Genomic DNA, 144,179 nt, shown 5'->3' on the forward strand with positions numbered 1-144,179 from the left:
CAGAATGAACTGACTTAAGATGATGAAACTAGGTAGAGCCCATACAGGATTTCCCCTCAAAATGCCTCTGCTGTGTCTAATATGTGCAAGATCTATTCACAAGGTCTGCTCATACCTGTATGATCCTCTTATGTCCTTGCATAGATTTAGATAGTAGAAGCTCCTTTTGTTAGAGATCTAATTTTCCAGCAAGACTCAATGTCTTCTTCATCTGTGCATCAGCATTTCCCCCTAGCAGAGCAAAGCTCAAGGCAAGCACACAAGCAAGAAAGACAATCATTGCTGCCACTCTTTGTGGATGTATGTACTTTCTATTACCAGCTCCTCAGTTGCTGAGTTCCCGCTGTCTGTCTGTGTGGTCAGCCTGTGGCAGATGAAGAATGCAGTTGTGGTGGGTCACATCCTTACCCGAGAGCATACAAAGGCCTTGCAGAAGGCAGGTAAGCGACACGTATGTGTCAGCTGCTGACGGCACTAAGCCAGAAACTGTTGCGTTGGTGGGGAGTACATTCACACCTCATGTGGAGCACACGAGACAATAACAACTTGCCTGATCCCCTTACTGTGTTACCAAAAGGGAAAGCCCCAAGCACCTTCCTGCTCCTCACTCCCTGCTCACACGCTCCTGTCTGCGCTGTTGCCTTGGGGGTAGGTTTGGGCTGCTTGCCTGCCTGCCCACTGCTGTGACATTAGGACTTGAAACACTGCCAGGGAAACAGTTAATGGAATAAACACACTCCATTTCTTGGTCATTTAAACTATTTTCACTTGTGTCAGGTTTCATTTTACAAACCTCTCATGTCATGTCGGAAACTAGTTGGCAGTTAGAAGCTTTTGAGAACAGTTTCACAATGGGTCATCCAGTATGTGGTAATATGTCTTTACAATACCAGACCAGCGTTTCTTACTTCTTCCCTTTAGACCTGCCAGCAGAATTTGAATTTAATTTTGGTTTTGGTGCAAGCATCCTTCCAACTCCAGATTTCCTCAGCATGCTACAAACCACTGGAAAAGTCTGAGCTTTCAGCTTGTGTTTGCAGTTCCGCTGGCTACAACAATTTACTTGAGAAATAGTTGGCAACTCAGCCCATTTTTTCATCTTCTCTGCTTCTTCTGCAATGTTAGAGATCTTTCAGTCTTAGAAGAGCTGTGTGCATGAGGAGAACAAAGTCCCACTGCTGAGACATTTAAATGCCATAAAATGTCACAACATCAGATAAGCTTCAAGATCCTAAAAAAGGATTAAAAGTGCAGAGAGTTTATTGGATGCTGACACAGAGTTAATAGCACTTTTGCATGCAATGACTTCACATAGTGGTTTTGTGCAGCTTTAAATGTCATGTAAGTGTATAAATTCCATTCAAACATAACCTTTATTATGAGAGCATCAATAACAGAAAAATCTAATTAAAGGATAAAAGGCTTGGTGGAAACATAACCTTTTTCATATCAAGTTGGTTATGAATTAATAGAATTCTACGAATGATACTATTTCAGAGGAGGACTGGCAAACAGAGAAAACCCTGCCTTTCCACCACAAGGTTTACTGGAAGATCTTCCTTTCTCTTCAGCAACCTATCTTCTGCCTTTTTAATGTTGAGTGAATTATTATTCCATGTGGCTGCATCAAAATACATGAAAACAGCAGCTGGACCTTTGAAATCCCCTCATTTTGTTCAGCTTGAATCATCTACACTGGGACACTTGCCACCTTGCCACAGTCTATTACACCCAAGACCATGGCTGATGAATTACAGCTCTGTCAATCGTCCTGCCTAGCAAATTGCCAGAGTATGAGAAGGAATCCAGTATCAATTCAGCTTTACAGAACACCATGGACAAAGTAATAGCAGGCTACATTTGCCTCGTTCAGTGCTTACCCCAAAAACTAGGCCATGGTGTCCTTCAAACCATAATGAGAATTACTATTGAGAGGACTGTCAATCTACATAACAGAAGAAATGAGGCTTGACAGTTCAGAAAATTGGGGATAAGTACAGTAGCAGAACCAATTACTGCAAAAGGATTCATTTTTTCTCCATACTCAGTCTGAGACAACTAGAAATGACCCAGGCCAAAGCTGTTGTCTAATTTTGACAACATGTGCTTATCTGTATGTTGCTGTTGATTTTGTCTGGAAAGACTTAGAATACTTTTCTTCTACCTTGATTATTCAGAAACTGTTAATCTTCCTTCCAGATTAACTCAAGATACCAGAAGTCATGTGATACATACTATAGACTGACAGTCCTCACAGACAGTGAGAACAGAGACTCAGAAGGATGTCTGAAGAGGACTAGCTTTTCAAGAGCCTTTCTCTGTGACCCTTTGCTCCCTAATACTGCAGGGTCCTCTCACTCCTGCTTCAGAAGTGCTTTCACTGACAGCCCCCAGCCCCCTTCTATCTCAGATCTTGTCCTTCCTACAGCTCCTAATGCTGCAGTTGCTGAGTTCTTCAGTTCATCAGCAGCTCATCAAAGCTGTAAGTCTTCATCTTTCCAACTGTTTCACCCTGCCTCCAAACAGCTCTTTAGGGCAGTTTGAACCCTACTGCAATCCCTAACAGGTCAGTGGCAGTTGTGGGAGGAGAGGATAGCAACTGCGATAGAAGTGGCAGGTTTGGAAGCTGTCCACACTGGAACAAAGGGGTGTGACAAAACTACATTTCTGGGCTCCCTGAGATCTGTCAGAGCAGCACAGGTAAAGCCATGCTTGTTGCCTTCTTGGTGAGGACCTTTGTGTGGCAGGTAGCCAGTGGCAAACAGCAGAAATATCACAGGCTTCAGCAAAAAAAAATAGATTCGAACTTTTTTTTGTTTTGGTCTTGAGCATCATGATGGGAGCTGACAAATATAACGAAGACTTTGAAAGCTGGCTTTGCTGCGTGCCTTTCATTGCTGTTGCCCTCTGCCTTTCAAATTGGCTCTCCAGCTTCACGTAGTGGCCATTAGCAGCCCCGCTAAGCCAAAGATGTCTCTTGATGGGTTTCATGGATACTCTGCTATGCCATTGGGAAACTCAGTCAGATACACAACCTGGTTTCTGCACTCCAGTTTATAGCTGAGGCATGTGGGACTTGCTGCGAACACATTATTCTGAATAGCTCTGAAATCTGTGTCAGTAATGCAGAAGGGGCATAAACACATAACAGGAGGTTTTAAATTTACTCAAAAACACAGGAATTACCATGTGGCTTCAAGTGTGTGATCTACCGTAGCAGATAGTGTCAGCCATTGTCCTGCACCAGTTGTTTCAGCAGACAACTCAAAGTTGTCTCAATAATTATGAAATAGAGACCCTGATGTATGACACTTCATCATCCCTTGCTTAGTGCAACACACTGTAACTAAGATTCTGTAAAAATTAAAAGGTACCCTTCTTAAACTCACCAAGTCAGCCTCGACGACATCCTGTGGCTGTGACTATTTGCTACTACAAAGAGAAAGCATTGGCCTTTATGGATTTCTGTATTTTGCAGCCTTTTACTTTTTATTAAAGAGTTTCACCATTTACCTGCCTTATCTGTACTTGAAACAGTTCAATGGAACCTAGAAATATTAATATTTGAATATCAAATATAGCCAATCTTACAGTGTTACAGGCATTATTACTTGCAGCACAGGTTGCAATGTAATTTTAATCTAGCTCTTCTAATGAAAAAACTATGAACAGAATCTTAAATGCAAGAGTGATTTTCAGAGAGATTCAGTACTTGGGGGAATTGCATCAACATCATTTGCATGTTTTATACTTGGGCAATTTACGAAAGCTGTGATTCTGGTTTGCTCATTAGTGTTGTTATCTGTCTCCTTCATTTGTATCAGCACAAAAAAGCTGTTTCCAAATGGAAACTGGACCAAGGATGTCTTTCTCTCTGTGGATTATGAAAACAGTGGGGGTGATTGATTTTAGAGCGTATCGTGATTCAATCTGTTCTGTGCACGTTATCTTTTCGGGGTCCTACTCCTACTTTCAGTAATGTGGTTATGGTAGGCAAAGCGTATCACTGTGCTTCTGAAACACACTGTTCCTATCTGATCGTTTTTCTTGGGAGTTTTCCTCTGGGCTTTGGGCTGTGTCAAAGATTTTATGTGGGTAGAAAATGGTATTTTTCTTTTGCCAGAATTCTTCTGGGGAGATGCTGTCAGAGCGTTCCATCGTATGTGACGGATCATCACTTACAGAGAATTATCTCTAATACAAAATTGAGTTTTTATCTTGAACTGTCATGTCTGAGAAGTCTCGCCTGTGACATGGGGGAGGGGAAGGAGCTGGATTTAGTAGCTGATTCCTCCTCCAGGACTGAATATATCCTATCTCTCATACCCAATTCTGTCCTTAATCTTGTAACTGCTTCTGTCTCCCCTTCCTGAGCTAACAGGTCTCCTGAGGTAATATTCTCTCCAGTGCAGCCTCCCCTAGTGTTAAGCTGGGCTCATATTGTAGTGACCAGACTTTCGGTCCAAAACTATGTGTTGTCACAGTGCTGACATCACTGATGCTCTTCAAGCACTCGGGCTCTTACTATTTGTGAGCTATTAGCTGTGAAAACCATGTTGGAAAGAGTGCTGGAAAAATACTAAGCAAATCAATACAACTCTCCAAGCGAGTAAACTTTCAGTACTGGTTGTGAATCAAGGCTCAGCAAAAAATGTGAGTAAAGTCTATGATTCTGTGTGCAAATAAATGTAAGCATGAAATCCTGCTACCTTAGAGAAGGATGTTCAGGAAATGCTGTTTCCAGTCCTGCCTGCTGCCTGTCATAGGCATGAGGCTCTCTGAAATGGAGGGACAGCCACGCCTCTCCTGGGAAGATTCCAATGCACCTCCACAATATGCACTCCTGGTCTAAGCTGTGATCCTTACTTCTCCATCCAAAGAATTTCTGTCTCTTTTTCAGTAATTCTGGGTCAAGTAGCAGCACCAGGACATTATTTCAAAAGATACTTGAAAATTGTGTTAACATATTCAAACTTGAGAAATTTAATCATTATTTGGTTAAGGTTGTATCAAAATCACAGCAGGTATCATCAGTTCTGGAATTCAGGACAGAGACTGAGATCTACATCAAAGTCCTAGCTTTTTCTAAGATTTCTCGGAGATATTTTTTTGCCCCATAAAATAATATCTGAGATAAAAAGAAGTGCTCATACTGTACACCACTGCACAAAGCCTATATTATAAGAGTATAACAAAATCTTCTTTTACTCTTTTACTAGGCAGTGAAAGTATTGAACTTCCCAAGACTTGGGACCCCACACAGCCATGCTTAGGTTTTAATCAACTGATAGGGTTTTTTTATTTCAAAACTCTCTTCACCAATCAGCACATTTGAGTGTGTCTGCTAAGTACATGCCACTGAAAAACTATGTAGGCAACAGCACATTTTGCAGAACAGTATCTACTGAAACCTAATGTACATGGCATTCAAACAGAAGTGCTGCCTTCTCCTGGTGTGCTATTTATTTGTCAGTTTATTTCACTCAGACACCTTCTGTGGGATTTTTTTTTCTGTAGTTACACAGCATGTTTCTTCTGCTACTTCAAAAAGTGGTAGGTGTCATTTCCTTCAATTTATTCATAGAGGAAGCTGAGGGCCAGAGAACAAAGCCCAGGACTTTAAGTTCCTGCACTGTTTCCTGGCCCTGATGCTTTCCTTCTCCCAGACATCAATGCACAAGCCAACACCACATCCAGCTGAGAAGGCCTTTATCTCTGTGAAAAACAGCCAACTAATAAACCACCTCAGCTCATTCAGAAAGCTCTTCTACAGACTGCAGGTGGCTTATCAAGGCTGGATTGCTCCTGACCAAGCAGAAGACATTCATGACAGCCAAATCCCTCTTTGATTACGCTACTCCCACTCCAGCTCAAGCTACTTCTGTTCATACAACCCTCCCACATCGCCTCTCTAACATTCCTCTCCTGAATTCCTCCTCCTCCCTCCACCATCCCCCTTTCCTCTCAACTTTGGTGTGCCGAAACAGCACCAAGTGGGAACTCCCAGAAGCTGAAATGGCACAAGGACGGACGCAGCTGGGCACACAAAGCTAAATGAAGAGTTCAGCGTTCACACCTGACCGCTCTCCCAGCACCACCGCTCTCTTTGCTGTACCACAGAATATTGTCACGGGAAGAAACATTCTGCTTTTGTCCCAAGGTCCTGGTGACATTTCTGGTACCACCAGGAGCATAAGGGATTCCGCAGGATGGCACTGGGCCCATGTCATCCTCTGGTTGCCCATACTCATGGGCTAAGCTTTTCTTCTTTTTTCCATTCAATTCTGCACATCTTCCTACTCCTCACTGCTGCCTTTAAGCCCTTAACTGCCTTTCCAACCCAGTTGCCTACAATGGATGCTCTCCTAAGCCTGTGAGGGCTTGTTGCTGCTTTCACATTGTCCCGTTTCTCATCTTTCTGCTATGCTGCTTTCTGCTACCCTGTCTTTCCACAGCCACCCAAAGAACAGAGGTGATGAGTCAGAAAGGGAAGTTTAATAGTGTTTCAGAAACAGAAATAACCAGAAAACCTCAAGAGTTTTACTGCCTTTTTCTTATTGAGAACAAACAAGTTGTAATTAATATGAGCATCACATGGGTTAGTAGCTGCTTTGAAAACAGTGAAAGCAAAAGGCATTGGGGCTGGTAAGAACTGTGGAGGTATTTTTAAAAATGTTTACTGGAGTTCAAAAGCCTGGAGGTCAATATACGATAAATGCAGATCTATGAATTTTTAACCAAGTTATTAAATATGCCTTTAAGAAAGTGTAATTGTTTGAAATGAGCAGGTGTTACTACAAAAAGAAAAAAAAATGTGATGAAGTTCTACACCCATTACAGTCAAAAGAAGCAAGACAGTGACTTTGCCAGTTTCTGAATTTTGCTCACAGTATTAAAACCCCATGGGCTAGTCATCTTTCAGCAGCATTGCTCCAACTGTATATGGGGATAAAATTATCTCACAGTGAAGTATATGCCATTGCAAGTGCACACTATGCCATGAACATGGCTGTATGATTGCCCTTTTGCAAATCTTTACATTCATTTTGAACCTTCAGTTAACACAAGTTTTGTAAACCTAGGAAGGCTAAGGCTTAATGAAAGATTATTGCACTGTACACAAAACATTCAGGAGTTTCCTTATCTGTGCAACAAAGAATGCATTATGAGCACTACTGACAACAGCCATACTGTAGAAAACTATGGAATTATACAAATGGAAGGGAAACTCAAGCAGTGCAAGAGTGGAGGCTTGGGTCCTCTCAGGTTAGCTCATTTGATTAGTAGACCAGAGTTAAATTTTTAGTCATCTTGGAACTCACTTCCATTTTTCATGCTGGCAACTCTGAATCATCTCTCTCTGCTGCTGCTTCAACTTAAAAACAGGAAAAACTGAATACAGTAACCAGCCATGGAGTCTTATAAAAATATTCTTGTGCTGCATGAAGAAGTTGAAAAAAGGCTTGAGTCATACAGCACCCTTCACCATGTCTGCATGGCCAGGCTTGTGAAATTGTGTGGGGCACATATTGAGTACTCCTTGCTGCAGCAATGTAAGAACGTGAAGAGAAGGTAAAGAAACAAAAGACCTGAGACAAAGGGGAAATTTTGCAACACGGCACTTTAATCCGTATCCTACTGACCTGGGTAGTTGACTACTGTCAATAGCAGAAGTGCCACAACTTCCCCAGCAGAGCTTCGCCCACAGTAGAGCTTCGCCCACAGTAGAGCTTGGCCCCTGGCTCTGTTTTGAAGGCTGTCACTATTTTGGTGGCGTTGATAGACCCGGCAGTATCCTGCAGTAAGTGCCGCTGCGGGAATTTCTGGAGAACAGAGCTGTCTTCTGTAGCAGGCCAGTGTGTTCAGAGGGTGGAGGGCACGGTCCCAGGGTCTGTAATTAAGTATCTAGTGGCTCCTATGTACCACACCAAGAACACTCATGAGGAGGAGAGTTCAGGCAGGAAGAACATAGATGAGGTTTAGACAGATCCCTTTTTTCAAGCTGGCATAGTTCATCCTTGTGTTCAAAAAATGTCACCTTTAATCTCTACATGGTTAATCTGCATCTCAACTTTTCCCTTCTCAACTAGCATTTTCTTTTAAATTGAGCAATATTTCGACTTAGGTCTCCATTTATAACGATACTCACTGATTACTGAAGCCAACAAAAGCAAAAAAAGCAGTCAGATAAATATTCATTGTATTTTGGCTCCATCTTTCATAGTCCAGAGCTATCTAAACAGTTCAACTGTACTGCAGCACATTTAAGAAAATAAAAGCCAAAAAAATAGTGCACAGTCAAGCTTTGATTTTGGAATAATTAATCAGATCTTCGGTGCTTTTTCTTCTGTATAATCTAAAATAAACACTGTAAAAATGGACTAATAATACACATAAATTGCATCATGGATGCAAAAAACACTTTAAGAAAATGCAACTGAGAAAAAGATGCTAATAAATTTGGTTTTGAAATTATCATTACTGTGTTAACAATAGAGCCTGATACTTTGCTTGCAGGTGTTTAACCTGAATCCTTTTAAATGTAATATGTAAACTCCCTAAAGGAGTTTTAGCTACACATCATCTTTCAGAGTATCTGCTTGACTGAGTTCATTTTAAGGCTTTATGGTTCATACAGATCTGGACTGAGTATGAATAATGCACAAAAGTGACCTCCATTTTAAGAAATCAGCACTACACTCAAAAATCCAAACATATTTAAATGGTTGCTTAGCTAAACGCATATTTTTCAACTTCTTTTTCTTGTTTTATAAAGCAGATATTATGTAAGGATTTTACTCTAAAAAATTATCTTCCTTTCTAACAAGACAGAACAGCTTATGTGACACTCAACTTTTACTTACTTTTTTTGGCCTTAAAGAAAAAACCACCACACTATGTTTAATCATTTCAATGTTCTCTCACCTCTTTCCAGGTTGTAATGTGCTAAACAGCAATATAAAAATGCTAAGAATACCCAAGCCATCAATGCTGATTAGCTGGCTGGCTGGCGAAAAAGACTCTACAGAAATATTTCATTTGTGATATAAATTATTATTTGTGATATAAATTAGGCCATTCTGCAAATGCCATGGAAACAGTGGCGGGTCAGGACTGCAAACGGAACTTTACTGGCTTTTAGGCCTCTCTGAAGTGTAACGCTAACTGTACTGACATTCTTCCAGTCTACAGCTTTCAATTAGGATTAAAAGTCAGTAGCACAATTCCAAAACTTAGGATTTGGAGTTTCTGATCAAGTGAAACAGACCTTGTGTATTTGCAGCCTGGCTGAATCTTGATGTAACACAGTTATTTTGTCGTAGATAAATCAGATTTTGGTCTCATAGATTTGGCCCTGGCAGACTAATTTCACACTGGCTCAGAGTATGGCTAGCACCAGTGAATTTCATGTTGCTTCCCATGAACTTCAGGTGCAATTCAAGACTTCCACCTAACAACATAGAAAAAGACTGTCTAAAAAGCAACGCTTGCAAGTGTTTACCACAGGTTAAATGTTTCATTTTGTGCAACATGGAATAGAACTGGCTCCTGGCAGGACTGTAATACTGAGACATACCATTTGTCACTAGAAAGAGCTTAATACCTTTGAAACACCTCCTAACCCATGCAGTTTGATGTTTACAACTGTAGGCTCAATATATCATATTTACCATGCCTATTGATTTCTTCTTCCTCCCTCCCCTTTAATTTTATAAAGGCTAGAAAATAAATTTAAGCCCCTACTAATTCAGATTAACTGTAGATTCCGATGCTCTTGGTCAGCCATCCGTTGACTTTTACAGAATGTTATATATATGTAGATGTCCACTGCAACCTGAATACTGAAGGAACATCTTAAATTGGTAAAAAAGAAACAGTATAGAATGCATGTCTTGAAGACCTCTAATTAAAACAATATTTTTCAAAAGAAATCACCACCTTCCAGGTTTTCCCCACCACTGAAGAAAAACTACATTTTGATCTGTGTGGGATGCTTGGGGTTTTTTTTTTTTCAAATTTATTACCTTCTGTAATTATATAGTCCAGTTTATTGTTAAATCAGAAACAGTAAGAGAACACTCTGGGTTGGTATACTTATTTTACAATGAGCATATCAGGTACAATGCCTTTATCTAAAGTTGTCAGAAAACTAAAACAGAACCAGAATAGCAATTCGGTTTTTTGTTTGACAAACCTGCCTATTGAGATATCACCTATTCTGTAAGGAAGAAAATACTTGAAAAATAAAAAAGTTAGAATTTAGTTAAAAGCTTTACTTGTCTGGGAGCAATCTCATAAAACTCTTTTTAATATGAGCACTTCACTTCACAAAATGAAAAACTATTTACAACATTTTGCTTGCAGTTTGGTCACATTATCTACACACATTTGCAGAAGATCTTAGGCAAAATAGGTATGTATCTTCTTCTGACATAGGCTATCAGATTGATTGCACATTTTCCTTTTACATAATGGCTCTCCTATAGTGCACCGAAGTCAGTGATCACTGTCTAATTACATTCTCATTTTAATTTATGGCTCAATATTTAAAATCAATACCACTTCAAACCCAAATATCTGAGCGTCTGAGTTACATATAGTGTGAAACACAAGGATTCTACTATTTTGGACCTGATTTTCAAAAGAATAATTCACCTCACTAGCACAACTAACAAATTGTGCAAAGAAATGAAGGGCCTATGCATCCAATTCGTTTGAAAATCAAGGCATCTTGCCAACTGATTTCCCTCTAGTTGTAGTTCATTTAAAATAAGTTCATTTCTTTATGGCACTATAATGAACTTTTCAGCACGCTAGTACTGAATTACAGTATCTTTTACACATATACTACATTTTGGCCAAGAATGTAATTTCCATGTTACACGATATCATTGCCTTCACAAGCAGAGTTGCTACATACATTCACAGTTTCAATAGATTGTAATTAGCTTCTCCAGTTGTGCTTTAAAAATCCCAAATATTTTCCAACGTAAGTGCAAAGCAAACGTCCTATGCAGCTACGATTGGTCACAGAGTTATAAACTCCATAATTATGAGAGAAACATTCTCTCATTCTCCATTTTCATCACCTGCTTTTTCAGGTATCACCTCCAGACTTCGACGGGGCTTTGAGATTTCTGCATTTTCAGTGCCTGGTTTATTGAGTCCACATGAAAGAGTAGCATAATGGATTTGTTTCAGATTCTCCAGTGCTTCATTTTTAGCATATTTGAGGAGATCAGCTTGCCCCTGTAAGAAAAAAGTGCAGTTAGAATATACAATTGATAATGGGATTCTCTCTTTTTTTCCGTTTGTTTCTTTCTAATGGTATTGTTGCCCTGCTCAAACACCAAACATATATCCCTCTCCAACCCCGCAAAAAACGATCCCAAAAGAAAACTCAAAACTGAGTTATTTGAAGTTAAGAAGAATCAAGGGCTTTGTTTTCTCTGGAGCCACGCAGTTGGATAAACAAAGAGATAGTAGGGATCACTTCGACCTAACAGCTTTCAGGAGAGTAATCTGTGCTGTATTTTTAATCCATGAGGACTGTAAATGTTTCTGCATAGAGAAAACAATGAAGATTGATTGTAATACTTCAAGGAGCCATTCAACTGTTTTGACTCTCCTTCTCTGGGGACATTCAAAACCCACCTGGATGAGTTGCTGTGTGACCTACTCTAGACGGTCCTGCTCTGGCAGAAGGGTTGGACTAGATGATCTTTCGAGGTCCCTTCCAACCCTTAAGACTCTGTGATTCTGATTCTGTGACATTTTGGTTCTTGGAATTTTTTTTTCCTAGCAATGTGATTCATTCAATAGTAGCGTGGTAAAGGATCAATGTTTGTCAGAGCATGTAATATGAAAACCAGGTTGGCAAGCAACTGTCAGAAGGACAGAGATGATAAAGATTTCACAGGGTTGTTTGCAGCTCAGTGCTATTGCTTTCCCTCTTTACTTGCACTCTTACTCTCCATGGCAATTAACTTTTCAGTAAAGCTGTATGAGAAACTGTCCCAGACTTCAGTGTTTTGGCTCCGTCCTGTAGCATTAGTTGCTCCATCTCTTTGTTTCGATTAAAGCCCTCTAACAACAACAGCTCTCATAAGGACTGCCTTTCCTGCAGCTGTGACTTGCCTACCCACTTCATATACTAGGGATGAGCAAGGCTGTACTGCATGGTGAGAACACCTGTCTTAATGGTGGACACCAACACATGTAGAAAGCCTGTAAGGGCCAAAGCGTGCTGTGTCTGCACTCCTGAAGGAGAACTGTCCCTCAGCTTATGGAAAAGCAAATGATGCTTCAAAAATAACAGATTTTAAAAAGTGTCATTTCCAACTGGAAAAAACACACACAAAACCAAAAAAACCCCCATGTACTGTAGAGACAATCAGTTCCTATAATGTCTAATAAGGTACGAACACTGACTGCACCTTTTTCCATAACTGAGGTACTCAAGTCTGTACTGTGTTAATTCTGGCTCCCAAAAGACACTTCCTCTTGCTAATGTCTCTTCTAGAGGTGTAATGGATACGTTGCCCCGCCTTCTCTGCCAAATAAGGTTAAAAACCAACTTTTTGATTTAAAAAATAAAGGAAGAGAGGTACAACAGCAGTCAGAAAAACACATGTGTACACTCATGGTGTGATGCTTCAGCCTTCCTTCTTTAGCAACTCAGAACATAAATACTGTCCTATGAAGTAAGCAGAATTACGCATTTGAGGCACACAAATTGAAAACAAATATTGCCTTCTTCAAAGAAATAACCCTGCTCCCCTTATCCAAGACCATAATAGGCAATGTGTTTTTTCTGATTACCAAACATGAAAAAATCTCGAACTCCACCAATCACATCCCAAGCTCCAGCACTGTTTTCTTCTAAAGAAAACCAGGGCTACTTTTTTTTTTAAAATAATATTTTTTCCAAACTGACAAACAACTAAAAGCTAATTTAAAACACTCCAGCAGACTAAATGAGTCATATCTGGAGTGCATGTGTTTCTAGCCCAAGTTCCATTTTACATGGATTAGTAGAATATAGTTCTGGAACTTTAATCAAGTTGTTTATTATAGGCAGAGCTGCTAGCAATGGTCTATTAATAAGGTTGCCCGAAACTTCTTGTTTGAAAAAAAATTGCTTCCAGTTGCTTACATGCTTGCCAAACTTTAACTACTTAAACTGATACCTTCTATGCAGGATTGCTGCCATTAGCAGATCTTATTATTACTATTTAATATTATTCTTTAACCTTATCCACATGGTTCATTCGGTTCTGAGAATAAAGATGGGAAAATGACATCAGGATTTTTTTTACAATCTTCCATCCTTCCCTCCCCACTCCCACACCTGGGGTAGAGACTCATAATAAATGACTTCAGCAATCCAGAGCAGTGGATCCAAGTTAAGAGCTTTAAAGAAACAAAAATCAGATTTTGAACGTGGTTAATACAATTACTTGGGATTTCATTCTCGATCATTCTTCATCTCTTGACAGTTCCAGCAATGTGGCAAGACAATGTGTATTCCATTCCCACGCAATAATGTGTTAGAAGAAGTTGCGTTTTTCCTGCATGGCTTTTCCAAGTTGTCTTACCACCAACATTTGGTTGCCAATGCTGGCAGTCCAAAAGCAAGACTGGAGGAGGGGCCGGAAGAGCCTGGGACATGGACTCTGGCAACAAGGTAGACGGAGAAAAGGAGGGGGGCGAGAGGATCTCTCAGACTGACCTGGCAAAGGGCTACAGAAAGGGAAGTTGGACTGTACTATACAAAGCAGAGACTAGACCTTACTGAAAGAGGTGACTGTGAAATAATGAAAAATTAACAGAGTGTGACAACACTAAATTTGGATCAGACAGGTGAGGGGAGAAAGGAAAAGACTGAGACAACATTTGGGATTGGAATACAGAAAGAAAACAGGCTGACAAAATCCACCATGTTGAAAGAAACCTGAAAACGACAGACAAGTAGAAGGACCAACAACTGAAAAAAAAAGGAGTAATGAGACTAAAAGCTTGAGAGGAAAAACATAAAAATGCAGAGCAGGGAGAAGACTGCAGAATACAATGAAATCAGGTAAGGTGATGAGAAAACCAAAAGACACATTGGGAAGGATCTCTAGAGGATGAGTACAATGTGAGTATGAAAGCAATGTGAAAAAAAAACACTAAAAGACAAAATTAGGCACCAAATGGAATCAGAATAATGGATGAAGCAGTGACAGGAAGGAGAAAGGCGGGGGTTACCAGGAATGGCTGGATTTTCAGCAAGGAATTGGAAGTGTGTAGACAAGATTGATCAGGGAAGATTAACTTTGTAAACAAGAGAGGATCTGGGATAAAGGGATTATTGCAGACAAGAGAGGTTCAGCCTAAATACATTCAGGTAAGTGGGATCAAGTTTAGACCAGGGGGAAATAGCAAAATGAATCTGTGTACATTACTCTCTTCTCCAACACTTAGAATGAAGCAATGATTTCCAAAAGCCACTGAACTCAGAAAAATGTTTGTGGAACCAACTGTGATAACATTATCTGCTGGCACATCTTGATGCAAAGATAAAACTAGAGCCAACCACTGCTACCAAATACAGCAGAAGCTTGAGTTAGAGAGCTCTGCACAATTCATGTGAAGTGTCTAGCTCTGTTGATGTACCATTGTGAAGCCATATGGTGCGAAAAAAAGCAGTGTGTATCTTAAAAAATCAGGTTGTAATCAGTGAGCACTGCTGAACAGTAATCCAATGCATCTGAAAGGTAAAAAAGTAATCCAGATCTGAAATAAATACCATTACAGACATAACAGATGTAATGAACTGAATGCCTTGGGACTTCTTTCAAGAGAAAGCAATTCATGTTGCTAATGTCACACATCTAAAAACTCACAGCCAACAAGGAGCAAATTTAGGAGTCCCACCTTTGTTCTGAATGCTTCCACTGAACTTGTATGTGTTTAGATCAGATCTTTGTTGTAAAGACTAATTTAAAGATGCTGTTATGCTCTTTCTATGGGCATCTCAAATTCTGAGCCTATACAAGCATTTTTCAAAGTTTTGCTCTGCCAGAAAAGTCTATAAGTTGTTACATTAGGTTGTTTGTTGGAGTCTGCCGCGACAACACTTAAGTGATTTTCTTCCTTCAACTATGTACTCTTTCTGGCAGGAAATGTGATTATCTATGTTTAGAAAATGAGTGCCATCAGCCTGAGTAACAGCAATAAATTAATTACTATTCAATGATCTTCAAACTGCCTATTTGAAAGACAGAAATATTCTAACACAGTACAATCTCTCTCAGGCAATAAAGTTCACTAAAGCAGAATAAATTGATGTTCTGAAGTTAAACAAATATCTCTATGTACATATAAGGGGTGCATAAGAATGTGTGCATATATAGACACACAAATTGGACAGATATATTTCACCTGAATTTAAACATACTATAGCAATAATACATTTGGCCACATGGCTTCAAATTAGGAAATATAAAACCCTTTGAAACAGTAATTGTAACGCGCACACACACACACATAGAGATATCTAGGAGCTATGTCAGCTGTTCTAAAGAAACAGTTCTCCTAGAATTAAGCTGTCAATTTTTTAATTTTATCAGTCTTTCCATTGCATCAACTGTAGTCAAAATGTTCTAATTGAAAAAAAAATCAATATGTGCTTTGAGGGTAAAATGCAGCTTAATTGGCTTGGAAAATACATCAGCCACACCATGTGAGCATTCTACGATCCCTCTGTGAGGGAGATGAGGATGGCACTCATGCAGAAATCAGAGCCACACAGCATTTCCTAAATCACAACCACGAGACCATGTAAGACACTGTTCGTAATTACAGAAGAATAAAAAGTTAGATCCATCTAAGCACGGCATTCTCTTTGGTGCATCGGCTCAATTGTCTTGCATGTTGAACATCAAAATTTGAGGCTAGTGAATAGACAGGGTTTTACTTTCATGCTCTTCAAGAGAGAAGTTAATTTGATGTATGCAGGGGAATCGACAGGAAAAAAAATTCTTCTTAAAGCAGTTTAGATTGCCACTCTCCTGATCAATTTTTACTCCAAAAAATGTGGGCAATCACTTTCCATCCATGTTCTCACGTACTTTTTAGAGAACTGGAAAAATGGAAATGGAAACATTTAGTATTAGATCAAATTATGAGTGCAAGTCTTTTTTGACAGACAGGGAAAGCAGTGTCATAGAAACTGATAAACTTTTTCTATTTAATTATGTAAAGAAAGAGAAGTTGATGGTTACAGATTATGGTTAAGATTCTGGAGTGAAAAGAATCAGTGCGTTACTTCAAACAAATCACAATGACTAATGTTCTGTACACCTAAATGTGAATAACAGCTCTTAATAGATGCCTATGTGAACTGTAATACTTGTAAATGACTTCTGAGATACAACATACCAGAACCTTCTCTAACACCTCCTGTTAAAGTTTCAACAACAGGCTGATTAAATATCTAATCTTTTTTTTTATAAAGTATTAATTATAGGATAAATTGTATCTTCCCACAGAAAGGTACTAATCTGCAAGTAATAAAAAACCAAGTCAACATTGAAGAGATTTTCTCAATAATCTCTTCAAAAGGAAGGCCTTCTATTTTCACAATGATGTTAATCCTAAGGATTCACACAGAAGCCCTTCAGTGCTCTGAAGAGACAGATCTACCATGTGTGTTCTCCTATTCCTGGCTTATGCAGAAAGCACGACTTCACATTTCAATCGCTTGTGAACTGCAAACCTCCCTCCCCAACCCTTATGTTCTCAATAGAAAACAGAAATGAAGTAAAGCTACTGCTGTTTCAGGCAGCATGAAAGTAGATTTGCCTATCCAAGCTTATATTGGATACACATGACACCAAAGTAAAGAAGAGGTAAGAATTTATTTCTTTGACATTTGCACAAACCCACTGAACTGACTCAGTGGTTTCTGTTCCCTGGCTAGCACAGAAATGGTACTTGACACATCCTATACACTGTCTTCAGGAATCTTCACTCTAATGAAGTAATCATAGAATCATTATAGTTGGAAAAGACATTTAAGATCATCAAGTCCAACCACTAACCTCACACTGTCAAGTCTATCACTAAACTAAACCACATTCCTCAGCACCTCATCTATGTGTTTTGAATATTTATCTCTAGGGATGGTGATTCCCTGGGCAGCCTGTTCCAATGCTTAATAACCCTCTCAGTAAAAAAGTTGTTCTTATGTCCAATCTAAACCTCCCTGACACAACTTGAACCCATTTCCTCATGTCCTAGCATTCATTACCGGAGAGAAGAGATTGACCTCCACCTCACTACAACTCCCCTTCAGGTCCTTTTCTGCAAGACAGCTCTCAAGCCACTCTGTCCCAAGCTTGTAGTGTCGCATGGGGTCATTGTAGTTCAAAAAAAGTGACAGTCTGGTCATTTTACCTATAAGCACACCCTGCATGCATCTTTTTTAATGTATTAACTGTACACGTCATAGCAAATTTCAACTCTTTTTGATTCTCCTCTGTTTTGGATTTGTGCAGTCCACACAAGAGGAACCAGAGCACCAAGCAACATGAATGTGAAAATCTTGAACAGTTGAAACCAACATGGAAAATGAGTGTATTACTACTTTCTGTAGCTGTTTACTTTAAGAAGAGGCAATAGGGAATCATATTTTTAATAAGAACTAAAAATAAAAGAAATACGTGGGAGAAAATATTTTTTCTTTATAATTAAACCAGACTTTATAGTTTAATGTAGTGATGAGATACTTGATGGAGTGGAAGAGAAAAACTCATTAGTGTATGTAAAGACAAAACATGAATAATTTGGGCTAGCAGGATAGTGTAAAGGGGATAAATTAAGGATGGCGGTTTTGCTATCTCTATAAATTTTTATATACTCTGCTGAGATGAAAGACCAGTGACAAGAAACCTGAAGTGTTCCACATTTCAGCTCCCTGAGCATCTGTGGCTTAAAGCTTTTCTATACTTCATCACCTACTGCTGTGTCAAAAAGAAAGCAAATTCTCAACAAAATGCAGACAGAATCTCCAGCCCATAAACACTCCACTTAGTCCAGTTTGGATTACTCTTATGATTTGTATACATCATTAACCAGCATTCATAACGAACTGCAGTAGTAACAGCTTCCCTTTTGTTTTTCAATAACTGCATTAACCTTAACACTCTTACTCCCTTTCAAATTACAAAGCAGGGTTTAAATAGCAGCACAGCTTCCTCCTGGCCTGAATTGCTTCAAAGAAATCAATACTCATTGTTTCACTGATGTAATTGAAGATTAAAGTGAATCTTGTTTATGTTAAAAGGTTGTAAGAAGAAAAAGTCAGAAGTGAAACAACATGTCCAACAATAAAAAAATAAGTAAAAGATCACATTAAGAGTCTGCTGTTTTCAAGTGATATAAACTAAACTAAGTAGAGTTATACAACTGGATAAATGCAGTTGAATTGTGACCAAGAATAATGACCAGTAACAATATTAGAATGTCAGTTGTGAATGGAAAAACACAGTAACTAACAAAGGAAGACACATTACCTTTAAAATTGTAATGTTCCACGTAAAACTTTCTACCGATTTTTGCAGTTTTCTTTCTTTTAAGCCTTCTCTTGCTCCTATATTGTGCAGGTTTTCATGAAACTCCATTGCTGTGAAGAACAAGAGAGGGAGGAATATAGTATCTATTTTAATGCATTTTTGTGATCACAGAAACAGTGATTCAGAATTAGCACTGCAAAAGGACAGTGAAAAAGCTTCAGAAACTTCACGCTTCAAGCACAAATGTATCTGATCTAGTAATGTGCAGTGTTATACAACATGCCAATATACACAAATCTCTCTAAGTCAAAATCCACAGTGACGTACCTGTTGGGTCATTGCCATATAAAGATGTATTTAAGCAAATATTTACTATACAAAAATATTCTTTAAGAACAACTGAATTTGTTGCACCATATGTAAAAACACTTTTAATAGAATGGAAAACATAATTTCATTAAATACTGAATTCCAACAAATTTACTTTGTGCCTTGATCTTTTATACACTAAATTTACATTACAGTTGTTCAGCTAGGAGTTTATATGCTGGGGCCAGGCCAGAAAATAACCTTCTCACCTTATCCCTGCATGGAAAACTGAGAAGGAGAGGTGCTAAATGAAAAGCCAAGGACATATTACCACACCCGTGTAAACCACTGTGTCCACAAAATTCGTATCTGACAAATCCAAACCAAAAATTTCTGGCAAAATTCAGATTAGCCTGATCTAACCGTTGAGAGGTGTCCACAGTTTTAGTTTTAAACCAGAGTGCTGTACAGATATAAGAAAAATAATCTGCTTTCCTTGCTGCTGTTAGAAGTCATATAAAAATAATTTTGAAACAGTTTTATTCATTTGAGAGAAGTAAAATGTCCTTTCATGTATATATATACGCCAACCCAACGTGGATTACAGAAATCATACATAAAATAGTGTTCTCAGGATCTCCCTCAGTATCAATATAAAGGGAATTCTGAAGGCAAAAGTTGACAAGTGGTTTTGACTTATACATATTATAATAAACCCAAGTTATAGCTTAATTACAAATGGTAATTGTAGCTATATTGACTGAGAGCTTCTATTTTCCCCTTGAATATATGTGCTTCAAAACTTATAGATAATTAATTACAATGAAATAACCATACAAACCTGTGTTGGGTGTCAACCCTAGAGTAGACTGACTTTTAAGGACATAACAGTATCTGTTCTTTATAAACTCCCTACCACACACTCCTGTCTCATAACATGAAATAGATATGACTGAATGTTTTCATTGTATGTCCCTTACCTTACTCCTATACGTTTTTAAAATTATTCATAAATTGAGACAAGGTTGTTCTTTTTAGCCTTTCTTACTGTTTTAAACATTATGACAATGAAAATAAATGGCAAATATTTTTCCTGAATTAAACTACTGTATCACTTTTATTTGAAGTGTTTCTCCATAGCTGACTCTGCCTCTAGAGTACAGCCTCAAGTAAACCCTTCATCTTCTATTTCCCCCAAACAGCTAACCAGGTGAGAAATTAAAGTTCGTTCATCCATCAGTGTTTCCAAGCATCCATTTCCTGAAACACAGCATCCAAAAAAATAAACTCCTAATATGACCATGGAAAGATTATGTGCAGATCCACATTTACAACATTACATCTTCAGAGCTACCATAAAAATACAGATTTTCTGATCAATACCATGAATTTCGAGACTATACTGCTAAACTTCTGGAGTTTTGTACCTCATTTCCATCTTCTTCAAATCCATAGGCACTACTGTTAAGAACCCTGAACTGAAGATGCTCAGAGAGAGAGTAAGAATAATGGTGAGGGTTTGCATGACCGATGTGAAATTGGTGCTTTGCAGATTTCAGATAATTCTTATGTACACAAGGCCACTAGTATCTCAAGCACAGACAGTGGTGACCACATATTCTGACAGTCAGAAAAGATCTTTTCTGGTTCACCGACTATCTTCTGTTGGTGACTCCCTTCTTTATATTTCTGCTGTTACATTTCTGTTCTGCCAAAGCCATTCCACCCCAGCTAAATATTCCTGGCAGATAGCAGTAACATCTGAGTGACCTTTTCCACAAATTCATCCTACCAGGGCACATGTAAATCCTCAGTAAACAAGTGCCTCCTGCTTCAACAGCACTAATCATTCCCCAGTCCTCAACATCTCACTGTCCTCAACATCGCACGGCTAGATAGGCCAACTCCTCATTATCATGTTAAACTAAAGTTATCCTACTCTAAGTCTAAACATGCAACCAGGGACAAATAGATTTGAATTTTATTTCTGTTTCTATTACTAGCTTGCCTGATGAACTGAAATGGCTTATTTTCCCTCTAGTCTTTTTTTTTTCCATCTGCTGAATGGAATGAATTATATTCACTACACAATATGTGGACAACTTTAGAGTCTAAATGCAGCACAGCAATTAACTATTGACTGCATCTCTCTTGCTATTCCCCTTCTATATTTCACCATGATTTTCTTGCATTTTGCCTCAAAACTATTTAATGTATTAATAGTGGCAAAGTATTAACAAAGTGTTGAATTCCAAAATGAAACTGACATCTTAGAAGGTAAAAGGAAAAGGAAAAAAAAGAGGAAAGAGCTTTTCATTTACAGCTCAATTAATGAAATAAAAATGCATCCATATAAACTCATATAAAAATGCCTTTATGACATGCTTGCAAAGAAAACTGAATGTGCAAGTTCAGCTCTCACTCTTATTACAATATAGTAAGCAAATTACTTATATGAGGCTTAATTGTTTCTAGAATTACTATTATTAGAGAGCTCTTGAACATAAACATGATTTATCACTCTTAATATGTTTCTGCATATACCACCTGCTTAATATAAAAAGCACAGGTTACTCATGTTTTCCATTTATACTGGCAGAGATGTTAAAAAGGATATTATCCACAAGTTTCTGAGTGATTGCAAAGACTATATAGGATGTGTGTTTTCTGTTCAGATGGAATTTCCTGGGTTTTAATTTGTGTCTATTGCATAAAAATTTTTCTCAATAACAAACTTCTTACAGAGTTTTGTCTTGAGACTGAACACTCAGTTCTAAAAACTTACATTGATTGGAGATGTCAACTTTCCTAAAATCCTTATTTACATAGAACCTTTCAGGTTGGAATGCACCTCTGTAGATTCAGGAAGTCCAGTCGCCTGGCTTAAAGCAGGGTTAGGTAGAGCACGATGCCCAGAACTGTGCCCAGCTGGCTGTTGAATATCACCAATGATGGAAAATCCACAACCACTCTGGGTAACCTCTTCCAGGGTTTGACCACCCAGGATCTCCACTGAGCCTTCTCTGCTCCAGGTTAGACAGTCCCAGCTCACTCAGCCTCTCCTCATATGAAAGATGCTCCAGTCCCTTAACTCTTTTGGTGGCCCTGTGCCAGACAGTAAGTCTGGATCTTTCTTTGACTGGAAAGCCCTGAACTGGACCTGAACACTCCAAATGTGGCTTCAGCCTTCTTATCCAGCTTGTCAAAGTCCCTCTGAGTAAGAAGCACAACTACCTGCTATATCCACCCTTCTCCAAGTTTTTTATCTTCTCTTAACTTGATGAGGAGGCCCTTTGCCCCCATCCTCCACGTGATAAACGAAGATGTTTAAACAGAAGTAGCTCCAGGATCAGCCCCTGGGGCACATCCTGGGGGGATAACTGTCCTCCAGCTGGACTTCATGCTGCTGATCCCAATCCTCTGACCCTGCCTGGTCAGCTAGTTTTCAGTCCACCTCACTGCCCACTTACCTGGCCTCTACCTACTTCCTCACTTTGTCAAGGAGGACACGACAAGAAGCAGTGTGGAAAGCCTTGGTAAAGTCAAAATAAAAACATCCACTGTGCTTCCCTCCTCTATCAGGCCAGTCACCTCATTGTAGAAGGCTGTCAGGGTGGTTAAGCCAGATTTCCCCTTTGCCAACCCAGGCTGACTTTTCCCAGTCACCTTCTTGTCCTTTATGTGTTTGGAAATGGTTTCCAACAGGATTTACTCCACTACCTTCCTACGGACTGAAGTGAGGCTGACTGTCCTGTTTTTCAGTAGGCTAGCTGACTGAAGCCCTAAAATTTCCTATATGCTTGCAAAACAAAAGCAATACTATCTTTCGTTATCTGATTCAAGTCTTCATATTAAAAGCCAACTATCAGTGAAATATTCACCCCAACTGTTTTATGTCATGTAAATATCGTAACATAAGAAAAACTAACAATAGTATGATTCAACAACAGGTTTTTCAACTGAACAAACTACTGACAACAAATTTTTCCAACTGGAATCAAAGACTTTACAGCATATCCTTCTCCACTGCAGTACAAATATTTTTTTAAAGTATATTCGTCAGCAATCCTTCACTACTTCCACATAATAATTTTCCCCTTCAGTGATGAATCACTTGCTGGTTCCCCAGTCAGTGTAGTTTTAATTTCATGACTGTCTCACCATTTTCCTCTCTCAGACCTTCTCCCCCAACTCTCAACTCCATTAGATGGCTTTAACGTGACTTCATCCCTGGGAATATCCTTGCATTCAAGATGCTGAAATTTGATGTACAATTATTTTTGCCCATTTTCAGTAACTTCAAACACCATGAGGAAAAGAGAAGCGCTACAAAACTGGCAAGTGCAGTAAGAACCCTGTATCATGTGAAGAGACTAATAAAAATTTGTTGGTTAGTCTAGAAAAAAGAAGGAGTAACTGTTCTCTAGACATGCATGTCAGGTAAGACCTTGGACATCAAAGAATAATTTCAGTTAAAGGACACTATTAGGATGAATATCCATCAGTAAAGTTGCAATTTATGTAAAATGTATAACCATTAGAGATGTGATTCTGTAAGCAGCCTTGAAAAGGAGATAGTTAAATTAAAAACTCATATTCATTTAAAAACAGAGCTCAAAATGATCAATTTCCAAAATTTCTACCTGTGAGTAAACTTCATGACCTTCCTGTCCTGTTCTTTCTCAACCAGCTGCATGATGAATCCTCTAAATAATATGACATGGCACATCTCAAACAATTAATTTATGCTTAGCATGTTCTGATGGAATGTTTCTGTCTATAAACTAAACAGCAGCTGATATGACAGTATAGAAACTGGGCTGTCTTATTGCTCTGACATACTTCAGTAACAAAAAATCTCTTTCCTAAATAAAACATAAAAGGCAATACAACACTCTTGATGGTCTGATAAAAATTCTGACACATCACTTGTCAAAGTAACTTCCAGATTAGAATCTTAGCTTTATTACATAGTCCTGGATTTTTTAATCAAGATTTTAATTGTAATGAATATGTTTAGAAGATCAAAAACTTTTCATAACTTACAAGCATGTGAGCTTATAATATGCATGTTATTGTTTTGCTGATGCTTGAAGTGCTGGGAAAAGGAATACTTATTTCTGTTGATGCACTTCATATTGGTTTTGTAGTGCCAACATTCTATCTTCAGGAAAAAGTTTTGTTTGAGGATATATTTCAGAAAAAATGTTGTAGATACTGTTAAAAGATACTCATCTCCAACTATTTAGCTTGGAAAAAATAGTTCCTTAATATCATCAATATGAAATCAACTCATATGAAATTCACTATGCTTAATTACTAGCTAGAAACAACATAAGTTGAAACTGAATTAACAATTTGTCCCACTTCTGGGCTTTCACTATAGTTCCAAGGTAGTATACTTAATATACTAATTAAAATGTGCATATAAGGCAACACAAGTGGTTCTGCTATTTTTAAACCAATTGAAGCATATATATTGCATCTATAAGGCAAATAGCTTTAAATCACTAAGTTGTATGTGTTTATATTTTTGCTTTTACTGTGCAATACAAATATCTTTGCTGGAAAACTCCGATAACTGCTTTTTTATTAAAACATGTGAAGAGATTAAAACATGGAGAACTGCATGAACGTGGAGTATGAACTGAACATGCAGTGCATATATGTAAGGCAGGAGTTCATACTGTTTAAACTCTGTGGTTTGTTTGATTTTGTAAGACTTCTTATCACAAAGACCTGGCATAAAGTCTCAGTTTATAGGAAAAAAACCCACACCTCTTCTGCAACTGAGAGTTGAGATACTAATTTTTCGAGGAATTCTTAGCGAAAGAGCAAGCACAACACTCGTTACACTGTATTTCTAAAGCCAAACTTCTACTTGAAATACTCATTTGTTTTCTTTGATGAAAGCTTCTTTGCATAGCATGACTTACAACCTAGCTGAGACATGACTACAGAGCTGGTGGGCTCCTCCTAGCATAAGTCTTTTCTCTTCACAAAGAACTTTATCAATGAAATAGCACAATAATAAAATTTTGGCAATAAATGTATATACTGAGTAGGCCTAAAATGAAATGGGTAGCAAACAGTATTTATGTAGATCTATATAAAACACACAACGATAATACTGCAGGTCAGCCAAACCAAATAATTGTATTTTATTCTTAGCAAAGCACTTTGATTTAAAAAAAAAAAAATCCAAGCAAGCTCTTTATACATTAAAGTATTTCTTCCTACACTGTGTAGCTACCAGAACACATCAACAATAAATCAAATAAATCTTGTTAAAGAAGCAGAAGAAGCCACTATACTTGCAAATTGTCACACACTTATAGAACATTTTTCATGCAAAGATTTAAAATGAAGCTTAATAATTTAATACTTAGAACACCTCTATTATCTAAAGATCACTACTAACTGCAAAACCTAAGTCATAAAAGGAACAAGGATTCGATCCTTCAAGTACTTCCAAGCACCTATTCCTCACTGAAGTCACCCAAAACATCGTGCATCATAACTAGAAAATCAGAATTTCTTTGCAGATTCTGAGTGTGCTGTGCTTCAGCTTCAAGAGCTCCAGGTCTGAGCAATTTGTATTCAAAACATTTACATTAATACTTGATGAAATAATACATTAACTAGATTAGTTGCTCACTGTTGTGCACTATGTCTGAAAAATCTGGAAATGTTCCCCAGCCACATACTACCTCTGCTCAGATACATAATCATACATTTTGGTATCTGCTGTTTTTTATTCTTTAAAAGTAGCAGACAAATTTTGTGCCTAAGATAACGTCCTTATCCCATCATCATCAATGACAATGGCATCACAGCCTGCCAAAAGCTATCCTCCCCAAAAGGTCTAAATCAGTATTTAGTCTTGCAATCCAGACTAATTCAGTTCCATACACAATCACAATAATTCAGTTTTCAATGTAAACCACTTTCTTTAATGCTAGGGAACCATTTGCCACATAAGGAGGTCACTCACTGTCAAGAGATTCAAAGCAGTTGCAGCACCAAGCTTATGCAGTTATGAAGTTACTAAGAAGACATCTGTGCCTTGATTTAATTAAAACTCGATTGCTTCCATGAGTTAAATAATCACTTCCACTTTCCTCAAACACTTTCAAGAACACTCCTATGTAACATTAACTTTCTAGACACCAAAGTCAACAAAAAGAGTATCAAGTACAAAACACAAAATACCCACAAACCAATACTTTTTCTCTGCCTTCAAAACAGCAGTCCTGCAAAATAAACAGAAAACTAGGCCTTCACATATTAAAAATCTTTGATTCAAAAGGAAGACTCATAGTATTCCACCCCTAATGTAGAAAAAATATTTATCCACAATAACAGTCCTCCATGAAGATAGGCTACATTTCTGAATGTGGGTGAAGTTAAGCCATTATCACATAGGAGAATGAACTAACGCTGCCAATAAAGTGCACAAAGCACTCAGAGCTACAAAGGAGAGGATTTTTTTTCCCTGAAGATTGCTGTTTCCATTTTTTATTTATCAGCCTTAATCCTCAAGAGAGATCAACGAAAGTCTAAGGGAAAAAAGTCCCAATTCTATTGAATGCTAGAAAGCAGACTTAATGAAGATATTGGTTTATTGTACACTATAGCTTTTCCCAGTCTTCAGATCCCACATTGTTTCACTAGCAATTGTAATTACTATGTCTTTTGCTTCCACAGGAAAGTAACTCCTCCTTTCTTTACTATCAACTTCTGTACTGGAGGAATTTGGTACCTTTTTCTTTCAAATTGCCTCATTAACACAATTAATTTAAACTTAGAGCCGTTTTCCCAACCTGTATTCAACTTGGGATATGCTGTTATTGTTTAAAATATAAAGAAGAGGAATGTATATCTGAAAAGTTATTCAACTTTTCAGCACCTCAGCTAATAAAGTATGTTACAAAATTTGTCTTTCAATGATACCAATTACAAAACTTTCCTACCTCTGCTTTTTCTTGCCCCCTACCTATGGACAGAATGGAACTGTTGATTAGTCTCAGTCAGCAGCTGTTGTATCAGTAAAGCAAAATGTAAACACAGAAAATCCACAGGGAAATAAACAGACTCCTCACCTTTTCCTACCGCTTTGCATTGGACGGTAGTAGGGACAACTATGCAGACTTTGAGCAGATGTTAGTAAATAAAATGTCTGTTGTATTTGTGAACTCTAAAATACGTCTCTATATCTTAAGAGATGTAATGACATATAATCAATCTCATCTCTCTAATTTTCACAAGTTGAAGGCAACTGCTATAAATATGAACTACAAGCTAACAGATTTATTTTGTAAATATTTCTGTACTTGAAAAGGCTACTTAAAATCAAGAATTTTTTTAGCTTCTTACAGTGTTGCTCTGATTTCCAGTAAGTAAACAAATTTTCCAATTACTTTTTCTCATTGAGGTTGCTGAAAGTTGAATGTGCCATTCTAGACAGGAAATATTAACACAATTTGATCTTTTATTGGCATAGAATAGCATTAACAGTAGGGGAAAAAAGGCTTAATGTAAAGGAAGAAGAAATTCAGAAGAAGAACACAAAAGTCTGTTAGTTTAAGTGTTTGCTCTAAGAGCAGTTAGATGATAAAAAACATCTAGAAGTATGGGAGAGGTATCCTAGGAATCATCCACACTTGTGCAAAATGTATCAGGCTCCCCAAAAAACCACCACCATCCAAGGCAAGCTATGTATGAGGATTAATATATGAAAAATATGGTGTATGACTGCTCTGAATAACAATGGAGAGAGATTCAATCACAAAGAAGACGAAAGACTGATCATCTATTCACTAATGATATCTAAGTTAATCTAAGCACAATTCTTCACCTCTTTCTCCTCCTCTGCAGTACAATGTTGCTACTCAAGGCACAGAGGAGGAACATGAGAGTATATGCAACGGCCATATGACCTGAGATGCTATGAAGCTGTACCAGGAAATGCTTAGTGGAGTTGCTTGAGGAAGAAAGACAAATAGCAAGAAAAAATGTGGAAAAATGGGAACAGATAGAGTAAAACAGGAAAGAAAAACACAGGTAAAATTCATGAACTGAATACAGAAAGTAAGTCAAGATACATATAAAGAAGACTGCCCTGAATATGTCCTTCACTGAGACTTTTCCTTAACTATTGGGGTCTGCCTATTGTAGTAATAAACCCTCAAAACTCATAGCTAACTTAGAAAAAACAGGAACAAAGAGAAAATAGGGAAAAGTAGGTATTTCAGAAGAATGGAGACAGGCTGAGAGGGACCTCAAAGTGCTGCTTTAGTCATATCAGGTGATGCTGGAATTTATGTTTACTTTTAACAGTGAACTTTATGAAAAATATAGTAAATTATACAATTCTAAGATTAAACCTGACGCTCTGCATGTCCTACTGCAGTCAAACACATTAAATATTGCTATGCTATGAAGTGCAATAGTAATGGATAAAGTAGTATTTCTTTCCTTCCATTTTAAGCCAAGGTTTCAATGCAGGAGCTTCTAAACAAAATGTCAAGATTTGCTGATAACTAGTAGTATTTCATTAGACATGGATTAACAAGTTCTGCTGAACTTGTGAAACTCTACAGTACCCATATTATGAACACTGCATATTCACTTTCAAGTCAGGGATAACCACCAAAATGTTGGAAACAACAGACCCTTTCATTGATTAAATAAAAACTCAATTGCATGTCTATATACTCAGTCAAAAGTGCTATTCCAAGATTTAATTATATTTCCTCTCTTAATGGATTATCTAATCTGTACATAACATAGAATATTAACTTACTCATCATACATGCTTTGTTTTGGTGGACTCGAAGTCAAAAATCAATTTAGAATGCAAATAGCAGGAACAGACAGTAAAAGAAAAAGGTCAGTAAACATGTCATTTTGCTGAAGAACGTCAGTGGTTAACCGTGGGGAACTGAGTTATAGCTATTTGAAAAAAAATTGATTTCGTTACTTTAATTTTCAACTGTAGGTATTTGTAGTGCTCGTATGGCCATCATCCTAATATTTTCCATAAAGATCCACCTATCCTAAACCTTTTCCCAATTGATATTGTGCACTGTGTTTATCTTTGAGAACATCCAGAACAGCTGGATATTCCCTTTCTTGAAACTGTATCCTGTTTCTGACACTGCTGAAGAACTGCTTTGGAGCACACGTTAGAAAATGTACTCTTTTTATGTCTTTTACTACTTGCATTATTTAATAAACCACGTCACACAACCACAGAATCTTAAGGGTTGGAAGGGAGTCCCTGCTGTTTTAGTCACTGTACAGACTGGATGAATAAGATGGTCCCTGCTCCAACAACTTAGAATTCAAGTATGAGAGAAAAAAGAGAACAGATGGGTAAAGAAAGAGTGGGGAGTACAAGGAAGCAATGAAAACTATTTTGGTTAAGGTGGTAGGAGGACATGTGTCAATCTCGATATATTGGTGGGATAATTTAAGAAATCAATTCAAAGGAAGTAGCCTGGTGGATGTTTACTGTGAGCCTGAAGGACACAACATGACGGAAAGCATGACGATGACTGACACAGAACCTGTGAGGATGGCTGACAATCTATCAGGCAGTGGAAACTCTTGCTAACAAATGAGCAAACATGAGAAAAGTGAGAGCAGCTCAGTCTTCACGTACAAAGGGGAAAAAGTATAGAAATGAACAAAGGGACAGATATAATCAAAACGGCGGACAGGAAAATGACTTACATAAAGCAAAACTACAACAGTCAAACTTAGAGAAAAGGATAGTGTAGCTGAGACTTCTGTTAGAACTCTATACAATATAAACTTCGTTTCCTGAATTAAAACAGAAATCTTACAGGTATTGTCGAGGCTACTTTTTTCCCTACATAGATTAATTGACCCTTACTGATGTTACATTTCAGAGATTGTTTTATAATTCTCAGTGTCACAAGCTCCTCCTGTACTGTCCCACAGACATATCTACACCTGCTTATATTTAATAATTCTTTATCATCAGCAAGCTATATTTGCTTATTATTTGCTGTGGTAGTTTGAGCCTGGCTGGATGCCAGGTGCCCACCACACCGCTTTACCCCCCACCTCCTCAGCAAGCCAGGGAAGGGGAGAAAATAAGATGGGAATCTCGTGGGTTGAGATAAAAGCAGTTTAATAAATAAGCAGCAAAGCCGCGCGCGCGGGAAGCAAAGCAAAAGCAGATAAGCTGTTACTCTCTACTTCCCATCAGCAGCGATGTCCGGCCACCTCCCGAGAAGCAGGGCTGCGGTACGCGTAGCGGTTGCTTTGGGAAGGCCAGAAATGAATCTCGCCTCCCCTTCCTGCTCCTTTCCCCCAGTTTATATTACTGAGCTGACGTCATATGGTATGGAATATCTCCTTGGTCAGCCTGGGTCAGCTGTCCTGGCCATAGTCCCTCCCAAGATCATGCCCACTCACAGCTATTGGTGAAGGTGGGGGAAGGAATGCTGGAGGGACAGCCCCGATGTTGTGCAAGCGGTAGTCATAATATTGATATAAACAGTAAGCACAGCACTGCAGGAGCTGCTGTGGAAAATCACTACCGTCCCAGACCCACTACATTTGCCCTCCTGATTATTTAATGAATATTGGGAATATCACATGTCCTTTTGAGCTCCAAAACTGAGGTTCTCTCTTTTAACCAGTGATGAGCTCAGGCAGTATTTAAACCAGAAAGCAAAAGAACGGAATAGAAGATAATTATAAGAACAATGTGAGTTGGCAAGGAAGGGAGTAAGGTGACCTGGATATTCAAATTCTTTACTCTGGAGAAGATATGGTAGCATTTTAGGTCTTTAACATATTAGGAGGATAGGCTGGACTATCTTTAAATTTCCTACATTATATTTTCTTGCAGTCTGTTGAGATGGCTTAATAGCAAGAAAATAAATGGCACTCCAATAATTTTGAACTTATGCAGATTTTTTTCTTAATTCTGTCAAAGAATGAGTACAGTGGGAACTAAAGCAATATTATGTTTCCATATCTTTTCATTAGTTAATGTATCTAAAATGCTTTCAATAGATATTTCTGATATGAAGAAAACAGAAGATTTTTCATAGGGTTTAATCATAAAGAACAAAAATGAGAAGTTTACAGTTTAATGTTCTTAGAGACTATTAATAGCAAAGAACCTAAATTCTGAAAAGAGTCATCTCAGGAATTGAACCTTTGCTTATTCAATAGGCCATCAACCTACATAAGAAATAATGTCCCAGTCTTATGATTAAACTTAAGTTAGAAAAAGGTTTCAATTAGTGAGTCCACTTTGTCCGTTTAATGAAATTCTCTTGTAAGCCTCTTCATGAAAACAAAATTTCACTGCTTATTGTCAGCTTGACTTTTTCTTATTTTAGCAGCTTTTTCATTCTCTGAGACATAAAATAAACAAGCACAAAGGCACAATTTTCCTTTTTCCTAATCAAGAAACTAGATAGGAAAATGTATAATCTTTTACTCAGAATTAAATAGAGTAGCATCTACCAAGATTATGAGATCAATTAGTCATAAGAAAATATTCAAAAACCACTGATATTAAAAGGAAGGTAATCCAATTCAGCTCATTAATCTTAAATAGTACCTTGACCCTGAAGGGCTAAAGCTGCCCTAAATAGCAGGATCTATTACATAATCCATACTTATGTCACCATGCTGGAGGTTTCTCATTTAAATGAGATCAAAATCTCAAAATCTGCTATTTAGCATGGGTTTTAAGTCTTTTGCATTCTTAAACAAAGGATTCTTGGACTCGCTTGTTCTTTGTGTAAAATATGGTTGTAAGACTCAAGAAAATCGGAGGTTTAGAAGTTTACTGGAATCCATATGAGCCTGTACAGTGCAATCTTTTCTGAAGGGCAACAATTCTAAAACATGACGTAAAAGAGCCAATTAGCTTTTGCCTCACCCCTAACCAAGGATCTAAACTGCATGAGACACTGATGAAGCTAAAAAAATATGATGCACTATCACCACAAAAATAGGGTATGATTCCAGAAGTAAGCACACAAACATACAAGACAATGACTTTATGGCAACACAATGTATTTTGAGTTTAGTATTTTAGATAAATCTCTGCATCTCTCAACAAGAGATGTGAAACAGTATTTTGTGACTCATGGTATATATGATTATTTATGTTTGACAGCTTGAAGTACATAGGACAAATTAAAATTTTCATGTACTTTGACAGTTCTATGATTTGACTAAAGTTCACAGAGTCTGAGGAATATGTGCTGTGAATAAAGGGAAAATCTTGAAATTCAGAGTGGATAAGCCTTCCTGCTGCTGATTTGAGCTGGAAGGTACTGTTAACAGATAAAGAGTTTGTAAAGAAAAAGCATGGAAGAATACTTTTTTTTCCCCCCCAAGAAAAAAGAATGAATAAAAGAGACTGAAATTTATGGGAGAGCAGAACAGATCAAAGAACAGGAGAAAATAATGGAGAAGGTTATTAAGCATTGGAACAGGCTGTCCAGGGAGGTGGTAGAGTTACCACCCCTGGAGACAGTTAAAAGATGCATAGACGAAGTGCTGAGGGATATGGTTTAGTGTAGTGATGGGCTTGGCATTGTGAGGTTGGTGGTTAAACTTGATGATCTTAAAAGTCTTTCCCAACTGTAATATTCTATGACTCCATGCTGGGAGAAGCAGGATGACGGATATCAGAACAGTTAAAAACGCATTTGTATACAAATGTCCCAACTGTGTCACATGGCACGGCTGTAGATACTTTGATTGACTTTCCCTCAGACTTCCTTTTCCTGATGCAAAATGTGACGCATCACTACTCTGAATAAATTGATAACATTGTTTAAAAAATACCCACTACTCTGAATAAATTTATAACATTGTTTAAAAAATACCTAAGAAATACCAAAAGAAAACAAGCATGATTAAACAAGTCAGACATGCTATTCAAAATAACAGGGAAACCTTCAAAACTCAAAGTTGTGTTCAAATGAGAAAAACAATATATCAGTGAAAAAGAGGTAATTTGTGAAGGAATTAAGAAGTAACTACACAATCTGTTCCAAATATATATCAGAAACAGGAAAAATTCCAGAGAATCTATGGGATCAATAGGTCATAACAAATTTTAAACAGACTTTCTGCATCCATGTGGTTTTAAAAGCCTGCTACAAAACACAAAATTATCTGTAAAACCAATTTTACTCTGAGTAGGTAAAATAGCTACATAGCAGCAGAAACAGAGGGTATCCATCCACCCAACAGACCTACAGTGACATAAGGACAAAATATCTGAACTATCATCATGTAATTATCAGAAGGCAAGGAAATTCAATCAGGCTCTTGAAGACATCAAGCCTATCATAACATAAGAGGAAAACTTCTCACATAGTAGAAGAAGATGATAAAAGATTTATTTGTGAAAGAAGATGATTCACTTTCCTGTAATGCTGTATTTGCCTTTTGTGGAAATGACTATACTGACAAGCTACTGTCCATACACAAAATGTTCCTTATTTCCAAAGTCAAGTTGTTATTCTATAGATCTATTCTATGGATTCTACGGATTAATCTTTGATTTCCATGATTTGAAATGTCCATATCACTGTTATTGTATATGGCTAAAATAAAATAATCTTTTGTTTGTTTGTTTGCTATTGGGTTTTTGGATAGGTTTTTTTTGCTATAGTGGAATAAACAAACTCCACTAATAGTTTTGGTCAATACAGAAATATGCATTGAGTTTTTTTATAACATTTTTAAAAAACAGCTTTTACTTACCTGCTTTCTGACACTGTACTATCTTCTCATATAAGCTATCTGTATTTTCCACTAGAGTCCTGATGGTCTGAATCATCTGTCGAGGAAATAAATAAAAATACACAGAAATATCAGTAAAATTCAATTCTTACTGAAAATTTTTAATCTGTAAAAGGAGCTTAAATTTTAACTCAAATCAATAATATTACATTTGTATTTAACAAAATCAATAAATTCAATTGCCTGGTCATGACCATGCAGAGGAGTGTTCTAATTGGGCAGAAAGACATAAAAAATTATGATAGTTTTGGGTTGAGGTCTGTGAACATTGAAACGTCTACTCCATTGCCTATCAAAACAAGTGGAAATTATACAACTATTTACTGGGTAATGCACTTTTAGTGGCTTGTGTGAGATAACCTGGATACAAGTTTTCTCTTCCTCAGGATGATGACCGCTCACCACCCAGTGCTTCCCTTTTCCTAGGGATTCCATTGTTTTTCCAGATTTGTTCCCTTACATTTACCCTTTCTGTGGTTTGACCTGTACACACATATGAGATAACACTATGGAGGAAAACAAATCACTCAAGGCTCATACTGGAGAATAAGGAAAAATAAAGTGATTCTTCTACCTGATCTCTTTCATGGAAGCTCAGCTGAAAGCAAACCGATTAGAATGTAACTATGCAGATTTTTCATCCTCGGGTATTGTACTGAGACGTAATTACTTTGCTTCACACCTTACACATTGACCTCTCTGCTATCCACTCAAGCAGATTTCTCATCACTAAAGCAATGACTAAAGCTTGACATGTTACTTATGTGGGTGTTATGTAGACCTTTCCTTTGCAGACCATAATGGCTGTTATGAGCATGAATGTTCCGTGTTAGAGAAAAAATCCCAAACCTCTCTAAGACTTCTCCGAGAAATAATACTTTAACAGGCATGACTATGGTAGTCCTTCCTCACACGTATTAGAAGGAGCTTTCTCCAGCCAAATAACATTGAGGTTGTTTTCCTGAACACTCGTTTGAGACATAAATCAATCAAACAGGCAGCTAAGCCTCAGATTTTTGATGATGGTAAATGAAAAACACCCACAGAGATGCAAACTACTCTACAGACTTCTATTATTTCCAGTTACACAAAAATCTAGTTTATGTAAATTACAAAGCATTTAAAAATAATTCTAGCTCTATAATTCTAGTTTCTATAATTACAATTTAGAATGACAGAATAAAGAAAACTATGTTTATGCTACATATAAATCATCTATGAACACGCAACTTTAGAGTACGTGGAGGACATTGTACTGTATAGTGTAATTTAATCTTCACGTTCCAATTAACCAGTATTCAAAGTATCTATTTACCCTGATTTATATTAAGTGAGTGTAAAAAAAACCCCAAACTATAATAGATGAGGAAAAAACAGTAACTTTATCGGGTTGCTAAGCTGCAAGTGAAATACTTAAGCTTATCTGTTTTTAACTGGTTTGTTCTTTGAATATAAATATCAATATTCATTCAAGCAAAAACCACTCATAATTAGAATTATACCAGTTAATAATTAGATGTAATAAATTGAAGATGACTATTTTATAGAGAAATATACTTAAGTAAGAAAATACTGTATTTCACCCACACAGGCTTCTATAGGGAGCACTGCAAACTGACCATTCCTGATGTGTCAAGAAGTAAGCTGCTTTTCACTGTTTCATTACTACTCAGTCTTTAAAATAGTATTCACAAATAGAATTAAAGCCACTATAAATTTGCTTGAAAGGCAAAGATTTTACCACTTTCAATGTGTATGTTGTGACACACTTGCTTCAGTAACGCACTTAAACGAAGAGAAACAAAACACAGTTGACTTCAATTGCAAATATACTTCCGGTAACTGATGTTATTTTGCTAACTAGCTGAAGGGATACTGTAAATCATCCTCCTTTAAGCTTTTTCAGCATTGAAAATCACCTTGAAAAATTAAATGCTGGTCACATATGGCTCTTGTTTTGTCAGGATGCTAAAACACAACATTAATAATTATGGTGGGATTCTCTGTTAGTAAGAATCTCTTAATCCAAGAAGCTTTTTTGTTGGAGTTCACAGCAGACAGACTAAATGTGCTGTCTGATCAGGGTTATTTGTTCTGGAGGAATTGTATGAAATACTGTAACTGCCCTCTGTTAGTCTATTCTGTGTTCCTGACCCAATGTGTACACTAAAATTTCTAACTCATCTCAGTTAGGTTCTATTCCAGACACAGGGCACCTCTGTCTGCTCTGTTTCTTTCATACAATACATTCAACATGCACTCTGATAATTCAGAAACAAGCCTCAGCAGAATAGAAAACTTGATCTGAGACATTGCAATGATTTTCAGAATTAAGAGAATTCAAAGATAAAAAAATGCTTACATCATTATTTCTTTGTTTGCTTTCTCTACTGACAAAACAAGAAAGTTGTACTAATTCTACAAATGAAAGGAAATGAAACTAATGGCTGTGTTAGAGCTCTTTCACTGCGGCAAGGATAACATTGAAGAAGAATTCATAATAATATGAAGACTGAGTATTTCAGAGTTTTAGTACGGAAAGGTGTTTTGCCTAAAAGTATTCTCAGATCAAAAGCAATGCTCTCTTTGCAACTTTTGAAGAAAAATGTCAATGCGTTTCATGTGACAGAAACTATTAATATACCAATTTTTATAATGCCAAGGCCACTAATAGTTACTTTGGTCTCTAAAATACACATAATGCTGTATTTAATCTTAACAGCACCATTAAGCAAAATTGCCAGCAATAACTCAGGTGTTGACTTCAACTATCATTCAATTGATACTATGCTACACCCAATTTTGCTGATTTTTTTGTTATTAATGAACCAGTATGTTGTGTAAGAGCAGGTGTCACCGTTTAGCTGAGTTTGATGAATAAAATAATGGTATTGGATCACCATAATTTTATTCATATATTGCTCTTCACCATGCAGACATCTTTTAGTATCTATTGAGCTATTTGTTAAATGACACCACAGAATGGCAGGGGTTGGAAGGCACCTTTAGAGATCATCTAGTCCAAGCCCCCTGCCAAAGCAGGTCCACCTAGATCAGGTCACACAAGAAAGCACCTAGGTGGCTTTGAAAACCACCAGAGAAGGAGACTTCACACCCTCCCTGGGCAGCCTGTGCCAAGGCTCCCTCACCTCAACAGTAAAGAAGTTCTTCCTTATGTTTAAATGGAGCTTTTTGTGTTCCAGCTTTTGTCCTTTTGCCCTAGGGCTATCACTGGACACTACAGAAAAAAGTGTCAACCCATCCTCTTGACATACATCTTTTAAATACTTTTAAGTATTAATGAGGCCCCCCCCCCCGAGACTCCTAAAGTAAGAGTGTTTCTTTTCAGTGTTCAAGCCAAAATTTCAACATCACAAAAACATTCATGTAGATATTAAAGGAAAGGCTTTTGTTAGACACAGTATATGGAACAACTGAGCATAAATGGTTATACGACACTTTTATTTATGTGTGTGTTTGGTATAAAAGCAAAGTAGAAAATTATGAGTAAGCAAGAACTTCAGTGTGAAAACTATGTCTGCAGTAGAATGAGAAACAAAATTCTGAAGGCAAACTGTGGAGAAAGACCAAGTCTAATATGCATTAGAATAGTCTATACTGAACAAGCCAAACAATAAGCAGGGATTTGTTAACCACAGCCAACTCTGAGATACCATCAGTGACAAAACTGCAAAGAAATGCAAATATACATCACAAGGACCAATCAGTTACGAGCTGATCAATAAAAATTTACTGAAAACTACCCTATTCTAAGAAAAGAACAAATATTATATGAAGTTTTGTAGATATACTATCTAGTAATATTAATCACATCTCTAATCTATGTTAATTTTATGGAAGATAGAAAATATCCAACAAATACATTTTTAAGACATTTACTGGAATTGCACCTCTCCCACCTCAATCTTACTACGACCACACTGGACTGTATTCCTGGTTTTTTTTGATCAATGGAAAATGCAGAATGGTATGCTTTATGACACTTTAGGCTATCATATTTTTGCAGAGGTGAGGCTGACAGTTTGATCTATTTGTCAGTTAATGGAACCATTTTACTTAGTTATCAGAAAAACTGTCTGTAATTCTAGAAATAAATATCAAGAAACTACATGTAAAAAATATTTAAACTATTGTTAAGGGGTTTTAGAAATAAACACTAAATGATTAGTCCAGAGCTCTCACTGAGGATTAGAGACGTGTTATTGTATACTGTCCCTGCCTTTAAAAGCATGATGATGATGGATAGAAATAAAAAACAATTCTTGCTTCACACTGATGGAACTGTGTTGCAAGTATTGGTACCATTCACCACTTGTGTGACTGAGTCTTCACAAATCAAATGAACTATTCATACACTTAAAAAAATATATCTACCCTCTTTCTCAGCAAAATTGTATATATCATCAAGACAGTTACAAAAAAAATATAGAGACATACAGAGTACATTTTACGTTCATTTTTCATGTTGCAGAGCTTTAAGTCTGATTTGTTGTTTATGAAAGAAGTGCTATGGTAACACTGTATGTATGTACACAAGTGCTCACATGCATATACTCATGCACATATTTGAGACATTCATTCAATTTCAGATTAATTTGGACAAGTGAAGATCTATTTCTACTATATTCATGAAGACGGGTATTCTAGTAGAAGACAGAACCACCTGTTCATGCCTCCAGCTTAAGGAAAAAGTATAGACTGAATTCAATCCTAAATAATTTAAACATAACAATAAAGAATGCAGATCTTGGCAAAGAAATATTTTTTTAAAATCAGGCCTTAATAATTCCTCTGCACACAGAACGGATTGGTAGCACATCAAGAAAGATATCGGCTACATTTTAAAATGGAAAAACCAGTCGATGTTAAACTGTGTCTGGCTGATGAAACTCAATGACAGAAAATACCTCCTCTGACAGAGTTGCAACACCAAGATGAACTTTATTTTTAGCAAGTAAAGCACAGTTCACATTCACATTTAGAAATCTGGAGATGCATTGTCAATACTGTTATACCTACATTCCAATACTAAAACTGAAACCATACTTTCAGAAGGTATAAGTCAAAGCTTTATTAAAATGATACTCTCCACAAAATGCTGCTCACTTTCTCCTTTTATCTCAAATATCAGCATATTATATATACTTCTGAAAACACAAACTACATCACTTCTGAAAACAGTTTTGTATTCAGTGGCCAACCTGGTGCTCTTAAACTGTAGAAATAAACACATAATCTCAATTTTCCAGACATTTTATTAAGCCCAGAAAAATACAAATAGTACTTCATAAAAAAGGAAACCAAATAAAGGGCATCTCAAACTACAATACATAAACAGCTAATAGTATCTGCACAACTGCAAAAGATATATGTGACCCAGATAGGGCCATAAGTTGCTACGATTGCTCCAAGCAACAACAGCAAGGAAAGCAACTCTGGTAAGGACAGAATATAAACACTTCTATTCTAAAAACTGTTATATGTATTGGAAATTCGAACAAACTATGGTCATCTCCAATTTAATATATGTATAAACTGTATCCAAGTAGTCCTATATTCAATTCAATACATCAGAAGACATTTTTGTTGTGGCACTGGAACAGGCAAAAAAATTATTCTTAGTCCTCTCACTGACAATTGCCACTGTCAGCTTGCTCTGAAGTTGCATAAAGAGTTGTTCTGAACTATATATATTGCTTTTGGTTTTCTGCAGAAGAAATGATATTATAGCAATAACAAAATGATGGGAAAATCAGATTGTAAATTCATGTTCAATCTCAGAATTCAAATGAATTGTTGTGACACCACTCTGAAACCATTATTAAGTGTCCAACTTTTAACCAGCAGCACCATAAACAGAAATGCTTTTCTAATAAGCAGACAACACATGTTCATGTTACCGAGCCCTTACATTTACCACATTTGAGATTGTTAGCACTACTGGATCAGTAATACTCAGTTTTCAAGAATAAACAGTCTTGAAGATTAAACAGGAGTGATATAGAGCAAAGAAGTACATTGGATTGTGAAGTAGCATCTTAACAGAAGGGACAAAATACATTTATCTGTCCCAATTTCAAGTTACAGTCTTCTAGAAAACCTCTTAGCACACCTCTTAGCTTTAAAACATCTGAAACATATCCTGTTAGCTTTCATGGAAAAGAGAACTCAAAAAAGACGCCTGAACAGTTTTCTGAGATTACAACTCACTACTTACAATTGATGAGACAGGAAAAAAAACCTGCAAAGGCCCCAGCAGATCAGATTTTAATACTTTTCTTTTAAAGATATTTTCCAATCCTAGACAAATTTCAGACACAAAAAGACCACAACCAGTCCATTAATTGAGTAATCTATATTCTGTAAAGAAGGTATTGATTTGCAATAGATGCACTGAGTCTTCTTTAACAACAATTTCATTACAAAGATATATATGTGGGATGTTCCCATGAGTCCTGAGGGACGGGCTGATGTCATTGCAAGACAACTCTCACTTACTTCTGAAAGGTCACAGCAACCAGAGGACATTCCTGAGGACTGGAAGAAAGTAAATTTCACTCCTATCTAGAAAAATAATGAGAAGGAACACAGAACTACAAACCAGACAGCCTTACATCAGTCCCTAGGTAGGTAGAGGTGTAAATCCTGTTGGAAACCATTTCCAAACACATAAAGGACAAGAAGGTAACTGGGAAAAGTCAGCCTGGGTTGGCAAAGGGGAAATCCAGCTTAACCATCCTGGCATTCCACGCTGTCTCTTGTCATGTCCTCCTAGACAAAGCGAGGAAGTAGGTAGAAGTCAGGTAAGTGGGCAGTGAGGTGGACTGAAAACTAGTGACCAGGCAGGCTCAGAGGGTTGGGATCAGCAACATGAAGTCCAGCTGGAGGACAATTCCCTAGGGTATGACCCAGGGGCTGATCCTGGAGTTACTACTGTTTAAACATCTTCATTTATCATCTGGAATCACAGAATCATGGAATCATTATGGTTGGAAAAGATCTTTAAGATAACTGAGTCTGAACAGTCACCTCACACTGCTAAGCCCATCACTAAACCATATCTCTCACTACTTCATCTGTGTGTCTTTTAAACATCTCTAGGTATGGTTGACTGAGGAATGATGGGGCAAAGGGCCTCCTTATCAAGCTGACAGAAGACAAAAAACTTGGAGGGTGGATATAGCACGTAGTTGTGTTTGTTACTCAGAGGGACTTTGACATGCTGAGTCTCCATCACTGGTGATAGTAAACAGTCAACTGGGCACAGTTCTGGGCATTACGCTCTACCTGACCCTGCTTTGAGCCAGGTGACTGGACTTGCTGCATCTGTAGAGGTGCATTTCAATGATACTATGTAAACAAGGATTTTAGGAACGTTGACATCTCCAATCAGTGTAAGTTTTTAGAACTGAGCTTTCAGGCTCAAAATGACAATCAATAACAACTTCAATACAGATAAATATCAGGTGTGGTTTTGCTCAGACTGTCCAAAATTGCTCAACACTGAGGAACAACTAATCTTTCTACTATCCAAGTATAGTCCAAAGTGCCAAGTTAAGAAAACAAAGCTGCTAATGGCTACTTCGGCACACACAGAGGACTCCTCACATCAAACTGAATTTGCCTCAAAGCACTGAGTTTTTTAAGAAACATATTGTCTAAATTAGACGTTATTTCTCTAACTATGCAGAAAGACAGTGATTGAGATTGCAACAGACCTCAGGAGGTCATCTGCTCCAACTCCTCCCACTCAAGCAGGGCTTCCTAGAGCAGGCTGCTCAGGACCATGTCCAGATGGCTTTTGAGTATCTTCAAGGTGGAAACTTCATAACCCCTCGGGGCAACCTGTTCTCATGCTCAGTCACTTTTTTATGTTTCCTGACGTTCAGACAGAGTCTGTGTTTCACTTAATGCCTCTTCTCCTGCCACAGGGCAGGACTGAAAAGAGTCTGGCTCTTTGCATCCTCCCATCATGCATGCATACACATTGATGAGATACCCCTGAGCCTTCTCCAGGCTGAACATTCCCAGGTCTCTCAGCCTTTCTCTATAGGAGAGATGTTGTAGTCCCTTCATCACCTTTGTAGAGCTCTGTTGGACTCTCTCCAGTATGTTCTCCTTGTACTGAGGAGCTCATAACCAGACATGGTACTCCAGCTGTGGCCCCACCAGTGCTTAATTAAGGGTAAAGATCACCTTCCTCAACCACAACATATATCATATACTATGACATTACTATGATTCCCTTTAGACTTTAAAACACAGTTGTCTTCCAAGACAAATGCAGAGGAAATTTCCATTATGCTTCCTGAATGCAGTGGTATATTATGTTAAACATAATGCTGTACCTAATTGACAGAGGCAGTATATGCCCATAAGTGGGAAAAACATAGAACAGACTCATGGTTTTGGTTTTTCAGCCTTCCTTTCCTCTCTCACCTCTTTCTGAGCTGTTTTATATTCTAGGAAACACATACATGGAACAGGTCTTTTTGTCTTCAGAAAGAAGCAAACAGATTATGCCATAACACAGTGCAGGAGCATAAGAGATGAAATCCACTTACCAAAACTAATTCTTGTAGGCCTGAGAGAAAAATAGTACATCATCTGTTCTTAATTCTGCAGTACCCCAAAATGAATTAGATTTCTCACAGTTCAAGAAAATTTACCAAAGGAACAAACAGTCCACAAGTTCTCCATTAAAAGTCTTATATACTTTTTAAATTTCTCATGAGTAATGTATTTGAGAAAGACTATGCTGAAGACAGAGTAAATAAAACAATCACCAGCTCTCATCTAAACTATGCACACAACGACACTGAACTCTAAAACTCAACAGTCATTTCATCTTGATTTCCTGTCACTCTGGCTGTTTCAGCTAAATGATTTTCATCATTTTTAAACAAACTGATAGAATGAAAACATCATGTAAAAAGTGGACAATAAGAAAGCACATTTATATGAAAGGAAAATATCCTGTATCTGTAGAGAAGCTGAAATTTATCGTCATTGTGAAAAAAAAATATTAGGTAGTTCAATTAATCACGTTTTCTTCCCACATAAGGAGTCAACAAGACTAACAGAGATTAAGAATTGCTTGAGAAAGGAAAAGAGAACTACTATGGGAAACATACAGGGAATCTGACCTACTTTATGCTCTTCCATAAACATTCCATTGGGCTACATTAGAAACAGGACAGTCAGCTAGATGAACACCTCCTAAAGTAGCTGTACTGTTTTATGCTCTTACCAATGCTGGTAAATCAGCATTTAGCCATCATGAGATTAGTGAGAGGATACAAAAAGCTTCACTGTTATCAAAAAAAGAAAAAATCTTGACTTCTCAGAAGCATCCAGTTATCATTATCAGAGCTTTTCATCAACATCAAACAGCTCATAGTTTACAACATTTGGCACTCAAGTCTGACTATCCAAAATTAGACATTTGTTTCTGCCCTTGTGGACTGAAAATTCCAACATAAACTGAGGTTATCATCTGCATCTCTGTTTTTGGAAGCATAATTGCAACCTTCAGTTTAGAATGACTGTCCTGTTATAAAACAGGAAAATAAATACTGATAATAAACAATGTAACTTTTTTTGAACAAACTGCACAAGCTATTCACTATACTTTCCATCAATACTTTGTTTTCCACCATTTTTTGTGACAGACTAGCACCTAGGCTAGCTATAATTATTTAGATTTATCTCAAAATGCAGAATCTACATTACCATAATTTGTTAAACATAGCAAAAAATATCACCTGAGCTATTTGCAATACTGAATTGCAATGAATTATGTATGTTTTTCCTTACATCTCTTCAGCACTGCATTGTTTCCATTTATTACCTAAATACAGTTCTAACTCTGCAGAGACTTGATAATGAAAGTAAGTATATTGTACAAAGCCAGAGGCAATAAAGAAGATAGTGAAATAGTGTGTGTTATTGGTATTTAAATATTGCATTTTTATTGCCAGCTATGAGACCTGCTTTTTAACACACACTATAACAACCCACCACTGAGACTACGGAAGTTGTTTAAACTCCGCCTTACAACCGGATGATCCTTGCAAATCTAGGGGCATCACTGTCATACACCTTCAGGAGTACTTAAGCTATTTCAGCTAGATCAAAGTTATTGTAGCTATATCTACTATCGCTAATCCACTTAATGGGAAAACATACCCTAATGCTAAAATCAACACAAGCAACTGTCTTTAATGGGATTTTACTGCTGGAACATCAGGTTAAGTTCAACATTTACTCCAGCTAAAAGAGAAGAGCTAAGAATTTTAAAAGGTTAAAAATTTAATAGTAACTTGAATTCAGTATGAACATTTGAAAGGGACTTTGTCAAATGCATTTGGAAAATCCGACCAGACTACTCTTCTGTGTCTACATGCTTCTTAATTTCAAAGAACTCCAAGAGATTAACGACACCTTCTCTGTATAAAAGCTATATTGACTCTTCCTCAACATGACATATTTCTCCATGTTTGCTTTCATTTTCTTCTTCAAAACAGCTTCTACCCATTTTCATAGTACAGATATCAGCCTGTCTGACCTGTAATTTCATGATCTTCCCTGGAAACCTCTTAAAACACTGGCACTGCACTAACAAATTTGATAGTCAGTTTTGAGTGACAGGATACATACAACAATTAGCATTTTGGATATATCAGCTCTTGAGATCTTTCAGAATCCGTGGTAATTTTTGTCTCGGCCATTTCATCTTTCCTGTGCAATATCTTCTATCATGATTTCAGTTAGAGATTAGTTCTTCATAAAGAAACATTTCACATGAAACCTTAATATTCACAGGTAAATGGATCCCAAAATTAATCTAGTGTAATGGCTTTACTTCTCTTCCTGGAGCTTTCACTTACACTTTGATCAACTAGTGGTCATACATAGTCCTTGACAGGTTTCCTATTTCAGATATTTTCAGAAAAGAATTCACTATTAAGTCTGCACAGGTTGTTCCTGAAATTCTTCACTGTCAGCTTTCATTTGAATCAAATCCTATAGTGTAGTCTGCAAACATTTTGAATGACAACCTAAACTCAATATTAAAAACCAAAAAATAAAAAAATCCCGCCAAAACACCAGAAACTGTGTAAAAATCGATCTAGCTAGCAGCATTAGCTCATTGAGATTTGGTAACATTTAATCCTAATTATTGTAGCAGCATTTCCTTATCTTCTTTCACATAGGTATAGTTCTGTGTCTTTTCTGCATTAGCTTTCCTCTTAAAAGCAAATGCCTGCTCCCAAAATTCAGAAAATCTTATCTTCATCAATGGGACATTTCATCCTCTACTAAGGGCAGAGAGAGACAGGCAAGCTCTCAACATTATCTGGCTTCGTTTGTATCATCCTCTAGCATATCTTTGCAGTGCTATTATACTCATCACTGAATAATGCTGCAGACTTAGGTCAATTTTTTTTTCCTCTTGCCATAGCGTAACTTTTTGAGGCTTACTTACTGTTTAAGATTGTAAGACATTTAAAAAAAAAACCCCAACATGCAATGGTGTGGAAGAGGCACTTGCCTTAACTCCAAGCTTCAGTCTGCAGCACTGATCAGTGATGGGTGTGATGACACCAACAGAGTGCATGCTGAAGTACCACATAAAGGAAGCTGAAGTTCATGAACAAGAGGGAAAAATAAAACATTGTTAAACAGTGAAAAGATGTTAGGATGAAAAATACTGAGCAGCATGGAGAAGCTAGAGAAAAAAAACACACCTTAAGCTTCCTTCACTCTCAAAAATTCCTAGTTACATTTGGCCTTCATTATTCTGAAAGACACCCCCTGTTGTAACACGGATAAAAGCAAAAAAGATTCTTTGATTTCCTGAGTAAACTTCTAGTGACAAATTACTCATCAAATCCAGGTGAATAACACTAGCCTTTATCATTTACAGCTCCTCCATTCACGTAGTAGTGAATGCTGACAATTTAAGAAAGCATTACATGCTATTTACTTACAAGTAGAAAACCAAAGTATCTAGTGATATGCTAATTAACTTCTCATTTGTCTCACTGTTTCTTTAAAAAGTGTATGTACCCATGCTACACTGAAGATATTCTCACCTTGTGTGTCACTGCACTATTGCACATTTTTGTAATTTTTTCAATGTGCACTGACTGTCCTACTGTAAGTCTTACATCCTTTCTCACTTTACAGAGCAACGGAGTCCTTTAAAGCACTCCCAATGTCAACAAATTCTATACAATTAAAAATCTTGCCTGAACATTGCTTTCTATCTTTATTATAATTCATGAAAAGGAAAGTATTTCTGCAAATAAGAATGCCTTCTCATTAGCCAAAAATATCATGCTCCTGAAACAGTAGTACTTTAAGAATATCATTACCTGTGCCACAGTAAAAATGCACACAAGTTAATGACAGCCTGTACATTTATAGGACTAACAAAGGTTTATTTCATAAGGATTTTACACAATCTCTGTTATCAACTTGATTTCATGCTTACAGTACTTGACACACTGGAAGAACATAGTTTTATAATTTTGATCTATATTGAGGCCCAAATCAGCAGAAAATAAGACAAGTAGGCAATCATTACTTCAACAGTACGTCTACCTTTTCTTAATTCTGGATGAGGTTTCTCATTATTAAGCTGAATTTTACACCTGCCCATTAATTAAGCATGTAAAAAAAAAGCCAAAATCAACCACTGAAATAAAATATGTCATTTTGAGGGCTAACTATATTCATTTACACAAAAAGAATACTATGATATTATGAGATTCTGAACATCTGCCACTACAGCAAATATCAAAAAATGAGCAGAAGAGCTTAACATCTCTTCTGTCTGTGATGACAGGATGATACGGATGTCTCTTCTTGTTTCACAACATGCTTTCAGAAACAACACCTGCCAGTATGGCTCCCATAACTGACTCTCGTAACTGACATAACAGTATACTCCACAGATTTTAATTGCCTAAAACCTTTTGTCAAACTGGACAGAGTATTGGCAAGACTAAAGATTCACAAATTGCAATGCAGCTCATTAATGTGTAAGTTTTGACAAAAATAATCTTAATTTCTACTTATCTTCAATATAATTTTAAGCTTAAAGCATTATCTTTGTATTTGTTTGAAATTGCATCTTTATCCTTTAGGGAAGAGATGGAAAAATGCTTTGACAGGCTGCCCAGAGGGGTTGTCGAGGCTTCTTCCTTGGAGGTCTTCAAGACCTGCCTGGACATGTTCCTATGCGACCTGATCTAAGTGAACCTGCTTCTGCAGGAGGGTTGGACTAGATGACCTCTAAAGGTCCCTTCCAATCCCTACCATTCTATGATTCTATGATATGCTATTGAATAAATACTCTATTATTTACAGACAACAACAAACTATATATTTCTGAAGTACACAAATATTAAATAATAAGGAATCTACAAGATGTGGGGGGAAAACTCATGTGAGAGATAAAAATCAAATCAAACTTAGATTGTAAAGAATTCTTGAGTGATGAATCATCTCCATCTTAACTGACATTAAACCAAAAAATTTAATCCAGACTCAAAAAAATATTTTAAGTTATCTGGAAAAGCTTGAAAACTAACAAGCAGCATCACCACATCAGAACAAACTGCAGATAGAGATATTTCCGTCAAGAAGACAGAACTTCATTGCATATGTGTTACAGGTGGAATTCCAACAGTCAAGACTCTTTGCATCCTAATTACAGTGATACCTTATAAATTACCTCTAAGAGGATATATCACTATCCTCTTGTAACAGTGCTACTACCATTCCAATCAAATTCTGTTGTAACTACATAATCAGTTAAATACATAAACTCTACCTAAATTGCTAATTACCAATGGGTGCTACTTTTTCTTTAGAAACCAGTTTAAAAAGCTAAATATGAAACTGGGCTACTCATTCCTTTGTTTTCTTCCCTTAAATAGCAAGGATTATTTTTTAAACAGTGATGCGATTCCGCTAGGTGAGGTTTCTCATGTTAGTGCATGAAAGTAATGTAAAATTATCCTAGAAATGTTTCCTTACTGTCAGATGATGCATCACATTTTTAAAAATCATTAAAGAAATAAATAACATCTCAATTAATCTGTGCTAGATTACTTTAGCAGAAGTATGGAGGATATTTCAAATCATTCATCTGTATCTTTTTCCCATACTTAAAATTAATGCAAGACAGATGTAAATCAGTGTTTCTCAGTGTTATCAGTTCTTCCTCCCTTCCTGTGAAATGTTTCATTTCCAGTCTCTCTAAAGATACAAATTACATATTTATTGAAGTATAAGGGCTGAAATCAACATTAGAACTGCTTACAGATATAAAAATACCTAATCAAATGAGATTTATAAGAAAAACATAGGAAAATGAAAAAGCATATGTAGAATTTAACACTTCAAGGTGTTTATAAAGCTACAATTCCTAATAGCAATTCCTGATGTTTCTTTACTCTGCATAGTCAAAGCCAAAAGAAATCAAGGCCCACAAACTGCAAAATGTAAATTAACAATTAATGTAAGAGGTTTATAGATATACAGAAAGTTTCAAGTTACTGCAAAATAGGTAAATTAATACATCCTATTCATGTTCAATCCTCTTGATTATAACTACTTTGCTTTCTGAAATGTACAAACACCCATTTGCATGCAGTATATTAAACTCTATGCTTTAGTCAATATGAAAACACTATCATTTGCTGTGGATTCACAGGAATGACTTTCAAGCACATGTAATGAAGCATGAAATATGAAGTCACAGGTTAAAATGACCTTTCAAAACAGGCATTGTACTGTATAATATAAAAAGAAAATCTTTCAAATAGCATATAAAACAACCACAAAGGACTACTCACCATGTCATATGCTGTTACAATCTTTTTCAAGACCTCTGGAACAATCCCTTGGAGCTCCATAGTCGGATACTGATCGTTGAGATTCAGTACTACCAAGGGGGTATTATCAGGACCAACCAAGCGCATAGACACTGCCAAAATGCACTGCATAAGATTTGCTACAGGAGAGAGGCCACATAATTCTTTGAATGAAACTACTGCATTCTGCAAAAAGGAAAGAAAGAGTTTCCTTTACAGTTAAATATGAATCTTAATGTCTCATTCTTTCAGGATAAAATATTTCAATGTTATAGTTGAGCTACAATGTGGGATTATCACAGCTTTTCCCTGAAGAACTGGCAGTTTTCTGGAGCAACTAGTATTACACATATATTTTACCAAAAATGCTGAAAATTCAGACAGAATTCGGTACTTGCCACAGGAAAAAATATCTTTAGAACAAAAATGTCTGGTCTCTATTAATACTAAAATCAATCGTGCAAATAAATAAATTCTAAAACATAATGGTTACATATTTTAAAAAAATTCTTAAAGGTATTTCAAATTATTTTTTTTAATGCCACTAAGAGGAAGGCGGAACACAGCCCATTTGTAACTTTAAACATACCTGAACTACAGTCCAGACTTGCTGTGGATCTGCTGGCTCCCATTTGGTGTGATTCACAAACCCAGCACTCCACTACTGATATCATTCCTATCACAGAATCACACTGAAGTGAATTTTTAAGGTACCTAAATATAAATACCAATTTTGTACCTCCCCCCAAGAATTTATTGTAATTGTATTTTATATCTAATATAGTAAATATAAATCCATACATTTCAGCTTTAAGACAATCTCCAGTACTAGAAATACAACGTGGCTCCAAGCAGCCACTGAAATTCTATGATGGGAATATTCTCAGTACTGTAATGAATTTAGGATTTTTGTACCAAGTGGGAGCTGGTGATCTATGGCAGGTCTGGAGTTTGTGTTCCTGTAGGAAACAAAAACAAAAACATGGCATGTTTAAGTTACAAATGTGCTCAGTGCTCCTTTCTCTCACATCTTACCCAAGCAGGGTATTAGACATAGATTTTCATTTTAATCAAAATCACTTTCCATTCTTGCTGGCATGGTAAGACTCATTTGTGGACAAACTTCTCAAGAGAGGCATAATGCCAACCTTAATGCAAACAGGAATCAAATGTGAATTGTTTTGCCATCCCTTTATGAAATAAAATATAAAAAGTAAACTTCAAAATATGTATATATAGCATATTCATGAATACTGAATTACATCTACTACAGTCACTTAAAGTCACTTACAGTATACTTTTAGTAGCATCTAGTAAATGTCCAGGAAACAGAAACTTTTGTTAACTGGACTACTTCTTAATAACACAATAATTACATATTTGGAAAGACAGACATTGGGAAGTCAATTCAAACTGCTTTTGTTTGAGATAAACATCATGGGTTAGCCACAATGAACAATTTCACAAAGAGGTTAATGAGGATCCAGGGTATATATGAACTTATATATATATATATATGAACTAATGGCAGGCATGACAGAACTATGACTCTAACTCTTGCCTTTGGATTTACAACCCTTGATCTAGAGACTATTCCTCATACTGTCACACAATTTAAACATGCAATATCACACCCAGTTTAACTCCTTTGTCAGTGACTAATATGTAACAGATTATGACACCAGTCACTGTATCATAGTACCTAACAAGCAAGAAAAATGGCTAGCTATATACAGATTTAGAGAAACCACTAAATTCACTGCTGCACACTGTCTTTTTCCTCTTTTTCCGTCTTAAAAAAATGCAAATCAACAACTGTACTCTGTTTTCTGTCTTGTGGAGACATTATTTCTGTATCATAAATGCATAACAACTTATAATGCACAATTTCAGTCACATAGAGATTAAACAGCTCTCACATTCCCTTACATAAGATGATTGTTACTAAATTAAGAGGGTTATTTACTTTTATTTCCTGTAAAATCTTAGTTAAGTAGAGCTTACACTGTGCACATTCTAGACTGTCAGCAAAGCTACGTAAAACTAATATTCCCTCGTGTACCTAAAATATCTTCTTCATAGCATTTTGAGAGATGATAATAAACTTAATTAACAGTACAACTTTCAAAATGACAGGATAAAATACATAAAATATCTTTTAATGTCTTATGTTCAAAGAAACCACACTGTAGAGCCTGTTTTCAGAAATAGCATTTCTGGAAAACACCACAGCATGCACAGGAAAGAGTATAACATAGCTGTAAAAACTGTATGTTTTCATTGTTTCCTCAAATCTTAGGTTTATGTCTTCCTTGAAAGGTATCTTAAAATACAGTAGCCTTTATATGACAGAATTGCAGCTTTCAATAGGTCACTTACATGTAAAGTTCACTTTATATGTAGTCCATAACGTGAAACATTTATGAATCAGATATCATCCCTATATTTTTAAAATAATCTTTTAGTATAGCACTTTTATATACCAAGTGGAATGGCAGAGCTCCATAATGCTCTACCAATTCCTTCTTGTATATGAAGGAAAATTAGTTTTAAAATTGTCTTGCTATCTCTTTGATATAAGATCATTCACAAAGAAAATTTATCTACAGTGATGTGCCTTTAAAATCCAGAATAAAGACTCAGACACTTCCTTTCAACATTTTCCCCTTAACATTATGTAAGAGGATTGAAAAGGTCACTTCATTTGAAATGACTGCTTATTGAGCACTGCTAGCATTCCATCAGAAGTTTTTAGATAGTGAAAAGCATTATGAAATAAAACACAAATTTACAGTTTACTGTAATCTATGTCTAAAAGTATGTTTTTACTTTGAATCGTTATTGGACTCTCCAAACTATGCATTTTTGAAGTAAGATCTCTTGGCTTCTACAAAAACAAGCACCTCAGCCTTTATTTTTTCCTGAAATTCAATGAGTTTAACAAAGGTGACCTTTAAGGTAAGGCAATTTCTTCTAGAGGATGCCTTCTAACACCTTAGTGCTAATTCCATGTATTTCTAACATACTCTTGCTAGGAAGAATCAGTACTGCCTTTTATTTGGGAATGATGAAAAAGTAAAATGACAGTGAAACTATTTGAAATGTACTTCCACATACAAGATGTTTCCTTTTACTATCAGCTACATTTTCTTCTTGCATTTCTACTTAACTGAATTTTCTAAAACTAAAATATTGTCATACTTTTCTCTAGTATGTATCTAACATTCCTTCAAAGACACAGGACAAGCCAACAAGTTTGAGTTGTAACACTGGAGTATTTCCAGTTCACCTTCAACTAAACACACATATGCATCCCAGGCTACCTCAGCCATCACTATCACCTAAAAGGCCACTCTGACACAATCCATTTTCAAGGCTGTTTAGCATTAGACTCAAGTAACATAACTTACAAAATACAGCAAGACATATATTCCGTATGCATCAAAACACTAAAATACACATAAGAATCAATAAATTCATTGTAAGAACTGTACCTGCATATTTTCTCTCAAATCCGTGGCATCCCGAATAGGCTGGAGAGCATTCTTGAATACTTCATCTACTATTTTAATCCACAATGTTCTCATAGAAGCATATTCCCTTGATTTCTTGCCTTTCCTCACAGAAAGGCCCCGCTTATGAGGTTTCCCACCACCCCTTCGATTAGTAATGGCCACGTGCACAAACAAAGAAGCATGTGCTAAAATTTCACCAGTTAAAGACTGCAGAGGAACGTGCCGATAACCAGTCTGTAGACACTCAAAGGGAATAGTGTATTGCCCGATAAACTCATCCCCAATGTAATCATCATCCAGCACTACAAAACGCACCATAGCTAATTCTGGTAAATTTATTTGAAATTCAAAGCTTTCATCAAAAATTGGATTATCCCCGTTCTGATGCATAGTTTTCGTCCTTTGCTCTGCACAGTCGGCAGGGATTCCATGTATTTCAACATAGACATAAGGATCCACAACATCACCTTTGGCACCTGATCCTTTGGGTTTGGGAAAGTTTTGCCCGCTAATGATTTTAATATGAAGCAGCTGAGGTGAAACTCCAGGCACAGTGTCTTTTGTATTTGCGCTGAAGAAGGATACTTCTTCTCTCATGATAGCAGGACGAAGGACATAGCCACAGTTTCCATTTTGTCGAAACCAACCAATGTTAAGATCCATCATTAAGCCAGGTGTTTGAAAGTTCATTGCTACTATTTGACATCCACATTTCCAAAAGTCCTGGGGATTCATATTACTGGAGTCAATCCTCATAGGACTGGGGAAAACTCTTGCAAGAAAACGTTTGTTATAGTTTACAAAGTCTCCTGGGTTTTCATTGGCATATTTGCTAGCTAGTACTTCATTGAATGAGCACACTTCCCAGTACTTCTGGAGCTGAAACGAGACTTGAAACTCTTTGAATTGTACTGATTTACATATGCTTACCAATTCAGAGAGTTCTTTGCAGAGCTGAAATCGTTTCCCTGTCACTGAGTTTTGCTGGTCTATCCCCTCTTTGCCCACTCTCTGTGACATCTCTGCTCCTTCATCTTCATCTGTAACATCTCCCTCTAGTCCAGAACAATTAGAGGAAAGCTTCTTTGCCTTAATTAGTATTTTCCCTTTAAGTGATTCTGGTGATGGAAGATAAGAGTCTTCAATGTTTGGAGACTGTGTATGTAGTTTTTCCCCCAAAATTTTCTTCATGTGTTGTACCATCACTTTCTGCTGCTTAATAGAACAATGATTTTCTAAACACAAAATAAGAGGGTATTCTGAAGCAAAAAATGCATACTTGTTAATAATATCAATCACACTCCGGAAGACAATCTGTGATGTCATTGTGTGCCCTGTGTAAATCACAGGCTCGTTATCTGGACCATCCCATACATCCAGTTCAACACTTCGACAACCCATTTTAAGAGCGCGAATGTAACCTGTGATGTCCGAAGGCCCTCGAAACTGATCCTCTATCAAGTATGTATTATGAGATGAATTTATAAAATAATGAGACAAAGGTTGTTTCATATCTTGACAAACTTTTTTATGTTCTGGATCAAATATGTGGCAGTCTGGTGAAGTAAGGTAATTTGTAAACCCATCTATTGAAAGACAACCCTTTTCCTGACCCTCTTTGGCTGGTTCATATTTCTGAATAATTTCAAGGCTTATTTCTTCCGTGACATGTGCCATACCCTGTTCTGCTTCTAAAAACATCATGAGGTCCTTGGTATCTAGGAATTCTTTATTGCTTGAAAACTGAACCAACAAGAAATAGATTTCAGGTCTGGTACAAAGCTCATGAAAAACTTCAATAAACTCTTCTTTTGTTACTTCAGTACCAGTTTTTTCCCTAGATCTATGTAACTCCTTGAATTTTAGTTCAATTTTATTAGTTTTTAAACCAGGATTTAAATCTTTTATAAACTGTACAGCATTACACAGAGGTATATGTCCCAAATTATCTACATCTGATTCACTGAACATTTGTGAAAGCCATGAAGTCCGCATATTATCTTGAGTACTTTCTATCATATCTAGAGTATGCTTTCCATAAGAAATCAGGTATCTTAAGCCAGTAACCCAAATATTTGCAACGTCTGCTGAGTTAGCAACAAGATCTAGTGATTCATAGTTTTCTCCATATATAATTGAAAATGCACAGTCTTCTGATATCTGGTCATATATTCCATTGCTGCGAAAAATATCTGTATTTTTTCCTGTTCTTACTTCTTTGATTGATTTGATATCAATCTTTGCTTTTTCTGAATCCTTTTTTGAAGGTTCCCAGCGTAGAGATTGCATATCTGCATCTAGAAGAAAATATCTGTGATAGACCCTGGAGTTGGATCGAATCTTTTTGAGCTCTGAGCCTTCAACCATCGCATTTATACAGTCACTTGCACTACTGATCTTCTTCTCAGTTGGCATACTGCTAAACGACACGGTCTTTTTCCGTTCTCGCTTTTGCTTCGTACCATCCTGGTAAGCAAGGGGAAGGAAAAAGAAAACATGGATCAGTATAATTTTGCTCAACACTGAAATAAGTGTCAACTTGAAGCTGAAAGTTCATACAGTAGTTCAAAAAGGTCTAGCATCTGTGCAATGATGAGCAACATGAAAATTCTTATTGGAATCATCATAAATGAAAATACTAATAATGGCTTAATATTGTTCTTGTCTTGTAAGTAATTCCAGAATACATTTTTATTTTTATTTTGTGTGAACGTGAAATTAAACAAAGGAAGTTTTGAATGCTTTTGAAGTTTGAAGCATTTTATCAATAATAACCTACAATAGAAAATAATCTTTCCTCTGAGTCCTTATACAGTCCTACAGCCATTTGCTGAACTTTGTCAGTATGTATATAATGCCAACAGAGTCCTCATGAAGAGCAGAGAAACATTAATACACAATTAACGACAAAATCCACAGAACATGGTACTAATCTAAGCATACAAGACATTAACAGCACTTATTATGCAGAGTTTCCTTCTCTACTGCACTCATTCAAGTTCTTCTCACAGACCGTCCAGAGCAATCACACTTGAATCTCATTCCTATGCTAGGAAAACATTCAGTCTTAAGAAGCTGAAACACAAGCAACTGGACAGGAGCAGATACAATTCACTGCAAGTTCTGACTTTCAGGAAATACAATATTGACTCAGGAGGGGACTATCTGAGAGGATAAAAGTTTAACTGGTTCCAAAGAAGCTGTGTGTCACTACAAAGAACTTGAATGGAAAACACAAGACCTGGTCAAGAAGGTAAGCAAAAATAACTCACTTTGGCTCTTAAAAAAATCAAGTAACCCAGAGGCCTCAGTTTACTAGCAAAACCTTGGATGTAAAACTTAATATATTAGTGTGTGTGTGTGTGTGTGTGTGTGTGTGTGTGTGTGTGTCCCAAAAAAGAAATAAAAAAATACTGAATACTGTCATTTAGCTATCTCTATTTGCTGTTTGTATTAATTCAAATAGGAACAAATAAATCGGCAACAGATGACTTCAGTACAACCAATTTCATCAAAAAGAACTGAATTTAAGAAACTTGTGTGCTTTCACTATCTGCATTTTCTGAGACTGACAAAACGCAATTTTGGTTTTTTCTAAAGGTGACTTTTGTCTTGATAAGCTAACTTTTAGTCCAAAATAATACTTCCATTAAACAATCTTTTTATATTAGAAGAGTTCTTATGTTCCATCATAGCTCAAAAAATTACTTTCCCAGCTTTATAGAAAAAGAATGTTGATTTTCCTTCTAACAGTTTTCCATTTGAAGTGCTTCAGCAAAAATTAGCACTGTTTGTATGGCAGAAAGGACAAGGAAAGAAAAGTTTTAACGACACCTACATTGAATACACGTTCAAACAAAAACCATCCATTACAGAATGCATTTCCAGTTCAGGACATATGTGCTCTATGTTTAATTTCATTAAATTAAAAACGTAGAATTCTGGGTTTATAATTTAATTTGGAAGCATCCAAAAAACATTTAATTGAAAACAATGATTAGTAAAGTAAGCAGACTTAATATTTGCTGTTTCATGTTCAAGAAAATTAATCAACCATACAATTCTTGTACCTTTAATGTCAGCAGAATTTGTTTCACTTAAGTTCTCAAGAGGCCAGTAAAAGTGAATAACCTTACAGAGGACTATTTTATTTCTAACTCCAGACCAAATGTCTGCAGTGGATCCCATACAGGGTTGACTCTTGACATCTTGCATGTAGTTTGAGGATGAGGACTGCTTTCAAACAAAAATGAACCTCCTTAATTTAAAGAAAAACAACTTAAAAGCATGAATTTGATTACAAAGATTTTTGTTCTATTTTAAGTCCAGCTTCTTGTCTGGCTACCTGTCTATTTACATCTCATAACCTGAAAAAGTGGCAAGGGACAGAACCAGAGGAATAAGCAATGACATTCCCATCCAGTATTTTAGAGCTTGGAATGAAGCATGCTGAAACTCCTTAATGCTCCAGATTTCTCAAAGGAGAAATATATTTCTTGAACTCTTCAGTGATAGACAGCTGACAGATTACCTCCTTGACACCACAACTATCAAGGCTGGAAGTGTTACCTTGCCTGACCATGATCAGTAATTACCAAACTGAAACAAGGTCTATGCTTTTATGATGAGGATTGTGCCCAATGCAAGACACTAAATGGCAAGGGAGAAAAAAAATCTGACATTTCTTGATGCCATCTGATGTAAACAGGTGCATCTCAAGGTAATCCCATTCCAAGGTGTAGTTACCTAAGAAATGAATTAGAGTTTGCACACATGGATCAGAAGAATCATTTAGTCTACCACCTGCAACGTTTTTTGCTTGACTGTGAGATGAATTTGAAGCCAGTTCGACAGTATTCTGCATCTCTACAGGGTATCATCACTTGACTTACTCATATAAAGTGTCCTGGAGATACATAAGTATCTGAAGATGATGATTGTGAAGACAAATTTTAAGATACTCTTGTTGAGTTTTTCACTGCTCTGAGTTCCAGAATATCCTTTTTCAGTTTTTGCTTCTCCAGAGATCAATGATTCTCGGCTACGAGACTGCTGTGCAAGTCCCTATCCTGACAAGAGATGTGGCAATCACAATCAATATCCATAAACAGAATAGCTTAAAGAATGTTTTCCCAAAGACACTGGCCAGAATTATCCACCTGCCTGAATTACTCACCCATCTGAATGGATATTCTCACTCATAAGCAGAGAATGTACTTGCATAAGGTGTGCACAAACTGTCTGAATTAACTGTGTGAGCCTCAGAGATTTGGTCTGGCATGGAGAAGAAGGCAGATACATTCTGCTTTATGATGTGGAGGATTTCACCATGGACGTGGGGTGAATTCATGAATTGGGTCCAGTCTCTCATGGCCTTAAGTCTGTCTTGAATCAAAAAGACTTGCACATCAGAAAACCATGTGTGTGAACAAGCAGAGGAGTGACTTGTCTGCCTTCATGAGAGGGTTCCTGATGCTGTTCAAGGTGCCTGAAGTGAGACTGGTTTTACAGCACAGATTAGTAATTCTGTCCATGGCAGAAGTTAGAATTTTTGTGCTGAAACAACTTGCAGAGTCCTTCTAAGATCTCTCACACAACAAAGAACATGTCAGTTTTCAGATTCTAACAGATGTTGTCATCATACCTCAAGACTTCCCCTACAGACTGCCTGTTGTTCAGAAGACTTCAGAACACTGAAACCAGAACAACCACCTCATGAATACATTTTCTAAAACCATGTATGCCACATCCAAGGTCACCTGAAATAAACTGCGAGAAACAGAACAGACCACACAAAACTGTTGTTAAAACCATATATAAAACTGTTGTTAAATTTTGCTTGTATCTGCTACAAGTGACAGAATAAATAATTTTGTTTATCCAGGATTTGGTAGCAACAAAAAACAAAGTATCTATCACTTTAAAAGCAGAAATAATCCCAGCTGACATATACAGCACTTAGGAGACAGAGAGAGCTGCAGAAAATGGCAATAGTGCAAGATCTGTAAACATCTACTAAACTAAAGTATACAGAGAATGAACTTTATGATCCGTAAGTGCCCAAATGAATCATGCCCCAGAAGACACCATGGGGAAAGCAGTATTTCAAAAAACTCAGTCTCAGAGTTACCAAGAATTTTAAGAACTGCTCAGTACAGCAGAATCTAGAACACTTTACAAAGCAACTTACAGCCCAACACAGGGGCTTGCCACCCTGAGGTGGGAAGAGGGGCTGCAACTGGAGTACTGTGCAGGGCAGTCCTTCCATCTGCCAACATAGAACAGTCTTTATACTCATCAATACAAACTTCAGAGACGGATGTCTGAGATCCTGCCTCTCTCCATGACTACAGCAACTACTTGCAGTTTTGATTAAGGCCTCTATCTGCATTTAGTCCACTAAAGCACGCCTTTTGGTATAGAAAACTTTACAAAGACAAGGGTAAGAAGAGGATGTGGTAGAATAACACCATTTTGGACCACTCATCTGGGAAGTGAAAGTCACTGATGTCATTACTTCATAAACATTTCACTTAGTGACCCTGAATACAAAATATACAAACAGTCCATACAGCAAGGACTTAACGCTGAATTTTGCCCTCTCACAGGAATCACCACCTCCCCAGGTGACAGATTCTGATGCTTCTTGTTTATGCTCTAACTGTACAAAATTTCCATTCATGTTTATATACCAGAGGATCAGAAAAAGCATGAATGGCAGCCCCATCCTAATCTTGAGAGTATGTGGCTAACACAAGAAGCTGCAAGTTTTAAGATGCTCAGGCAGAAGGACTAGAGCTCAATCACTCAATGAGTAGGTTACGGCTCTATTAGCCAAATAACTACATAAAAAGCAGAGCACAAGACACCTCATCTCAATCTCTCACTGGAGGTTTTCTCACTGTAAATGGCTGAGCTTTGACAACATGTGAAGAAACTCACACAACTTGTGGCAATCATGGCACACAGTCTGCAGAAGCCACAGTTCCAGGATCCCAAATACGATTAAAAACAAGATGGATACTGAGCCATTCAGCCTAGCAAAGATGGCAATGTAAATACACAAGTGTAGTGACAAGACTGCAATCACATAGTGTTTCAAAATATTTTAAATAAATCTCTTTCTTTTTACATGTAAATTCTGAATTAAGTGATGTGTTTCTGATTCTGAGGGTCAGTGTTGTGGCAACACCATGAACAATTACTAGAGAGCAGGTGAAAACACAGGTAATGCCTAAGTTGGTTAATTTTATTTTTTTCCTAAATCACACCATTATTTCATGCTGTGTAGTACAAAAGCTGTTTTTGAAGTAATTTGATGTACATCTGTAGTCAAGAGCTGCAATACAATTCACTACTTTATGATGAGAACAGTCTAATGATCTTCATGACGAACACAGAGTGAACTACTCTTATGACACTATACAACTCAGATGCCTTGGTTTTACAATGTATATGATACTTGAGTAGACAATTTGAGTATGAAAACTGGCTATTTATCAAATGCAATTCAGTGGCAATTGCAAAATCATCCTGCTTAAAAACATGATGCATGATACAAGCCTATTTCAGGAAGTGGTTTGTTAAAAAAAAAAAGAAAAGAAAAATTGAAGCTTTGTTTATTTAACTAAGATTCCTAAGCAATTTTCTTCAGAACCCTGTAAAAAAAACCCCTGCATTTAATAGATATTCTTTATATTTAAGAAAGCATTCAAGTATGTCTATATATCCTTAGGTTTATACAGCAGTACTTTAACATACTAAATTTCCACATGCATTTTAACAAAAATATGATAATATCAATAATCTGCTCTTTTCCAAGGTTTCACCTGCCGTTTTAAAGACATAAATGCAGATGTAAATCAGCAAATTAGCTGCAAATACAACATCAGTATCATATTATCATATTATTTAAATCCTGCTTGACCAACCCGATAGCCTTCTATGATGGTATAACCAGCTGGCTAGATGAGCGGAGAGCAGCAGATGTCATCTACCTTGACTTCAGCAAGGCTTTTGACACTGTCTCCCATAACATCCTCATCAGAAAGCTCAAGCAGTGTGGCTTGGATGAGTAGACAGTGAGGTGGATCGAGAGCTGGCTGAATGACAGAGCCCAGAGGGTGCTGATCAATGGCACAGAATCGAGTTGGAGGCCTGTGGCCAGTGGAGTTCTACAGGGATTGGTTCTGGGGCCAGTCTTGTTCAACATCTTCATCAACCACCTGGATGAGGGGACAGAGTGTACCCTCAGCAAGTTGGCTGATGACACCAAATTGGGAGGACTGGCTGATTCCCCAGAGGCTGTGCTGCCATTCAGCGGGATCTCAACCGGCTTGAGAGTTGGGCAGAGAGGAACCTCATGAGGTTCAATGAGGACAAGTGCAGAGTCCTGCATCTGGGAAGGAACAACCCCCTGCACCAGTATAGGCTGGGCACTGAACTGCTGGAGAGCAGCTCTTCAGAGAGAGACCTGGGAGTCCTGATTGATAGTAAGCTAAATACAAGCCAGCAATGTGCCCTCGTGGCCAAGAAGGCCAATGACATCCTGGGATGCATCAGAAGAGTGTGGCCAGCAGGTCAAGAGAGGTTCTTCTCCCCCTCTACTGTGCCCTGGTGAGGCCTCATCTGGAGTCCTGTGTTCAGTTCTGGGCTCCTCAGCTCAAGAGGGACAGGGGAGTGCTGGAGAGAGTCCAGCACAGGGCCACCAAAGACGATCAGGGGACTGGAACATCTTTCATGTGAGGAAAGGCTGTGGGAACTGGGGCTGTTTAGTCTGGAGGAGATTGAGGGGAGTTCTTATTAACATTTATCAGTATCTAAATGGTGGGTGTCAGGAGGTTGGGACATCCCTTTTTTCTATAGCAGCTAGCAACAGGACAAGGGGTAATGGGCTGAAGCTGGAACACAAAAAGTTCCACGTAAATATAAGAAAAAACTCTTTCACTGTGAGGGTGAGGGAGCAGTGGCACAGACTGTCTAGAGGGGTTGTGGTGGATCCTTCCTTGGAGGTCTTCAAGACCCACCTGGACATGTTCCTAGGCGACCTGATCCAGGTGGACATGCTTCTGCAGGGGAGTTGCACTGGATGATCTCTAAAGGTCCCTTCCAATCCCTACCATTCTGTGACTCTATGATTCTATGATTATCCTTCTCTTTATAAATATTTTCATCACAAATGTATTTAGGGCTTGCTTTGAAAAAAAAAATCTTTAACACAACAACAATAAACTGGATCGTTTATTTTGGCAAACACAAAAAAAAAGAATTTATTATTGTATACTGGCTGCCTTCATACATTTGCCAGCTTACTCTCTAAAGGTCCCTTCCAACTCCTACCATTCTATGAGTCTATGATTCCAGCACATAGTATGCAGGATTATAAAAGACAAGCAAGTTTTTAAGTGAGTCAGTAGAAAAAAGGAAGGAAATTAACAGGTAGCTAAAATCAGTATCATTTTATCATTTTACACAAAATGCAGCATTGATTTCAGTTAAGTTACATGAAGTTAAAGGCAGAGTGACAGTCTTTTTTGGAAGAGGGTGCAAAAAAGTAAGAAAGGAGGAGAGAAAAAAGAGGGGGAAAAAAGATGGGGCAGAAAAGGCATGTCTTGGAAGTCAGGAGGTTTACCTATGTCCTTGGTACACACTCAGCTTACTTTGGAAACAGCAACTCAGCTGACAATCACCACTCCTCTTCCAGCCAAATATCTACATTTTTCCTAGTCAGTATTTTTAAAACTGCTGTTCCTAGGTGATTGTTACTATCACAGTGACCCAAACTCACTAAAAAAAACCCATACTTTACAATGCTTTAACACAGCTGTCCAAAGGTTGCAGAGCACATGAAAAATCAAAACAAGAGAAACCTCTCAAAACAATTAGCAGTTTAGCTCACAGAATCCCAAACACTTCAGAAATGGCACAAATTAAATCACATAGTGTACAATAGTTTCTGAATGGAACTGTAGTCACTGTTTAATGAACTAAGCAGTTGTATTTAAGACAAAGTGTCCTCAACTGAAATAATGGGCATTTGAGGGGAGACAAAATATCAGCAATTTGGAAAACATAGAGCCTCCCACTCATTGTGAATCATTCTATTTGAACTTAGCACTTAAATATTTTTCCAAATTGGTATTCATAGCATATCTGCTGTTCACAGAAATCTTTGAAGAGAAACGGATTTTTTTAGCATGTGGTGAGGTGACCTCAGCCAGATCCTATTACCCAGTGTTACAATAACAATTAGGATGACAGAAAAATATTAAGATTAGCTGTACAAGTAACAACTCTACTATTTTTTTAGTATATTTTTTTCACTAAGAGAATTCTATTATTAAAATAATACAGACATGGGGGCAAGTCTTTGCTCAATATTCAAACAAAAATTATCTATATTATTTCAGATCAGTTTGCTGCGTGGTTCATGATACAGCTAAACCAATTCCCTCTTCAAAAACTTTCTTCAAAACGTTTATTTTCTGTCTTGTCTCTTCCTCTTTCTGCCCCTGCTGCATCTCCCTCCTCCCTACCCCAACTCCTCAGGCCCTCAAAAGCAGCCATCTGACACGTAATAAGTGAACTCATTACCTCAAGAAATGAAAGATTCCTGTTTTTCTAAATTAGCTGCCTGCAATTTTAGTGAGCTGAAACAACTTGACATATGATCAGGTATCACAGCTGGTTCAAAAGAACCATTAGAAACGAGGAATTTATTAAAACTAGGAGGAAAGAATGGAATTACTCACTTTTATTGAGAAATTAATTAAATTAAAATAAAAGTGGTTGAAATAGCTCTGTTGAAATCACATCTTACATGACTTGACAAGTGATTAGGGAAAACAAAATCTCCCATCTTAGTCCACCTCACAGAATGTACATCAACAATTTCATAACTATATTGAACATAAAAGCAAGGTATAAGCAAAAAGTACCAACACCACAATAGAACAGAGGATCTCAGGGCTTCTTTGGCTCATTTTGTTCTGTCTCATATCAAGAAAACAGGACACCAGAAAATTTTTGAGTTTATTATATCAGAGAGATCACTACCATGCTACCTATTAGAATGAGAAAAGTGGTAGCCTGTTCTATACTTGTTGCGTTAGAGCAGACAATTTAACTCAAAGATCATGATGAGCAGAGAAATAACAGGATATGGTTTTGCAAATAAAGGCTAGACTAAGGCTTTCTTTGCAAAGCTTCTCACAGAAGAGCTTACTACTACAGAAGACTCATGTGGTCAGTTTACCAAGAGTAAAGAAACCATTTTTAAAGTAAGCTTTTTATGTTGCTGTCTTTAGTATCTTTAGGTTCTTCACCATTCAAACTCTCTCACTGTATGTCATAGGGGAGCTCTCTGTGAACCTCTGCCACAAGGCAGACACTTCTTCTACCAAAATGCCCAAGCTGAGCAAGGTAAGAGCGTATCCTCACTCCAATGCTAAAACTCGATAAAGCAGCATGAATACACTTTATGTCTCAAAATGTTAACTTTATTATATTTCTCACTATTAACATTTCCAAGTCATATTGGTTAAGTTTTGGTTAAGAGAATTAAAAAAGAAATGACAGCTCAGTTTGGAAACATTCTTTAGTTAAATGACAGAACATGGAGCATTACATGGAGCATTCCTGTTTTTCAAAAGGTGTTTTTTAAAGTTTTAGCCATAACAGAGATTAACATACCAAAATATTTTTAATCATCTTCTTAGGGCCAAAAGCAATCATTTGGAAGTCTCAGATGTTTTTCAAGTATTCATTGTTACAAGTCAGTTCCACTGGTAGAAAGCACAGCATTTTTCCATTTCTTGTTTCAGGCATAAACAACAATTTGACTGAATTGGCAAAGTAAGTAACTTCCGTAACACAGCTGTCAGGCTTCACAGTTTAAAGCAAAAATACGGCATGTGGGTGACTTACAAGGGTAACACAATAACTACATTTAAGATTTTTTTGTAATTTCAGATGCAGCACAGACTCTGCAGACAGCTGCTTCACCTCTCCCTGTGCTGCTCCTATTCAGCATCAGAGAGGAAAGAAAAGCCAACAACAGCACCAGCATGAAGCAAGAGTGAGCACTGGCTCAAGCTGCCCTAGCCTTTCCCATTCCTGTTGGTAAAGCCTCTCCAAAAGCTTCTCCAAAATGTTTCCAAGAGACATAAGGGTTAGTTTAGTTTTGGAGAGGTGTTCTTTTTTTACAAACTTTCCTACCTAGCAGGCCTAGACACTACCCTATCCGATTCACAACCCACAAGGCAATTTCTGTGCAGATTTGTGCAACCACAATGTGTTAATAATAAGTCAAAGACTGCTATTTTTACACTACTTTCAAATAAGCAAGCAGAGTTAAGTGAGGCTTTGAAAAAATTTACAACAGTGAAAAAAAAGCACGTTTTGAAACGTGAAGATGGAGGCAACAGTCCTCCATTCACAAAGCAGGGAAACTGTTAATGCGCCAGCCTCTCAACTGGCAGTCTATAAACCTAACTCTACAGCATTCAGGGCAAATTATATTACTTCTGAATAACTTTTAAAAATTATCAAAAGTGATTCAGTTTTAATTATTAAAATTAACATATTTGTATGTACTTCACACTGGTATGATTTGAAATGGTAGAAGTGTAGAAGATAAGCAAGGAATCATGCTGAAGGACATTTTCAATATCATTAAAGAAGTAATTTTCAGTCAGAGCTGGGGTGCCCAAGCCCTTCAGCAACTAACTGTAATAAGTTTCATTTTATGAATATCAACATTCCTATGTTCTACCATGTCATCCAGAGCTAAGGGAGAAAAGAAGGCAAATCACATAACAAAAACAAGCCTGTAGAGCCTGCATCTTAGGGTGACATCACAGGGTGACATTCAACGATGCAAGTAAAGTTACATAAATTTAAATACTAAAAAACAATAATATGGAAGAGGACATGTTACTCCATGCAGGCAATATTCACATTTTTCAATGCTGCAAATGCAGCTAACAAATGAAAATAATTGGTTACTATAAATGACTAATTTAGTCAGAAATCAGGAAAGTATGTTGTCCCTCCTCTACTGTAGTAAGTAGTCTCCATGACAAGTCTTGCTGACAAAAAATGAGCAGCAGATTGACCATGGATGTTATATAATTTAAAGAACTGTTTTGGGTTTTTTTTTCAAACATCTAGACAGGTAATCCCAATAAACTTTTAATGACCAAAACACTCAATTTCACTTTCACTGATGTGACAAAATGTTCATTTCCATCTGTACTACCAATTCATGTATTTCATCTAAATTTCAACCCAAATGATTTTTGTCATCTTGGAAAGGTTCCTGGTGGCTTTTTGTGTCCTTTCCTGTCACTGTGTGTTTTCCTGGCACAAAACCGAAGTAAAATTATCACCTAAAGGTTATTTTATCTAAGTAAAATATTCAGGCTTAAGAGGAATAAAATGTAGACATTTTATTTTACTCTAAAAATATCATTAACTCTGTCCTGCAGCTTTCTATTCATCAACTGATTTGCATCATTCCAGTGATTGATGAATCAGGTCTTCAGAGCTGATTCTTGACTAATGGTAATTGGACTAGCAAATTTCATAAGATAACTCTAAAGAAAGAGATGGAACTTTACTCTAAAAGCTGAACTTTTCTGATTTTGTGCTTTGAGGTATGTTACTTTTTGTCAAGTAGGAGAGTGACCATTACCAATACTAACTCTTCAGTGCCATGAAGAGTTAATGTACATAATTCAGGATGAAATTCAGTGCAGAAGTTTAAACTTTTAAAAACTTGCTACTTACTAAACAAAGATTACCTTTCAAATTTTTCTTTGAGTTGCTACTTCAGTCTCATTACTTAGGTGGGTGATGATAATTATTTTTAAGGAGGATCATTTTTATGAATTAGATAAAAAATATTTAATAGGTTATTTATTACAAAGGCAGAGAGAGCATGAACCCAAGTACCTTTGCTAACCGCAAACTGCTGCTTCTCTGTTTCCTTGTTGATTTTCAGATGTATGTAATTTACTGTTGTTGAACAACTATAGGAAATTCTCATTCTGAATGCTACATCAGTGCCCTTCTTCCCCCTTAACTATGTTATTTAATAATTCATAACAGTTACAAGCACTTAGAAATGAACAGTGCACTATAAATATTTAATACAAGACGCCTGTAACAGAAAGACATGAGAGGGACTACAAAAATAAAAGGGTAAACAAATGCTTTTTACTATAAGTCAACAAATACGCAAGGCATACACTCTTCAGATGTTGAATTTATGTAAACAATCACAGCTTTGACAAATCAAACTTAGTAAGTCATCTGTGTGCTTTACCATACAGTGACAACTCAATAAATAAAATGTACTAGGTATAGCACTTTTCTCCAGACTTTTAGTATTTTAAGGAGTCCTTTTTAATCACTTGCTACAAATTTCTCTTCTGAAGCATGCTGAATAAGCATCATTACAGGATATCACAGTTTCAAGCAGCTAAAGGATGAGAATCAAGAGGAAATACACCAAAAAATCTCATCCCAACAGCAGGACCTTAGGAAGCAGCTGATGATCTTAACACAAATTCTCAGATAATTAGAATTCTAGCATTTGAGGTTGTAAGAAAGTATGCAAGAACTCCAAGTATCTTAAAATAATGTTTACAACCCATCTAGATGTGGATGAGGACTACAGATTCAGCATGTGCTCAAACTTCAGTATAATATAGCAAGTAAAAATAATCCTACTTTTACTTTTCAGACCTCAATGTATTTAATGCTCACTGTATTTCCTGTGGAGGAAAATATAACAACTAAGAAAACAGGACTCATTTTTTTAAGTCACTGATACATTATAGGGTAATATCATTAATCTATGTGGATATCGTATACTATGTGCAGCTTTCTGGATACCTTGCACAACACAAATACTCAAAAAAATCACACTGTAGAGACAAAAATTAACTCAAATAATATCTAAAAACTAAAACCAATCATAGAAGCAAAATCATTTTCTCATCTATTTATTTCAGTTTCAATTATTCTGCTCACTCTGAAACCAAAGGCCTCCAATGCTCCCAGCATATGGTGATAGCACTGTCCTTTGAAATCAATATTGGGTCCTACTAGAAAGGCTCATCTGCCTAAACCAGTGGGAAAAAGTGAGCACAACTTTGGTGGTCAACAAAAGGCTTTAAAAAAGTTTAGATAATACATGGAAACTATATTCCTTTTCCTTATCTGAGCCTCCCACAACTCAACCTCACAGGGATTAAATAATTTCATGAGAAGTTTTACTGTTGTTCAATATAGCACCGAACTGTTCCGTTATAGTCAGCACCTGCACTCTCCCAGCTTCCTATGTTCAACTGTTTCTTTTCTATTTAGTTACAATTATTGACTTAAAAAAGCTTCCCAAACACATTTAAATATTTTAATAGTTAATACTCCATTATTTCAGAATTATTTAAACATTCATCTTCTACATGGAAAAATTTGTGCAAAAATGTTTTCTTTTCCTAATACTGGTAATCAAAACTGAAAATAAATCACAGTAACCCCTTTTTTACATAAAGCATATACAGACAATGTAATCAATTTGTACTAGAAAGTAGACTTAGATTATATTTGAATGTTTGCCTGTAAAGTGTACAGTAACATAAAGAAAAAAAACCCAGCTATAGATTATACCACTGTACAGCAGAAAAGTACTAGAACAGTTACAGATCTGCAAATGTGTCTTTTCGGTTATTGAGACTTTACTCCTCTCAGTAGTTAAATTACACCAGGAAAATTAGCTTGCTGTTAGAATCTGTCTAGTCCTTAAAAATAGAGCTGTGCCTTATGTCACCTATACCAATAAATCTAGACAAAAGCAGATAAGCTTTCAGTATTAATACTTACATTTGAACCGTAAGAATAAAGATCATAAAAAACTGAAGGAACTACATTTTGTTTATTAAGCAACTCTCCAAATAGTTTAACTAATACACAGACTAAAATAGTAACTCTTCTAACTCCTTACAAAGCCAAAGAGATTATTAGATTAAAAAAAAAAAATGAAAAGCACTGACATTAAAATTCAGAACTTTTTTTTTCTTGAAAAACAGATTACATGCAAAACACTTTAAAAACATATCTTAACCAGCTATAGCGAGATTTGCATACATTTTGATAAATACATGCTGCAACAGCACTTGACCTGTTGGACCTAACAGAATTTAAGTCTGAAATGACAGAGGAGCCAAAGAGAAGTGTAAATACTGAGAGGAAGCAGATGCACTATTAGTGGGATGCTGCCTTAGAAAACTTCGATTTCTGTACTACAACAGATTTCAAAAGATACATGAAAGGGAAAATAATTTGATCCAGTGGTTAATTGAAAAGTTAACAAAACTACGAAACTGTATGAGTACTCCATCTTGAATGTTTATACATTTGAATATAGAATTAATTATCTATTATCCACTTTGAATTCTGAAATAGAAATAGTCACATTATAATTGAAAATGCTATAAATCATAGAATCACAGAATGGTAGGGTTTGGAAGGGACTTTGAGAGATCATCTAGTCCAACCCCCCTGCTCAAGCAGGTTTGCCTAGATCAGGTCACTCAGGAATGTGTCCAGGCGGGTTTTGAAAACCACCAGAGAAGGAGACTCCACACCGTCCCTGGCCAGCCTATGCCAGGGCTCCCTCACCTCAACAGTAAAGAAGTTTTTCCTTAAGTTTAAATGGAACTGTTTGTGTTCCAGCTGTTGTCCATTTCCCTAGGGCTATCACTAGACACTACAGAAAAAAGTGTCAACCCATCCTCTTGACATACACCTTTTAAATACTTTTAAGTATTAATGAGGTCCTCCCTCAGTCTCCTCCTCTTCCTCCAATGCCCTATCACCTTAGTGACCCTGAGGTACAAAGTTAACTGAATAGAGCAAAAGCATTCTGGCAATATTAATAAACTATCTATTCATATCTGTAGTAACTTGTTGCTGGCCAATTTTTCCGTATCATTGGATTTTAACTGTCAGCATAGTTTAGAAGGAAAGAACAAACCGTAAGTGGTGTAACTATTTCACTGATGTTTGGTAACTTCTCATTCAACGTACGTTAAAAGTTTATTTCAGCTTATTTTTATGCTGGAGCTCTACTTCAATCATTTATCAATGCCTAAGTTAGCTATTTGAATTTGTAATAATATGAAACTAACTTTACAACAGAAAACTGCACAAATTTTACAAATTCAGAAAATCAACAATTTGGTCCCAGCCCATTGTACTTTAATACTGAACCATTTTTAAGAGAAGTTGCAGTTGTATGTATTACATCGTGAAGGATTCCTTTTGGGCTCTATAATTTATGACAAATACCCTTCATTTCAACACCCTTTCTCTCCTGCAGGTCTCATCCAGCACGATACTATTTCCAGAATATTAAGGAGATGAAGCTTCAGAAACTTCTGTTAAATGTTCTGCACTGAAATACATCTGAAATATCCCAGTTTACATAGAATCTTTTACTGATTTTCCTACCACAGTTATTTATACGCTTCTCTTAATGGCATTTAGTTACAATAAAAACTATTTCTTAAAAACAAGCTACAGACTTATGAGAAGGAAATCATGGCAGAGTAAGCCTCATGACGATAAAAGTGATTGAGATAGAAGCACGCTGTTTCAAGGGCCACCAATGAACCATATAGTATGTTTTTGATGGTTTCCTAGGAAAATAATCCTAGGGATCATATCATCTACGTGTGTTTCTTTAAGTATCCCTCCTCCTAACTTCAAAATTTATGTACTGATTTCAACAAAATCTGAGAACTACGCTCCACAAGTTTTGGTCTTGAGAGGAGTAAGCTAGGTAATAAAACAAACTAGGAAGCCAGGAAGAAAAAAAGAATCAATAAAATTCAGATTATTAAAAAAAAACACTGATCAAAATTTCATATCTCTTTCAATTCCCAAGTCAATCAAGAAGACACAATCCTACTGGAGATCACATGTCATTAACCTTGTGGCAAACACAACTGAGAGAAAAGACCCTGTCACTCCCAGAGGCAAGTAAAATTTTATCCCAAAGAACAAATTTTCCCCTTCATTTTTTTCATTGTGGCATCACACAAAGGAAACAGATATACAATGCTCAGATCTAAACATCTGAACTATCTCTCTTTTCCACCTCTCATTCAGATTTCCTCCGCAGACATTATGGCATTGCCAAGAACTCTCGAGGACTCGATAAGAAAAACAAAAGCTTGTTGTATAACATTATCAATCAAACCCTCTTGCAAGGACAGGTGTAGAGTATCTGCCTCTTCAAAGACAAGGCTCTCTGCTACTACAGAGACTAAGATCCCTTACCTCCTCTAGGCAAGAAACCACGGAGAGTCTTATCTGAGCACAACCTGCTGTCTTCCCATAGAAGTTACTGGCAATTTTGAGAGAGAACAGGAAAGGTTTCAGAACGGATCTTAACCTGTGTCAAAATCCCTACTGGGACGAACCGCTGTTTCTTTCAGTGCAGGATATTCATGCATTGCCTGAAGTGCTTAAGACCAGTACAGTAATATTCACCCTATTTTTTTCTACAAAGACAGCTGTAAACTATATCTAAACAAAATCGCCCATCCCACTCACCTCAGCAGGCACTGATAAGTAGTGGACAGACATCAGAAAGTCATAGAATCATAGAGTGGTAGGGGTTGGAAGGGACCTTTAGAGATCATCCAGTGCAACCCTCCTGCAGAAGCAGGTTCACCTAGATCAGGTCGCATAGGAACATGTCCAGGCGGGTCTCAAAGACCTCCAATGAAGGAGACTCCACAACCCCTCTAGACAGTCTGTTCAACTGTCCCGTCAACCTCGTAGTGAAATAGTTTGTTCTTATATTTAAGTGGAACTTTTTGTGTTCCAACTTCATCCCATTACCCCTTGTCCTGTTGCTAGCTACTGTAGAAAAAAGGGATATCCCAACCTCCTGACCCTTTAGATATTTATAAATGTTAATAACATCTCCCCTCAATCTCCTCTTCCTCAGACTAAACAACCCCAGTTCCCACAGCCTTTCCACATATGAAAGATGTTCCAGTCCCCTGATCATCTTGGTGGCCCTGTGCTGGACTCTCTGCAGAAGTTCTCTGTCCCTCTTGAGCTGAGGAGCCCAGAACTGGACACAAGAGTAGTGAAACTTCCTTTTATGAAGACAGTCTTTTATCTATATTAGAGTATCTGAGTTAAACTATAAAATTTCAGAAGTTAATACTATGTGCTAACATATTAGATTACCCTAACCTCAACTGACTTGCTTTCTTTGGGGAGACCAGAGCTTTCTAAGAAGATAACTTAAGTATTCTTCTGTAGACATTACTAGTAAGGAGCTTTGAGCTAAAGTAATACCAAAAGGCTCAGGCTTTGTCTTGATTTGTCTTGGCCTACTTGGAACTTTGTTTTAGCTTGTCTAATTGTAACAGCAATGACCTAATGATCAGGTGATTATTACCTGCTTTGGTTTAGATTTTAGTCAACTATGCAATATAACCCTATATGTTTTTGTAGTTAACAGACAGTAACAAGTAGATTACCCATAGAATAAATAGTTTGTGACTCTAGAATAAAAACACAGTATACCAAACAGAGCTGCAAAGACAGCAGGGGCCCTGAAAGTACAAACACAGAAGGACACTTGATGACCAAAGGATTTAACAGGACGTTACTGTTAGTCAAATGTAATGCAAGCTTGGAAAGTGGGTAAAATCAATTTTAAGTTAAGAGAGAACAAAAATGATCATATGTAGAAAACTAGAACAAAACAGCGTATGAGTAAGATGTTGAACATATTAAGAACCATATGAACATGATCCCAAGAAGATCCCAAGGTGAAAGAAAAAAAAAAAAGGGGGCGGAAAAAAAAAAATCAACACCAACATCGCATTCTTCCTGATAGAAGACAGCTTGCTGACAGGAGAATTCAAAGCTGACAACAACTTGCCATGACACATGGCCTCATCCCCAAATGAAACCACCGACTGTAGCGCCCATCCACAGAGGCAGTGGAAGTCTGAGCACACCATTAGAGAAAGGCATACATACTTCTTGGCCACCTAGACACACTGCTGGCTCATGTTCAGCTAGCTGTCAATCAACACCTCCAGGTCTTTCTCAGCGAGGCAGCCCTCCAGCCACACATCCCCAGGCCTGTACCATTGCCTAGGGCGGTTGTAGCCCAAGTGTAAGATTTGGCACTTGGCCTTGATAAACCTCACACAATTGGCCTCAGCCTATCCAGGTCCCTCCGTAGAGCTTTCCTGTCCTCAAGCAGATCAACACTCCCATCCAACTTGTCATCATCTGCAAACTGACTGCAGGTGTACTCCATTCCCTCCTCTTGATCATTGATAAAGATATTAAACAGAAGAAGCACTGGGGAACACCACTAGTGACCGGATGTCAACTGGATTTAGCTCCATTCACCACCACTCTCTGGGCCTGGCCAATGATCAGTTGATTCAAAGATTTTTAAATGTTCTGTAAATCAGAGAGAAAAAGATATCACTTGAGCACATAGCCTACCCACTGGTTAATGAGAAAGCACCAACAGAAGCAGTGCTGAAAGTCTTTCAGAACAATACTGCACATACCACAGTTTACTGTTTAGCTTGTTAACAGTTATTGTAAACCTTCTGAAAAACCTCAAGATAATATCTTTCATGCTTTTCAAAATTTATAACTTACAGTCTCTGGTTTTCTCAGAGCTTCTGGATCTCTTCTAGGTGACATTTGAAAGGTAAAGCAAGAGGGCTTAGACACTTTCCTTTTCATAACACTGCTAAATAACTCTAGGGATCTATAAACCAGAAAAGACTAAAATGCACTAAAAAAAGCCCCACAAAGTTAAAAAATATTTTGAAATGTCATTGTTATAAGCCCTGAATTTTCTGGACCAGATACTGATTTTTGGAGACCAACTTTCAGTTGCTTCCATCAAAATTTTTTAAGTAATCTGTTTTCCTGAGCCCTTGCAAAAATCAGTTACTCCTTTAAAGAGGTGCTAGAAGTCAGCCAACTCAAAATGAAGTTTAACATCATCATCATCATTTCCTCTGTCAATATGAATACCTTCAGTCTCAGGGAAATCTTACAGGACTGTAAGCCTTGTTTAGTCCTAACTAATTAATAGGTGTTGAAGTAGTATCATAACACCAATATTATATTTGAAGATGCGTTGAAAACATGTCCAAAATTTTCTACTTTGTTTAGCTGTTCACTGCACTTTGATGTGAACCTATCACAGCTACAGAATTATGATTCCAGTTTTGTTCCCATATGGCAGATTGAAAAAATGTTATGCAGAGAAAATAGATACATTTTATGGCTGCATGCAAGTACATTCTTCTCTGATTTATAAGACACTGGCAACTAAAAATAAATGTTTACATAGGCAACTTTCCTAAAACTCTAGGCTGTATAGTAATAGGACTGAAACTCTGCTTGAGATTAAAAATAAATTACTATATCCAAGACCAGACTCTAGGTATATACATAAATTTATGAACAGCAAGTCTGCCATAAACATCGTTTCATCATGGACACAACTGAACAACATAAACATTAGCAATACAAGATTCCTCAAAAAAAACCCAAAACCTGACAGACTTCTCACAGCTCTGAATCCTGCAGCTTATGAAGAAATCAAAAAACAAGTAACCAAATGGCAATGAGTGCTAATACTGAGACTGCACACACATCTGTCCTTGGCCGGTTCCAGAAACAAATTGAACAGATGAATCAAAGGGTAAACAACAGTAAATTTTTTTTTAATCCAAAAACTTTAACAAGTTTCAGAAAAATGTTCCAAACTAAGACTGCAACTCTGACTGAGTGACATTAATTTGTTTTAACTGACTTTATATGTTACAAATGTGGTCTAAAGTCTGAGCAAAAGGGACAGGCTCACTTGCCATCATCACATAAAGAGTAATAAAGACTATGAAGAATATAAAGACAAGACTAAGATTCAGGAGCATAAAAGATGAGGAGCTCCATCATGTTTTCTTTACCTCACAGTCAGCTCCCTAATCAATGGCAACAGAGGTGAGCAGTACTTTTATATTTGTATTTCTTTGGTTTATTTGTATGTTGCCACAGGAGCCCAGTTATTTATAGAATCTATGACCTTCTGAAGCTTGCTTGATATGGCCATAAGGTTCCCCTGGTAATCTTTTTTTTCATTATTTAAAGACAATACTTAGATAAATGACTTCTGTAACCACCGACTAGTTTACAGAATATGACTTTGATTCCTTTTTATGAATAAATTGCTGTTTTCTCTGATTTTCCTATTTTAGTGAAATTACACTAGAATCAGGAAGTCTTCATGCCGCTGATCTAAATTCTTGTTTTACTTGGAAAATTCCACTGAGGTATGTTTTGAAACCAAGCTGTACAGTTACTATATTTAAATATGTACCACATGTTGAGATTTAAATAAGGATTCATAAGACCCACTTTTTCTTAAATGGAATAAACTAGATTGCTTTCTACAGTTTCCATTTATAGTTGGTCATGAAAATTCACAAAATAAAAGAAAAAGCATTTCAGAAGTCCAGGTAACTATAACTTCTATAACTTCATTCTATAATTTAGGCAATACTACACATCTTCCAACTACAAGATAGTGGTGACAGAGCTCATTCTTCCTCTGAACTGCATAAATAAATGCAAGGTGCCAAGACTACAAAATTGCTTCCCACTCAAGGTTCACAACTAAAAGAGGGAAGGAAAGGAAGGAAAGGGATATTTAAAATGAAGAGTGTCTTACATTATTCCTTGATGTATTCATTCCTAAAGATGCACTTACCAAAGCTCTGATATAATCCATATGCATCTTCCACAAGGGAAACAACCAATTTTAGGAAACAATTATTATTTATGTTTATTATTTCACAATTCATAATTCAATAATAATGTTATTTCATCATTAATCTTATTTATAATTTGATCATTATAGAATGTACTTGAATTCTAGCAATTAAAGTATGGAAAGACTTCTTCACTTGAACATCCCACCATCAAGTCACTGTTTTCTACAGAAGCTGTTGTAAAAGAACCATCTACAGTAGTATTACTTCTCCTAGTTAAAATACTGCATCCTCTTGCCTTCTTTTGTCTAGAAGCCAACAGTGTAAAAGTATCTAGATTCACATCTCTTCCCTTCAGAATGTCATAGAGAGTCAGAAGCAATTCTTCTAATGACTTGAAAATAATTATTACTAAATGAACTTCATTTGTTAATTATGCCATTAAGGTAGAAAGTGTTAGAAAATAATGGCTCATAATTTGGGAGATTGTTCACTCTTTTTTTTTTTTTTGGTAGGAATTTTCAATGCACGTAAAAATTTTAAAGTCGATGCTATCTTAAAGATTTTACTTATTTTCATATTTGGGTGAGACTGTTACTAACACTACATTGATACAACCAGTTTCAAATAGGAACATAAGTAATCCACATTTTCAGACTTACTGCACTAGTATGTGTACTTTGCCATATTTCAGGTATATTTACAGTGGCTCCTGGGACAGCGACGTAATCTCTGCGGTCACTGATGGTTAAACTACATATGTTTAAAGAGACTTCAAATTAGGGACTCTCAAAGGAGAAATATGGCTGGAATGATGGCCTGAGGCCAATTGTATGAGGTTCAACAAGGTCAAGTGCCAGGTCTGGCACTTGAGCCCCAACAACTCCAGGCAATGCTACAGGCTTGAGACAGAGTGGCTGGAAAGCTGTCCAGCAGAGAAGGACCTGGGGGTGTTAATCAACAGTCAGCTGAATATGAGCCAGCAGTGTGCCCAGGTGGCCAAGAAGGCCAATGGCATCCTGGCCTGTATCAGAAATACTGTGGGCAGCAGGGCCAAGGAAGCGATTGTCCTCTTGTACTCAGCACTGGTGAGGCTACACCTCGAATATTGTGTTCTGTTTTGGGCCTCTCAGTACAAGAGTGACACTGAGTTGCTGGAGAGGGATATGCTTTAGTTTAGCAATGGACTTAGCATTGTTAGGTTAGTGTTTGGACTTGATGATCTTAGAGGTCTTTTCCAACCATAATAATTCTATGATTCTACAAAACTGATGTTAAAATTGTACGTGCCATGCATTAATGGAACCCACTACACGGCATCAAGCTGGTACAGCTGCTACAGTGCTAGAAGACAGCCCAAGTCTAGAAGAGTGCTTCAGCGAGCATTCCTCTTAAAAAAACTCACTGAGGGGATAACAGGGAGCAAAACAATCATTCTTAACCTCAGCACGTCTGAATATCTCCTGGAGCTCCGTTTTCTCACATTTCCACAAGTGCTATGTCTCATTTCTCAATCACATCTCTGATCTTCTCAATCATGCAGTCTGCTCCAACCACTTCTGTTTCTTATAATTCCCTCCCAATCCCAGCAATGCTCCTACTTGCCTCACTTGAATCCTGATCCTTTCCTCTTGTACTCTGCTTACATGGTTTGCAAGACATGCAAGTGACAGCATATGTATATATATGTATACAATGTCTTTTTTCTCCACCCAGCTGTAAAAGTCCATGAAATTCACAAAAATTAAATTATGTCTGAGACATCTATCCTTAGGCCTTATTTAGTAGAAACTAGCTAGTGGCAGGCAGAAGCAGTAACTCACTTGCTTGGGAAACTTGTCTGGAAAAATTACTTTCTCATGGAATTACAATCTAACTTTTACAAATACAATTGAGAATCTTTGGCTTACTGGTATCAAGATAACTAGTTTGTTATACATCTTATTGTCTTAGAGCTTGGGTTTTTTTCTCCCAAGTAATTAAGGAGCTGTGACCTGTCTGGAACTCTCAGACATAAAAGGGAAAACACATTATACGGAAAACACATTCCAACTATCATTTACGTCTTAAATAAAATCCTCTTAAGGGTTTACTTAAGCATCCTAGGACCTTAAAAATCAAATTATTTATCCATTATGTGAACACTCCACACAGGAAGAACATATAAAATATTGGTCACCTGCTGGCTTTATAGAATTACAGACGATAGTTTTTATAGAATAGAAAAGACTACAGACACTTAAGAAAACACTGTAAAACCCAGGGTATTTTCTTATTTATAAAAAATATTTTAGTGCTTATACAGTAAGTCATGCTGCCACACAGAACTTTCCAATTTGTTTACTTCACTGTAGCCACTGTCAGATTTCAAACTGATCTGGACTATTCTCTGAAAGTCACAGCTTTATATTTAGTGTGTTTTATAAGCCTTTTGCTAAGATTTTACAATAGCAATATAGAACAGTACCTTCTCCTAATTATGTCTTTGTTTTGGAAGAAGACTAGTCCAGCAAGTCTGTAGTACAAAGAAGCAGCTCATTTGTAGCAGATGTCATCAGTACAGCAGAAAATTCCAGTGGAGTTCTTTTATTTACAAAAACTTTTCTACAAAACACATTGAGATGATCAGTAAAAGTTTTGGCATCATTCTCTGAGCTCAGGACTGCAGACAAAACAAAGAGCAGCTCTGGAATCACTTTCAAAATAACTGACCCACTTCCTCTTCAGCACAGTGGTAACAGAGGAAAAACTGATTGTTATACTCTCCAATAATTGTTATTTAAAAAAAAAAAAGAAAAAAGGAAACCAAAACAATAAAATATGTTATATTAAAAATGAAAAAGTAATACAAAAAAGAGTGAAGACTCTCTTAAAGTTTTCCTATTCCTTCCAAGGAAAGCAATATGCTTTTTAAGTGGGTTTTTTGAAATAAAAGGATAAATTATGTGTCTCATACTTTTTATTTTCAATATTAAAATAATCTCTTATTCATGTCTTATTTGTTAGAGTCAGAAATACTTCACAGTACAAGTTCCAATTTGTGAAGGAGAAAAGGCCCTGTTTTGTACAGTAGGACCAAGTTATGACTCAAGCATAGCACACTGTGCTCTATGCTAAATGAACAGAAGAGTATAATGAAACCATAATGATTCCACCTGGTAAAGGAGAGAAATTCAGGGGCTTCTGGATCTGTAGATGTACATACACGTAAACAACCAACCACAAAAAAAACCCAGAGAATAGTCACCTTCCAGTCTCACATAGTTTCTATTTTGAGAAGAACCACTTTGCATCCTGCCAAATATGGTCACCTGAATTGTGTCTCCTGTGCTACCTGCTTTCTAATCATCAGCAAATATGACTGCATCAGAATTTTATGGAATGCTTGCATACAATTTGTCACATGTAGTAGTGCCATGATATCAGAGCAACAAGCTTTCAAAACTTAATCAAAACACACTTCAAGATGATTTTTCAGTGCCTTACAATTAGCAAGAATTACCCCAATTTGTAGAGTAAGGGTAGTTTGAGTGCATTTAATAATTTACAGACATAAGCTCTGTGAAAAACAGTTTACAAGAATTTCTAGAAAAAGGTATTGGAATTACAACGTTCATCCACAATATTTGAGGCCTACATGATCAATACAGTATTAGAGCACCAGATAAGCCAGAATGAAAAAACAATAGGTGGTATTTGTTCTGAAAACTCAGTGAGATATACCAAAAAAGAATGAATTATAAAATTAAATTGCAAATGTTTATTTATTTTGGTCTCAAAGTACTAGCCAGTACAGTCTCTACATCTTTACACCTGTAGAACACGTTCTCTACATTTTATGATCATGAAGGTATCCAGGCATTTCCTCATACCTAAATATACAGCCAAGTAGTCATAGCAATAGACTGTAAGCAGAAACTCCTTTGTTGTTGCATAAAGTGACATTCCCAACATTCTCTAAGTTTTGAAAGAATGATGACTCTTCTCATTGGTTAAGACATGACTGTACAGGTTTAACTTGAAAGAACCTTGTCTGTAAAAATAGGCAAAAAAGGAATATTAGTGACAATTAAAAATAAGCTTATCCAGTTTACACAAAACAGACAAATTACAAACTTATTTGAAGATCATGTCTGCTTTGAAATCCAGCTTTGCAACTGATTCTAATCCTGTAAAGTCTATATCCACAAATAAGCAGAAATTACAGTGAAGCAAGAAAGAGTTCCTTTTATAAGAATGATTATATATTAAAACAATTACCAGTTACAAAGCAAATAATAAAGGCTGCACTTACAATCAAATATATTGGCACATTTTAGATATGCATCAAATTTAATCATCTATTCCTCTCTTCCTATTTCATGTATTATTTCTTAGCTAAGTGCTTGCCATTTGCAGAATTAAACACTACTTCACATCTCCTAGGAGTTACTGCAAAGCATATGAAGCAATTTTATAAAAAAAATACAGGCAAAACACGAAGTTTCCAAAAGTATTTTAAAATAATCTGTAACAATTTTTGAACAAGTGGTTTGTTTTGTTGCAAAATTGATGCCATTTATACTCCATTTTGTCTCTAATTCCACCAACAGAAACTATTACTTTGTTAACCACTCTCTACTAGTTGCAGAATAGCATCCAGATTCTCTTTGTTAATGTTTTCAAATCAAATCTTAATTCAAGTATTCTGGATTTCAGTACAGTGCAAATAAGCAGAATTTTACTAAATTAAATTTGTAGAATTTAACTTATGATCCTGTTGTTCAGTCTCCATGGTTTTCCTCATGTAACTTTGTAGGAAATTCACTTTAACATGTATGAGTTTTATTTCATGGGTGTTTTTTTTTTCCTTCAGACACTACAAAAATCTTCATTGTTAAGTATGCACCCCAACAACAATAATCATGATAGAAGCCAAAACAGTTAATCATTCCTGAACATAGACAGCACTGTACGATTTGTGAAATTCTACCACTTTGCACTCACCATTACTGTAAACCAATTGCTCCTAGGCAACTAAGAGGACAAGAGGGAAAAGAATTTTTTACTAATTCAATGATAACATGAAGTTCTTTAGTCAACAGCAAAAATGTGTTTCTTCCTCTGCTAATGCTACTTTAGCTTGCCAGAAAGATTACCACCCATTTTGCAAACACAAGCTAGTGTTTTCCATTTAAAACTATTTGCCAAGTCCTCAACCACAAGAGCTTTTAACTATCACCCATAAGGCCACTGCTTATACCACAAACATTAATTAATCAACCACTGCAATTACAAGTACAAAAACGCCTAAAATCTCAGAACGTGTATTTTAATTTTACAGCCTTTACAAAACATGTTTACTAAAATTAGTTTGGAAAAGCACTAGGCCAAAAAGACCTTAAGTACAGTTTATTTTCCTTCCTGTTGCAGCTGTTTTAAGAATAGATTAAAAGATCTTCCCTGCACCCTTAGCAGGCTGTAGGGGTCAACTAACAAGGTAAGGACACAGCAGACTGCAGGAATGCAAAATCTATTCAGCTTAGAAACTAGTTCAGTTGGGCTACAATTCTGGACCACGGTTCAAGAAAAGATATATAGCTTCACTAGTACCCACATTACATTGCTATCATATATTAATAGTAAAAGCCTCCCTAAAAAAACAGGCAAATAAATTCCCATCTAAGACTGTATGACAGATGCCAAGCAGTAAAATTATGACTGAGAACTGAAGCGCAACAAAAATTACATAAGATCTTGGCATTCTTCTAAAAACACAGAGGTTCATCCTTATTGTTGTAATTAAGTTTCTTCCTTCAGAAACAGGTAAATCTTTATTTTTAAACGAACTTTCTCTAAGAATATATAAACACTTTCAGTGTCCACCAAGTTGTCTTATCATTCCCTCACACAGTCTCTTACCCACAGCTTTTAAATGTATAAGTCTACCTTATTGACATTTGAAAAAGGAGAGTGGTATCTGTTAACATTTTATTCAAGTAGTTTTCCTAAACTTTAGTGTGAGGTCACACAAATTAGTACTTCTCAATAGAAAAAGTACACAAAATTAAGTTGCTCCTATTTTCAGCCACCTATATTCTACCTCTGCAAGAACGGTGGCTGAGAACTTCACAACTGTTACTGAAAAGTTCTCAAGATATGTATCAAAACTTTACAATTATTGTTGTAAAGCCTCATTTTTTGTACTGCATTTAGAACATCTGGTGTTCCTAACCAGAAAGATGCTCAAATTCAAGTGTTCAAGAACCTTAAGATCATAGAATCATAGAGTCACAGAATGGTAGGGGTTGGAAGGGACTTTTAGAGATCAGGTCCACCTAGAACAGGTCGCACAGGAACATGTCCTGGTAGGTCTTGAAGACTTCCAAGGAAGGAGACTCCACAACCCCTCTGGGCAGCCTGTGCCAGGGCTCCCTCACCCCCACAGTGAAATAGTTTTTTTCTTATATTTAAGAGGAACTTTTTGTGTTCCAACTTCATCCCATTACCCCTTGTCCTGTTGCTAGCTACTATAGAAAAAAGGGATGTCCCAACCTCCTGACACCCACCATTTAGATATCTGTAAATGTTAATAACATCTCCCCTAAGTCTCCTCTTTTCTAGACTAAACAGCCCCAGTTCCCGGAGCCTTTCCTCGTATGAAAGATATTCCAGTCCCGTGATCATCTTTGGTGGCCCTGTGCTGGACTATCTCCAGAAGTTCTCTGTCCCTCTTGAGCTGAGGAGCCCAGAACTGGACACAGTACTCCAGATGAGGCCTCATCAGGGCAGAGTAGAGGGGGAGAAGAACCTCCCTTGATCTGCTGGCCACACTCTTCTTGATGCATCCCAGGATGCCAAAATGTGTTTAGTGACTACATTCAGGATGAGTTGTTCCAAGGATGGCAGTTAAGATGGAGGTGAGGCTGACCAGCCTGTAGTTTCCAGGGTTGTCCTTCTTACCCTTTTTGAAGACTGGAGTGACATTGGCCTTTCTCCACTCCTCAGGCACTTCACCTGTCCTCCATGATTGTTCAAAAATGATAGAGAGCGGCTTAACAATCACATCAGCCATCTCTTTCAGCACTCTCGAATGCATCCCAAGGTCTGCACTGAATCATGTCTTACTATCACAACTTCAAACAAAGTATGTTCTATGGTCATCTTCAGTGTCTTTGCACAGAAAAAACATGTCTGCAGATTTGGCAAACTCCTACAACACCATTTTGGCCACTGTCTCACCTTCAATTTCCAATTTCATCTTCTCCAAAATGGAAAAGTACATTTAAGTAATAAAAATCTGTGGTCTGACTGAGAAACAGTTCCATTACCACTGTGACTCCCAAGTGCCAAGTTTCTTTCACTGTAGACAAGGGCTCAGAGATTCTACACTAGATTTTACATAGTCTACCACTACTGATAAACAGTCTACAGCTGGATTTAGGATCTTGTGGTCTCACTATACATAGTTAATCCACTCTGAAACTTGAGTAGTTGCAACAGATGGTAATCAGAACTCTCATCAGCCCCAAAATATCCTCATGGCTACCCTATAAATAAAGCATAACCGATTTTCTCTGGGCTGTAGAAGTGATAAGGGAATATCGTAAATTACTCTGGATTACAGAAAACTCAGAAAGCTGCAACAGTTTACATCTCTTTTTTTTTTTTTGCAAGAGTATTTTTATGATTCAATTAATACCATTTTGAAAATGTCAGACTCATTTGAGGATTACACAATTGCAACTTTACACTGAAATTTCTAATTTACAAATTTAGTTTTAAAACATTTTTCACCTTCCTACTGCTATTATAGGCGTATTTTGAATTTTACAGAATTGTAGTCAGATTAAAAAAATATTGAAAACTAACAGCTTGGTTTGGTTAAGTTAGGTCTATGCATTTAAGAGCTAGTGCTACTTATTCAAGGTAGCAAAAGGTACATCTGAGATTTGATCACTCTTGATAGATAACAAAATATATACAAACCAATTACATGTCCTGGTTTGCTTCCAGACATCTTCAACAATTCAGAATGAGCTCCTTCACAAATAATCAGGCATTATTACTCCTAATTTTTATCTTTGGCAGGGGGCAGGAGGCAGCTCATATTTGTCCAATGCTTCTGAAGAATAAAGCCTGAAAACTCACATCACGACACTATGAAATGCTCTGTAAACTTCGCTTTCCAGGTATCAAAAAGTAATATTTATTTCTTCCCTTTAAAATTGTTTTGCAAATGAGGATGTCATGCTCTGAAAACCTAGGAAAAAAGTTATTTTTAACTGGTTCTTGAATGTGGCAAAATCAATAGCCTTCATTACCTCTTCTGGCAACAACTTGCAAGTTCTAGGATTTTCTTTGCTGTAGGGCCAAAAAAAGAACCTTGTTTTCATCTACTGTTATATACTCTCATGAGGTCATAAAACTTTGCCAACTAAGAACAACAACAGGAAGAACAAACCAGGAATCTTAATTCTTGAAACATTAAAAATGCAAACTCATCTTTTGATTTTTATATTCGCAAAACAATTCCCCAGACAACCCAGTCCAACAGGATTTGATTGTTGCAGTTCAATGCAACACCTATCAATACTTTCTAATCACATTAAATACTTCAAAACACATCCAAAAGACTTTGGATCCAAGTGAACTCTAATCTGACACTTTTAACTTCCATGCATTTTTATACTCAACTTTATAACATCTGCATTAGCAATTAACTTATATAATCTTTTTCAGAGATCTCCTCTTCCAACTCATTCTTTTCTATGCAAAATGTCAACAGATTCAGTTTGTCAAGTACCCAGATACACAAAAGTAATTGAAGTAATAATACTTATTAAGTAATCAGTTGTTCACACATTACACTTTACACTATCCATCTATACTGACACAAGGGCAGCAGCCACAATCAGTGTATGAAAACAATTATTTTATATACATATATATATATATTTTATATATATCTATATATAGAGATCCTAATGATCTGATAGACAAAAGAAGGATTTGATATCAAAGGGTATGAAAGTCTTTGAGATATTGCAACAATTTAAGTGACTTTCAGTGCCAAAGGTGGAAGTGCTTTGGTCAGAAGAGAAAGAAATTATTTCCAAAGACTACTGACAAACAAAATCCTGCTGCCTCTTAGTATGGCAGTAGGGAATGTGTCTGAAACCCACGTTTTACCAAGAATCTGTCACAACATGGTGTAAATTATTAGATACATCCCCATATACCTTAAAATGTTAATACCAGTTCAAAAATAATTTTCAAGTTCTAATTTTTAATAAAGCTGTTTAAGTAACTGTATTGATTTGGGATCTTAATACAATAGGCAACATTGATTTAGATCCATTCATTTATACTTGGGAACCTGAAAGTCAATTTCCTGCCCATTTTTCCATCATTACACTGTATATTATCTTGTCAAATTCATGTCCTTATTGCTAATGGCTTGTAATATATAACACTAGAATTCTCCACTTGCAAGGTGCCCAGTGAAGGAGGATATTCTATATGAGTAGCAGGAGTACCTTTCAAAACACTGCCTTATCCATGATATAATACAGTAAGAGTATTTTCAAATCATATTTTTAGTTTTGTTTTAGCCACATTTACACTGAAATAAATACAAGAAAACTGACATGTCAGTAGGGCCAATATAAATATTTTTCAATCTTTACTAAATAATAACATCTAGATAGTATACTTAAATAAACATATTACAAAAACAAGCTGCTAATGTTAGTGCTGCATTCTGTGCCTATCATTATTTACAACTGGTACAAGCTGCTGCTTTGTAATTAACTAATTTCTGCTAGTTGCATACATTTCTAGCAGCCATGCTATAAAATCTAAGCAAATACTAACAGCTACTGCTAGCGTAGTGACTACAGAATTCTCTCTGCAAATTTATTCTGCTCTTCAGTGACAGATTACAAATGTTTGTACACATGTGGCTAATTCCTGAATGCGAACAGTAGGAAAAGACATAACCTCTACATTGTCCTCCAAAGCTTAAACCGAAGTGGAGATAAAACTAGATGAGCTGAACAACTCTATTGTATGTTGTAAGAGTGCTTAGATGCACAGATAGGAGAGGCATCTGAGTACGGTTATTAGAAACAACCAGTTCCAGACTGTCATGGTTCTGCCCAGCCAGCAATGAAGCACCACGACAGTCTCTTCCTCAGTGCACCCTATTCACTCCCACCCTCTTTAGGATGGTGGAGGCCCTGGATAGATGGGAGGAAAAAGAAAGATAACCAAGATTGTTGTGGGCTGAGACAAGGGCAGAGAGGGCTCACTGCCAATTACAGTTCCAGGCAAAACAGACTCTGCTACTCAATCTGGAGAGGAAAGTAAGTAAAGTTTATTCTACTACCTACAAGAAACAGAACAGAACAAAAGCAAAAAAGAGCAGGATGATGAGAAAATAACAACCAGCACTAAGATCTGCCTCTCCCATCTCTCTTTTCTTCCCAGGCCTAGCTCACTGCTCCTGATATCTCTACCTCCTCTCCCTACACGGCTCGGGGAGGTGCAGGGAATGGGGAATGTGGACAGTCTCTAACAGATGGGCTCTGCCACTTCTCTCTTCTCAGAGGAGGATGACTCCTCACATTCTTCTCCTGTTCAGATACAGGGTCCCTCCCATGGGACACAGTCCTTGATTAACTTCTCTGGTGTGGGATCTTCCCAGCAGCTACGGCTTCAGCCAATACAGGGTACCTCCCTCAGGAAACAGCCTCTTCTGGGCGTAATTTTAATGAGTTTCTTTGGCATGGGTTTTTGCCCACAGTTACAGCTTCTATGAATATGGAGTCCCTCATGCAGGACACAGCCTCCTCTGGGCATAGTCACTGCCCCGATGCGGGGTCACAAAGTGCAAACAAATCTCAGCTTCACCAGTCCTCTCCGCAGAATGCAGGGGAGTCTCTGCTCCAGCACACCTCTTCCTCTCTTTCCTCACTGACCTTGGAGTCTGCATGGTCACTCCTCTCTCTCTTCCAGCTCCGCGCACCACTAACCAGCCGGAAAAGAAGGGACAGAAGAAGGAAGAAACAGGAAGAAGCCTCTTCTTTCGGCTTCTTCTTAAAAAGAGATCACGGAGACATCTAATTGGCTCAGTCCTAGCAGCGGGTCTGGCTCAGAACTGGGGAGAGTTTCAAGCAACTTCTTACAGCAGCCATTTTTACAGCCCCTTCCCCCTTACCAGAAATGGCTTCATGTCAAACCATGATAGAGAGTTAACAAAAATAAATCAAGAGTCTATAGGTTTTGTTCTGAACTCTGTAAACTGATTAACAACAAGGCTGACTGTGTCACTCTAGATCAGGAATTTTATCATACATTGAGCTACCAGATCCTTCAAGTATTAAGTCATGTACAAGTATACTCTCTCTCTGCTCACAGGCATACAGAGTAAACTTCCTAGCGAGAATAAAGATAGTAATTAGAGATGTAAGAGAGTATCCCACTGAGAATGGTAGAACCTAGGGAAGTCATAAATAAAATAAAAGGAAAATGATGCAAAGAGAGGGAAGCATAAGATACTGTATCACTTCAGCAAGTAGCATGATGAGGGCAATTAGAGTAAAACAACACTGGTGAAGAAGATGACAGAATACATGTTAATTTTTTTATGTTCAGTCTTTTTAAGAAGTTCTGCTCAACCTGTGAGATCACAAAACTGGAGGAAAAGGCGAAGGCGGTCCAAAGATGGCTCTAAAAGAGGGGAAGAAAGGGAGGAAGTGGTGACTTGTCAGCAGTGTTTCACACAGTAACCTTTGGGCCACTTTTCACTGAAAAACAACCCAACAGTGAATGAAACTCTAGACACTATGTTCACAGAACTGAGACAACACACCTTCCCCAGTACGAGTCCCTTGCGAGGCAAACACACTGACATTGGAATGGTGCTGTGTAAGCACGTTTATAAACAGCAATATAGAACTACATTCACTCTTACTCATTGGAATACATATTCATTAATAATCAGTAGTTCTGAACACCTGCATCTTAGCTGAGTAATTCTGCAACTAAAGAAGACTGCAATTTCATTTTACTCCTTTCAAAGGTACATTTATACTGTGTCCAAGAACAGATGACATTAGGGCAGTCACTTGGCTGCCATGGCCTCCTATTGTGTCTACAAGAGTACAAACCTTAACAGATTCTGAAGATGGTCATCCCATTTGAGTATTTCTGGTATCTTGTTTTTACAAATAATATCCAAGCAATTTAAGAATCATCTATTTATCTTTGAGTGATTTTTCTATTATTTTATGTGTTTTCTTGACATACTGCTCTGATAAATGTTCAAGTGAAATTGAAAAGCAGTATTTTTAATTTCAAGTGTCTTCAAACTTTGTACTACATACAATCTATATACTATATACTGCAATTTAGAGAGATGGTCTTGTTCAAGCCATTTTCTTTAAAATCAAATTGCTGAAATTCATCTGCATTTTTATAGTTGTTTCTGACTTCAAGTCAAGAAAGCAATGTTGCTCATTTGACCACAAAGTCTAGGTAAAAGTTTATTTCCATAGGTAACTTGAATGAATGGAGGGGGCAAGGGGAAGTCAGCTACTCAGAGCCACATTACTGGAGGCAATGCAGAAAAGTACTATTATCTCATTACCTAGAATCAGTAAACACTACCTTTCAGGTTAGGTCTTCATTTGAGAACAAAAAATTCCCCAAGACAGCATGAGAAGTTATCTTTCTGCTTTTACTGGTAAAGTCCTTGCAATATTGTGTTCAACACTGAGGTATATAACAGCTGCTTACTTCTACTGTAGTGATAAGTGCAGTATCAATATGGTTTGGCTTCTTCGTTTCAGTGCTGCACCAAAAAAAATCCAATTGGCACTTCAGCATTTGGCAACATTTTGTGTTTCCTTTCTACCTTCATCTGTTAAACATTATCTCCTTCCTATGCTTTAAAATATTAAAAAACCCTCCACAAACTATTTGATATTTCAAAGTCAAAGAATATAGTAATAATCATGAGTACTATAATCCAGCAGAAATATTAGATTTGGCAAACTATCTTGTCTCCCCATCACCATTCCCAAAATTCTAAATTTATGCCAATTAAAACCATGTGTATTCTTCCTATATTCTATTTAACTTTGGCAAGTTTTATACATTAAATTACAACAACTGAGTGCAAGACTGATGAGAAAAGAGCAGATAAAAATACCCACTTCAAACAATTATTTTTAGTAGTGTAATATTCTTGTTCCAGCATTAACAATTCCAGTACTCTTCTGCTCCTAAATGTTAAAAAAAGAGCAGTCAAGCAGTTTTTCACTCCTATTTTAAGATACCAGGTTTGATATAACTAACATACTTTACTAGGACTAAAGAAATTTCCTTAACAGTGCACAAACAAAAAAATCCAACTGTTTGGCATTTTGGTAATGGCTGACCAAAACTTGTTTGATAGTAGATGTTCGTACAGCAGTCCTTTCTCTGAAACTTCTATACAGTGTGACTGAAACATGGTCTGCAACACACTTTGGCCTTCTATGACACTACAGCTTGAAAGAAAACTGGCCAGATAAATCCAACACTACCTTGGCAATACTTCCTTCTGTTCATAGTATTAATACTATGCTTCCTTTCAACCTTTCTCCGTAATGTGCTTCAATACAGGCTATTTGGCAGTGGCAGACTCAGATGCCAAGCTTGGGAATGCATTTTTCCCATCAGTAACTGTTCAGTCTACGGCTGCCTCCCAGCTGTCTGTTTTTCAAGCCTTCTGAGGACTTGTTTGCTTTCCTGCTCAACTACTACATCCAAGGCTAGTACACTCCAAGGTAAACCAATGTGCAAGTTCTATAGCAAAAAGGGGTTTCTTTCTAATTACTCTGTTTGTGTTGCATAAAACCACAAGAGTGAGATACTAAGGGCATTCACATACTGAGCTCTATAACAGTACAGAAGTAAAATTAACAATGCCTTGTTTTGTAAAATACTCAAAGAAACATTAGTCAGAGAAAGTACAATATATGTCCACATGTCATCCAAAGAGCACTTTAGCTGGCAATATTCTGATGGCTACAGAAAGTAGTAATAGATGTATGCCAATTTAATTAATGCTAATTTAGCACTTTGTGTATCTCTCAGTTAATTCAAAACCATTCATGTATAAAATTGCACCTACTTGTGCCAATGTAGTTAGTTACAGGAAAACACTTCAAGTCAAGCTTTGCATTTTCTGTAAGCATTTAATAGTTTACTTAAAAAAAAAAAACAAACCAAAACCAGACATATGCTAAGGAACAAGGAAAATGAAAAAATCTTAAATTTATCATCTTTGTATAAATAAAATCAAAGTTCTATCTGTAAGTTATTAAGTCAACCATCTAAACCAAAATTTTATACAAACAAAAATACACAAGGGCTTTCAGAAGCAATTACATTAAGGTCTTGTTATAAATACCTACACACGGAAAAACAAGAATAAGCAATCCAAAATCCAGGACCAATTTCTCAAACCAACTCCTGCTAAGACACCTGTATAATAGATGGAATAAAGCAGTCTGAACAATGCAACAATAACTATGATAATTTATTTGTAAGTTCTATGCAATATTTTTTACGTGAAAGAGAAACTTCCTTTTCCCAAAGATGCAAGAACTGCAGATCACAAACCACAGCATTTTCTCTTTGAATTCAGGACAGGTTTTTGACAGTTCAGGAGCAATTAAGCATTTAAAAATGTTTTTAAAACATTATTATCAGAGTTTTTGACCTACATGTACTAGATCATTACTAAAAACTGACACAAAATTAATGAAAGTATAAGGAAGTCTGATGCACTGGGTAGCTTGTGAGATTAAAATTAGCATTGATCAAAGTCTCTCCCTGTAACCAAACTGTACTTTGAAAAGCTCATGAAGATTTTGTCTCTCTGGCACTGAGAAGAGTGAATTGTCACCCTTTCCCAAATGACTAGGATCTGTCTTTTTTTCTTGTTACGAGTGAAAATACATTATAGCCTTGAGATTTTTTATTAACATCACCCTATTCTCAACTGGCAAGATGTCAGCAAGAGGCATGTACGATTGCAGAACAGAGAGAAACTGGTATTAATGGCAGCCAAATGTGAAGACAGAGCAGTTGTAAAGCCAGCCTTGATGGCCTGTATACTGTGCCAGATTTGCAATGATTCAGTCTCTATCATAGATTGAGCCAAAATTTTTGATTAATGTAACACTTCAAAAATTAAGTACTCTATAAAGGGGTGCTGTTAAGCATTTAAAAGCAATCACTTTTCAAAGCCACACCAGCTGTATATAAGTTTTCTGATTGCAAATTCAACATTTTCCCTATGCTCATCAACACAAAAACACAACTGGCTTCTTTAAAACACATCAGCATACCAAACCAAAATACATACACAGAGAAACTCCAAACCATATACATACACATGTAATTACTTGGAAGAAGTGTATTACTCTGATGATTCCATTCTGGGACACAGGAAAACCATGGTCTGTCTGGGATGGAGTTAACTTTCTTCACAGCAGCCTGTATGGAGCTGTGCTTTAGATTCGTGACTAAAACTGTGTGGACAAGAACATATCAACATTTTGGCTGCTGATGGATAGTGTTTGCACGGAGTTAAGGTTCTTTTTTCTCTCACTCTAGCCCCACTCGGGCAAACAGGCTACATGTAGTCAAGAGCTGGGAGGGGATACAACCAGGACAAATGACCCAAACTGGTAAAAGGGATGTTCTATACTGTTTAACATCATGTTCAGCAATAAAATTCAGGGAGCAGAAGGGGAGGGTTTGTCTTCATCAGAGATTTACTGGTCATCAGTCTGCTTGTGGGTGCTAGTAAAGTAGTTTCTTTTGCATTACTTTCCTCTTTCTTTCACTTACTAAACTGCCTTTATCTTGAACCATGAGTTTTCATCATCTGCTGTTCCTGCACCATCCTCTGGGTGTGGGAGGGGAAGGTGAGTGAGAGGCTGTGTGGGTGCTTTGCTGCTAGCAAAGGTCAACCTACTACGCATGCTAACTTCAAGATACCTTCCAGATTTGTTTTCTCCTAAAAGGATCACGGCTAGTACTTTCTTGGGTTAGTGACACTATCTTCATTGTATTTAAAAGACCAATCAATATATGGAGGGGGAAAAAGAAAAGGGAGAAAAAAATCCAAGAAAAATGCTGCAGAGTAAGAAATAAACCAAGTAAATTTCCGAGTAAGAAAACCTAACAATCCAATTTCTTCTATTCTCATTACATCAATACTAAACCTGTATACAATTACTTCAAGTCACAGAAATAACTTTAGATTCTTCAGTTAGATTACCATGTTGTTCAACAGCTGTGTTGCCAAAGTGTTTCCAAATTTTTTCTCAGTACCCCAGAAACTGCCATTTGTTTAGTCTATCCAGTCACAGTCCAGATTGTTTTTTCTAGATTTTACTTCCAAATTATCTGCAGCTTCTAGTACTCTAGACAGAAAATGTGTCCAACAATATTCTGAGGACTAATCATTCTCCATATTTCCCTTGCAAGAAAAGATTTCTCCTGAAGATCAGAGTTGACAAAACAGAGTTTAAAATCTCCAACTAGTATCAAAATTAACAAAATAATTCTCACTTGAAAACAAAACTACAATACCCGTGAATCCTCCAGGAAGACATTTGGCCATTCTAAGCAAATAGATTTACAAAGTCATCTTCTTTAAGTTCTCAGGGTTTGTATTTAATTCTATGTTCAAACTTGGATCTATGACAACAACAAAAAATCAACTTTTAAGCATACAAATTTTGTACAAATATAAATCATTTTTATCTTACTTTATTTCAATCAGTAATAAAAACATGGCAGCATGAATCCAGATTAAGCTTGAATCTTAATCTGGAGCTGTGGAAAAAATCACCTCTCGTAGCCTCAACTGTTAAGGATGAACACTGAGAACTGTCATTTTCATATCAGCAGAATATTCTCCAGTTCTAAATCATAGAATCGTTTTGGTTGGAAGACACTTTTAAGATCGAGTCCAGCCCTTGTCCCAGCCCTATCAACCACTAGGCCATTTCCCTAAGTGCAACATCCAATCATCTCTTAAACACCTCCAGGGCTGATGATTCCACTGCCTCCCTGGGTAGCCTGTTCCAATGCCTGACAACTCTTTCAGTAAAAAACCTCCTCCTAAGGACCCTTCAGACAAGCTGGATTTTATCAGTTCCCATCAATATATTACTAAACACTATGGACCATCACTGAAGAGTTTTCTGCTCATTTTTGTCTCTCCTTCACACATTTTCCCTCCTGCTGAGCATGAAGAAATAATTCCAGAACCCACCACAAGACAGCCACGGGTATCTTAAATTCAATGCAAGAACTTCCTTAATAGATTCAACCAGCAAGCAATTTCTTTTAACAAAAGGCCAGCTTGAACTCCTTGAAAAGAAAAAAAGGCATCAAGAATGAAGAAAATAACCTTCCTTTCTCCCACACACAGAAGTCATCAAATCATTCCAATCATTTGCAGAACTAAGAGGGATTTTCTTTTTTATATGTGTAAAAGGAGAAGGGAAGGTGAATAAATAAAGTAACTTAAAGAACGCATGTCCCTAGAGAGGCTAATTCTGAGAAGAATAACTCCAAGATTTCCCAAAACTAAAAGAAACAGAATGAGCATGTAGTCCAAGAAAGATTCGTCTAAACTAAAAAAGAAAAAAAAAAATCAGTAATTTAATTCGATATTTTTCCATGACCTTTTAAATTTTAACAGCTGAGAAAAGCCACTTAAGGGAATGAGGATAAAACAGCGTAGAGACATTTAAACAATGCATACAAACAGGACAGAGAAACTTTACATGAGGATGTTGACATGACAGATGTTCCAGAAACTCAACATAATGAAATAATGGGAAATTACTACCAACACAGAAGTTCATAAAGTCAAAATCAGATGTTAGTGTGGAAGAGTTCTGCTACAAATGAAAGGTGGCTTACAGATAAATCAGATTATCTCAGTCAGCACATATCACAAGATCCCTATGCATTGCATTGAGATTCCAGGTCTGGCCAAGATGCTTTCACAAACTGAGGAAAAAGAGGCTGAGGGATTCAGCACATTATTAATAAAAGACTTCCACTCTTTCAAAGTAGACTGGACAGTTGACATGTTAAAAATATCACTCCAAGATTTCAATAAATCTTTTAAGTTATAGATCATACAGGATTTCTTTATAAGAAAGTAAATGTGACATCAGAATATTAATTTAAAAGTGAAACAAATAACAAATAACGAATGATTGCTCATCAAGTAAAAAGAATTAGGAAAATACCAAATTAAACTAACAGGTGGCAGATTCAGAATAAAGACAAGAAGGTACCTTTTCCTAACAAACACATTCAAGATATGGAACTCTGAGCCAGACAATGTGCTACAAACTCCAAAGTGCACAGGGTTCAATCTGTCCTTTACATGTAGATACTAAGTATGAGAATACCACACCTCACTCCAAAAACCCTGGAGCAATAGGTCACTGGAAAATGCTAGGCCAATACTGAGTGATAATGATACATATTTACCTCATCCTTGTACTTATTTCTGAAAAAAAAAAGAGTCCCTGCCTATGGCAGGGGGAACAGAACTGGATGCTCTTTAAGATCCCTTCCAATCCAATTGATTTTACGATAATCTCCCCAACACCACAGAGGTGGCAAGGCCACAGAGCTGGATATCCGGCTCCACAAAGGTGCCTTGCTGCAGCTCTACCCAGATTCCCTATGCTGGCAGGCTTGACTGAAGTCAACAGCTCAAGGGCAAAGCAGCCCAGGAGGCAAAGGAGCAGTGATGGCTGCACTAGCCCTTGTGCAACCATATCCTTCAGCTGACCTCATTGTAAAGCACTGCAGTTACTGGAGGGGCTCCAATGCAGTACTTCGGTACCTTGCCCTTCCCTGTGATAGAATACAGACAGTGCCTGTCAATCAGGGACAGGGCAGCCTGGACAATCAGCACTGAGTTGTCTTTCCTAGTTATTAATAGTTCAGCCTTTGCCAAGCCATGCAACTCCACTCCCTCTACTTTTCAGAGCAGATTGTCCCCATCTAGTATCTATTCAGTGGGCACTCTGCCATCAGTTTATTTTGTCCTGTTGCTCATCCTTTGCCTAGATGACCTTCAGCTCTGCCTTCCTTGCATACTTCTCAGCCTGCATTCAAGCACTGTTCTGCTTGCCCACACTCACTGGAAACAGGATGGAGAAAGACCATTCTTAACAGACTTAAGAATGCATAAGAGATGTGTATTTGAGAATAAACAAATTATTCCATTCCAACGTGTTTATATTCCATTTCTTAAGTCTCTGATCCGCTCCAAATGATGCAGACTGTTGCACCACTATGCTTGCTTCTACAGCACACCTCTGCAACAGAGCAGCTGCTAACTACCAGTTTAACAGCTTCCAAAACCCACCTTTTATTTTCCAACAGGAATACAAGCTAGATGGATGTGAGTTTTTTTGAGGAATTTACATATACAGCCTTTGCATTAAGTCATAAAGCTGCTTCATTCCTGGGCAAGGATACTACCACCACGTATGTGGCTGGCACCAAGAGAAGAAGAAAATATAAGGTAGCTTTGAGCTACATTCCATTTCCTTTCTCCTTGGCTATATCAAGGTGTAAAGGAAAATGAGATATAGAAGAACTGGAGCACAAGCAATGTGCAACTCCGGTACTCTGTACGTTTCCCTTTTCCCTTTATATAAACACTATAATGCTCTGACAGACTTTGTGGTGTGGTTTACTAACAATGAAAACTTGTTTGAATAGCAAACTGGTATCACTGTAGACCATAAGCCAGTTGGCCAACTTGGAACATCACAGGAATACAATATTCTCCTCCTGTGTAGTTAATCATCTACAAGCCACAAAATAAACCTGATAGGTAACTACTATTTTTAATTAGTCTCATTACAGAATATTTTAAATATCTCTGCTTTTAAGTTTTTAAATGCAAGTAGAATTCTGGTTTATTCATACGTTTGGCTCTTCTAGTGAATCCTATGAATCAAGAACTTTCCAATGAATCAGAAATAAATACGATGAAAATCACAAATTTCATTGAATGATACTTGTATTAAATAGGACATTTTGTCTTCCTTATCCATCAAATAAAAGTAGTCTATTCAATTCATCCTGTACATTGAACTAAAAAGAACGCACTGCAAGTCTGGCCCAAGAAAATGACAGTAACTTTATGCTATTACCTTTTAAAAGAAAGAAAAAGCTCCACAAGTATGAAGTGATACACAGTGCTAAAAGAAAAAGAAATATATATCATAAAATCATTTTATGTATATAGTAGAGGAAAAAAAACCCTATTGTTTTTATTATTTTTAGCTACCAATACAGGTCAACTACTAGAATTCAAATAACAGGCAGGCCAGAGAAGAAACTCCCCAGAGTCTCACATCAAAAAAGGAAAACTGGTACTGTGTGGATAGAATTAAAAGTGAAGGAGTTACATGATTCTACATTCAGTTACCTTAAAACACAGCTTTTGCATCAAGTTATTACTTCCTTCTATTTAAAAAACTGCCAGATTTCTTTCCAAAGTATTTCTTAGAAAATATTTTCTTGATAATGGTTCTATCCTTACTGAGACCTTGTTTCTCTATGATATAGAAGTAACATGTATAAACAAGTGTCTCAACCCTAATATACTTCGCAGTAGCTGGAGGAAAACAGATTGTGACCAAAGTTGAGCATAACAAATACCTTCAGTAAAGTATCTCAAAATACTTTGGTTAAGGAACTGGAGAAAAGATGCCCATAAACTCTGAAATTTTTCTAGTATTCACGGTTGAAGCTAAAGCTTAAAATCAGACTTTTTTATTATTATTCTTATTTGTAAGTAAAACAGAGTTATAAAATTCTTGCAGGAGTCACCTTCTCCCAATCAGTTATTCTTAACACTGAAAGAAAATGCAAAATGTTATATAAGAACATTTTTCACTAACATTTTGTCTCAGTCTTCTACAGTTTTAGTACATTTCTTATAATGTTTTACAGTAAAAAAAAATTACATTAAAACAAAGATTTCCTGGAGGCAAGGAGAAATGGCTTTTCACTGCAAATAATGAGCTTAGCAAGCTACAAAAACGGAGATGGAAATGAGTAAATTTCAAACAGCGTAATTTCTGCCTCACAAGTGCAGCTAGTGTAACACACAGAATGACCACAGTCATAGCGAAGAGAATTCTCACATATCATCTGCATAAACATAGTTGGACGAGAACATTTCTTTCTCCTGAGCAGTAGTGCAATGTAGGACAGAAGTCCAAACATGTCTTGTGAGAGTGTTGCCTCTCTCCCCTTCCTCAATGTAGCAAGTACAACAGGCATTCCTGTTTGTTTTCCCACTGAAAAATTTGAAAAAAGATACAGCCTCCTCTCTGGAATGACCATGACTTTCATTAAAAGCAAAGTAGAAACAAATGAAAAGATATTACACCCAAAATTTTATTCTGGCTATATTTGAGAAAGAAATCTTATAAAATAAGAATGCACATAAAAACGACTGTATATCCAGAAGAAGAGTTAAGAAATGTCACATTAATTTCATACACTGTAATGCTGAGAAAAGATGATTTGAGAAGTCACAGAGGGATTTTGCTGCAGCTAAACAATTGCCTCTCACAATAAGATCTCCCAAGACACTTTCCAGCCACAACTTCACTGGCATCCGAAAAAGAAAAAAACCACCACTACAAAATACTAGTAAGTCTAGCAATCCACAGTGTTGTATACCATCCTGAAATAATTTATGAGCTACGAAAGTTGTAGGTAAAGGACTCAAAAATATTGGCCTCTTTTAGTCACATTACTCTTGGCATAAACTGACCTATGATGAGAAATTCTTTTTTTTTCCCCTCTGTCTCATCTGCCCCCTAGAACTTAGCAAGAACTAATATAGGCAACATCAACACTTAACTCATTGCTTTCTGCTTGTTAGCATATGTATTTCTACATTTTCCAAGTAACTCCTTTAAACATTGTGACCATGATTTACACTTCAGTTATCTGTGAGAGCACTGTACTTCCCCCTCATTACCATCCCTGAAACCTGTTAACATTCTCAAGCCTCTGGTTTCAGAAACCTTGGACTCAGATTTAAATTCCTGCCAAGTTGTTGGCCTGAAATAATACAGAACAGGGTTTTTTCTTTAGTAGTATAACAAATTATGACCTTTGAAACTTTTTTCTGAAGTTTTGCCTATCAAGAACAGAATTTTTAAAAAATTTAACTATCAGAACTTATTTTTTAACTGGTATACTTTAGGTACTCTGATTTCTGTAATTGGTTATAAATACAAGAGTCTTCCCAATTTCTTTTCTTCTAGAGAAATTTCATAGAGAGTCAGCTAAACAAACGTTTGGGAGCATCTGATTCCTATTGTCAACACAGTATGTGAATAAAGCTTGCAGAGCCTCTATTCTAACACAACTCAGAAATATATGGTAATTGCTTTCAAATTGCTGGAACGAAGAGTTTAAATATAGGAACAATTTAAAGAACAATTCACATTCTTCTTAAACATAACTAAACGTTAGCCAATTAACTACAAAACTCACAAATTCTTTGCTAAGAGGAGTTTGACACTACTTAAAATACACATTAGAACCCTGCTAGTCTTGCTAATAAAATAAAAATTAAACAAAGCAACAAAATAATAAAACCAAGTGTGTATATTGACAAAAAGTAAAAAGACTTATCAATATTATATTGTTACCTAACGTTATCTGTCCAATGTAATTGCTGTCTGTATAATAACCAAATGGTCTTCCAAATGTTATGGCAAATTTCATGATACTATGTGGTTTGTTCAAGTCCTTATAGATATTTACAGAATCTATAAAATCTATTTCATGGTGAACCATTAGATACCAGGTTAAATCACAAGGTAGTGTGTTTCCTCGGCAAAAGATACATTTAGGTGATGGTATTCTATAAGGTAACTTTACTAAACTCACCAGAAGTGAGAAAAACCTGAAATAAATTCAATAATTAATTACTCGCTTCAGGATATTTCCAATACATGCAGGAATTGTTTACTGACTGTACTACAAACCTAAGCATTAGAATCTGGGATTTTTTAAAGTAAGATTAATTCAAGACTCTTAAGTCTGTGACAAATGGTTAATTTCTTGTTAACATAAAAATTCATTGGTAATTGCCAGGACAAAAAAGTTAAAATTTTGTCCTGGTAAGGCAAGAAGTCTTAAACTACTAATTTGGGAGGTTAAGTTCAGGATTTAGACAGAAATATTAATTTCCACATGTAAAACAATTTAAATCCACATAATGTGCTACTTCCGTTACTCCAAGTGTGTCATTTTCACTAGAAGAAAAATAAGATGTAATCAGACATTTAGAAACAAACAGTAGAATTATCTGAAGCTTTGAAACTTAAAAATTACATAAAGGTAACATTGCTGATAGTGATGCTCAGAAATCATGAATGCAGCACTGGATTTTGTCACAAAGTGAGCACACAAAAACATGAGGTTTCAGGAATACTCAGGAATTCATGAATAACAAAGGTATTTTCTCTCAACTCAGCAGGCCAACTGAGAAGAACTGGCTCACAGAGATTACTCTCTTCTCAGTAGCCAGAATGTTGTGAAGAAAGGAAAAAAAAAAAACAAAGCAATTCCCCTCCATGAAGGAGAAGGAAAGAAGGAAGGGAAAAAAAATAGAGTTTGGGGGGGAAGAGAGGGGCCTTAGAAAAAGTCAGGACTAACAGATCCTAACAGACACCTCACATCATTGCTGCTTTCAACAGCTCAAGTGACAAGTGTTGGGATTTCCTTCCAAGATAATGCTGTTGCATCAATCTTGTGGGATCTAAAACCTTTTAGTTGTTTTTATCCTTCATTGCTTACTGTAACCACTTAATAAGCTTTTTGATCCTCAGACGAATTCTTTTCTGAGGTGAAACATTAGATGCTCTTCTATTTCCATAAAGCTAGCTGATCTCATTGTTATACTTTGTCAGAGTTTCCTAAAGACTAGAAAGCCTTCTTGGCTCCTCTGACTCTGACATAGGTGTCCTGGAAGAGCATTATAAACCCAAAAGAAACAAAAGATTAATAGAATAATGCATTAACACGAGTGTTGGACAAGAACCTTAGAACTCAAAAATCCAGGACATCCAAAATATTACATTTCCAAAAACAAAGTCTTTTTTTCATATTTAACAGTTTATTACATACTGAAAGCACTTTCATCAGTACTCTGGTTTTCAGCTTTATGCAATGTCCATGCCATTTTATTCTGATTCTGGATAAACAAATTTGCTCCACCATACCAGAAGCTAGATGTGATAAGCAGCAATGTCTTGTGCTACCAGCACCATAAAAAGACTGTATAACACATTAAAAGATTTCTAACAGAATTTCAGCCTCCTGCAAAGACATTAATGCCTGAAAACTTCCAACACAAGCATCATCACCAGCACAGACAGTCTTACACAGTTCTTCAAAAAGGTTTTAAATATTTAGTAAAAGGTTTTAACAGCACTCTCCCATTGCCAATTAGTGACAGCGATACCACTTAAATCTTTGATGATGACAACACTAACAGTACATAAAACACAGTCCAATTTAGTATCACAATATTGCTAAACCTTTATTATGCCATAGCGGATTTACACATTTGACTGGCACACATTTAGAATACCATTTTAGTTCTGCACCACAAAAATAAATAAAGTGGAAGTAAAAAGATACACACCAGAATGAAAAAAGCACAGAAAAGCTTCCATAGGTGGAAGAACCAAATAAATTCTTTTGCCTTGAAAAAAACAATGACACAAAGCGAATGTGATTAACACTTTTCAACTCATCTGTGGCATAAAATGTTCTTCTAATACAAGAACCAGAGGACAGCAGTTAAACAAGTAGCTGCCAGGCAACACCAGGCAGAAAAGGACTTCTTCACACAACAGGTAGTGAAGAAACTGCCACAGGATGTTACAGTGGTGAAAAGCTTACAAAACTTAAGACTGGCTTTTGGCAAATAATGGGGGGGGGGAAAAAATCATAAGGGTTATTAACCATAAAGATGTCTTAGCTCCAAATCACTTTAGGCTGTGAGCACATGTCAGTAAAGGAGCCTTTTTTTATTCTTCCATTTCATAGCAATTGCCACTGGTGGCAAGCTAATGAACCAAAGGTCCTTCTGGTCTCACCATAGCAGCCTTTCTTAAATACCCAAGGGCTGGCAGCTGCAGGAAGTAGATTCAGCTACTCTAAGATGTATGGTCAGCCTTCAACATAGGTTCAGGCCTTAAACTCCATGAGAGTTAAACCCAGTGTGAAGGTCTGAATGCCTGGAATCTTTAGTACTAGAATGTTTACTCCCTTTTTGAGGATTCACAAGCAGGCAGGAACTACTGTACACAGCACACAGAGAGCTCAGCTCCATTCTAGCATTCTGCTGGCAATAGAAGGATCTTTATTAACTGTTAAAAAAGAAAAGCAGGGTATAGCCAGTCTGTGGTCTCTCTGCTGCTGAAGCAGAAAAGCCAAGCTACGTGAGGGATGGGGACAGAAAAACAGACAGGGCAATATAACCAAATAGTAAATGACTAATGGTATGAATTCTTCCAGTGCCTTAGTTCTGGATCTACAAAATACCAAAAGAAACAAAACTGAAAGCACTCAGTGCCTTCACACTAAACCACCACTCTCAGAGCAGATTCTAAATCAGGCTGGCTATTCAGTGAAGAAGGACCAAGTGAGAGACACGTGGTAGGCCTTCCTTGAGATAAGGAACAAAGATGAAACAGTGTGAACCTCAAACAATGCTTGTGAGATGCGTAATTCAAACTACTACAATGGGAGGGAACAAAAGAAAATAAAGGAGGGTTGGAGTTTAACAAATAAAATGCATCCAATAAGCCATAAAATGCCCTTGGAGGTTCTTCAAAAGCAAGAAAACCAAACTATCCAAACTCCAACTACTTTTGTCTTCTCTAGCTTTCTCCACTATGTGGTAGCAACGTGCCATGACTAATTACATTCTCAGTTCACATAAATATTAGCCTTGAACTCTAGCATTCAGACTGAAAACGCTTTTTGCAACACTCTGCTATTAGCATATCTAAAAAAAAGGCATTCAGTGACAATTCTCTGTAAAATGGCAAAACGTTTCAGTTGATTCAAGCTACTTCCTGAAGTGATTTATTTCCAATTACTGAGTTTTTCCTGCCTTATGTAGCAAAAATGTATGTATTTGCAAACTCATCAATATTGCAGTGAATGGAACTATTATTTCAGCAACTCAAATTAACTTTCTCTCCAATATGTACATGAAAGATATTCATTCTGCTTCTAATTTACTAGAGGAAAAAGCATGGTAGAGTACATAAAGTTGCTGTCTTGCTTTTTTTTAATTTATTAACAATTGTTCCTGTATTGTTTATAGCAGTTACCTAAACTCAATAAACAACTGCTTACCCTAAAAAAATACAATAAGTTGTCAGGAGAAAACAATCTAATTGAGCTAGATGATCTTTCAAGGTCCCTTCCAGCCCTTGAGATTCGTGATTCTGTGATTTCTGTGTGAAACAAAAGCTTTGACAGGGAGCTGAATGTCTGTCATTTTGGTCCAAATTACAGTCTAATAATGCAAAGAATTAAGCAATGAAATTAATTTAAATAAACTGTCATTTACACTTCATTTTAAGGAGTATATTTAGAGTAAACAGTTGACAGATAAAGTCAAACAGTTTTGTCATTGGGAACAAGGTAATGAAATACATAAAGCATCCAGAATTTTCTATCATAAGAGGTGCTTCATGAAATAAAAACCACACAGATTGTTCTGCTGCAGAATTTCACAACAATTCTTCCTCTCCTATCCTACATGAAAAAGGCCAGTCAAGTATAGGTTTATGTTCACACAGATAGATGCCAACACAGCAAAGTATGCACAGAACCTTATAATGATCTACCTTTCTTAGTGAAGACAGAATAATAATGTCGGAAAGGGAAGGAGGAAGGGAAAGAAACTTAAAAATTCTGTGGAAGTGCTTTCTAATGAAAGAGCCATAGTTCTTTTTCACAGAATCACAGGATGATAGGGTCAGAAGGGACCTTTAGAAATTATCTAGTCCAACTCCCCTGCAGAAGCAGGTCCACCTAGATAAGGTTGCATAGGAACATGTCCAGATGGGTCTTGAAGACCTCCAAGGAAGGAGACTCCACATCCCCTCTGGGCAGCCTGTGCCAGTGCTCCCTCATCCTCACAGTAAAATAATTTCTTCTTCATAAAATATTGATAAAATCACTATTTTCAGTGATTTTATTAAGGGTATTAGGAGAGGTATGACACTAATACACACAATAACAATTATCAGCTATGTATTTGTAAGGTACCTATTTCTTAAAATAAAACCCACAAATAAGTTTACTTTATTAAACTAAATATTTTTACAGTAAATTTATAAATCCCACTTACTATCTTCTTATTTTGTATTTTTCTTTTTATAAAATTTCCAGTAGCTATTCTGAAAAAGGGTTGGTTGGTTTGTTTGTTTAAAGGCACTTCCTGTCTGACTGTGAACTGCGTACTACAATTTCCACAACACAAACGTTTGGTGTGGTTCGGATCCCTGAACACAGTACACAATCTGAAGTACTTAGGGATATTTTATTACTTTCTCTGAAGGGTCAAATGACATTAAAAGGAATCCCAGGAGAGGCAGAAATGAATCACATCTATTTGACTTTCCCAAGGCTGTACTGGTTAACACTGTGAGACTCAGTAATGCTGACTTCCAGTCACATGCTATATTGCACTCTTCACTGTCTTGATGTTTTTGCAAGGTCAAGGTCTAAGAGGGAAAAGGTGATTAAACTTGGGCATGTTCCTCTTCAGAAGCGAGGGATAGATGAGTCTATGCTAATAGTTCCTGAAAAGAAAACATGTAAGTAGAAATTAAGAGCCAAGATGATGGGCAACATATCCTTCCAAAAGACTGCTCCATACATAACCTCCTACAACAGGGAGAAGTAAGTACATTGATTGCACTTCCCTACGTTTAAAAGGCATGACAGATGTGAAAATCAACTGTAAAACAGTAATTATAGTCTTTAGAAATACAACTGCAAACCAGGGAAAGATGACACTTGCTACTTACTCTTCTTAAAGACAAACAAACCAATCCCTCTCAAATCACTCTTTTTTTTATGCCAATATTGCAATCTATTAAGTATATTATAAATTTGTACTTACTGTCTATTATTTTAGTATATTTACTAGGAAACATATTTTCTTACAAATTGTATTTCTGAACTAGATTCTGCAGCATTATATTGCCCAGTTTACAGGCAGTAAAAAACCCTTGATTTTAACTATACAATATAGAAATTGAACTTACATTTAAAAGTCATAAACTATAATAATTTAAGGAAAAAAAAGTATAATTTTATAACAGAAATGAGAACATAGTTAAAACTGGTTGTTCACCTGAAGACTGAAGAGCTGCATGCATGTTAGAGGGGAAGCTGGAATTAGGAAGAACCAGACGAAGAGATGATATGAAATAATCAGAATGCAGTCAGTAGGACAAGTACAAGCTTTTAAACTCTGCAGATGACTGCTTTTGCCCATATAGGAAGAGGAATAGTCAGCCAGCAGTTCTGCATAGAAGGATCACAAACAAAAGGTGATTCTGTGATTAAAACACAAAGAGCATCATACTGAAATTTATTAACAGTTGATCCTGTAGAATAGCAATGGAGCAGAGTAGACTGACCTCTTGAGGTCTTTACCAGTCCTATTTTTAAACATTCCTCAGTAGACTTACGTTGCTGCTTTTTATCATATTTTCCTTTTCTCCATGTATGTTAAATATACATTATTATATACCTTTCTTCCCCCAAAATCTACCTGCTAGTTTATTTATATTTAGACTTCTGAATTTTTCACACAATCCCACATTTGTGTGTAAATATTTTTGTATCAACATACTAGTACACATATTTTAAATTAATTTGGGCCTTAAACAATTGGAAATTTTCAGTTAACGGGTTTGTTAGTAGAGTCAATAGGAATAATACAAAGGTCAATGTCAGTATCATCCATGGACCAGCAAAGCCTGGGAAACTAAATGGTTAACTTGTCCTGTCAGTCTCAGTTTAAATTTTTTTAATCTTCCAGAAATGCAATCAAATCATAGAAGCTATGTATTACCTGTGAGCCATAGGTAGGAGACCACTGTTCTAGTTTAAAAATGTCTACACTAATAGTCATATCTTTGATCAAGCCTGATAATAGGCATTAAAAAAATCACATCAGGTATTCATAATGATTTTTTATTCTATTAATTGACTTTTTCCCCACTGAACACACTGAATATGTTTTGTGGATGTTCCAACGATTTGGGAGTGGAGGGGGTGAGGGAGTTACTATTATTCACGCTAGTCAAGCTCTTTATTCAATCAACCAAAATAGACAAGATCTTCAAGAAGAGAAGTCAGAGAAGCTAAATTAATCCAAATTAAGCTCCTGCTCCAAGTCATCTTTTGGAAAAAATACTTTCTCTTCATGGGCTAGAGTACATAAGCTCACTAAATTACATGCTGACTTGAGTAAAGTGAGTATCCTTGTGTACACATTTCTACAAACACCTCTTTTTTTTTCTTTTTTGTAATTGTTACATATATCCAAATAAAGTTTTGATTACTGGGGTCTACAGAAAGTACTAATACAAATAAAAATATGCAACAAATGCAATGCACAACACACCCACTCAGTGGCTGTGACACATCTCAGTCCAGTGTCACTGTGAACAAGTAGCAAACTGTCTGATGTATATGTCAAATGTATATATACAACATTCCATGCAAATATCTAAGGTATACAGTTTTTAAGTATTGGTTTTAGTTTGGTTTTGTTTTAATTAGGAAGCCGGTAGACAGTAAACAGTAGAAGTAAGAGAAACACCAATACTGATAGGTGCTGGTAACCTATAGTCTAGCTGAGAGTCCAACAAACCAAAGTATGCTATAAAAGAAAAGTTCCAGGATTTATGGAGTTGCAGTTAGCCACGTAGATCTCTTACACTATCTGACAAACCAGAGAGACGAGATATATCTACAACAAATCAACAAAAAGAAACTAAGAAATAAACAAGTAAACCAAACAAACTCAGAAACAGCTCCTCAGAAAAATCTACGCTTTGGTTGTCTAGCTGCAAATCTGCCCAAGGTAAGACATAGGAGTAGCTCAGCTATCAGGGCCTTGTTTCTTAAACGTAAGGCTTTTTTGTGGTACCAATTTTGGTGTCAATTATTACAGGTGCTCTGAGCAAAATACGTTCTATTGTCGGAACATTCATCTCTTTCTTCCACATGTAACTTCTGTAACTAGGAAGAATTCAGCTCATATTCTAGCATTTTGTTTCCAAGGGGAAAGGGTGTGGAGAAAGAAAGTGGTTGCTAATTTTCTCCTTCTTTCCTCTCTATGGCTGTTTTCTTTGAACTTAAGGAGCCTTAGCACTTTTGAGGCTGGGACTGCTCAATCAAGTTTACTTGAAAATGTCTAGCACATTGAAACATTACTTGGGCATAAATATATATCTATTTATAAATATCTCAACAGTATCATAATATGAGTTTCTTTCACAACATGAAAGTTGACTGAAAAACAGGTAATTTCATATACTTTAAACTGATTCCAGCAACCTAACTGCTTTATATCCCTTTAGATTGAAACTAAATGTATATGATCTACTCCTGGGTGTCCATAAAGACTTGCTACCATGCCATTTTGGCTAAGGTAATTTAGGACTGCAAAGAACATAGACCTACTGAAAACACTACTTTAGTTTACCATAAACACAAAAGGTTTTATTAAAGCCTTTAAAATAATCACAGTGGTAAAAAATACTGCACAACATTTTTCCATATTTCATATTTTGTACACCTAATATGAGTAATACAGTATGAACAAGAGGTCACAGAAGATTAAGCACGATAATCATGTATGCTTGCATTTTAATAACAAAAAGATGCATATGCTGTAGAACTCCCCAGTCAAAGACATACATACATATAAGAATGTTTAGTTTCAAAAGCAAAGCCATGCTGAAAAATATACCCTAGAATATATGCCTGCTAAATTGGTACTTCCTTCTCACAGACTTTGGAACTTGGGAGTTGCCAATGCTCAGCAAGTGCATGACTTTACAAAATCAAAACTTGAGTTTACACTCAGAATAAAAAAGTTACAAATTTAAGTTATTGCCAAGAAATTTATTGACAATGAGATCAATCACTACTACTACTGTATGCAAAAAAATCCAACCCTGGACTTTAAGTCAAGACACATTTTGATAAGAACACTTGTGCTCACTGAATGCTGAAACATGTCTCTCAATTTACTTCTCCCTAGGTAACTGCCTTCTCTCCTAAGTGTACCTCTTCTCATTTTATTACTGTAACATCTCTCCCAATAAAGACATACTTATCTGCTGGATCTCCTTCTGTCTAAGTCTGTAGTTTTGACAGACTGTGAGGTCCCATAAGCAGTTATTGGAGATCCCTGGAAGCAAGTAGCTCTGAGGAAACATCACCCAAGTAGTTTGCTGCTTTGAAGACTCTTAAACTCCTACTATTTCAAAGCCTCTTTAAGAAGGATGAGGAGGAACTCCACACAAAAATTCAGAAATCTTATTATCAAAATTCACAGCAGCTAAGGGAAGTCAGAGAATACGTAAATCCACTTTGAAATGCAAGATGGACTCACTATAAATTTATTTTACAGAATATTATGGGAACTGTTTTACAAAATTACATTATAGAAAACCATAGCCAGTCTCACCAAGGATAATATTGCAAAAAAATAAAATAATGACAAAAAATGACATACAAATAAGCAGCATATAAATTAGTTTACAAATCAGGTATCTGAAGAGCCTAAATCCCATGAATGCACAATGTGTTTCACATAAAAACTAGGCACCTACACAATCAGACTCAAACTACCTGTGAACTGATGAACTATCTAGGCAGAAGAATATCTAGTATATATGAAGTCATTTTTTCCCAAAAGTATTAAAAACAGTCATATCTAAAATAAATATAGATGACATAACTTCAAATGTAGTGTTGTCAGATTTTTCCACTCAAGTCATAATTATTCAAACGATAACAGAGTTGTACTGTTCGGTTTTTGGCAGTTAAATAGATTACTGTTCACACTTGCAAAATGGTATTCATCAGTAATAATACCAAAAAGTTGAATAATTTTATATTTCAAAGTGCTATCATTTCTGCAGAAGCTAAGTACTTTGACTTAGGTATTCATGAAATGAAATCCAAAACATATTGCCTTTTCTCATGCTTTTTGATCTTAATATTTCATGAATCCCTAGGTGTTCTAGCCTTCTTTGGTCCTCAGAGAGGCAGAAGGGTGCTGTATAATCAAGTCATATGCTACAAAGTAGTATGATGGCATGATATACACTGTAAACAATACCAGTGTCTTTCTTGGGCTACCACAGAAGAAACAAAACAGTGTTAGGAAATACCAGAGCTGTACAAAAACAAACAAACAAAAAAATCACTGGCAAATCCAGCATGTATTAAGCTATTCCACCAAGCTCAGTTGCCCCGTCTATTGTTGTAATTTCTTTAACACACACACACAAACACACACACACAAATGTACACGCCCAGCATCACTGCTCAAACAGGAAGGGTGGGTGCAAGCTCTCAGATGTGTTCCACTGCTGACTGCCCTTTCTCTCCCTGTGGTTTTTATAGCAAGGTCCAGGAGGCGTAACACAACTTAAGATACACTGCTAGTCTTGAATTCCCACACGTTTTTCCATCATCCAGCTAAGAGAAAAACTGAGGTAAGGGGCAAAGCACGGAGTGAACGATGTTAGAGAAAGGAATGATTATGAGGAATTACTGCTATTCTGATTTTGGTGAAGGGACAAAAGGCAGATTGAGTGTATAAACTGATCACTTTCACTTGGTGTTGTGATCATGTTATTTTCATTTTGGTGTGGGGAATTCTTTTATTGTTGATGTGACTGAAGTTTGTGAAGACTGTGTGATGAATGTGGATTTTAACGATAATTCTTAAATATGTCATTCACACAGGCAAAGGGTGGCATGTACTGGGTTTGCATGGCAAGGCTTTCAGAGCAGTGGGGGCTACAGGAATGGCTTCTGTAAGAAGCTGCCACCAGAAGCTTCCCCCACATCCAACAGAGACAATGCCAGCCATCTCCAAGATGGACCTGCTGCTGGCCAAGGCCAAGCCAGTCAGTGACAGTGGTAGCACCTCTGAGATAACATATTTCAGAAAGAGGAAAAAATGGCTTGCAAAAATGGCAGCCAGAGAGAAGGGAGAATATATGTGAGTAATAACTCTGCAGACAGCAAGGTCAGTGAAGAAGGAGGGGGAGAAGGTGCTGCAGGCACTGGAGCAGAGATTTCCCTGCGGCTTGTAGTGCAGCCCGTGGTGATTCCCCTGCAGCCATGAAGGACAGACACAGAGGAGCAGAGATCCACCTGCAGCCTGGGAAGGACTCCACACCAGAGTGGATGCCTGAAGGAAACTATGATCCCATGGGAAGCCCTTGCTGGAGCATGCTCCTGGCAAGACCTGTGGATCCATGGACAAAGAGAAGCCAATGCTGAAGTAAGTTTGCTGTTGGGACTTGTGACCCAATGGAGGGCTCATGCTGGGGCAGTCTGTTTCTAAAGGACTGCACCCCATGGAAGTGACCTACACTAGAGCAGTTCATGAAGAACTGCAGCCCATAGAAAGGACTCACATTGGAGATGTTTGTGGAAGACTGTCTTGCATGCAAGGGATCCCACACTGTAGCAAGGGAAGAGTGAGGAGTTTCCCCCTGAGAAGGAGGGAGGGGCAGAAACCACATGTGATGAACTGGCCGTAACCCCCCGTGCCAGGTCCCACTGCACTGCTGGAAGGGAGGAGGTAGAGAAAAATCAGGAGTGAAGTTGAGCTCACGAAGAAAGGGGGAGGGGGGGGAAGGGAAATGTTTTAAGACTTAGTTTTATTTCTCATTATCCTACTCTGATTTGATTGGTAATAAAACTAATTTCCCCAAGTCAAGTGTGTTTTGCCTACGGCTGTAATTGCTGAGTGACCTCCCTGTCCTTATCTTGACCCATGAGCCTTTCATTTTCTCTCACCTCAACCAGTTGAGGAGTGATAGAGCTGGGCACCTGGCATCTAGCTAGGGTCAACCTACCACAGCTGATTTTGGAGGCATATAAATATCTAAGAAGACAATAAATCTAGCTTGGTTTTGACCTCGGTTCTTAGGTACCTGAAGGTGTGCTTTATTTTACAGATGGTATAGCTGTTACACCAATGGAGTCATTTCTCTATATTCTCTCAATGTTTTCACTGGAGTTGGGAAAGCTAACCCAAGACAAAGTGTCACCTATCAGGAGCCATGGTTTTAAGAACAGAGAATAATGGTATTTGTATAAATAATTGTATCAAAAAAACCCTACTCCCATTCCTTTTTCCTCAGTCTATGTTCTACCATTGATGCTCTCACTACTTTTCAAGCTGAAACATTAGCTTTCAGAATATGCAGAGTATAAAGATGTTTATATAGGTGAAGTACAACACAGCCTACTGTTAAACAAGCTGTCACTTTTAACAAGAATGCTCCCTATTCTACCTTCCCCCACCCCCAGCCCAATGAGATCCTGAATCTCTGATTGCCTGCTGTGTGCCTGTCACACACACAAGCCAATGGAGCCACAAAATTGCTCTGCACAGGTGCATCCCAAACAACAGGATACTGTATAATGCCTGCCAGGCTGGTGCCCATGTTGTCTTTTCATAAGCCAGCTAGTTTCCCATCTTCTCCTTCTGTTTTGCTAAACCTCAAAGCACGGTGTCCCCTCCAACCCCCAGCATGGATGCCATCCCTTCACCGTTGTCCACTTCTAACAAAGGAAAAAATCAAGTCCCCTCACCACAGAAAAAAAACCAAAACCCCACAACCAAAAATAAAGCTCCATATCCTTTTATCTACAGCCAAGGGTCTGTGAGCCAAACGCCCACATCTCCCTGCCTCTGTCACAGAGATACAGCCAAGACTCCTACAGGGAGGAGCAAGTGCTCTTACCTTAATAATGCTGCTCCTTCGGGGGATGCCGGGTTTGCCTTCTCGTTGTTGACTGGTGGAAAATCCTTTCTCTTTGCTGCTGCTCTCCGGGCTTGCAGGAGGAGCGGATCCCGGCTGGTCTCCGGCTCCCGCTAGGGCACAGTCCCCGTTGGAGACCCGGGTGCCTGCACTGTCAAAGCGGGATCTCCCGCCGCCGCCACCGCCTCCTCCTTCCCCATCTCCCGCCTTGAAGGCCACCTTCCCTTGGACCGGCCCCGGGGAGGATGGAAGCCCCCCGCCACCGGTGCCGCCACCGCTGCCAAACTCCGCCATCAGCCGCCCTGACTACAGCAGAAACAATATTGCTGTCCCTCTCCCCTCCTCCCGCAGCTGCTCGGCGGCGGCTCTTCTTCCGCTTTCCGCGTATTTACGATCGGGGGATTTTGAGCAAAAGTCTCTCCCCTCCGCACATTTGGCAGCTGCGGCCGCGGAGCTCCAAGGCGGGGGGGATAACCGCCTCAACGGCGTCTCGGTGAGCACCAGTCCTTCAGCACCTGGGGAAGGAAAAGAAACGAAACGTGACAGCCTGCCCTCACACGAGGCGGCGGCGGGCGGGGGAGCGTTACACCCCAGCGCGCTCCCCTGCGCGCACACACACACACCCGCGCGCACACAGACACGCGTGGGAGGGGAGGGGCTGCGCGAGGTCTCCGCGAGGCGCCCCGCAAGGGCGAGCCGCCGGGTCCTGTGCCGCCGCGGGGTCGCGCAGGACGCCGGCAGCGCCCGCCGCGCGGGAGAGGAGCCGGCCCGCCCCCACCGCGGCCCGCTGAGCGGGGAAGGCGGGGGGGTGCGGGAAACGGCCTGAGAGGGACCGGGGGGCCTGCGCGGCTCAGGCTGCTCAGCTGGGAAAACGAGAGACGTTGATGGCGGTATTTTCGCCGTTACGGCGAAACCCACGATCGGCAGAGCAACGAAGCGGGAGCGAAAAGAGAACTTGAAGAACAACACACCCCAAACCCTCCGGCCCCAGCCCGCGGCAAAGCTCGTCCCACGCAGAGCGGGGACGACCCTCCGCAGCCCCTCTCCGGCCACGCGCGACGGCGAGAAGCGGCGGAACAGGAGCAACGCCGCCGCCCCGCGGGGCACCCTCCCAGGCACCATCGGCAACTTTTCTCCTCGCTGTCTGCCGACATCCAGCCGCCTCGTAGCGCCTACAGCCGCGGCCCGGGTAGCAGCAGCCCCCTTCCTCCCGCGCTCCCGAGCCCGCTACCCGCGCAGCCTTCCCCCGCTAGCCGGCCTCCTTCCCGCACGCTGCGTCCCCGCTACCCACCTCGGCGGCAAGGTGGCAAGGGGAGCTCCCCTGCTGCCGCTGCAGGAGCCGCTTTTTCGCCCTCTCCCCTCCTCCCCGCTATGGTCGCCGCCTCTGCCCGGAGCCGGATACAGAGAGAAACTGATTCATGTGGTTGCTTCCCTCGCTCTCTGCTGCTGCCGCCGCCTTCCCCGGCTCAACGCTCGGCAACAGCCCCGAGGGGGGAAATGCCGGCAGCACCGAAAGGAGAATCAGCCCCGACCGCCCCCGCCGGGAAACTCTTCGGGGAAGGCAAAGCAAGCGAGCCGGGCTCGCCCCCCGCTCCGCCCGCCGCTGCCAATCACGGGGGCCGGCCCCGCGCGGATTGGGCGGCCCCGCCGCCAGCGCCCCGCTCCGGCAGCTCGGGGGCGCTCCGCCGGAGGGCAGGACCCGCGCGCGCCCGGCCGCCTCGCCGCCGGCCGGCCTCTTCCCTCGCCCCGGGGTCATTGGCGGATGCCACCACACGCTCCCTCCCGACGCAGGCGCCGCTGGCGGCCACGGAAAAGCCGCGCCTCGCTCCCGCGCCCGGCCGCATCCTCCGGTGGCGGCTGCTCGCCCCGGACGGCGGCTCCCGACGCGCCGCCAGCCCTTCCCGCCTCTCCCGTCGGGGCGCAGCGCCCCGCACCCGCCCTGCCCGGCGGACGGGCGGCGGGGCGCGCAGGAAGGGCGGAGGCAGCGGCCCAACGGCAGCTCCCGCGTGTCGTGAGGCGACCCGCGGCCGGTGACCGCCGGCCGATCGAGCGCCTGGGTCCTGCCGCCGGGACTGTGCCGGATCCCGCAGCGGGCCGCGGGTGAGGAGTCCGCTTCGACCGTCAGGTTAACCAAGGAAAGACTGCGATGACTGCTGAAATACTAAAAGCCTAACGAAAACTGCTACTTGACTGTTACCCTGGGAAGTGTGTCCACAGCAGAGTAGACGCGGCCAGCACGCCCTTGCATACCCCGTACAAACGGTTTGCAACAAACACAAGTGACTTGGTTTATAAGAGAGAATTCGAAGAGCCACATGCCTATGACATGGCTGTGTATTGCAAAAGCTTGGTATTTCATGATTAAGTCGAACAAAGGGAAATCCTACAGCTGAGGCTCTCAGCCTTCTGAAATTCAGAAGTAGGGTCAGAGGGGAGGTGCTACATTGAGGGCACGGGCAAAATTAGGAGTCACAAAAATAGGAGTGCAAAGAGTCATGCTGAGCAAAGAGACACCTGAGACAGCCTGCGCCATCTGACCTTCAACATTTGGCTGAAGTGCTTAGTGCAGAGCTAGACTTGGATTATCGTTGGACGAAAGCACTATGCATTTAATTTAGGTTTCCCCAGTTGCCCTCTGGAGATTGCTGACTGTGGTTGGAGCCCTGGCATCAAAGATCAGACACCTACCATAGATACCAAGAATACGGCAGCATAAACAGCCCCTTTTCGTGAGCTGGTGGAGAGTCACATGGTGGAAACAGTGGAGTGAACAGTACATTTTCAATCCTGTCCCTCAGCTCTGGGGCCTTACCCCACATTGCAGAGCAGTGCCACCCTCCATTGTTGGCTCACTACCCTGAGCCGTCTCCAAAAGGAAGGAACTTCCATCTTCTTCAGAACACCAAGGAGTAGCTCACTCCTCCAAAACACTGAGAGGCACAGGAGCGATGCCTGTTTCTGACTTCAGTCATTAGATCACTTGGAACTTGACAGCCCTTATTCAATTCCCTCTCCTGCTGAAGGGATTCACATCTGTGTCCCCACTGCCATTAGACAACCAATTACAGACCAGTTCTAGTGAGAGTGTTTTCCTTGGGAAGCTGTGCCACAGTGTAGAAAGGAAGCCAAGATACATGAAGCCAGAAGGAAGATGGAGCCCACGTAGGAACGTGCCTGCAGTTTAGCAGTAATCTGCCCATGGGCATTATTAAATAATTGTCCTGGTATCAAGGAAAGGACCAAACAACTGACCTTTGTGGTGAGAGGTCTAGTAACTTAAGATACAGGAACACACTTATTTTTGTATCATGGAAGTGCCACATCACTCCCACAGAATAAATCTGCTTCGGGTACATAATAATTACCTGTAATGAATCATAAATCTCTGGTCCAGGACTTGCAGACAATATTCTGCCTGCAGGTCTGGACAATGATGTTCAAGGGACCATGAAGTATGATCCAGCTTGGAGGAAGGTGTGAACCTATTTGGAGGATATTACTTATTCAGTATCATTTCTAGTGGGTCAAGGAAGTTCAGAACCTGACACTGCTATATCACTCATATATCATCCCAATTTTAATCAAACTAGTAACAATAGAAAAGTTTAAATGAAAACCTAGACTTTCACAGGATTTAGGCTGTAAACGCTGAGGGACACTAATGTTAAGATTTTAAATAGATAAAGTTTGTGTTTTCCATTAGCTGGATACATGGTGATTTTGCCATTTGCCCTTATCTGAACATCTCTTACTTGAATACTTTGCCTTGTCATTTAAGGAGGAATGGGCAGCCTTAAATAGTAGAGGAACATTCAATATTTGCAGATGTGCACATCACAAACCATCCCTACAAGAGACACTTTGTTGTTAGAATCATTAGCATTTCTTCTGGAGAATGAGATTTACATGCAACAGGTAGACTACGTTATTACACTATTTTATTAGAATCATTTGTCACAGAACGTTGCTAGTAAACTGGTGAGGGAGATGTGTTTCTGTCATTTTGCTACTTAAGATGCATATACTAGAATACCAGTTTTAAGACTTTAAACAAAATTTGTTCAGTAATGTCTCAGAGAAAAAAAAAAAGAAAAAAAACCACTCAATTTTCAGCTGTGCTTATCTCTCCAACCAATAGAAACAAGATAACACTGCTGAAAAAGAAATCATTTCACTTCAGCCTTAGCAGTTCTGTAATGAATGATATCAAGACCTGCAGACATTGACAGACTTTTTGCTGTAAAAATAAGGACTTAATACAAAGGAGCCAGTAAAACTTATGAACCTCATCTTAAGGATACATGCCCACAAGTCAGTGTCATAGTATCGGCGTTATGCTTATTCTAATTACTGAAATTTATTTACTGATAAGCATATTTTATCAAACACTAAACTAGAAAGATGGAGGTAGTAAATGTTTTTTTTCTCCACATCTGAAATTTATTCTGGTGACCAGTCACTGATTTTTATTATTGCCCCATTCTGGTTTACAGAATTTCCTTACATAGCAAAGTGTTTATTCGGATGCATTTTGAGTGCATGAGGTTGAAAAACACTTACCTATACATAATGAAGCATTTCTGATGTCACAGAAAGTTCCAGAAATTGCCACTGAGATTGGGCTACTCTATAGAGACCTTGTTCACCCCAGTGAGTTCAGGTTTCTGAAGCAGTTCAGGTTATACTGACATAAAGCGTATACTTTCTCTACCACAACTTTTTGAAGATCTCGAGGTGAAGAAACTTTACCATTATTCAGTAGTGGACTCAAGCAGGCTCTATTTGTTTAGTTGTTAAATGAAATAAGGATTATAATGGAATCAAAAGACATCTCTGTGACAATATTTAACTTTGAGGACTTTCTGTCATGTGCACATAATGGCTATTTTCAAAAAAATCCTATTAAATATCAGAGCTCCACAGCTAAGCCAATATTACACATTGAACTTTTCTAACTCGCTCAAATAGTGTGGCAATAGAAACTTGCCAAGGAACAAACTATGTTTAAACTCCTAACCAGTGACTAAATGACCAGCATTTAAGCAAGCCAAATACCAGATTATTACTAATATTCTAAATGCTTTTTCTTCCAAACGTGACAATCTTTAATTAGCAATTATAGTGTTTAAATGTTACTTTTCTGACATCTCTGCTTGGAATATTTTTTTTTTCATTATTATAAGCATCTCTACAACTCCAGTGATAATTTTTTTAATTGCCTGACTTGATTGTTCGGGTCACAGTCTTGCAGATACTTGTTTACTATACTTGTTTATAATTAAGTATACATGTTTAAAAGCAGTCCCATTACAGTCAGAATCTAATTCATAATTAATCCAAAGCAAAGTTTAGCTATAAATAATGCATTATTGTATACAACATCTGTAAAGTGCAGGTATGTCGTGTACACATAAAAAGAGCAAACGGTACAAGTAGGGGAATATGAATGGGCATGCACTAAAGATAGCAAGAATAGAGGTAGGCAAAGATGAAGTAAATTGACAGATTTGTTTGCTGGAAAGCTTTTGTTAACACTGTGTACTTCAAATTAATTATGTCTGTAATTTTGGAAAGTTCATTAAACTAGCAGTAACTATGAGGATGGGGTTTTTTATCAACCAGATCAACAATTTTAGCCTATTAATTGCAGCCTAAGGAATGTTTACTCTATCCTACCTATTGTGCCAATTACTTTGGCTACCGGCCTTCTAAATTTGAGGCTTAAGCCTTAACAAGAGCTTAACAGTAAATCAACTCATCTCCTACAGAGTTATCGAATCCAAAAGGAATATTTTTCCAAATCAAGATCATTTGAAAGTTCTTCTCTAAACTGTCTATTATTAAGACTGTCATGCTGTAGGGTCAGTTCGTTGCAAGGTAGCTTTAAATCACATTGCTTTGAAAATGAGGCTCTTTATATCTTTTTAAAAAGGTCAAGGTTTTTCAAAACCAAATAACAATATTCCCTGCCTTTTAAAATAGTGAACTTTAATGGAAAGTTAAAGAGAAGACACAATGCAGTTTCTTCAGGTTCCCTTAAGGCCTGTTTGAAAACTGGAAATTAAGTCTGTTTTGAAAGTCTTGACCTAGGCACTAATTTTGAGTAACCGTTTGGGATCCTGAAGTTATCTTAACTGGAAGTAAGAGTCTCTCTAAGAGCATGTTGTTTGTTTGCCACTCTTCAAAAAGCTGAAAATCAAATCTTCTTTGTTTGATTCTAGTATCACCATTTGAGGGGGGGAGGGGTTAAAAAAAAAAAAAAAGGTGTAACTGTTTATATTGGGTAAGGTGGAGCAAAATTTCTATTTTCTTCTACTAGGAAAGCCACAGTGCATAAGACTTGTATCATGAGCATTTCAGCTGAGGCACATATGTTTTACCAGAGAGACTGCAACAACAAACCTGTTGTTGAAGTGTTTCTGTTGCATCATTAAAAAGAGCATGCAGTGTTTCCATTTCCTAGCCTTGTCCTCTGCCCTCTGAGGAGAATTTACAGAGTTACAAAATGGGCTGAGAGACAGAATTCTGCAGAGGATTGGATTTCATTTTGTGCCTCCTTATACTTCTTAGTAAATATTGGGTATATACAGAGGCATTTGACTTCTGGGACATAAGGCATTTCATAAGTCACCTACTTTAGTAATTTGAGGCATCTGACTCTACTATTACAGACTTACGAAAAGAAAATTGCCGGCAACAAGATTTTATAACTTCTTCAAGCCTAAACTTTTCTTCTGCAAAGTAACCCAAGTGTTTAAACTGATCAAAACCTTTAATCAAACTCTCACATAGAAAAAAAACCCCATAAAGCTTTTAGTTTGTAATTTCAGGATGACATGCTTTACAAATTCTGTTCATAGCAGAATGTTAAACACTTTCACTGCTTTGAGGAAATTTACATCTCTTTCATTATAGGAGAGTAAGTAAATAAGATAGGTTGATTTTTATCAGCAGAGTTCCTTTTAAAACTGTCTTCATTTTACCATGTCCATGAGGGTAAGTACTGGGTCTACACATATTTAATAGGAATTGCAATGTGTTATGTCTTCACTTTGAAGACATAATAGGAGAGTTAACACCTACAGGCTTTGAAGACATAATACATACATACTTCTGCTGACTTCTGCTGATAAATAGTTAACTATATGCTGGTGTCAGTTTCTCTTGTTAGAAAGCTTATGACACAGAATACCCTAGAAAGAGGAAAATATATGTATAAAAGAGGAATTAAGTTCTTTAATGAATGAGAGTCAAAATCCACGTTATTCACTTTAGCCTAGTAACTTTTCTGAAATCATATGGTATTCTTAGTATATGCCCACAAAAGAGGTGGAGGGAGAACAGGAGTTGGTAAAACTTGTCATGCCCCAAGAAACAAAGGCCTTTCAGTCATTTGAGAAAAATCACACAGCATAAATTATATGAAATATTTTTTAAAACGTTACTAACACATGGTGGAACATAGTTTTTCATGGTGTTTGACATGGAGGCTGGCAGATTGCATCACAACAGCCAGTGAGATTCTATTCTGTACTAAAGCTTGTAATGCAGTGTCTTAATCCCATTAATTTCTCTCACATGGCTCAGATATGTAAAATTAACTTTGGCTCTTGTCCCATAGGGATAGTAGGTTTTGGTATGTTGCACTAACCAGCACGTGTTAATTAATTAACAGCACAGAAGTCAATTTTACAATTTAATATTTGGCTAATCTTTCAACTTCTGAAGCATAACAGTCATAGCTCTAAAAATGCTAATTAGTTACAATATTTATAGATACTTTTACGTGCATATTCAAAACATCTTTACTAGAAATAGTTTTATGGTTAAATCATAGAAGCATAGAAACATAGAATCATAGAATGGTAGGGGCTGGAAGTAAAGATCATCTAGTCCACCCCGCCTTGCACAAGCAAGTCCACTTAGATCAGGTTACACAGGAACGTGTCCAGTGGGGTTTGGAAACCTCCAGAGAAGGAGACTCCACGCCCCCCCTGGGCAGCCTGTGCCAGGGCTCCATCATCTGAACAGGAAAGAAGTTTTTCCTTAAGTGGAACTTTTTGTGTTTCAGCTTACGTCCATTACCCCTTGTCCTGTCACTGTACATTAAAAAGTGTTGCCCCATCCTCTTGACATACACCTTTTAAATACTTGTAAATATTAATGAGATTTCCCTCTCAGTCTCCTCTTCTCCAGGCTGAACAGTCCCAGATCCCACAGACGTTCATCAGAAGACCAGTCAGAAGACTGGTCAGAAGATCTTAACTAAGCATCTACTGGACTGTTACCACAAACTGATAGGAATGCAGTAGGCAGAAAATTTCTCTGAAGCGTTTATAATTTACATAAACCATCCATGCAAATCAGGGTCCCAATTATTAATGTAACTTTTCTTATATTTTCACTGGCAACTTTATTTTTCTGAGTAAACATCTGCTGAAATAAGAGGAAAGCACTGCTTTTCTTCTGAAAAAAAAAAAAAAAAAAAAAAGGGAAATTTCCCACTTCTGTTCTTTGCTATGGCAAAGTACTCCTGGAAGGAGCATCAGCAGGAGGGGGAATAGCTAATGGAACAACAGTAAGACTAAGCAATACTTAAAGAACTTCTAGTTCTCTCACCTTTTTGCCTCATGGATCAGGAAGCCAGAAAAACAAAGTTGTTCCAGCTGGCACTCCTTTGACTCCTTTTTGTACAAAAAACCCAACCCTTCCATCCTTCTTTCTCCCATCCAGCTCCTCCTTTCTGTTCGGCATCTGTAGGCTTTCACTTATCCTGAACCATTGTACAAATTGCTTCGTCCTCCCCTAAGATAAGAATCTACAACAAGTTCAATTCTCTAAGTATTCCTAAGATACTGGCAAGGACAGAAGGAAAAAAACCCACAAAAGTTAGGAAAATAGCATATGGGGAAGAGGATGGACAAAAAAAAATAATGAAAAGGGACAGAGAGAAGGACCTGAGGGCAGAATGGTAAAAACTATTAACATCTACTTGTAACAAGTTTCAGGATTACTGTCATATTCCACAGCACTAATATAGTGACAAGGAAAAGAAAAATGTGAACTGTGAGGTAAAGGGCAAGTCAAAATTGGAGAGGGAGACAAAGACAAGGAATTGGTACATGAAAAGGTATGGTAGGAGAAAGGGGATAAGAACGGGTAGCCACTGGAATCGGAAAAGAGTTGAAGACAGAAGAAGACAGAAGGAAATAAAGTTCAATCAGATGGAAGAAAAATATCTTATTGCAAAGAATGTCTTGAGATACAATATTACAATAAAATTCAAAGAACATACTTAGCTGTCAGGGGTTATGAGTGTACAGCAGAAGAAGAAAACTAAACCATCTCATGACGTGATTATCAATGCAAGAGCTCCTTACATGCAGATACAATGAGGAAGACACAGGCTGAAGGAGGGATTTTCTCTTTCAGACTACATTGCTAACATCCAAAAGTTCCATACACATTTTGTCCAGCAGAAGCAGTTGAGGCCTAAATGCACGCTTTCTGACTATTTGACTTTAGTCATTTCAGTACTTCATAAAGTCACTTTCTGGAGATTGAGGATGTTGGGGTTTTGCTCCATTTGAAATTACTTCTTTTTTTTCCCCCCCTTAAGATCTAAACTTCTTCCTAAGCAAGAAACAGAACATGAATTGGCATATCCAGGAAGAATCAGATTACTCATTACTGATTTAAAACATTTTTAAATACTAATGATATTTGTATCTGCATTACAGATAAGACTAAAGGCCCCAGTCAAGATCAAGGCTCACTGTGGTTGACACTGTATAAATAAATATATGGCATCATCCAGTTCAGAGTTGGCACTGAGCCACTCAGCTTGGAACACAAACAGTGTGATCTTGCATCTGCTTGCAAAAAAGCACAGAGCCATTCTCCAGGTAATTTAGGAAATGTCAAAGACTTGAAAATGGATCCAGGACATACGAAATTCCTGACCCCTTCTTTCTAAGCACTTCATCATCTTTCTTTGGAAAAATGTCTTCTGGTGCACATGTATGTAGCTAGGAAGAATTTACGACAAAGAGCAGTACCATTCTATGATTCTATGGTTATGTGTGCCCAGAGGATCCAATAGTGTGCATCAACAGGCTTCACTGATTTATACCAGTCTGCATCTTTGTATTTTCATTTGTTTTAATTATTTTAAGGCACCTCATACACTTTAATCTTATTTCAAGTCTCAAGCACTATAATAATACAAGCCATTTTGCATAAACGATTCCACACAGGTGCAAAGGGTAATGGTGTCAATGAAAGGAAAATTATCTTCTTTCAGTGCAGCATTTTAACATAAGATAGGCAATGAAATTCAGGTACTGATTTACTTCATATCATTTATGGCTTCACCAAGGCTCCCTGGGTGTTTAGAAATGCAGGTGTGTTTATCCCAACTCCTCAAAATGATGTTCAGCTGTTTTTCTGACCAATTATCTCAGAACTTTCAATTCTGCTGATTTCAGTCATTATTTCTAACTGAGGAGGTACACTTAAAATTTTTAAATATTGTTCAGCTGTGGAAAAAAAAAGCCTTTGGCCTTTTTTGTCCCCCTGCTATCTAGCATGTTGAATAATAATGCTTTGTTCCACATTGTTTATCAGAATGGTTTGTGGGTGTTGAGTATGCACACACATCAGGACTATTTTCTTTGTTTCCACATTTTGTGGTGAATATCCTTTGTTTTTCCCAATAAAATACAAAGCTGAGCTCTGGAAAAAAAAAAATAGATGAAGTTACATGAAGCAGATGAAATAGACATTTCCAGCAAATTACATGAAAGGACTAAACAAAGCTCGAGAACAATATACAGCAGTATTCCCCAGTACTAAGCATGGGAAACATCTCTCAAGTACTGGTTTGTGTTTTGTAAAACTCATATGTAAATATGAATTGCCCAAGAAAAAGAGAAAAATAGGCCAGGAAAACAGTAAGTTCCATAAGTAGGTACTTTATGTGGTTTTCTGAGGTTTAGAATCAACTTAATATTTTAATATGTGAATGGTTTACAAATCCAGTGGGAATTCAGAAATTAAGATTGTTTCCCTATATGTGGACTGGTTTTCCTGAGATTGTCTAGTATCAATCTGCATAGCAATTCTTCCTTTTCCCTATAGTTAAAGACTAACCTTTCAGTTCACTAGGACAACTTTCTCTGAAATATCTGCCAGGCAAAACAAAGCTTCCATCTTGATTGTACACTTTAGTACAACAGTTTGAACATTACAAATCCACCAAGTATTAAAACATACTGTTCTACATACAGAGCTATTTTTCTTTCAAGTGCAGACTAAAACTAGCTATAGGCCGCCTTCTGCTCTACTTTAGCTTAGAAAGAGTAGCACTAGCAAGGTTGATATATGGATTTCTTGGTTGTCAGACTAGCAAAAAGTTGGCGTAACACAAACAGGAGGACAGTTATTCCCAGTGAAGCAAAAAGTGCTGGGTGCCAGCAGCGTGACATCACATATTTTATACCTTGCAAGCTGTGACTTCATTAAAACTTGCAGAAATGATCTGAATGTCTGTATTTGGTTCTATAACCTAGGGCCCTAAGGGATTCTTTATCATGCATTCATCTAAAAAGAATTACAGGAAATATAAAGACTATCTACATACATGAGCATGAATTTGGATTGAGAGTATGACTTGCAAGACTGAAACAGTAAGTAGCCACTCTGAAGGGAATTTTGTTTGGTTCAGTGACATGCTTGCACTCACATTATATTCACTTGAATCAAGATAGAGAAAGGATTGCTTTTATTTAATATTTTTCCATTTTTTCAAGGGGCCACGAGCAATCACCTACATGGAACCATCATGGACTGCAGTTCATGGACTTTAGACCCTTCAGAGAGCTAAGGATCGGGAGGAAAAGAGTGTAGTCCATCCTTCAGGAAAGCCAATTTTGAAGCTATATTGATTTTCATATGACCTCCCTCCATTGCTGAAACTCCAGAAGCAATAGTGCTCAAAATAGTCCCTCACTGCAAAATGAGTGCCAAAGAACCCCATAACTCTGAGCCACTAACAAGATAATAATGATCTCTGCCAAAGTCTCTCTGCTTTCCAGGCATATTCCATGTTTCAAATACCTAATGATGTTGCCTTTCCATTGCCTAGTATTGCTGTCTTTATATAGTAATAGTCTTCTCTGCAGTAATGCCAAACATTAATGATAAACTACATTCCTTAAATAAATGAACATAACGTGATACTGTTGGTTTTTATTTTGCGTCACCTTTCCGGGACTCTGCAGACTACAGCCATTTGCAACAGGTCTTCTTCGGGCCTTGTCTTACAAAAGACAAAATGTTCTGGCCCTAATCCAGGAAAGCACTTAGATACATGTTGACATTTAAGTAGACGAGTGGCCTTAGTGAGGTCAATTGGACTACTTGTGTAAAGCTAAACCTGTCCTTAAATACTTTGTTCAATGCCCACAGACTATTCAGCACTTTGAATAACCGAACCGTTCATGAGATCATGCATTATAATGGTTATTGTTGTTGTTGTTATTGCACAAATGTTTCCTGCAATAATAATTGCCTTCCAAATTATTTGAAATCTGCAAGTTTATATTCAGTGAACAGTTACTGTATCGTTTTCAATCCAACCCCATGGAGAAGGTATACAATTACTTCCCTTAAGCTTAAGGTATTTCTGATTGTCATTGTGTATTTCTACAGTGTTGTGGGGTGTTCAGATTGAAAGGATAGGATGTGCTAGGGTCTGAGTGTGACCTCAGACCTGCCCACAGAACATGGCTCTCTGTCACCCCTAGTTTGCTCTCTGCAAATATTTACAGCAAGACTAGTTCCTGCATCTTTGTGAGGGCGCTTTTTTAAATGCAAGGCAAATGACCAGCCCCCAAACCTGCTAGTATTTTTAATGGAAAAAGAATATCAAGGTACCTCAATATTATGTTGCCTGTCTAATCGTAAGCTAGCGTTGCAGTGTGGCAGCTGAATGTTGAGTCTTTGCCCTATAATGCAGCAAGTCTATTATTCAATGTGAGACATGGCTCAGACATGGTTTTTATTCTTCCTCTACAGTAACTGAATGGCTGTCTGCCCTCATTACTGAGATATTTTTCCTGTGTGGCATCATTAACAGAAATTCACGAAGAGTGAGGTTTTGTGGTCACCTGACAGTTCTTTCTATGAGGCACCAAGCACAGAAGGAAAAGAGGATATACCTTTTATGAGGCCTGATTGGAAAGTCCAGCTATGTCTGCCTCTCACAGACCTCTCCAATACTGCTTGTTTCTGCTGTGACATATGGGGAACAAGGCTTTAAGAGCTCAGTGAACCACGCGCTACTAGGAGGAATTAATTTGCTAACAAGTGACATGAGCATGGAGTCAGAACAACAGTGCTCGGTTTTTAGCTTCCCTTGAACTTTCATCAAATAACACAGAGAAGTGATTTTAGCAAAAATTCCAAGGCAGTCTATTACAGCAAAATTCCTTCTTGGTCCTGACATGTATATATCACCTATATAAGTTAGCAGGAAATACTCATCAGTGAGATCCTAGTTAAGAATTTTCCAGTGCTTTTGTACTTACATTTTTTTGTGATAGGCAAGTTGTTCTGGAAGTGGAAAAGTGAAAAGCTAACACACTGATCTGAAGGATGTCATCATCTTCATGTGTTCTTCCTGCCATCAGCTGAGTGCCACACAAGATTATTATTACAGAGGAGTTGATCTCTGACCTTAATTCTTCCAGTACATAATAATCAGTTGTAGTGAACAACAAGATGCGTCACTCCTTTATAGTATCCCGATGTTCGGCATGACATAAAACATAACTCCACAGATAAGACCAACAAGGTTCACAAAGCTTCTGAGTTTAACTATCTGACTGCAAAAATAAAAGTTGGGTTCAGTTCCATTCAAATTAACACCTTGAAATTCACAGACTATCCCAAATCGCACTTGAGCTACACAACGCTTTTAACTTCTCAAAACAATGTTGTAAATCTTGCAGCAATAAACTGCCTGCGGGCGTTCAGCACTTCCTGCTGGCTCTATGCTAAGAAAGGCCACGCAAAAAAAACCAGACAGCCCGACACTGGTCAGAAGCAGGAAGTCAGGGAGGCATCAAAGAACAACACGTTAACCCAGCCTGTGAAAATCTTCAGGAGCACTTTTTTCTGACCTTGGCCAAAGGTTAAACTGGTTCCTATGAACTAATCTCTTCTGTCTTAATTTTACGCTGCCTTTCTGTTGCATGTAAAACGGGAAGCTATGGCCAGACTGAGTTCGAGATAAAACATTTTCTGGTTTTCCTTCGTGTTTGTTTGTTGACTCAGTAAATCTATTGCTATTTCATTTTTTTTTGCTAGCATATCTAGCGCTTCAGTCATCCAGGAACAGTCAGAGCATTTTGGCTTTAAAAATACATTGGTGATCATCCAGAGTTGTTAAGAATATCAGTTCAAAATATTTCTGCATATTTATTTTTGTTACAGCACTTTCAGTAAACTATTTTAAGGAGCACATACCTTCTAAAAGTATTCAAGAATGTATATTCAGGAAAATGAACATTCATCTTTCCAAAGTATGCATATCTTAAACGTGGCTTGAAAAAATCAGCCCAGTCATTAAATTTTAACATAAGAAAATAGCCTGTCAGATTTCTTAACAGGAGAAATCCTCACAAAACCCTATACAAACCTTGACCCAAACTCTTCAAATATGCCTGGAACAAATACCAGTTTTATAAGTCTTCTGCTCAAGTGTGTGCACTTAGACTTTCTCCTCCTCTTTTTCTATCGGTGCTTCCAAAGTGCCTCCCTCTCACTGGTTACCAGGCAACAGAACAATATTGCTCTGCATGCACATCCAGCAATAACTGACATTATACTGTATTTTTGCAGTTTCTCAAAGAAAATAAAGATGTCCTGAAATACTGTCTTGCTTGATAAATAGCTGCTGCCCAGAAAACATTTAATTGGTTAAAATGCTGATTTTTTTCTCTTTATAGAAATGCAGAGACTGAAAAAACCCTTCTCTAATACAGGAACTCCCATCCAAAGTGAATTTGTAACGCTAAAATAGACCACAGTGCAGAAGAAAGCCTTTAGTTGTTATTTCAGACAATTAACAGCCTTTTAGGTTCTACAGCCCCTTGCATAAGCCCTTATCTTACAATCAAGGCAAAACTAATGAAGAAGCTATAGACATCAAGTTAAAATACTTCTCAGTGTCCTAAAGACTAAAATGCTGTCTGTATGCCAAAGCTTCTTTTTTTTCTGTTTTGTTTTGGTTTTTTGTTATGTCAATGAAAGTTAAAAAAAATAAAGTTCAGCAGTTTGCCCAAAAATCTTTGCTTTTAATAGCAGTTACTAAAGATGGGCCCAGATCCAAGATAACCACACACCTTCTCTTAACTCAAATTATCACTGAGAAGGAAGGATGGTTTGCATCTGGAATCAAGTTGTATTTAAGAAAGGTCTGGTTCTAGGTTTTGACCAAAGTAACTCTAGGTCCTTTTATTTGGTCATGATTCAGTTTCAGATTTCACATTGAAGGTAAAATTCAACTATATGTAACAGCAAGATAAGACATTAAAGATTTTTGCATTTTTATATGACCTTCATTTTATATGACCTTTTTAATTTGAATATATAAAGGCAGCATTCTCTTTTTTTTACACTTCTGTTAGACTTTTTTTGTTTGCTTTATTTTTGTAGTAAAACTCTTAAGTGATTAATGTTTTCAGACTAGATAAAAATCTGTTCCCAGCATGACTGGAATTGTGACTTTCAGGATAGACAGTGTATCACAATATATATGACACCTGAAAAAAAATAGTTCCATCCCCTACTACTGTTGATGTAAAAGTGGTATACAACTACTTGCTAGATAACAGCAGAAAGATTTGTGGTTTGCTTTCTTGGAGCTGGGAAAGCGCAGTACAGCATAATGATGCATTCTCAGCTTGTCTAGATAGCATAAATAGCATTGCTCAATGTATACATTTGACACTTTATTTACTCCAAGAGTCAACATAGATGAGCATTGAGTGTCTACAACAAACACCTCAGTTCTGTTTCTAGCTCTCGCAGAAGGAACCAAATGCAAATACTGGATTAACTTATTTACAGAATGGCTGAAGTGTTAGCTGGCTATTGCCTGTAGTGGGAATATTATGCCTTGGTCAAAAGAAAGACTCCAGTCTGCACTGAAGTATAAATAGCAATCACAAGAACTAACACCTCAAGGCATGACCTGGCTTGCTGTTTACTGCCATTTCCCGTACACCAGTCCTTCCCCATGTACAGCTTAACTGAACGAAAAATGTCATCAGCTTCTTTTATAATTCGTAAAATTCAGTACACTCGAGAGTACTTATTGAACCTTATATCAAATCCCCAACAGTAGGCAACAGGATATTTTCCCTGCAAAAGGAAGCAAACAACTAAATCAGGTGGGATAAAACTCGGTGAAAAGACCATGTATCTACAGAAACCAGTTAGATCCCCGATATGTTCATTCTATCAGTTGACTTTTTTCGTGAAGTAGGATTTTTTGGAGAGAAAAGTTCAAGTCAGGCAGCAGGGGGGACATGGTGGCACCTGGACTCACCTGAAGCCAACTTCACTTTTTATCTTATCAAAGTTACAATATTTAAATAGTCCTACTAAATATCAGGGGAGAAAAAAGCACAGTAAAAAAATCAGTGTTTTTTAGTATGTTGCCAATTATGAGAAACAATATTTGCATATTAAGTCCCTTGCCACATATACAGCCACACGACTTACAATACAATTATCTTAAGCTAAGCTAATGAAAAAAATTAAAAAATCAATCAATAGCTACAGTAAGGATCAATAGTCTAAAAAACTATTGACTGCTCATGTCACAACCTGTACTTTCCATTCCACACTAAATAAAACCATGGATCAATATTTGCCAGATGTCCATTTGGGAAAAAAACATTCTGTCTTTAACCTTGCAAAAAATATTGGTCTTTACATTTCATTTAAACATCCTCTAGTGTGTTGTAGTATTCTGCTAATAGCATCTCCCAGAAGTCTCATTATCTTCCTTTTCTAAATGTAATGAGGGAGGCATTTTCCATGGCTTTTATTAGTCTGCCCCACATCGTACAAATCAGACTTCATCATTCTGACAGTAGAGATGTGGAAGGGGATGAGAGAAAAGTGCCTGATCTAGTGATGAGAGGCAGTTCTGTATCTTTAAAGAGAGCTGACTATCAGGACTCACACCCTGGTCAAGCAAACATGCTTCTCTTGCACATCTGTGTTATTGATGGATCTAAAAACAGCCATTCTTTTTAAAAAAACTCTAAGGATGAACAATACCAAAACTCCTCAGCTGTTAGAATCCCACTGCTACTCCCCCAAATAGATTTGACACGCTGAATTTGTTGAGAGCAGTAATGCTCCCCTTTCTCAGCTATAGGTGGCACAGGCACGCCCCAGGCCCTGCCCAAGTGGTGTCACACTGACCACGGCTCCACTGGTGTGGCAGAGGGAGAGCAGCACTGCCAACAGGATTTCTCTCCTCTGAGTCCTGCAGTGAGAACCGAAAAAGTGCTGTAACATTTCACATCTGAAGGAGCTGGATCTCATATTGTCAGAGAGGGAGAGAAGGTTTAAATAGGTAATTTTTAGACACTGTCAAAACTGAAAAGTGTAAACATTGCTAACATTTCTTTAAAATTCTGGCAGGGAATGAAAGCCTCCTGGATGTGTGCCACCCTACAGTTGCAAAAAACATTTAGCAAACCATATGCTGCCCTAGAAGACAGGTCCTAGACAGATCCTCCCTGATAGGTTTGGGAGCAGCAGCAAGCAAGCCTTGGGGCGCTGGTGGCACGGCCTCAACCAGCACGGCTGTGCCTCCTCTTTCTGCAACTAGCACTCGTGGGATGTGCAGCTGCACAAGGCCCTGGAGACACTGGGCACTGCTAGTTTTGACAAGGGGGAGTATGGATGTATCTCTTTCTAAGTGTAAATAGTACCTCTTTCCATTTACATTCATGCCATTTGGATTCAGATATTCTTCTGATGTGTCTGGAGTTATGAAGGAGTCTAAATTTCCTTTGCAATTAGTTTTGCGTAATACCTCTCTATAGAGAATAGCTCCCCTTTATCAATATAATTCTGCAGTATCTTTACAGGCATCTTTAGTTCTACATTGGTGTGAAATGGGTGTGAGTGATTTCAGACCCAGACATCAGGATTTTTCACACGTTTTCTGTAGCTTAGGGAAAACACTGATTTAATAACTGCAACGTGGATGTTTTTACCATGCTGTCAATGACTGCTATGCAACATGACTCCAAAAATTAAAAAGTCAATTGCTTACTTTCTGCTTCCTTATCTGAGCAGTCCTGCTGAATTTATCAGTATACTAGTGTAACTGAAGCAGAATTTGGCCCAGTGATGCAAGAGGCCATTAGCATTTCAAAATAGGCAGCATTTTGCAACAATGACATACCCTATAACTCACATAAATTACATACACTTGTACAGACTTATGTTTGGTTGCACAAAACACTATTTTTTCCCCTAAGTTCTAAATGGCTAAATCTGGATCCTTTATCTTCAAACAGAGATTCCTGCATGCCTACCAACTCAATATGAATTAATTGTGTGCTTCTCAACCCTGTATCTTCTCAGTCTCTTAAATTATTCTGGCCCTTTCAGTCTAACATTAATTACAGTGCCTCGCAGTTCACACTGACACACTTTATCTTGGCCTCAATCTATCTATCATGGTGATATCTCCAACCATACATATCAGTCTTTGTACAGTTCACACTGGTCTCTCCCAGCTGTAGCTGTAACTATCAGCTTCATCATCCTATCTTGTCTGTTGTCCACCTCTGCTCCTCATGAACTTAAATTACTCTGCTCCTTTTTCAGGTCCAGGGAGGAAACTTCAGGAATCATTCACTCTTGCCCATGGCTCTGAACAGGGGAGAGGGAGAAACAGGGACTGGGGCATAAAGAAAGCTTAAAAACATGGAGAGCTTTTCTTATAGATGAATGTCTTGTCTTGGTGGGTTAATAGAGGAGTTGGTTTGAGCACTGCACCCACCCCCATAGATTGGCAATATTTCAGCTACCAGTTATAATCTAGAATTCTACTGTATTGGAGAAAATGCAAAGATCTCAGTAGTGACTAATTTAGACATACTGGGCAGTCTTGCCTAGTTGGGCAAAACAGCAACAGCGCGGTCAACTCCTGTGGGAATTTTCTTGCCCGACAGCTCTGTGGCATCTGTATTTTGGTGGCTGCACTGAACGCTCCCCGAGCACATAGCTGGCAGCTGGCAAGAGTCTTTGGAGATGATCGCTGCTGGCAAATGCCCTGGGGGCTTTGCTGCCTTCCCCAGAGGCTTCTTCCCAGCTCTGGGCTGCTGGTACTGAGCAGAGAAGCCACAGCCCCTGTGGCAAGCAGCAGGGAGGCAGGGAGAGGTCTCAGGAAGCCTGCAGCAGCGGGAAGGCTGCAGAGCTTTGCACTAGGAGAAACAAAATGGTGAGATGAAGAGAGGCAAAAAAATCCACCCTCTTTCTGTCCAGCTAAGTACTGTCTTTTCCTCCCCCCCATACCATTTTTAGGATTTTAAGGAAAAACACAGATCCTTGACACCCTCTCACAACCTCCATGTTCAGGCTGAGCACACACCTGGGAACCCACAGCACTTCTGGAGCTCTGGCTCTGCATTTCAGGCATGGCCTCCTTAAGGCTGGCTCTGCCACAGCCAGACCACCCTAAGGCCAACACTGCTGATTCAGGATACATTTCCATTCCCTGCAGCTGCAGGGAGAAGTTGAGGCTGGATTATTCCATGTTTTCCTTCAGCTGGGAAGCCTGGCACACTGCTGCCACACTAGTGAGAAGCAGGAGTGGAGCGTAAAAGAATGGAGCTGTATACTAAGAGTTTTGTTTCCCTAAATGTTGCAACTGGTAGCCACTTTTTAGCAGGGCAAGAAGCAGAGAGAGTAGACAGAGAAAGAATCCAGGCTTTGGGATAACGCCAACATTCAAGGGAAGGATTATTTGCAATCAGAAAGCAAAATCAAGGCTTAGCAGATGGCACGAGGAAAAGGTAGTGTCCATGTGGGAAGGGAACCTGCACAGAATTTGCATTTTCATATGAGACAAATCTAATATGATCTTTACAAATGAACATACCAGATTTTCTCATACTCCAGCAGGTTATTATTATTCTCAGCTTCACAATCAGAAGCCTAAACTCCAGTACTATGTCTCAAAACTTTTTTTTTTAAGTAGCCTACTTAGAACTTTTTATTTTATTGCATAACCATGAAGATTTCCAGATGTATTTTTTGGAATTAGACTGTCAAGAAATAGAGAATCTTATCTGTCACAGCCAGCTAATACAGTCCCTTCAGAGAGCTGTATCTCAAGGAAAAATACCAGCATCCCCATCCAAAGACCAACTTGGAAAAGCCTGAGCAAACCAGCAAGAACATGGTGCAGAATGCTGTAGAAACCATCTACATATTTTACTAATTAGATTAGAATTAGCTGGAGTTTTACTTGAAATATGTAAGCACTTACTGTGTTATGTACCTTGATGACATTAACATAATGGTGAATTACAGTTATGTATGGATAAAAGCTTTTTCAATGAGAAATGAAAACCAGTATTTTCCTGGTGAACTTTTAAATCTCTATTATTTAAAAATTTGTTATGCTGGTAAAGAGGGACAAATTTATGACTGACAGTTTGGAAATTCTTGCTTTTTGAGGCACTCTGAGGACAAAAAGTAATGACAAATGACATCTACCCCCTATCTCCACAAGCTATTCATGCTTAAAAGCTAATCAGACAGCATTCAAATACATGCCAAGGACAAATACAATCAGTTAAAGAAAATCTATTAATAATGCTTTGATCCTCAATAGATATAATCAATACATAAACAAGCCAACAAATGTGTATTTGGAGATATCACTGTAAAAGGCTGGAGAGAATCAAGATATCAAAATCTACCCTGATGGTAGGCAAGAAATGTCTTATGTTTCCATAACTTGGTAAAGCCATTTTGTTTGCCTATGATTTAACAAAATCACTGTGTCATCAGTCTGGATTTGAATAAGATTAAGATAGATCCTTTTGTTTCGGTTGAAAGAGAAAACAGTAAAGCACTCCTGCAACTGGGAAAGGATTCAGTAACACAGCAAAAGTCAGGGTGAATATTCCAGCCAAGTATAGTGAGCACTGGGTTAAGCCTTATGTATATTAGTACTTGCAATGCAACTGTGAGATGGAGACACCTATACATATCCTGGTGCTGAAGCATGTATTACCTAGTACTTTATAAAAGAATGAAATACTCAGCATTGTTTTCCCATCTGCAATGGCAACAACAAAAGTTTTCAATAGTTTACTGGAAAAGTTACTACAAATCTATAAATGCAAAGCACTTCTTCGACACAAAAGTACTAATATCAACTTTTTATCATCATTACTGTCTGTCTTGTTACCTTCTTCTGATCTTCCATGGTGTCTTTTACTGAATATGTTGGTAGAGTATGTCCCCATACTCTGTTTGGTTTATGCCCAAGAAAGATCTCTGATCTTCATTTTTTAGTTTTCGTGCTCTTTCCCTACTCTTCTTCCCCAATGGGCTGAAATAATTCCCAACACTGGAGACACAGAAGCTATGTGACTTATTTCCTCTCCTGTGGGGTGTGCATTTGAGAGACTGAGTTTGATTTCTTTTTTTCTTTATTAACTTTAATGTATGGTGTTAAGTTGTAGCATGACTTTAAAATTTACCACAGACCACAAAGAGAAGCGGAGCATTTTACCACAGTAGAGTCTATCTGCACAGATACAACTAGATTACAAAGAACTACGTACTGTATGGCACAAACTGGGATTTGACTTAATACATTGGGAATATTGTTTAAATACTTAATTTATTTATGGCCTCTCTAAAACAGATTATGCAGAGAATTCAAATCCTGTTTATTCCAATCTTGCAAAGAGCTTAGGGAGTATCTAATAAACGGTGTAATGAATTGTATATTGTATTGTGTATTGATACTATATTTGATATATTTGGTCTAGACCCATTTCTTTTTCCCATGGATTCATACTCACAGGCCTTTGCAAAATTTATTCTTCTCTTCCTACTGTCCTTATCTGCCTTTCCCACTCTTTCCCTTATTTTTAAATGCTTCCCACATTTCCTGCCCCAAGCTCTTCCTCCTTCCAGTCTCCACGTTTTCACACTGTTTTTGTTTTCTTCATTCTTTCTTCTGGCATCCAGGATCTTCATGTCTACTTTCACTAGATAGGAAATTCCTTTTGTACCATTTGTTATTCCCTACCTCCATACAGTATCAGAAATATCACAGATGTCTGCCTGCATTTTCACTCCCTTCTCAGGGACTCTCCCTGTCTCCTGTTCCTCAAAACAATGTACAAACAACTTTCTGTACACACTGCATGCCCTGCAATCTTCTCCTATTACCCCTCCCGCTATTCATTCAAGCTCTTGAAGCCCATCCAGCTTCTGCTCTCTACTCTGGCTCTTTTTGCTGCCAGAAAATGATGTAGTTCTCATATTTCTGGGCAAGGAAACACTCTCTATTTCCTATCTCACTTCCTGGATACCATTTCACCATCAAATGTCTCTATCCTTTATAATCAACCCCCTTTTCTCCTCAGTCCTGAAAGACCTTAAATTTCTGCTTTGCTTTTTCCCATGTAGAGGCTCAAGTGTCACAGCAAAACATCCTTAACGTTTATCTGCCTCTTTTTTGAATAACTAATACATGAAATATAGATAACCAATTTACCCTGAACTCTTCCTGAAGTATGGATTGATTGAAAGACAGTTCTTTCTAGACAAATTATTTACAAGTCAACATTGTAGAATAAGGAGTGACATTTCCACCCTTACGGAAATCACTAGCTCTCAAAGGCTCGTGAATCTGATTCAATGCAGTTTGGTGTTTTGTGTTTAAACCAACAACAGAGGTTTTCATTAGTACACTGGCCACTTTAAAATCCTTTAAGGGCTACTAGTTATTTTCTCCGAAAATCTTGGATTTCCCTCTTTTCCTCACTTATCTGTCAATGATTGTTCCTCATAAATATCAAATGTCTTCTAAGTGGTAGCTGCTCTTTTGGTCACTTCTATGTAGAGCCTTGTACATAATTTTGATCCTCATTTCCTCACAGTGTCCCAAGTCTCTAAAACCAAGGTCAAGCTTCTCTGTTCTCCTAGGAATGCCCACTTCACAGGTTACATACTTACCCTTCGGCTCAGAGGGTTAATTCTCTGCTAGATTTTTCCGAGATGACGGAAGTCATGTGTGGCCTAGCTGTCTGCTGCTTCTTTGGAAGAATTAATTACAGCACTGTTTGCTTCAATTCTCTAATAATGTCACTGTATTCCTGGATATAGTATAACCTTTCATGTTCAAGGCAAAAAAAGAGAGCATTTCACTTGTGCTTACAGATAACTCTAGTCTAGACTTCAAAGTGACACAATATTTATGAGATTCAGTAAACACCAGTCCTGAGGGCTCCTAGTCTGAAAGTCACTGCAAAAGCATCTGAAAAGCAAAAAGTTTAGAATCTTCTCTTCCTCTTGGAACAGAGTGATAATTCATAATCAGCAAGCTGGCTAAAAAGAAAAAAGTAAAAATATCAAAAGAAAAACAGTGCTTAGAGAGTCCAGTCACATCGTATCTAGCATATTAAGGTTCGAGATGTTACTTCTCAGTGAAGGCAAATTCTGCATTTTCCCCTAACAATTGCTGAAGAGATCTTATCCAAACTGCTTTCATTATAGATAGATTTTAATCTCAACTTCTTAGAAATGTGTCTGTAACAGTAACCAGACATGAACACTCCATTATTTTTCATTGCTGCCGATTGTACAGTTAGAATAGAAACCTGAAGATTAAACCTGGCCATCATCTGTACTCACAATCACCACTACTCCTTGTTGCCTGGGATTGCTCTCTTTATCTTAAGAGGAAGGTTCTTGTAGGTCACAAAAAGCTCAAAGGTCCCCGCATAAACCTGGGCATAGGATTCCTTTCGTTCAGCCCTCTCCCTTTCCTTTGATACACCAACTGTGAGGAGAGGCAAGCAGCTATGTTGCTAGATGATCTCTACAGCATGCACACACTCCAGATAATCGTGTCTGTGCCAGTTACTCTGTCAGGGGGCCAGCTACTGCCATTATTTTATAGCACAAAGTGGTTGTACTGCATTGAAGAGCGTGACCGATTATTTTCATTACTGTCTATATGGCGTGTAGCAGGCCACTGCCAGCTTGTAAATTCTAAATGTTAAACAGTAGTTTTGATTGTATTTTATTATTTGAAGAACAGACTGCTCTTCTTGGAAACATTTCCTCCTTCTCTCCCCTCCAAGACATTCATAAATTATTTCAGTCTATTCAGGGAAGAGGTTTTAAAGTGCCCTTTTAATTAAAACCCATTTTTACTAGCTTGGATGGTGCTCTGGTTACAATTTGGTTTCTATAGTTCTATTTTGAGGAATATGGTAATCTGAAACTACAAGGGAAGGAATACCACTGGTTCTTCCAGCAGCTGGAGATGAAGCACATTCCAGGGTTAAATGGCTCTTACTTAATTCTTGCAGCAATTTTGTCTATAATTATTCTCAATGCCCGAGAACTGTCTGTGTAAGTGGGAAGATTCTGGTTCTGTGGTCGTTCGGAGTTTATGAAATTCCACACGTTCTGTTGTTTCATCTGGGAATCTGCTAAAAAATGTTAAAATATATCTGATTTTTGACATTTCAGAATGTCATGGCTGCTGCAGACTTTGAGGAACAAAATTTGTGTGGTGGAATTGGAGAGAAAAAAGGTAGTTGCAATTCTTCCAGACGTGCCATCCTCAAGCACGTTTCCACAGACATTCAAGATCAAATGCTTTTCAGTCAGCAGTAACTTTAGGATGGTTGTACACATATCCTCTCTCCTTCTGCAGTGAGCACAGCTGTATAATGTGCATCACGCCTGCTCACTTGCAGAATCCCAAGAAACTAAAGAGACAGGAAGGACAGTGCATATGGACAAAGTATCTTGAAGATTTCTGTTTACAGAGCAGATCTGTGCACAGGCTGCCGTGTTCACTGTAGGCCACAAACACAGGCAAAAGAAAGGATGTAATCTTTTTCAAATAGAAGGACAAGGCTTGTTTGACATCCCAGATGTGATATGACGCCTTGTCCCTAGAAATGTAAACTCTCTGAGACCAAAACCAAGTGTTAATGTGGACCATTAGTGCTACAGAAATGAACTAAGCTAAGTTCAGGCTGAGGAAGGCAGAAGAGAGTAATACTTCTTTTCTTAAGTTTTGAAACTCTGTGTGGAACAAATCAAAGCCATAGGATGAAGCAAAAGTCTGAGCAGTGTACCAGAAGTTCCTACTAACAAATCTCCATCTTGATCTACTGCAGTATTATCCTCAACTCAGTTCAGTCAATATAAACATAAGCAGGATAACTGAAACCATGATTTATGTTTCTCCACCTTCTAACTATTTGTTTTGTATGACTTCACATAATTTGGGCAAGGCTGAGCCAAGCTTTTACATTAAATGCTCTAAGAGACAAAGGGGAAATAATAGGCAAGGAATGTTTCCTGGGCTTATATATGTATGCTGAGCAGAGATAGAGGGTGGATGACACTGAAAAGCTCTTCAGAAATACTCAGTGCCAAAAGAGATGAGATGAGATGAGATGAGATGAGATGAGATGAGATGAGATGAGATGAGATGAGATGAGATGAGATGAGGTAGGTGTGACAGGTAGGACTGTAGCTCACACTGGCTGCCTACCTACAAGGTCTGCAGACCTAATTTTACATCTGAACATGTATTTTTACCTAGGTCAGAGGAAGGGAGATCAAAACAAGTCTCCCCAAAACCCTGTTTAGAAAAGAAATGAAAACGTTTCCTCCCTAGTATACCAATTGTATTTATCCCTAGTTGTATTTTATTGTCTTTATAGTATTCTTATTGTTTTTAAAGTGTACTGCATAGTACTGTAGGCATTACACAGAGAACCTTAAGTCAGAAGAGAGAAAAACACAATTTCTTGTAGGTGGCCCCTACAGCCAAGAATTGGATATTGTCTATGAGAGTGACTGGCTGCAGGAAAAAACTCATCTCTGGACTAATTTGCTACTTTGCAGGTTGGCACATGGCACCACGCCAGCCACAAAGGAGTCAAACTTTCTGATGAGCTGCTGATGGGCAAAGAACTTACTCATTGAACCACCTAAAGGCCTGGATGAGATGCAAGACACCTATTATTTTACTTCACTCTGGATTCATTTTTTTTTTCCTTTTAATTAGGCAAGGATATAATGAGAGAGTCTGTGTACAACAACTAGCAGCAAACACAATCAGCAAGATGGAGCTGGAATAATGGGACTGTATGAAGGAAAGGGTTTAAGTTGATTGATTTCCCCCCCTGCCATGTTGCCCAGTGATACAATAAATACATGGCCAAATGAAAGTGAAAGGCTTCAGGATAGGTATAATAGATCATTCTAAAATTTTAACATCCTTCTTGTACTATCTGATTCTGATGACAGAGAGGAAAAAATAATTTGTCTTTGTGTCTTGCTTAATCACCAAATTAGGCATGTTGTTTCTGTAATTTCATTTTATTGTGCCATAACTAGAAGAAATCAATACCTAGACACTGAAAAGGTACATCTACAGTTATTTTTTGAAGAGAAAAATATCAAGATGACTTTCAAGACTCAGATATCTTGATTGAACACAAAGCCTTGGCAGTATATAGGAGAGCCATCACAGTGGCAGAAAGACAAGAAGAAACAGCTTTCACTGGGCAGAGGTCACTGATAGAATATAATGGTTCACAGCTAAGGACTCACTAGGCATTTCAAAAGAATATAGAATTTGCATTGGATTTTCACCTCCAAATGCTATAATGAAAACAATATACACATGGATTTTGGAATATGTATATGCATATTTACGTATCCAATTTCAGTAATATATATACACTTATCCAAAGTTAGATGCTCAGTCACTTGAAACTTTTTGCATACAAGTGTTCCTAGCAGGAAACTATTCATCAATGGCCACATCCAGAGCGACCAGACCCATAGACACTGAGTAATGCAAGAACACACTCGCAGTACAATGCATTACAGAAATCCCAGTACAATGCATTACATTGCATCTAACATTCCTCAGTTTTTCTGCAGGAGAATGATTTCATCTGCAGTACATCTGCTCTCTGCTTGCTGGAATAACTCACCTCATTCATTCAGAGAATATTTTCTAGCAACAGAGCTGCTCTCATGTCTCAGTTTAAGAAGGACAAATAGTCCTTTTAAAAACAAATATCTGGCCAAAACTCTTATAATACTTAAAATGTTATCCTATAATTTACAGGAAAGATCTTTACTGAACAAGGTTGTTTTCTCTCATATGCCAAGAAGACTTCTGGTTACTTTTCCTGCTACTCAAATAAGCTTGCATTTTGCATTCACTTGTATTTCAGTTAAAGAATTATTAGAATCTATAGCATTTGCTTCCTGAACTAAATCCTGTTTTCCTGCCATCAGTATAACCTAATAGACCAAAAGCTTTAAAAACCTCAGGCCTAACTTGATTTTCTGATGCACTCAGTTGTAAAACACATTTCTTGTATTGGGTGGAACACAACTTTATATAGCATTCAAGTTTCCTTTTTTCTCTACAGATCTGAACAGTAAGATGGTTTACAGAATTAATCCTCAGAAACAGATGAATCAAATCACTGCTTATTGATTTAATAGACAAAGGTTTTATTGTATTTTGAAAATGGCATTTGTAATTGCTAATCATATTTTATCTGTATCCATTATTGTTTTTGAAGTGCAAAATACATGATGAATAAATCATCTTTAATGCTCATAAACAACAGTACAATCTACCACCTATACATCTAATCCCTCATCATGCACAGCACTGAAATTCAAAGCAAACCAGTGTTTCCAACTGAACTCACAAACGGTACTAGTCAAAAAGTGTATAAGGCATAGTAAGTGCAGTAGTCTTGTTATCTGGAGGAAAGCCTGTTAAAAAAAAAATGCTGCATGAAGATGTAAATAGGTGCCTATTCTTAACCAGCAGACTGAGATATGAGTCTTCCATGGAGATTCATGTATATCCATGGTGGAGGAGGGTGGACACGACAATGTGACCTTCCACCTGCCAGAGGCTGCAGCCCTAGCAATGTTGTTCTCTTTGACTCAACAAACAGCACCTCCCACTCTGCAAAACAGAAGTTACCAAGATGTTCTTCAAAGTAATTAGTTTAAGCTCTGTTCATTTTATCAAGCTTTCTGATACTCATTCATAAATACATTTTGCAATGAGTAGGATTTCAAAAAGCATTTAAATTACATAGGGAATGTAAGACTAAATCCCACCTTGCCTAGACTTTGTACACAATCTGTTTAGCTATGATTCCTTAAAGAAAGATAAAATTAAAAACATTTACTTTGTTCATAGTTTAAGCTGTAGCCTTCCATATGAAATTCTGCATAAAACCTGTTCCCAAGAAGTTTATAGCATACCAAAGCAGTCGATAGCAAGAGAGTTTAAAGAAAACCCAAGGGCTTTATAGGAAAGTCTCTTCAGGAGACAGTTACTCATAACTTCCTTTCCCAAACACAGCAATGCCAACAGACAACATTAACCTAATTCAGAATTTCACATACTGGTCGATGTATTATCTGACAGCATTTGAATTGCTTTGAAATGCTGCCTGAGCCTACAGGTGCTGCCTTGAAGCATCAACATCAGCTCTGTCAGATGCCAATAAACCCACTGCTGCTGTATTCAGGAGCAGTTATCTCTTGTTGTTAAGGCTGCTCCATGCTGTACTCACTGCCTGAGACTTTCTCATACAAAATACTTGTATCAATGCCCCTATCTTCCTCCTTCCTAGCATTTAAATAAGGCACTATCTCTCCATAATCTGCATCCTCCTGATGTAAAAAAAAACCAAAACCCAATCATGTAACCATTGGCTATTTCTTGTCGTGGCACTGCTTTTTCAAACACTGTTTGGCACAGTCCAAGAGCCAAATCACACTGATGGTTTGCTCCATCTACTTGTTTCTGTGAGTCCCTAGCATTTCTGAAATCTCTTTCCAAGGATATGATTGCATTGGTCTTAGGAACCCAAAGGGTGAATGAATTTTAAGTACTGAAAATCTAGGTTCTACTTTTTCTGTTCTCTAACTTGGTAATGCTAAACACGATTCAGAGCTTAACTTCACATATTTTTAATAGTTTGTTTCTTATTTTCACATTGCCACCAACCTGGAAGAGTGACAATCATGGTAACCAATATTTGTACAGCTCAACTGTACTCCCCTGTGAACGACTTAAATTCATGCCAAAAAACCTGTAGCCTGTGGCAAACTAGAATGTACTTAATTTGTAGACAGAATTTCCTCAAAGATTTATCAGCAATCCAAGTTGTTAATCCATTTTATAAAGACAGTGGAAAGCACTGTTACTCATGTAGTTCTGGAGGCTCAAAGAACCACCTGCCACATAAGCTGGCAAGCAAAGGACTGGGGCAAAGCTGACCTCATAGCAAAGAAAGCATTACTTGCCTTGAACTCAATTTAGTGATAACATAGCATAAGTGAAACAGTTCTGGAGACCACATCAAGGAGGAGGGAATGAAAGTTAGGGTTAGTTGTCAGTGGCAGATAGGATGGAGTCCCTGATCAAATAGATGAAACTGGTTTTGCAGAGCACTAAGGTGCTCCAGGGGCTTCAGCCTCCCAGGCTCAGGGCCAACTTCAAGATAGTACAGCTGGTGACCTTGAGAGAAAGAGAAGATATCTCAGCAAGGGCTGTCCTGCTTCATATGAAGCTGCTTTTAAGATGAGGCTCTCGCCTTCAATTCCTGAGGTATGCTGCAGCTATGTCACAGCTATACCAGCGCCTGGCCATGGACTCATTTATCTGGACCTCAATCCTGACCCTGTGGAGAAGCTTATCCTTGCATGCCAGCCTGGTGATGGGGACTCTGGGCCGACCTCGGCTACCCCTGCTGCCTGCCCTGACGGCCCTGTCAGGAGACTTCTCAATCCCAGTCTCCAAGGAACAGCCTTCCCTAACAGGTGTGAAGAGGGGCTGACAGCTGTGAAACGGAGATGAGAAAACAGAAAAGAAAGTCCTGCCCCTAATAACATCCAGACAGTGCTCCAAGCTGCAAGGAACAGAAGAATCCAGGCATATAAAATGCGTAAAATCTGATCAAATCTCACTTAACCCACAGATTTTCTCATCTAGAGTAGGCATAGGGTTAATTTGATGTAGCCTTTAGCTTCTAACAATCAAGTCATACCTCAGGGGACATAGTACAGTCACTCCATCCCCGATTTTCCTTTGAAGTGGTGTGGGAAGACAGAACTGCTATTCATCCTTACGGAGGAGTATCAATATCGAGTATCACAAGAGATTCCTTTGCCTTCTTCCTTTTAAAAACCAGCTGGTGAGTGGACAGAAAATCTTTCTTTAATCATCCAGACAGACTGCTGAAAGCCAACAGTCCACTCCTGGTGTGCAACAAATGGAGCTAGATTAATTTTTTCAGTCTGTCTCAAGAAATCTATACCTGTTTTGTTTTAGGAGGCTAGCAATTTCCCTGCTATCAGCTTGGACTCTTTGGCTTGTCTCTGCTTCATGTATACATTCCCATGAATTTTAATATAATGCCTTGTGAATCTCTGTCTTTTTTCCTTCAAAACAAAGATAAGATTGAAACCTACCCATTTAATTGTCAAGTCAGAGCTGGGTAACTCTGTTCTGGTCATTCTATGATTAATGTCTTTAGCACAAATCCTTAGGACTTCACAAATAATTTAGTTAATTGGGCTCCACATTTCATCTCTGTCCAGCCAGCTCTGTTCGTTTGGTTTTCCTTTTCAGATCAATATATGTATAAACAAGTTTACTTATAAAGCAGTTTATTCCACCGAACAGCTATCCAATGTGAAGACACTGTGTCTGCCACCACTACAGCTTATTCTGGAGGTGTGGTCTGCTTGGAAACATGTATTTGTAGATTAGAATGTGCTCCCTGCATTCTTAGGTAGTTTTTTGGCAAGGCCTTTTTGAACATGACCAGCTTATGACCTGCTCTGCCTAATGCTAACCTCTCTATGCAAAGACAAAAGGCTTTTCCTCAGGACTCTGCCTGCGTGACCCTGCTATGCCTAAGGGCTTTCACTCTTTAGCATTGACTATGATGCTCAAGTGCTGCACTCCATATTTCATACGTCTGCAGCAAGACAGTTTCCTTCCACCGCAGCAGCGAGATGAGGCAAACATTTCCCCGCTTCGTCTCCACATATTCTCTCTGTCAAGAACGAGACTCAAGTTTTGCTCATTTACATTCTGCCAATTGTGGCTACTCTTCCCAAGCTAAGGCAGCTGTTGCAGCTGCCGCAGTGACTGGTGTGCTTGACTCCCACTTAAAAGTAACAAAGTACTTTCTATTTGCTTTAAAAATGACAGCCCGCTGGGTTTCTGCCGCGACGCTCTCCAGTAGCTCTGGGAAGGGCTGCTGTCTGCCGCGCTGTCCAGACGGTGCATGGTTTGAAGCTGCCTGCAAGATTTATTTCTGTGTCTGGAAGCAGTCTCTCCCTGCAGCGTCCCAGTCATGATCTGGGCTTTTTAAATATAACTTCTGTCCCTCATCCCTAGTTGCAAAATGGCTCTTCTGCCTTAGATCAGCCGCAAGCATTGCTCCCTCATGTTTCCATTCAGTGCCATTTCTGAACATGTTTTCCCTCCTGTCCTAGAGCTCAAAGTAGAAGAAACCAGAAACCTTTCACTCAGTGTGTCATTTTAATTGATTTGTAACTTCTTTTTTTCTTTCCTGAATCAAATTAATAACATTGACTCTCTCAAGGAACATGACCTACAGAAGTACTCTAGCCTTCAGTAAAGGACAAACACCAGGATGCAAGAGCAAGTGTCCAAAATTAAGCCCTGACAGCCTGATAATTGACTGTGCAACCTAGGCAGAGCCAAATACCTTCTCGTCCAGAGCAGCAGACAGGTCATAGAGCAACGGTACTGTGTTTGGACAGGCAATCTAAGCTTCATCTTCTGGATATGGCACAGTGGATTAAAATCTAGATAACCTCTGTGTATAGATTTGCTTATATTGTATTATTTGTACAATTAAAAAAAAAAAAAAAAATCAAAACCCAATTTCCAGAAAGTCTGCAGTGAAAATCTCTTTCATATTCACAATTGCACTGTGAGAACTATACAGCCATCCTGTCTGTACTCTAGGCTACTTATTACTCCGTATAAATGTCTTCTCTGCTATTCTTCCATTTTCTTTTCTCACTAACAATATTTTATTCCAGGATCACAGATACTTAGTCCATGTAAGTGCATAATGAGGACACTGAGACTAAGTGTAATTAAAATCCTTCGAAGTAAAATTATTACATATTCAATTAATAGAAACATACTTAAAATTCTCCCTTGATTTTAATCTGTTAGTGGCAGTTGCTGCTTCCAGTGGTCTTTCTGTACACATTGACTCTTCCAGTCAGCAGCATCACATCAATAAATGTATATGTCTGTCATTCTCTGATTAAATAACAAAACTAAATTATCTGAATTCTATCCTAAACCTTCTGTGTCATTTAAACTTTATGTTGAATAGTCTGAACTTCAGACAGCTAGACTGAAAGCAAGTGACTTTTGAAATTATTCCACTGCATTCAGGCAGGAAAAAGAATACATTTTATTTGTATATTGCAGCAAATTCCCCAAGATTAACCTACAATTTATTCTGTAAGTTGTGAATACTTTTAGAGGGAGCATATTAAGTAATTAAAACAGACAGTACATTGCAAAATGGAACCACCTGATTTTTCTCTGTCTAATAATTAGCATACCGAAGACAGAAACTCTGCTGGGATTTCCATTTACTACCATCAGAGAAATCATATAAATAGCTGACATGATGCCACTTTAAAAAGATACACAAAACCATAGTTGACAATACTGAAAGATAACTTGAAACATGAAGAAATACATTACAATACAATAATAAAATATAAGAAAGCACAGACATTGTTTTCTATAACAGTAACAAGAAGTACCTTTGCTGTATTGTTTCCAGATTTTATCATGTCAGTTTTACTTGCTTTGGCTCCAGTTATCTCTGCTCACAGAGATTTTCCTTAAAAAAAAAACAAAACAAAAAACCCAGGTCTGCATAGCTAGCATAACAAATCTTATCTAAAATTAAAATGGAAACTATATTGTGAATTGTTAGTAAAAAAAAACTCCAACAGTTCCCACAGTGCCTTTGGGGACTACAAGAAGTGCTGGTATGTGGTCAGTATGTTGTCTATTTTTCAGGGCTGATCATCTATTCATTTTTAAAATAAGGAGTACTTTTTTCAAACTTTAAAACACATGGAAACACCACCTGGGAAAAATATAATTGATGAGTAAATCTCATAAAACCTTTGAAGCCTTTCGGCTCTCACATTTGGACACACTGGTGCTAAGCATCTACTGCAAGTGTGTTGCCAGCTGTCAGAGACACCCAATACACAGCATGCCATCATCTACATACTTTGTATACGTGGCCTGAAATAAGGGTGAAGGAAGGCAGTGAAGAAACATAGTGACCCAAGGGATCGGGTTTTAAGCTTAGGAGAATGTGTTTAAATGCCAAAATCACACCCTTTTATTCTACAGGAGTCAGAAGAGAATTATTAGCTTGTGTCATCTCTGGTATATCAATTAAAAGGTGTTTGCTTTGTAATAGTTTCTGCTCTCATAGAACAGCAGAATCAGCTATAGCAGTTAGTCCATCTAGAAATGGTGCATGCCAGGAATTGTACAACATGGCTCTACTGGAAAAGAAATTGTAACCCTACCACCTTACATTCTTCTCATGTTGGTATAACTACA

The 144,179-nt window shown here is 37.8% G+C and overlaps 1 protein-coding gene across 6 annotated transcripts; it reads right to left on the bottom strand.

Annotated features, from left to right (window-relative positions):
- Nucleotides 1-1,213: 1,213 nt before the first annotated feature.
- Nucleotides 1,214-111,732, bottom strand: PLCL2 (phospholipase C like 2). Of its 6 annotated transcripts, XR_009818786.1 has the most exons (9): nt 111,444-111,732; nt 110,135-110,667; nt 52,090-54,576; nt 48,578-48,781; nt 33,648-33,723; nt 18,561-18,670; nt 11,091-11,250; nt 7,644-7,915; nt 1,214-1,231 (listed from the first exon to the last, which is right to left on the bottom strand). XR_009818786.1 is itself a non-coding variant. In XM_061996780.1 (8 exons), the coding sequence occupies exons 2-8, from the start codon at nt 110,444-110,446 to the stop codon at nt 7,863-7,865; spliced, it is 3,378 nt and encodes a 1,125-aa protein (XP_061852764.1). In that variant the 5' UTR covers nt 110,447-110,667; nt 111,444-111,732; the 3' UTR covers nt 7,190-7,862. The 6 variants fall into 6 exon arrangements, 4 of the variants coding, with proteins under 4 accessions (XP_061852764.1, XP_061852763.1, XP_061852765.1 ...); XM_061996780.1 differs by lacking the exon at nt 1,214-1,231 and having other exon boundaries at nt 7,190-7,891; XM_061996779.1 differs by lacking the exon at nt 1,214-1,231 and having other exon boundaries at nt 7,190-7,915.
- Between the last annotated feature and the right edge of the window lie 32,447 nt (nt 111,733-144,179).

This window comes from Colius striatus, chromosome 5 (genome assembly GCF_028858725.1).
Source record: "Colius striatus isolate bColStr4 chromosome 5, bColStr4.1.hap1, whole genome shotgun sequence".
Classification (NCBI taxonomy): Eukaryota; Metazoa; Chordata; class Aves; order Coliiformes; family Coliidae; genus Colius; species Colius striatus.

Excerpts from the sequence above, each read along its gene's own strand:
- PLCL2 (XM_061996779.1), bottom strand. The coding sequence starts at position 110,446 with ATGGCGGAGTTTGGCAGCGGTGGCGGCACCGGTGGCGGGGGGCTTCCA. Across the intron at positions 33,724-48,577 it reads TTGTAACAGCATATGACATG|ATGATTCAGACCATCAGGAC; the intron begins GTGAGTAGTCCT and ends TTTCCTCGACAG. Across the intron at positions 7,916-11,090 it reads GGTGATACCTGAAAAAGCAG|GAGCCACTAGATACTTAATT; the intron begins GTGATGAAAATG and ends TGTGGTACATAG.